Here is a 114,553-nt window from a genome sequence, read left to right on the forward strand (position 1 = left end):
TACAACTTTATTAAAAGGATGACTACTTCTACTAGACTGTTTATAAACTAGTTCCTGTACAACCAGTGGTTGCTCACTTTTTTTTTAAATATCTTTATTGGAGTATAATTGTTTTCCAATGGTGTGTTCGTTTCTGCTGCATAACAAAGTGAATCAGCTATACATATACATATATCCCCATATCTCCTCCCTCTTGCATCTCTCCCCAACCCTCCCTATCCCACCCCTCTGGTGGTCACAAAGAACCAAGCTGATCTCCCTGTGCTATGCAGCTGCTTCCCACTAGCTAGCTATTTTACATTTGGTAGTATATATATGTCAATGCCACTCTCTCACTTCGTCCTAGCTTACCCTTCCCCCTCCCCATGTCCTCAGGTCCATTCTCTATGTCTGCGTCTTTATTCCTGTCCTGCCCTGGTTGCTCACTTTTAAAGCCAGTAGTGAAATTAGTCATCTCTAATTTCACCCCTTATCTCAACTCTGCCAACATTAAAAGCATTCCTAACTTGCCCTCTTTTTATTCGAGGTCAGAAAATGTGGTGGTTGTTTTTTTTTAAATTTTATTTATTTATTTTTGGCTGCGTTGGGTCGTTTCTGCATGCAGGCTTTCTCTAGTTGCGGTGAGAGGGGCTTATTCTTTGCTGCAGTGCACGGGCTTCTCATTGCTGTGGCTTCTCTTGTTGTGGAGCACAGGCTCTAGGCACATGGGCTTCAGTAGTTGTGGCTTGCAGGCTCTAGAGCACAGGCTCAGTAGTTGTGGTGCACAGGCTTCGTTGCTCCATGGCAATGTGGGATCTTCCCAGACCAGGGCTTGAAGCTGTGTCCCCTGCATTGGTAGGGGAGTCTTAACCACTGTGCCACCAGGGAAGCCCAGAATATGTGATTCTTGGACAAGATACTGTTTAAAGTACTGAACCAAAGCCCTCATTTGTGTCATTCTTGCCAAGTGAGGCCTTCCAACAGTCAGAAAGGCCCCTGCTACACAGGTAATGCTAAGAGTTTGGACTTTCCCACTTGAACCTGAGACTATGGGTCAGAGAATGCTATAAAAACTCCGTGCTATAAAATCTAGACATTTCTAGATCCTAGAACTGGGATACAGAGACATCAGCTCCTACTTTTACAATTCAGAACTCTACAAAGATGACTCAAAGGGGAGTCCCCCTTCTATCCCTACTAGACAACAGAGGATTCCTACCCTTCCAATCATCCTGGCAGATGTCCCCTCTACTCCTCACCCCTCACCTCTATATCTTACTCATCCTTTCATACTTGGGGGCTCCTCTCTGTGACCATGGCTAAGTAGAGACCTGACACTGAACCCCTCAAATTTGACATTCTACTGTATACAGAAAACAAGTCACATGCAAACCAGGATACAGATGTTGTAACATCCCCTTGTAAAGTTACTTTGTAGGCATGGTCACCAGCTAGGAATCTGAAACTTCTATTAATCCATGAAAAAACTAACCAAAGCAGGGTCTGTTAGTTCAAAATAGTGATGCTATCAAAGTTCGTATTTCACCTCGTTGTCCCTTTCTGTTTTTACTCGTTCCCCACCTCACACCTTCTCTTTTCTCCTACTAGAAGTGAGAGTGTTGGGGAGGCTATGGCCACTGGCTTAGTCTACCAGCTAAACTTGCTTTAATCATATGTGCGGTGAAGAGGTCTAAAGGATAAGTAACAAGTGTACTTCCCTTGAACCTCCACTCCCAACTCATGATGTCAAGCCTATACCTTGCTGAAGACCCAAAGCGAAGTATTCTTCCAAGGGCCACCACTTTACAATGGCAAAAGCATTGCCTAGGCTCAAACACCCTCCCATTATGTGAGTGTGGGGATGGTAACTAGGAGAGACGGAGCACAAAGGACATCAGTGGTCTAACAGGAACCCTGGGCTGAAGCATCCTGAAGAGGAAGAAGAGAATTGGGATCTTAATCATAATGCTTACAGTCTAAAGAATGTATGTGGACTACAGAATGGAGACAGATGTTTCTTTCTCCTCAAAACAAAAGAGTTATACCTTGGTGTGGGAAGAGACGGAGATAAGAGCATTTCTTAATATATTCCAGCACAGTTTTCAAGAGTTGTAACTGGTGAATGAATGCCAGGGGCTGAGCTCAAAGCCTCCCCCCACCTAGGTGTATTAACATTATTAGCTGCTAGTGTTTACTGAAATCACGTGAGAGGCATTACCATTTAATTCTTGAAACAAAACTGCCAAGTACCTACTACAAACGGAAGGGAAAATTTAAATAAAGCCTCAGGCAAGATCAAGGAGTTTGTTTACAACAAAGAGCTAATAAATGGTGGAATCATAAAACAAGTCTGCCCAATATTAAAGCACTGGTTTCTTCCACTAACAACACACAACATACCCTTCCAACTCAGTAATTTTGTATCAGACCTTTTTAATGACTCAAGTCTTTGCACGTCTTACTCTCTGCCTAGAGCAAACAACCTTCCATCCAATTTCTTTGATGGCAACTTTGTTCATTTTGGAGATCAGCTCAAGCATTCCCTCCTGAGCGAACTCATTCCTGATTCTTCCGGCCACTTAGCTGCTCCATCGCCTGTGCCTTAATAGCAGTTGCTCCATCTTCATTTCTCTGAAACAATACTTACCTGGGGTAGCGTAACTGTATACACTTATATATTTCCATCGAGTTCCTCACGATAGCCATACTTTGTCATCATCTCTCCCACCCTTACACTCCTCTCTCCTCCTTCCACCGCCACGCAGAGCCAAATAAATGAATGCTGAATGGAATAATAAATTATCAAATAACAATATGTAGATCCTTTATGATCTACTCTATGCATCTTGGACATCTGATGCCACATTTCTTAAAAAATGAAAACAACTCACCAAAATAGAGAGAGATGAATATGAGGTGATGAATGTATTAACAAGATGGAGGAATCTTTTCACAACATGTGTATATCAAATCATCACGACATACACTTTAAATATCTTACAATTTTGTCAATTATACCTCAACAAAGCTGGGAAAAAATTAGCTATGGGTGGCAATAAGAAAAAATACAGTTGATGGATGTTAACTAGACTTATATACAAATATCAAATATACAAATATCGAATCATTATGTTGTATACCTGAAACTAATATCTGTCAATCATATATCACTACGAAAAATAAAGTGCATACTCTAGAGTTTTGCTGTTAAGTAGGGCTCTGGATCATTTGTATAATATAGACATTTAAACAACACAGGGAAAGCTAGACAGCATTCAAAAAAAAGTGAGACAATAATGAACATAAAACTTTGTCCAAAAAAATAATTTAGAAACTAGAAACAGCCTGAAAAATGGAAGTAGCATTATTTTTGTTGGTTCCAATATTAGGAAGACCAAAATGTGAGATTGTCTTGAAAGGCAAAATTAAGAGTAATATGTGGAAGACACAGAAAAAATCATGGCTTAATTGAAGCAATATACTACAAAACAAAGCATTCCAATTGCAGGAAACGCTCAATTTCCAAAAACACTCAAAAGTTATGTGGCACCTTGATGAAACACAATTGAAGGAATGCAATCTACTCCCCTGATAGTCTGATCTTCTTTCATATAATTCCAGAATATTTACAATAGTCCAAGATTTCTAGTTCAGATCCGTTTTCTTTTACAAAATTATCAAATTCATTAGATTTTGAAAATATTGGCCCAAGGTTTCTTACTGGGCCTGTTTTCCAAATGACCTGACATTTTTGCTATTTTATCTTTATTCCAGGTTCTTGGCTTGGACAGGCTACATAGTATATTGCAAAACAGGGAGGTCAGAGTTGGACAAGTGAAGCATTTTTTAAATTTCCCTTATGATGTTTTCTCCCACCAAAACCTTTCTAGAACCTGACAAGTTTCCATGCCAGTCATCAATTTATAGTCTCTCAGCTCCAAATTCACCCTGACGGGGCTCACCTGATGCTTTCTGGCAGCTCCACCATCAGTAAACAAGGTGGGTATAAAGACACCAGGTAGTTCTCTGCCCCAGTCCCAGTCCCAGAATGTATGGTTCTCCTTGGCGACCTCACAGACCTGGCCCAGGCTGGTGATCACCTTCCCAACTTTCCCAATACAAACCCCTTACGCTCCAGGTGTCCAGCCAGCACTGTCCAGCATGCAGAAAGAATCCTCACTCCCTCTCCAGGCCCACACCCAGACACCACCTGCAGCTTCCCTGAACCTTGGAGAATGGCTTCCCGCTTGCCTAGTAACTGAAAACCGACTCTGGTCTGGACAAACCAGTAAACTGTGCCATCAAGTGACTGCAGCTACAAGCTCTGACCCCAACTCTTAGCTCCTTCTTACAAGGTTGTCCTTCCTTGAGCACTCTCCCTTATCTCTGGGGTACCATATAGAGCTCTCTTATATCTTATGTCTTTTGTCACAGTTTAAAACTTTTTTTCGCCCTGTGGAACCCGCGAGAGAGGGAGGCAGCCAGGTCCAGGGAAACACCACTTCTTCAGCTGCTGCAAATGCTGAACTCCTGGGAGTCTGACCAGTTTAAAACTTTTTTTTATATTAAGCTTCTCTTGTTTACAATCACTGTGTGGTTTCTGTTTCTAGATTGGACCCAGACTGATAGTTTCCCATCAAGCCAGGCTCAAAGAAGCAACACAATGAAAACCAGCCACTGAAAGTTTCCCTAGACTTAGTCCTAGATCTGTAAAATAGTTCATGTACCTGATGAAATGCAGAATATATAAAAACTCAAAACTCTTAAAAGTTTCCAGGGCTCAAGAGGTTAGAAAGCTTATAACCAAGTCATCCAAAATACAAAAATGTTAATCTTATTTGATAAACTGCAATATCAAAAAAGAAATCTCTTCCATAATAGGTTTAATTTACCTCATTTTAAAAAGGATTTGCAGGACATCACATAAATAAAGGACGTGGTTTCTCCTATCTTGAGCTTACAACCTTATATAGGAAATCAGGCTTAGAATTATCATTTAACACTTTAAATTTACATGTTTCTGGTTATACATCATTCTGTAAGAGACACTATCAAGGAGACAAAACAAAATCAATCATCTAATACTTTTTGAGACATTTTCTCCCCTAAGGATACAAATTTGCTACAAGAAGAATATCAAAAACATAAACAAGAAATGTAACAACTAAATGAGCGATGGGGAAGGAAAATGGAGAGCCAACCTACCAGAGTTTGGAAGGTGAGAATGTTTGGAAAAGTAAGTATAAACTCTGTCAGAGTTTTAAAGAAATGGCAGAGTTAGCTTTAAATAACCAGAATGAAAGAAAACTGAGTATTTCAAGTATGAGAAATAATATGCATAAAGGTGAGAACATACACAGAAAGTCTGGGAGAATCTGAGTAAAGCAATTTAGCTGCAGCAAACTTGCTGAAATAAATCAGTAAGATTACAGTGGCGGTGTGTACAACAGTATCTTGTAAACACTAGTCAGGATGTCTTTGGATGTATGAACTGAAAATGAGGGGAAGAATGGTCATGGGTGAAATAAATATTAGGAGGCAAATGGACTAGTCTCCGTTAATGTAACGAAGTTGCTACATTGTAAAAAAAAAAGTTGTTACGCAGACATGTCTGGTCTACCGTAAGGACAATGTAGAATAAACTGGGAGGGTAAAAAACTAATACTTTTGTTCAAAAAAGGAAAATGATCTTAGCCACAGATGAATTTTGTTCCCTTTCATGCTACTTGCCTATTGTCAAGTTTACTTCTTGAGAGCACTTCTAACAAAGACGTTTTGAGACATAGTGAAAGGTGGGACAGGAAAAAAGGAAACAAATTCAAAGTAATGAGTGATTCCACATATTCAAAACATAGGGGGAAAAAAGAAATCTTGTCATGATTTATCTTCAGGCAACGTTTTGGTATAACTGCATATGATTTAACAAGACATTATCCGAAACATTAAATACAAAATAATAACCCCCCAAATCCACATTTATAAATTTCAACAAGAAATAACATAACTAGAGAGACATATAACCCAAACAAACCCAAGAAGACAGAGTTCCTCAGTTTGGTCAGAAATCTCTATGAAGTTGAAATGAATTGTCCCAGAAAAAACTGAGAGTTCTTACTGATAACAAAGAAAATACAGTTGAGCTTCAAGTCTTCACATAAGCATCATACTTTTATCGCTTGATCTCAAATAATTTTTGGAATTAGGTTAAATTTTTTCATGCTCAATTAAAAATCTGAAATGTCTTATTAAAATTTTATCACTTTTTCTATTTAATATTTTTCAATATACCTAAAAGAGAGAAAAAGGTTGATAAAACTTTATATTCACAATTCTATTTTTAAAACTAATTGTTCTCATCTGCTTTAAATTCCCAACTCAGCAGTCTCAATACTGTTGTCTCCTTTTTTTCCTCTGGAAATCTCAAAATAAAAAATACTGAAATATTTAACAATTAATTAAATCAATTCCTTAAAGAATTTATTGAACATTTATCATTTACATTTTTTTCTTGTTTGAATCTCCTATATATTTTTTGAAAGGTTAGAATTAATCATTTAAAGTTCTCTTTTTTGCTAAAAAACTTAAACTTCCATATTTAATACAAAAGGAAAAATACTCTGGGGTAAGTATAATCAAGTTTCTTAAAATACTAGTTATAACAAAATTTTAGAACAGGCTTATCTTATTTAGTACTCGATATATGTTCTTGCAAATGGAAGAACTAACCAAATCAGTGCTACTCAGAGTCAACACAGCACAATAATCCCTTTGGAGATGCTTTCTAGGTATACTAAACATATTATATCTGATCAACAGATAATATGTAATTATCTGATATCTTTGTCTGCTCTGCCTTTAGAATTCGTTGGATACTGGATTTCACTGGAACACGCTCCGCTCAGATCTATGTTCATCCACTTAAAATCTATCTGCACTTTTAACAGCCAACCACATTTCAATCATCAAAGTAATGTCTTGTTTGATTGTATGCAAACTATCTGCTGTGAAGCAGAAGACCATAATCAGAAATAGAATGTCTGCGGCAAAAACACCTCCACAAAGTAAACACAACAAACTTATTAGCAAGTGACTCTCAAGCTGGGCAAAAAGAATAGTACAGTGACTGACTCACTAGGCAAGGAAAAGAAAGACAGGATTCACTCCACAGTCTCTGACATGTAAGTTCTATAACAAAGGCCTTAGATAGTGCTTTAAATTGGGGGGAAAAATTCTTTGACCCAATGTACTTAGAAATTCCTATTTGACAGTGAAGCTACTTATTAGCAAAAACGCTCCAATTTGGGTAGTGTTAATTTGTACTATTTGTATACATACCAATTCTTTAATTTCATCAGGCTTTTTTAATATGCTTCGCCATGTCTTATGAATTATTCCTTCATTTTGTTGGTAAAGATGCTTCCTGCTTATTAGACGCTCATTTGGTAGAAGTTGCAAAATTATAGAGCTCTGTTCAGTCCTAGCTAGTGACAAACCTTAAAGAAAGTTCAGCACTTACAAAATAGCTTTAAAATACAGTTACTTTCTAATTTTCCATATTCATTTAAGTTTAGTTATCAAATTCCATAAAGCAACTGGCCACTGATATAGTTTTTAGTAGTTTGAGCTAACCTCAAAACTTAAATCTGGGAAATAACATCAAAATATTAAAATCTCAAATATCCCCCCCCAAATATTTTATAAACTGTCAAGTACTGTCAAGATTATCTTACATATAGAATCAAAGCATTAATTAAATGAGGTTTTCCTGGAATTCACAATATAAAACATCCTTTTAGCACTGCACCAATTAATGTTATTTGCAAATATAACATATTCTTAAATGTTTGCTTTATGAAACTAACATACTTCCATATGGATAAGATACACCATAACAATTTTGACATTCCTCAAGCTCCTTAAGTGGATACTAACTTTATAAAAGAGTCTATTTAAGAGATTTTGGATAGAAACCAGGAAAAGCTTCTTAATGATCCAGAATCAGATGATAAAATGATGAGGATGCTGAAGAAGGTTAAGTCCATGTAAGCTTCAAGAACGGAAATCATCCATCTTTGAATATTAGACATTTGACAGCCTGAAGACCAAAGTCAGACTAGGCCATATAGTGTGGGTCCTTCTAGTTCACCTCCTGGTATTTTGGCACAAAATGAGGATAGACCACAAACATCTATGGACATTTTCAAGTCTGGTTTTTAAAAAATATATAATACTTGAACCAATCACAGAATAATATATGGCTTCTAATTACTTTGTCAGTTTAAGCAATAGGAAAAAAAATACATTTTTGTTCTGTGGTGACTACTTATTGGTTAGACTTTTATTTTCCTCTTCGTATTTTCGGTGACTGTTTCCCACTGGAATCATCAACCAGGTCTCTCAGGCGAGATAAATGGTGCAAAGCCCTTCATTAAAAAGTATAAAACACATTATAAACCAATATTAAGGACTGAATAGGTAATGCAAAAAGAAATGGTAATTATATTGTTTCTTAACTTCAAAATTAGTATGAGAGATAAGTTTATGGAATAGTTTTAGTATCAAAACTGAAAATTTTTCTTTACAAAACCTTGCAATCTGAATAACTGAGGGTTAAAATAATTCATCTAAAATTCTATAAACACTTACTTAAAAAAATTATATGTTTGACATTTAAGGGTTTTTTTTTTGAAAGTGTGCCAAGTAGCCTAATAAGAAACAATAATAGGTATCACTTGTGTCACACTTAAAGCATCTTTTTCATGTACTTTGCAGAATGAAATGATACCTTCTGATATACTGTGTATATCATTTAAGAAATAAAGGACATAATTCATTTTTAACATGTACAATCAAGAGAGCTAAATTTAAATAGCACTAAAGAATCAGTCACAATTGAGGAAAACTCATTTTTATTGAGCATGAGGGAAAACAAATGACAATTACATTGAATAATGCAGTATTATACCAACACCCTGGTTTTTCTCAATCATCCCTCAGACAAACCAAGAAGATAGGAGCCCTTAACTTTCCAGTCTTCCTCTAAAAGTATTCTTTCAGCTTTCCTTCTCCCTTACCCTTCAGATCCTTGAGGATCACTCAAAAATATCAGTTAATCAACCATATTTCAGATCTCTGATAAATAAGAGACCAAGAAAAACAGCAATAATATACCAGTAATCTCTAAAGTGAGAAGTTACTGAAAGGTGGTGACTACAACACCTTATTCTACAGTCTCCAACACAGGTTCAACTGATGTATATTAAATAAAATATATCTTCCACTTTACCAAGGATAAGGAGAGGGAGGAAATTAGTAGTGTTAATTACTGCATTACGTCTATTTCCCTGTACTCTATTTCTTAGACACTTCTACTCAAATGTATTAAGAATCTGAATTCTGCCATCCTTTTGGCAGCTTCTGTTAATTTCTGAGATTGTCATCTTCATTATCTAAATGACAATAACTCACCCAGAGTTACTAAGCAATCAGAGGTAAAATTAGACTTTATTATTTCTACATCCTAATATCTCTCTACTTAAAGAATTATTTTCTTCCTACAGACATATTTATGAGGAAGAAGATAATCTTCTTTAAATATACTTGGGGCTTATCTTCCTTTTTTCTTTTCAGGCTGTGACTCAAGAGAAGGAAGATGACAGGTGGCTAGAATCTGATGTTACTGTTTACAAATCAGAGGGTCAACAGATCCTTTAGATTTAGAGGGTCTATGAAATTGGATGGGGAAAAAAATCATCTTTATTTTCACAAAATACTATCTCTAAATTAGCATTTCCTTCCATTATGAATGTAAGCAACAGCCAAAATCTGTGACCTCATACGCCATAGAAATCAGAGGTATTTTCATATCACATTATAGTCATTGCAAGTATGTTTTATACTCATCACTACTTCAAAATTACAATAGTTATATAATAGTTACAAAATTACAACAGTTATTAAACCCACTGCTAAAACATACGTCCTCTAAGTCTTTCTGTCTACAGTCCAAAAGTTCATATGACATAACTGGCCAACTATTAGACAACTTTAAGTCTAGTTTTCATCCTCCAAATAGTGAAGTCTCACTGGTAACCCAGACATCAATGCCTTCCAATATTCCCTTTCTGTAATTGTTTGCTGATCAATATGAGAAAGGTAAGTAAAAGAGCACACCATGGTTTAATGCTTTTATTCAAGTTATGCAAAAGGCCTTCACACTAATACATGTTTTTACAAAATGAATTTTAACTTACCTGTATTTTAAATGTATTGTCTTATTTTAAATGCAATAAAGAGAAGCATATTTTACTAATTAGAAATGTATTTTAATATTTTCATAGTTAATTCACTATAACTGGTTTCCTTTCTAATCCCATGTACTATATTTTATGTCTTTAAAACAAAATGTCAGGTAGAAAGGGGAGTGGGTAATAATGGGAAGGAATAAAAAAGCTAAGTAGAAGTGTGAAATCTTCAGTCTCCCTACCTCAGCTACGCAATCATTTGGCAGTTCCTTTCATCTAACCTCTATCTCCCGTTTTGAGAATAAAGCAATCTGTTTAGAGAAGAGTCTATCAAAAGTGATTGGTATTTCAAAGTTAAGTGTAGGGAGAAGGGAAGGATAAAATTGTAGAAGGAAATTATTCTTGATTTTCTTCTCTCAAAAAGTGAAAAAGCAGGCTAATGGGGAAAACATCAACCTAAGGGTTGTATTACAACATTGAATAGTCATTCACCTTAAAAACTGAAATTAAAAAACTCATTTCTTATTGTGACAATGTATCTATTGATGATCATTCAAGTAAATACTAATCAACCCACAGAAACTCAGTAACACTGATTATGTGATGGCAATTTAGCTATACTTTACCCATTGACATCTTACATTTGTTTTTCTACTAGTACTACTATACTGGCTGTTCTCTTAAATACGATGTTTACTGGCCTATATTCAGCCTAGAATCCAGCAAGAACTGAATGAAAGGCTTTTCAGAACAAACTGCCCACTCTTTCCTAGATCTAAGTAAAATATGAGCACATTAGAATAAAGAAAAATGTTTGCTTTAGGGTCAAGTTTTGCAAGTCTGAGAGCTAATTCTGTCTATCCCTAGTGTAGAACGAAGACCAGAAAATTGAGCAAGAAAAGAGATCTCAGAAATGAGACAACTTCCCAGCTATCGTTAAGTTTGGTTTCCACAGCATGGCCTTTAGTATTGAGAATTACAAAATCTTACACATTCATATGTGTAAGGGCGCTTCATATTCACACCATCAAATCTATAAAATAAATACCCGTCTCTTCTACCAATATCATGACTATAGGAAATTCTTCCCAACTTTTTAAGATATGTAACTAAGAAAATAAGTAGATTAACACCTTAGGGCATTTAGACCTATCTTTATATCCAGGACATTATATCCACTTAAATTTCTGTGGCGATATGTCAAATAATGATATACTTACTTAGGATTATTTATCTCTTCTAGAGGGAATATATGACAACACATTTCACGTACAAGTTGTTCTTCCAGAATATCCACACCAATACTATCTCAAATTGTTGGTATTACTCAGAAATGAAAAGATATTTTCCCTAGGCCATTCACATCTATTATATTTTTAGTGTCTACAGTTATCTCATTAGGTCCTAAGAATATTTTCAATAGAAAATAGCGCAAATTTAAGAGAAAATCTCAGGATTAAAAATTATGCTCCAAGAATCTTAAATATACCTAGCACACCTCCTCTTCCAGCTACTTTAATTCCATTCTGTAACCTTCTGATTTCAATCAGAGATGTTTGTATCCATAACATACTCAGAAATTAACAGAGAACACTTACTTTTGAAGTGACCTATTAACAGGAGCCATACTTTCCTTCAACTGTAATTTAGAGAAATCATCTTCTGAAACCTATTATTAAAAACACCAAATATAATAGAACAGTGAAAATATTATATAATTATAAACTTATATGCTATTTAATATGTGTGATTAATAAGAACATTAAAAATATTGTCTGCATTCCCAAGGAAATAATTCTAAGCAAATAATTTTCAGTAAAGCATTAAATATATATATATATATTTTTATTCTAAAAATACTACAACTTTTTCATCTTGCAACTGTCCTAAAGTATGCTTCAAAATGTTTGTTCATTAAATATCAAATCTTGGCTTGAAATTATGACTTTACTGAACAAGGCTTTATCTCAAGAATATTTAAAAGGGGAAGGAAAAGAAGGATGGATTGCACTGTATGTTAGTGTCATGATCATTAGAATGTAAGGAGAAAAATTAAGAAATACAACTTAAGTGAGTAGCATGTGATAGTTCCTAAAATCTAGTACACTCACTTGTAATGAAAACTGAATTTTGTAAAGCTCTACTGAATAACAAAATAAACAATATCAATTAAAATGTATTAAGTATTTTCCAGGTATTAAGTTTTTACCAGGTGCCAAGGACTATAGTAAGTACTTTCTATAGTTTGTTTCAATTTGTCTTCTCAACAATCTCATTTTACAGAAGAGGAAACTGAAATTAAGGAGGTTAAGTGATCTGTACAAATACTGCACTTGCTAGTAAGTGGCAGAATTAGAATTCACAATCAGGCTTGGAAGAACATAAGCTAGGTTTGTAAACACTATACTACTGTGAGGAAAATTCGACCCCTATGAAATATCAGCCCAAAGCAGAAACAGATTTCCAAATTCCTAGGAAATACACAAAAACACAATTACTTTAAAATAAAACTTTACATAACCGTATTAAGAGTCAATAAACACATGGTAACAAAATTAAACTTCAGATGACAAAGGTTATGGGGAGAAGTCTAATGTTGAAAGGTTCTCTAGGCCACCTCAAATTTAAACACAGGAAGTTGGACTACACAGAATAATTTTGTAGGGCATTAAAAAACAACTCTTACAATCCTTTCATCTACAGTTTTAATAACATCATATCTAAATACGATGTTGTATTTATAACCATAAACTTAATAGAACAATCCATTCAGGGGTACACAACTGCAAAAATCTTACAGTATTAAATTTGAGTAAGTTACTTTCTAAAAAAAAGAATAACAACAGTACAACTCTACGACATGTGTTATATACCATGCTTATTAACATAAAATTAGAGTTGAGGCTAAGAAAGACCTAGGAGGAAATCTTATCCTTCACAGATCTCAATTCACATTCACAGATTTCAATTCATAAATTAAGTTTGTGCTTACTTGTTTAATTTCGCCTTTTGGCTGTGTGGTTTTATTCTGATTAAAACTTTCTTGCACTGCTTGAAGATTAAATAACATTTGTTTCAGGGCTTCAACAGGACCATGGTGTTTCCCTCCAGAAAGGGTACAGCTCTAGAAGTTAAAACAGATGAATGATGAACCATCCAAATTCAGAAGGGGAAAAGTTCTATTTTGTATTATTTCCCCACAATATAAATTAATGCAAAATCCAAACAATACATGTCAATAAAGTATTCCAACAAATCAAAACTGTAACTCATAAACCTCTCCTTACCCAGTCACTTAAAGACAATCACTATTAACAGCTTGGCACATCCTTCCCAGTCCTTGTTCTTTTAAAATGAATGGTACATGTTTACATTTGCAATGCGTTCACTTAGTACATTTAAAATTATAGATTTTTTGAACTGAAAGGTCCTCAGAGAGCAGGTAAGTCAATATGCTCTTTTCAAGTGTGTAAATGACGCTGGTTATCAGCTGAACAAGGACTAGAATTTCAAATATCATATTCTCTGCACACTTCCAAATACGTTTTCACACAGGGAATGCTGGTTTTTCACCTCTTTATGGACCACACATTCCTTGCTACCTTAAAAACACTCACACCTCGATTACCACTGATCTTATCTGCATCCAAAGAAGGCAACAGCACTTAGCCACATAAGGTAGCCAGTTAAGAGAACCTGTACAGGATATTTTTAAACTTCTTTTTTAAAGTCTTACCTTTATTTTTACATCTTTCAAATGAGTTGCTGTGTCCTGATAATCATCCACAAAGTGGAAAATAGGCCTCTTAAGATGTCTATAATTTAAAATATTTCAACATGGACAGTATAACATATATACGAAGTTAAGCACAGTGGCCAAAAAGATTTTAAAGGCACTCTCCACAGTTATATGAACAGGGTATAAGAAACAAGGTGTGGGAACGTAATAAAATGGTGCAGCTCCTGTAGAAAACAGTATGGTAATTCCTCAAAAAACTAAATACAGAATTACCACAATGATCCTGCAACTCCCCTTCTGAGTATATACCCAAAAGAAATGAAAGCAGAGATTCAAGCAGATATTTGTACACCTACGTTCATAGCAGCATTATTCACAATAGTCAAAAGGCAGAAGCAACCTAAGTGTCCATCAACAGATAAATGGATCAACAAAACATGATACATACACACAATGGTGTATTATTCAATCTAAGAAAGGAAGGAAATTTTGACAGATGATACAACATGGATGAACCTTGAAGACGTTATGCTAAGTGAAATAAGCCAGTAACAAAAGGAACGATATAGTATGAGTCTTCTTATAAGATACTATGGATTGAATTGTGTCCCCCACCCCAGAATTCATGGTGAAGCCCTAACCTTGAATGTGGCTGTATTTAGAGATAAGGTTATAAGGAGGTAATCAAGGTTAAGTGAGGTTATAAGGGTGGGACCCTGAAACCATAGGATTAATATCCTCATAAAGAGACACTTAAGAGCTCAAGGAAAGGCCATGTGAGGACAAAGTGGGAAGGTGGCTTGTATGCAAGCCAGGGAGAGAGCCTTCACCAGTAACAGAATCAGTCAGCACCTTGATCTTAGATTCCCCCACCTCCAAAACTGTGAGAACCAAATATCTGTTGTTTAAGCCACCCAGCCTATGGTATTTTGTTATGGCAGCCTCAGCAGACTAAAACATATACGGTTCCTAGAATAATCAAATTCACAGAGACAGAAAGTAGAATGGTGCTAGCAGAGGCTGGGGGTAAAGGAGGATGGGGAGTTAGTGTTTAGTGGGTAGTTTCAGTTGGTAAAGCTGAAAAAGTTCTAGAGATAGACAGTGGTGATGGTTGCACAGCAATGTGAAGGTACGGTACTTATTGCACAGAACTATACACTTAAAAATCGTCAGGGCTTCCCTGGTGGCGCAGTGGTTGAGAGTCCGCCTGCTGATGCAGGAGACACGGGTTCGTGCCCCGGTCCGGGAAGATCCCACATGCCGTGGAGCGGCTGGGCCCGTGAGCCATGGCCGCTGAGCCTGCGTGTCCAGAGTCTGTGTTCAGCAACAGGAGAGGCCACAACAGTGAGAGGCCCGTGTACCGCAAAAAAAAAAAAAAAGGTCAAAATAGTAAATATTATATATACTTTACCAAAATTTAAAAAAAAAGAAAGAAAGAAAAAGAAACAGGGCATAAGGATCCAGTTCCACTTATACTCCTACAACCTTGGAGACAGCACCTGAGGCATTATCTCTAAATGATCTGCATCCAGCCACTGGTTTAGAAGAAATTCAGGTTGCCTAATGCCAACCATAAAAGTTACAAAAGCTTGCCTCTGCAATTTGCTATGTCTGCCTTGAGTGAACTTTTCAGGCAAAATTCTGGTCAGAGTACCAAAAAAGAAAACTACAAAACAGATTATATGAACTGTTCTGTGCCACTCATGAATGAATGTTTAATAAACGTTGGCATGTTTGATAGAATTTGTTCTGAGACTTCTCATTAAATCCTTGTAGTGAATGTCTCTGAGTATGTCTTTTTGTATAGTATAGCTCTGACTCTCGGAACTATAGTAATGTTTCATGTATTCAAAAACCAATTATTTAAACCACATAAAATGTGGGAATAACCCAATTTACACAATAAAAAAAATGAGCCACCTAACAGCATTACAAATGAACAACATGACCACACTGAAAGGAGTTGGGCAGAAAATAATTAACCACGGTAACCTTGGAAAAGAGTATTTTGACTGGATATTGCAAGGCAAAAGACAAAAAGAACCATACACAAATAATATAATCTAATTAGTAAATGTGTTTCTTACAGCAGTATGGGTTAGCAATTCTGAAACTATGCATATGCTAAGACTGAAAAAATAAGTAAACCTATTATAGATAATAAGAGTAAAGATTCTCACCAGATGAGAAAGAAGTTACAAATAAGGAACAGAGGGGCTAAAACAAAGCCTGTGGTATTGGACTCGAATAAGTAGTATCAGTACGAACTCATGATTTTATACCTACATATAAAATATATATATGTAAACAGATATACAAATAAGTATGTGTGTATACGTGGCTTAGTAAACTTATGTTTCCTAAGTCTGCCTGCTGAGAAAGTCTAGAATAAAAACCCAGCAGCAATAAGCACACCTAGTGCCTAGATCTTAGTTTCTAAATACCATTTTCCAATAAAAAGAACCATGGCTCCTCAGAGAAGTGCTCAAAAAAGCATAGGGACATGTCAAAAGGACACATGGAGCCAACCTGAAGCAACTCTTTATGGCCTAAACTAAAACAATTTAAGCAAAAAAATAAGTAATAATATTGTATTGTGTTAAACCTAGAATAAAATAAATATCTATGAGTCCTAATAAAAATAGTTTAATAAATAAATGGGGGAGAAGGAATAGCTCTTCATTACACAAGAATTTCAATTAATAATGCAGACAAAAAGTCAATATCCACCAATGGATACTAAATTAGTAGATGAAAGTTTGAGACTACTTGCATAGTCTCACAGTATCTCCCCTACGATATTTATTAATTACAAGGGGAAACCATGATTTTACTAAAGAGAAAACCAGTAGGCACCACGTGTTCAAGACTAACATCACAAGTATTAATATATTATAATTTTATATATTACATATTATTTTATTAACATGTTGCTCTGGACTGAATGTTTGTGTCCCCCTACAATTCAAATGTTGAAGCCTAATCTCAATGTGACAGTATTTGGAGGAGGGGCTTCTGTGAGGTAACTAGGTCATAAAGGTGGAACTCTCATGAGTGGGATTAGTGCCCTTATAAGAAGAGAAACAGAGAGCTTTCACCCTCTCTGCTCTTGGCCATGTGAAGATACAAGGAGAAGATGACCATCTGCAAACTAGGAAGCAGGATCTCACCAGACACCTTCATCTGGACTTCTCAGTCTCCAGAACTGCGAAAAATAAATGTTTGTTGTTTAAGCCAACTGGTCTAAGGCATATTTATTACGGCAGCCTGAACTAAGGAACATATCAATATTACCAATGATATCAATATATCATGAACCCTCTGATATGATGCACTGAGAAGGGCACAGCATGATTTCTGTTGCATTCTTGCCAAAAATTCATAACCTCATTCTAATCATGAGAAAACTTCAGATAAACCCAATTCAGGAACTATCTACAAAAAAACCAACGACCAGTAACTCTGAAAAAGTGTCAAGGTCATGACAGACAAGGAAAGACTGAGGAACTGTCAGACTGAAGTAAATTAAGACATGACAACTAAATGCAATGCTGGATCCTGCAACAAGACATTGGTAGAAAAACTGGTGAAATCAGAATAAGGTCTGTAATTCAGGTAACAGTATTGGGCCTATGTGATCATTATGATATAAGATGTTAACATTAGGGAAGCTGGGAGAAGGGTGACAGGAACGACCTGTATTATCTTTGCAACTTTCTGTACATCTAAAATTATTTAAAAATAAAAAAACACCGTGGTAGTGAGGCTGTGTGTGTAAAGGCATAAGAAAAGGGATTAGCTGGTTAGTATTTAACAGTCATCCATCTCAAACTCTGAAAAACTTATGCAAATTTGTGCCTCTACCAGCTCTCCTTACCCAAGTAAATTGCACCACCCAATCCTTTAGTTGCTTGGCTCAAACATCTTGGACTCATCCTTTGAATCCTCTCTATCTCCATCCTATGAGGTCACCTTCAAAACATATCCCAAGTCTAACTATTTCTGACCATCTCCAATGTACCCACCTAGCCCAAGCCTTTACAATCCCTATCCTGGAAGACTGCAAAAGCCTCCTAACTGGGTTCCCTGTCCTTCTCTAGCTCCTTTCAAGGTCTATGTTCCATACAGCTGCCTGTTTATATTTTAAAATGTAGATCTGATAATTTCATTCCTCCAAAGTACTCCAGTGACTTCTCATCTTGCTGAAATAAAACATAAAATCTTCATTCCATTACTTACATAGCTACATGATCTGACTCCTGGTTACCTCTCCATCTTATCTCTTAACCATTCATCCTTGTTCTTTCTGATTGAGCTACACTGTCTGGACTCTGATATTCCTTGAACATGCCAAACACTTTTCTGCGTTGGGGTTTCTGCACTTACTATTCCCTCTACATGTAAAGTTACTTCCCTATGGGTACACACAAGGCTTATTCACTCATTTTAGGTTTTGGCGCAAATATCACCTCTCTAGAGAGGCGATTCCTACCTACTCTAGTTAAAATTTCTCTATCCCAAGTAATTTTTCTTTATAACATTTTGTAGTATCCCCTTATATATTACATTTTGATATAGCTTATCTCTCCAATTTGGAATAAAAAATCCAAGATGCAAGGTTTCTTCTCTCTTATTTACTATCAGGAATACAGTTCCTAGAAAAGTGCTTGGTATCCAAATATTTGGCAAATAAATATTTGATAATTAAGCTTCACTTAATCAGCATCTGCTATAGTATCTTATACAGAGCTCTAAGGTCAGGGACTTCCCTGGTGGTCCAGTGGGTAAGACTCTGCACTCCCAATGTAGGGGGCCCGGGTTCAATCCCTGGTCGGGCAACTAGATCCCACATGCATGCCACAACTAAGAAGTCTGCAACCCTGCATCCCACAACTAAGACCAGGTACGGACAAAATAAATATTAAAAAAAAAAAAAAAAAGAGCTCTAAGGTCAGACATATTCTGACAGCCTCTACTTTCTCTAGTAAATTTCACTGAAGGAAAAGATACATATTGTATTAAAATTTTTAGCTAATTTTTGTTTTGAGTGTTCAATCTCTCAAATCTTCCAGATGTTAAAATATCAAAAGTGTATTTCAATATTTAACAGCCATGGCTTATACTTCTAAATCATATTATATATCATTCCTTATGTGTATATATACACATTTACACTTCATTTTAGGGTTACTTGCAAGATACACATATGCTGATTTTATAAAACTGGATAATAAATTTCCCATTTTAAATCATAGGGGTGATAATTGCATCTTAGAAACATAACTCTCAATAAGCAACCGCGCTATGGGAAAATATAATTTACTCTATAAGATTCTGTTTTGTATGTTTTTCACAAGAAAAAAAAAAAACCATTGTAATAACAATTTAGGCTCCCTGTAGAGTTCAATCCCAGGTCACTCTACTTTAGAATACTAAAATAAAATTATCAATAATTCTAGGAGTGATGGTTTTATGGAAGTGTGTTGCGGAAGAAGGGATTTTAGTCATGTTTTGTTTTATACTATCTAAATAACTTAGAAATTAATATCTATATATATTAGTCATAAATATTCTTTTAATAAGTTAAAAAGATTTAACATCACCCACCTGATTATCATTATTTAAAAAGTCTTCAAGGAACCCGTCAGCATACTTTGCCCTTGAAGTTTGTTGAACACTATCATCAGAGTTAACCGGAACAGGAGATTTGCTGGGATTTAAGGATACGAGACAGCAAATAAGTTCCCAATTTACAAAAATTAGACAGTATATAACTGATGGTTATCATTTAAAGTGGTCACCACTAAATAACCATTAGGATTCATATTGATGCTGCTTAGTGATTCCTTCACCTTCTCCCTAAACTTCTTCCTTCATCCTGCCCTATCTCCTTGCTTCTCCTTTAAAGCTTTAAGGAAAAACTATATAGAAACTGAAGACATTAGTCTTCAACTAAACAAATAAGCCTTCAAATATAAGTATCCTCCAAAAGCTCATTTGCTTGAAATAAGCAGTGCATTTTTCCAATTAAACATTGTTAGTTACTCAATATTAATACACAAAACTGCCAGAAATTTATTAACAGTTTCTACTGGGATGGCAGTTACATGCTCTTCTACGTCAAAGCAATAGGACAGACTTCTCCCCCAGAACTGGCACATATTAATATAAAGGACAGATAAAAGTGGGAGAAGGATCAATTTTGAAATTAAAATTCCTGAGTTCAAATACCAGTCCCACTCACTTATATGACTTCACAAAACTTTATCTTCAGTTTCTACATTTGTAGCCCCACTTATGTCACAGAAGTATTGCATAAATTAACTCAATATACCTGGTACATTGAATAGAGCTCAATAAATAATAGTTTCTATCTTGATGTCCAAGCAGAAGGAAAGGGGATCCCCAGCAAGAGTAAAAATTTTCCCCAAACCAAATTCTATTAGTTACAGAGAATAAAGAAACTCATTTTATCTTTTTCATTTATATATCAATATAAGATGTATCTCTAACTCAAATACTCAGATATCTAAGAATCTTCTTAAAACATTTAAATGTAATAATGCTTTTTTCTCAATAATTAGCAGCACTTCATTATTGACTCATTTGATCTGTAATTTACTAGGAACTTTTTCTCGCTTCCAAGTAGTCTTTTCTCCCATTCTTTACCAAAGAGTTTGTACATCCACCAACTATCAACAAAAAAGCATTTACCTCATTATAGAAGATGGGTGCTGGATATATAGGGAATCATTATACTATTCTTATACTTTTGTATTTGTTTGAAATTTTCCATTATAAAAAGTTAAACCAAAAAAAAAATTGTCTGGTTGTAGTTATTCTATCTCTCAGTACACTACTTGGAGTATTTCCCAGTCAATTTTGTTTCTGATGACAGATTGATAATAATTTGTCATTATCACAGTGAAGTAAGGTCTATTCCTTCTTCTCACACCATCATTAATTTAATGTAAAACATATCCATCATAATATGAATTTAATCTTCCAAAAATCAACTACTGTACCATAAGGTACTAGGGCAAACCATTAATAATAATTATACAAGTTAGAAGTCATAGTATCTAATTACAAAATACATTTGATGCATTCAAAAATTTTACTCTTAATTTAAGCATCTCTGATATGATTTGCTCACCCATTTTGGTTCCACTTGAAAGCAAAGTATTGCAGCTATAGGACTTTACAAATACAGATACAAATACAACCAACTGATACGAAGATAAGAAATTAGTAAAGATGAAAGATAAGTTTAAGAATTAAGTGAGCTAATTACTAACCCAAGTTTTTTTTTTTTTAAAGATATTAATGAACCAACAAGTGCGAAATGAAGCTAAACAAACAAAAAATACTCTGGATGATCATCGCCACTATTAAAATTTTTAAGAGAGCATCATAAATCAGAAACTGTCCTAAGTACCTTATATTTACTTATTTTTTTTAACATCTTTATTGGAGTATAATTGCTTTACAATGGTGTGTTAGTTTCTGCTGTATAACAAAGTGAGTCAGCTATATGTATACATATATCCCCATATCCCCTCCCTCTTGCGTCTCCCTTCCACCCTCCCTATCCCACCCCTCTAGGTGGTCACAAAGCACCAAGCTGATCTCCCTGTGCTATGCAGCTGCTTCCCACTAGCTATGTATTTTACATTTGGCAGTGTATATATGTCAATGCTACTCTCTCACTTCGTCCCAGCTTACCCTTCCCCCTCCCCTTATCCTCAAGTCCATTCTCCACATCTTCATTCCTGTCCTGCCCCTAGGTTCATCAGAACCATATATTTTTTTCTAGATTCCATATATATGTGTTAGCATACGGTATTTGTTTTTCTCTTTCTGACTTACTTCACTCTGTATGACAGACTCTAGGTCCATCCACCTCACTACAAATAACTCAGTTTTACTTTTTATTATGGCTGAGTAATATTCCATTGTTCATATGTGCCACATCTTCTTTATTCATTCATCTGTTGAAGGACACTTAGGTTGCTTCCATGTCCTGGCTATTGTAAATAGTGCTGTATATTTATTTTCTAATCAACTGAATCCTCACAACCCCAAAGTAGAAGTGATTTGTACAGAGTCTCAGCAAGGAAGTGACAGAGCCAAGATTCCAAACTAGAATTAGTCAGTGTCCACTTACAAAAGAATAAGATGTTCAACTGAGAAGGAATCAAAAAAAGGATTCAGGAATTAACAGACTGTCTGTAACAGAATGAAGGCTTAGACAACTGAAGATAATAAATTAGCAGAGCCTAAGGCAGGACACAGAATTACCAAGAATGCATTTCTGATGAATATACGTGTAATAATATCACTAAAAGAAACTTTCCTACCTAAGCTCTCGATTCCTCCTCTATACTCACATTCACGGGTATCTAGGCAAACACTTTTTAAATTATTCTGAGAAACTATGGCATAGAAAGGTTAAGTCCACAAATGAAAACAATCTTAGAAACTGCAAACATTTACCATACAAGAAAATGCACCATTATTTACAGAAAATAATGACTAAGAAAGTAAACTGTAAATGAAAAGAAATGAATAACTAATACATGGAGAGAATATAGAGGAAGAAAAAACTTAAAGTAAAAAAAGTAACGAGAATTTCAAGCCTTCTCCATTTGCAAAATAGTTGCTTTTGGTTCTAATTCCTCATATTTAATATATATTAATATTTTACAGTGCAACAAAAGGACCATGTAACAAAGACAAAAATTATATAATGTACCTAAGATTATGAAATATTATGCCATCTTGTGGTAACAAATGAAAAATGCAATTTAAAGCAAGCAACACTGAAAGCTATGCTCTACAGAATTACCATGTTATTACCACTGTTAATTATCATTGTTATTTAAAAGATAAATCAGATGTTCACATGACATTCTTCATTTGGAAAACTGAATAGTTTTTCTATTGTAACTTACTTACAAAGTAACAGGAATATTTTCCCATGATCTTTCTGCTTCAAGTTTATCTAATGAACAAGGACTGTCATCCTTCTTCAAAGACTTCGGTAATTCTTCAGTACAATGCTCTAGATTTCTCTTGGCCTTCAGGATAAGCAATTCAATTCTGTCACCTAATTTAAAAGATCACATTAATTCTTTAAGAAAAGAAATAAATGCAAAGCACAGCAAAACCTCACAAAGGCAACAAGAATTCAGATAATTTGGAATACACACATATCTGTAATAGCAAGCTATGTTAAAATGTGACATCTGGGGCTTCCCTGGTGGCGCAGTGGTTGAGAGTCCGCCTGCCGATGCAGGGGACATGGGTTCGTGCCCCGGTCTGGGAAGATCCCACGTGCCGCAGAGCGGCTGGGCCCGTGAGCCATGGCCGCTGAGCCTGCGCGTCCGGAGCCTGTGCTCCGCAACGGGAGAGGCCACAACAGGGAGAGACCCGCGTACCGCAAAAAAAAAAAAAAATGTGACATCTGTTGTGACACAAAGAAAAACAGAAAAGACATTTTCCAGTCACAAAATGCTACGTAAATGAAGACCATTAAGAGTTCAAAATAGATATATCACTTGATGGTTACATCAAGAATATGACACAAAAACTCCTAGATGTGAGGTCAAATTTATAGCACTTTCTTTGGTTCTTAAAAACAACAACAAAACAAAACAATTACCACTGAATGGCTTTTTGGATCCTGGGAGAAGTGGATTGTCACACTGACATTGGCTATGTTCAGAATCACATTCATATTCATTAACTAATCCTTTATCATCACTCAAGGAATGTGAACTGTTTGACGGTTCAAAAGAATATTCAAAACAATCTAATTTATTCATTAGCTGAGAAGTTCTTTGTGCCTGGTAACTATGCCTAGGGGAACAGTGATCTTCTTTAAATATTTGATAAATCCTTTGACTATTTGTATCGGGCAGCAAGTCTTGATTGTAGAGCCAGACTGGGTATTTGAAATCCGGTATACTCGTTATCCCTGAAACATTAAGGTCAGACTTCTGGCTAGTGAGCCATCTTGGGTAATTCTTTTCAAGTTTGTGTTCTGAACTATCCCTAAAAGATGATTTCTTGTTAAAAGATAAAGATGGTACAGAAACACATTTATTAACCTTATTCACAAGTTTTGGGTTTTTCAGCCTACCACACTGCTTTCCTTTTACATTTGTGTATACAACCGGGGTAACTAAGTTATCCTTGCCCAGGAGAGTGGCTGGTTCTTGAAAATTTTGATTCTTTTCACTGTTGGATGAACTCAGTCTTCCAGTATGTTTTTTGCTTTTCTTGCTAATTCCATGACCTGCTCCAACATAAGTGAAAGAAAATGATCCATCTGCTGGAAGTTTTAATAGATCATCAGTTGTTAGGCTAATGGAGTCCATGTCATTAATAGTCTGTCCTCTACAGGATAAGGACAAATCTTTTTTATCATCAAGATTTTCAAAAGCTGAAAAACAAAGCATAGTTCTGTTTACCTTCCTGTATCACATATAAAAATACTTTATAATATTCAACAGTAAATGAAAATTAAGAATTAAAAATCATGTTTGCCATTTTCCCTTCCGGAATATATTCTCCACTTCTGAGAGTAGAATGTAACCTTTTTCCACACTAGGGGCCATTCTGTAAGTGCTCAGTAAAGTGTTAACTGGATTATCAACAGATGCATTTTCCAAACTTGTATTCATGGAAACCTTACCAAGGAAAAACCCTTAACATCTTGTGAATATTACTGTCCTACAGAATACAGATCAGGAAGACTAATATAGCCCTAGCCCATCAATTGGAACTGATCAAGTATAAACTCTGAAAGGCTGAGATTTGTTTAAAGTCATTAAGCTAGTTAATGGAAGCTAGAACCACCAAGTCAATGCTATTTCTGTTATGCTATAATAGAACGGCTTAAGGGTTTAGGATCAGCCATCTACTATTATTAGTTACATTTCATGAGCTTCTCCTCTAAGGTCAAAAGGGGATCTTACCTGAAAACCCCTGAGAACCAGAAAATTACAGAATCATTTAAGAAATATAACCAGATCTCAATATTACAAGTCATTTTTACCCCAAAAGAAGCATTTAGTTTTCCAAGGCTACAATACATCTCTCAAAATGCTTTAAATCGGTAGGCAAAAAGAAAACAAAGAATAAAGCATACCATTCTTTGGTTTATAAACATAGTTGGAGAATTCTGGCATATTAGCAGAACATTCATCGATGTTAATCTTTCCAGTGCTTGCACCAAGATACATACAGCTTAGATCAAAATCATCAATATAGGCCTGTAGAGCCTGAGATGCAGAACTGTACAGTCTATCCTTATACTGAAAAGAGCCATCAGAGTTAGAGGAATTACTACCACTCAGGTTGCAGCTTGCTAACAGAGAAGATACTGAAGATTCCCGAGAACAAACTCTGCGCTTTGTATTTAATTTTGCCATGGCTTCCTCAAAATGGGTTATTTCCACTCATTCCTCTTAGAAACAACTGTAATACAAAAGCAAAAGGTTAAAGTTCCAATTAAAAGGAATAATAGCTGTACAGAGAGAAATTACTAAATCTGTAAACGTTTTATAACTTTCTTTAAAAAATAAAATCCATTATCTATAAATTATTTTTAGGTAATGCACATTATAGATTATCTGTTTTAATTACTGTGAATTCCTTCATCATCAATTTAGAAAACATTTATTGATCACCTATTATGTGCCTGGAATTATGTATACAAAAATCATCTAAGACTATGTATAGAAAGTACCAAGGGAAGAATACTCACTTTTTTTTTAAAGTCCTAAAAACTACGATGTACAGTCTTTTCTTATGCTGATATAGGCTATGACATCACAATACCTAACATTCCCCTATACAAAATATTTTTCAATTCTTAAGCCTACCACCACGCGCTGCACATAGTAGGTGCTTGATAAATTTTTAAAAGGCATCAAATGACGTAGCTGAAACAAGAAGGAACAATGGAGAATACCCACCTTCAACATTTTAAATGCCAATTTGTAACTTCAGCCAACCCCTTCCCCCAAGACTTGAGAAAACAAAACAATTTACAATATTCATTTATAAAGAAATAAACTGCAAGTCTTACCATATAATGAGCTAGCAAAATGTTCTTTTCCTAAAATAACACTGTCAATAATCATTTTCTGACATTCTTTTTTTTTTTTTTTTTTTTTTTTGCGTTACGCGGGCCTCTCACTGCTGTGACCTCTCCCGTTGCGGAGCACAGGCTCCAGACGCGCAGGCTCAGCGGCCATGGCTCACGGGCCCAGCCGCTCCGCGGCATGTGGGATCCTCCCAGACCGGGGCACGAACCCATGTCCCCTGCATCGGCAGGCGGACTCTCAACCACTGCGCCACCAGGGAAGCCCCTGACATTCATTTTTGATACTATCCTCACTATTTTCAACTCTTATGTAAAGTGGATTCAGCCCACCTCTCTTTCAAAGGAGACAATAGTTTGGAAATTGCTTTAATGTATTCATCTGTTTTTCCATTATTAAAATTGAGAGAATTCCAGTCTACCTTAATATAGCAACAATAGGATCTATATTTGAAAACCAAAGAAATAACAGAGTGAACAGGTACTACTTCAGTAAATAATATGACATTCTTTTAGAATTAAATCAATGGATTTTCTGAAGTAAAAATGAAAGCTTAATGTCTAGGACTTAACACATGCTATGATGTTATAAAATTAATGTTTAATTTTTGGGTATAATTTTTGGAATGTTAAAGTTTTAACAACTTTTAATGTAATCTTAATAACTGTCAAATTTGACTTTAAAATACTGAGAAAGTTTTCCGTTTACGAAGAAAAGAGTAAAAGGTCAGAGCTGACACTAGTCAGTGCAAAGCAGCAGCAGAACATAAGATAATGGTTATTTAGCCTCTGCTTTCCCTGAATGCTGTGATGCTATTGGTATACCTCTAAAGAATGGCTAGGCCAAGTCAGCTCTGCCCTTTCTTCACCCCTCTCACTAATGATTTTAACTTTTCTCAAGTAAATATTGCTTGGATCACAAACTTGACCAAACGTTTCCTCCCTTATTCCAACACAGGACAGGTTACCGATTTTACAATTTATTTTACAAAACCTTGAAAACGAAAACAAAACCCTAAAAAGGAAAGCTGTTGGATTACAGTTCTCAGTAAGTGGGTAATAACATTTATTTTAATTCACAAAAGGCAAAAAGAAAATCCACAACTGAATTTTTATTGTGCAAAGTTTCCAAAAGTACACCAAAGAAGAAAGAAAAGTTTAACCAACTCCTATGCACCCATCATCCTGCTTCAACTACCAACACGACGAAACTCTATCCACCCACTTCTCCTCACTTCTGCCACAGAATTATCTGGAAGCAAATTCCCTGCATCTTACCATTTCTTCCGTTAACACTTCCGGGTGTATCCCCAAAAGGAAACCCATCATTCCGACGAATAGAACGTTAGCACGAGTGGCCAGAGATCTCTACTACCTTTCATTCAAAAACAGAACGTAGAGCGTTAAATTACCAATGAGAATAGCTCACAGGAAATGAAAAACAACTCTTAGAAATAACAGCTCTGATTTATGTTATGAAAATGAACATGTGCTTGTTCTGCAGCAAAAAGACAAGAATTAATGACCCTGGAAAGCGAAGATCGCTGGCGCCCCTGCAGCGGAGCATCTTCGGCTTCAAAGCTTCCGCCCTTAACTAGGAAACACCTCCCTCGGGGATTCCAGCACCCACCCACCCACCCCCCCACCCCCCACCGCAGTCCCAGACACAGGCTTCTCACAAACCATTCATCAGACAACAAGAGCGAGCAGCCAGTTTTGCCGAGGTGACGGCCCCTAAAGCCCAAGACCCTGCCTCCCCGCCCGCTTCAATCGCCGACAGCGCCTCGAGGTCCAGGTCAGGTCCTCTCCTTCCCGTTCCGCGACCCTCCCCCTAAAGTTGCCCGCTTTCCACCGGGACTCTCATCCCGCCCCCTCCCTCGGGAGACACCCCACCCCTCCCCTCGGGCTGTCAAAGGATGGGACGCCTTTCGAAAACACACGCCCTTTTCCGGCCAAACTCACCGACGAAGGCCTGGAAAGAGAGAAAAGCGCAGACGTCCTCAATTCTCCACCCAAAGCCCTGTCCTGCCACCCGACGGGAGACGTGACAAAGCACCCAGACCCGGACGCCGCCCGGCCTCAGGTTCCGCTAGCTCGCAGGTTCCTCCGCCGTCAAAGCCGAGTGCGGATCCCGCGCTCCCTTTCAAACTGACCCAACATGGCGCTGGCTTGCGGTGCGCATGCGTGGCGCTCGGGGGCTGGGGCTAGCAGGGCGAGGGGCAGGGGGCGGGGCGGGGCGTTAGGTCGCTCTCCCTGCTGGGAAGTGTAGTTTCTCCCTCCCGGTCTTTCTTGGGCGGGGAGGTTCTCGACTACCTCCGCGTCGCTACTCCGCGTGCCTTCCCCACCTCGGTCACGGCTCTGCGCGGCCGGTCTGCGCATATGACAGGCTGAGCTTCCTTCGGCCAGTTTCCCGGGGCTTCGAGACGGGACGGGGCGGGGATGGGGACCTGGGGCCCCGGCGGCTGCCGTTTCGGTCGCTGAGAGCCAGCCCTACAGCCACAGTCCTTCCAACACGCTCGGCCTCTCCGCTTTCAGAGCACCCCCTCCCCGGATAAGACACCGACTCGGCCGGGGGGGGCAGATCCCCCAACCACTTTTTTCCCTCCTCTTCAGGGCCTTCCCCTTCCCATCCCTGAGCCCGGCCTTCCTGGGTTTCCAACCGGCCCCTCACCCTCAAAGCAGACGCGGGATTGGAGGAGGGAGTTTGGCCAGGGATGGGACTTAACAAACTCCTTGGGGACCTTGATTCCCAGGGAACAATGGCAGTGACCCAGCACGGATTGGGAACCCAGTCAGGCAGCCCAGAAACAGGGAGATTATACAAACAGATGTAAAGACCCACTTAACAACATGTGTGAACCTGTCTACAAGGCTGGGACGGGATATGAGTTGCGAAGAATCCAGTTTCAACCGAGTGGTGTATCGGAAAAAGATGCCATCTCAGTGTTGGTTTGTGTTTATTTTCCACTGACCCTATGGGTGAAGATATCCTTGACCATTACTCCATCTGAATATGTTCCAGCTCATCCGATGTTACATCACCAGGTAATACAACTGTAGTCTTGCTGTTTGCTCTTTTCTTCTCTTCACCCTCTCTAGCCCAGTAAGCTTAACCTTCCCTTTTTTTCTTAGCAAATGAAAAAGTCCAGAAGCTACAAAATTTAGTTGAGTGGTTCAATTAAACACATGTTTATTTTGGCAGTAAGTAGTGCTAGTGTTTTGAAAATGAGTAAGACAAAGTCCCTGCAGGAAGTTTACATGCTAGTGGTTTGTTCCAAAAATCTGCAATTTCTTGAGCCTTCAGTATCAAGTATGTTGCTGGTAGGAAATAAAGAACCGTGTTATATATGCTGGGACAAGCCCAGGTCAGGGACCAGCCAGGATTGTTAATGGCGTGACCTTAAAAACTTCGACATTTTTATCCACATTCCACATAAGTATCTTTTTAACCTATTCTTTTAAAAGATAATTTCTTAAAGGTTCTTTTTCATTAACATTATCTTTAATGTATCTCTTACTACGTTTTTCCTTCATTGAGGAAAGATATATCAAATGTTTCCAAATGAGTACATAAAGTATAAATAAAGGACACTGAGAAAATATTAAGGAAATTATCAAATATATTTACCTAATTCATGGATCAAAATAATTCTACTTCCACTTCATTCCTTCACAGGTTGAAAGCTATGGAGATCTCCACAAGGATTTGGAGAAGAGTCCTAATAATTATTAAAATTCTGGACTAGATCTACTAGGAAAGGTGAAGTAACCATGAGTCTACTAGGAAGGAGAAATTATAATGGTTTACTAATGCTTTTCAAATATACATGTCAACTACGTGCTGTGCCTTGCTGGAGAACTAAACACGAGAAAATAGATTTATGATCCCACCTGAAGGCCTTTAGGTGAGAGCTAAGGAAGACGTGTGCTGATAATTAAACTTTAAGAAGGTTTATTCAGGCAGGTCTTAGGAGAGTTTTTTTTAAGGTAGATTTAAATGTGTCCATTTTAAGAAAAAAAACTAACTTTTTGATCACCAAGAAGGGGCCTGACACTGTTTCAATCACTTCTACGTATATTAACTCACTTAATCCTTACAATGACCCCATGAGATAGGTATTACTATCCCCAATCTATAGAAGTGAAAATTAAAGTTCAAAGTTTAAGCAGTTTACTCAGAATGATAAAGCTGGTGGTGGTGAGTGGCAAAACCAAGATTTGAATCCAGCTCTGTGTTGTCATATTCTTTCCACCACACCAGCCAGCTTCCCTTAATTGAAAACTGGGTGATGGGCCAAAGGACCAATGAGACTCTACCTTCCTGAGCTCATTCAAAGCAGAAACAGCATCTTACTCAACCTTTTTTGCCACATCTACCACAATATCTAACCCTTAGCAAGGATTCAGTAAATGTGTTTGAGTTGAACTGATGTGAATTTGATCCTCTCTGAAGAGGTAACATTTAAGCAAAGACACCAGTGAAGAGGAGTCAGTCCTCTGAACATATTGGGGAAGAACATTAAAAACATAGGGAACAGCAAGTACAAAGACCCTGAGGTAGGAAGTTGCTTGGTTGTATTTGGGGAACAGCCAGGAGGTCAGTATGAGTGGAGCTAAGTGGGAGAGAAGGAGACAGGTAGGAATTGTCTTTGGAGAGGAAGGCAGGGGTCAGATCATTTAGTGCCACTGCCACTCACTTTAAAAAGATGAATTCCCAGTAACACATGATCAACAGATTATGCTGCTTTACAGGAGAAAGGAAGCATGATTTAGCTGTTAGAAATAACAATTTATTGAATAACTATTATGTGCCAGGCAAAGGGGTAAGACATTTAAGTGCATTATTTCATTTAATCCTCATATCAGTTCTACCAGTTTAGGTATTGTCCCAGCTTTACAACTTGAGAAAATGAGGAAAGAGAAATATGAAATAACATGGTTCACAATTAGTCTGTGGCAGAGACAGGATTTGACCCAGGTCTCTTTGACTCCAAAGCCAAAGCCTGCTCTTTTTACTATATCACATTTTCTCACTTGAAAGACTATGAATAAAAAGGAAGAGATTCATGCATGCATGCATTCCAAAAGTAGTTATTGTTCATTGCTATGTGACAGACATAGAAATAGTATTAAAATATAACACAGCATTTAAAAAAGTTTTGTATGATTACATTCTCATCAGTCATTTGTTTTTAAAACTTTGCAGGTAGATGGACTATAAGGCACTTGCCCAACAAACTGCTCAAGAAATTTTAGGTTACTATCAAGATACGTCAGGCTGGAAAGTGGTTAAGACTTCAGTAAGAAGAGAAGTTAAATATGTTTCAAGAGTTTGTTTTTTAATGAGAAACAATTCATTGCAAAGACATTTTTAAAAATATTTTCTTCTACAAACCAAAAAAAAGCTTTTACTTTTGCTTTATTTTTTTGTTTTTCATTTTTTCTGTATCTGACAGTTAATTTATTTGTGGATTTTTATTCCCCTTTGAGAAAAAGATAACTGTTTCCAGCAAGGCTTCTAAGAAATTCCATGGAAATCTGTAAGTACAATCTCCTATTTACAATCATTGTTTTGAATTCAATGACATTGATGTATCTAGAGTTCAATGCTACTTCATTAGCTATAAAACGTTATTTGATAGTGAACAGGAAGTAGAAATTAATTATAAAGTCACTTGTTTGAAATGTAAAATTAATAAAATGAGCAATATGTACCATCTAATTTCCAAATCGGAAGACAATCAGAAAAGAAAATCACTTCTAGTGAATAATTCACTAAGACGGGAAATTTCCACTTCAAGAAATAATTACTATAAAATTAGATTGATATTTTCTTTCTAACAGTATTTCATGGTCTTTTAAAACTTCACCTTTCCATTAAATGAACCACTTAAAGATAAAGTTTATTTTCCCAATATATTCGTCTTGCTAACATATATAATTTATTCTGTAAGCTGCTTTTAAGGCTATTTTTGAGGATCCTGTTATTTCAGATACAAGTACTCTAAGGGAAATTGTGCTGACATCTTTAACCTTCTTTTTAAGAGTTGTTCCTTTGTTGCTCGTGATATCACATTAATGCCATCAGATCATCATATGCTATTGAGAAAACCAAATATTATTTAGTTTATTTTTGAGGGGTAGGGGTCCACTCCTTCTTTTCACTACTCTGTTTTGTGCTTATTGCTCTTTTTTTCATCTGACTATAATTATCTATCTTGTGCTTCATTTCAATTTTTTTACTGTAGGACAAAGCTGGTATACTTTCTCCTATTCATTTTAATAATTATCAGGAAGGTAATCCCTACCTTTGTTATCTAAATAATTAATGATTCTAATGGTGGCACTTGAAAAAATAGATTGAGCAGGGAATGGGTAACGTCAAGCCCAGGCACACTATGGGAATAAACTTTTGGATGTTGTAGTTTTTTGGTGCCTTCCAGGTCAGACCAGTGTGGACAGCAACCTATGCCTCAAAGAAACCTTGGAAGGTATTTATTCTACAAATACTTGCTGGGTACTTTTATACAAGGTGCTCTACACAATGCCTAGAGCCATTCAAAAAATAGCCTCAATAAGGCTGTTTTAAAGCTTTATTCAAATTTTTCATCAACGATATTGTACTCTTACATGCCATACTACGCAGACAAAAAAAATTGAAACTTTTTGCACTTGCTTTAAGAGAAATTTATATGCACTGCATACTAGTTTATTTATTAATACACAGTAATATCTTATCCCAAATCTTAGTGATTTAACAGACACTGTCTCATGGTTTATGTCATCAGGAATCCAGGTGTAGCTTAGCTTGGTGCCTGTGCCTCAAGGATTCTCACAAGGCTGCAGTCACGGTGTGGTCTGGGGCTTAGGTCGCATCTGAAGGCAGCTCTGCTTCCAAGCTCACTTACACAGTCACCGGCAGTCAGTTCTTCGTGGGCTTGTTAGACTGGGGACCTCAGCTACTTGCCAGCTCTAGGCTGGAAGCCTTCCTCAGTTCTTGACGTATGGGCCTCTCCATAGGGCTATTCACAAACGCCAGTTTGCCTCCCTCGGAGGGATTTAGGAGAGAGCCAAAGAAAGAGCAAACAAGATAGGAGCCAGGGTCTTTCTGTAACCTAATCTTGGAAGGGGCCACCCCCCCATCATTTTGGCAGTATTCAGTTTATTAGAAGTGAATCACTAGATGCAACCCTGACTCAGGGGAAGGGGATTACATAAGTGTGTCAATACCAAGAAGTGGAGATCACTGGGGGCCATTTTAGAGGCTGCCTATCACACGATGATTTTGGCAAACTCTCTTTTAATTCTTTTTTACAGTTGAACTATCATCCAATAAATATCAAGCACAGCTTCAAAATTAAGACTGCTAGAAGATACACACGTCTCAATTTTGCATGCTTCTTTTGTCAAGCACGGCCCACTGATCCTTCTAAGTTTAGCATGTTTATGTACAGAAGGAGAGTGTGACTGGAGCAGTTAATATTTTTCAAAATATCTATATTATTCTAAATCAGCTGGGGCAGATATTTAGGTTCTTCCAAAGGAAATCAATCTGAACATGTTGATCAGGTTGGCCTGCCTCAGTCGAAACGTTTACCTCCCCCAGCTTGGAATGAGAAGAAGGTGAGATTGCCGTCAAATAAATCAAGGGGAAAAGCTAGGGAAGCTTAAAATTTTCCAGTACTTCAAGCTTCACAGTTTTATTTATAGGGTTATAAATAATCAAAGCAAGAAACATACGCATGTTAATTTAGACTGGACAACCAAGTGTAAACATTGCACACTTTGGGGATATGTAGCATGGTCTAATATGGTTTGCCAAGCTAGTGTCTGGGAGAAATTATCCTTCAAAATGCCCTGTGGGAAAAATGGGTTGCATTGTCAAGTTTTTCAAAACACTCTGGACTATTTTCTCTTCTCTAAGGTTCGGAGAAGTCCTAAAGTAAAGACATCTGTCAAACTGTAATTCAGACTCTTCCAAATGTTTTCAACGAAGAACATGCTTGCAAAACATTGACCTAGATAGATAATGGGTCACTCATCTCAGATTTGGATTCTAATAGAAGCTCTAATTGACTAGGTATGTACAGAGAGAAGTGATTTATTTTTCATTATCTCCCTACTATCATTCTCTCACATCTCATGGATTATTTCAGTAACTTCCTAGTGGATTCCTCATATATACCTTTACTCAACTACATCCTATTATTCACACAATGGTTAAAGTAGATTTTTGAAATATAATTCAGTGTTGCTCCCCTGCCTAAACTCTTCTAAAGGCTATATTATGCTCTGCAAGGCACTATCTGGCCCCCACCTACCTCCCTGACCTCTCCTACCACTGCATCTTTGCTCTCCTTATGCTACAGCCACGTAGGACTACTGTTGGCACGAGTGCACATCTCAGAGCCTTCGTAGTTGCTCTTTTCTTGCCTAGCGTGCTCTTCACCCAAATGAAGGCTGATGTCATTTTTGTTTTCAAGATCTCAGCTTCATTGCTTCTCTTCAGAGTGACCTTCCTGGCCAGTTGGTCAAAGTTCTCAAATACACCAAACCACTGTTTACTACCCTATTCTGCTGTTACCTTCTTCATAGCATCTATCACTAGATGAAATTTATTCTTCATTTGTTGTCCTATTTATTACGTCTCTCTTATTAGAATATAAACTTGAGAATAGGAACTTGAACAAGAAGCAGACTAGAAACAAACTCTTGTTCATCGTAGTATCCCTAACACCAGAACAGTGTCTGTCATATAAACACTTAATAAATATTTCCTGAATGAATTTATGGACTTTAGTTATGTTATATTGGCTGCCAAATAGAAAGCATTTAAACATATTTGTTTCCATTATAACTACAGAACAACAGCAACAAAACCTGAAGATATTCTCTCAGCACTTTCACCTTTTCTTATTAATTTCCCACCCAAAAAGCTCCTTTTGTGGTTAGCTTTGAGCACTTGCCTATATGCATGAAAAGGGGGCCAGTTCTTTGGTTGGAATTTTTTTCCTTTCTACCCTCAAGAGATGAAATACAGTTCAGCTGACACATTCCCCTATGTTCCCTATTAATTCCCTTATTAATCTACTGTATGTCACACACTAAGCTAAATAATTTCATTTTTAAATTTAACCCATATATCCCACAAATACTTTCTATTGCCTGTTGTTTTTCCTGTGTATAGATCACACTTTCCATGTTTCTCTGCAGGCGTGCCTCACAGTTTTCTTGAAAACTGGACATTTTAGGGAATTCCCTGGAGGTCCAGTGGTTAGGACTCTGCACTTGCACTGCCGAGGACGCAGGTTCGATCCCTGGTCGGGGAACTGACATCCTGCATGCTGCATGGCTCGGCCAAAATCAATCAATTTTTTTTTTTTAATCCTTAACAAAAAAGAAAACTGAACATTTTAGGTAATATAGCAACTCTGGATACAGGTCCCACCCACTCACCCAGGGCTTCTTATTGCTTGGGCATTTATTTGTTTAGTGATTTGTCTGGACTAATTCCATGAAGTCTGTTCCCCCCCCCACCCCCCAGTCTGCAGCCTCAGATATACCTGCCCTGATTTTTGTCCTTGTTTTTATCTTTCAGCCTGGCATCCTATAGGTCATCCCTAGGTTAACACAAGCCATTATTGGTCACAAGTTGTGCTTAGCACCCAAAACCAGTAAGATTTTTACCCTTTACTGTCAATTCTGTGTGTGGCTTGGAAACTGTTTTCACAGTTCAGAGAGTTTTATGGTTTTGCCTTGCATGTAGCCAGGGGGCCGGTAGCTTGGAAGTTGTGTCACCAGTCATTCCCCAGAGGACATAGCCTTGGGGTGCACACATTCTTCCAAACCACCAGCGATGAGTATGATTTTATTTTAAAGTGGTCAGAATAGCTTATTGCTCAGTCAGTGATGACTCAGAGATTATGCTTAAGTCCCTTGAGCCAGTAAGACTTCAGCCCTTCGCTACTTAATCTGTGTATGGCTTGGGGAATGCTTGCAAGTCAGTGAAGCCACATATTGGACTGATTGCTCCTAAGTAGGGGCAGCCTAGCATATCCAGCGTGATTTGTCTGAGTAAGGACAGCCTAGTACAAAGCTCCCATTGCTTCTCGGTTAGGGACAGCCTGGTACGTCACTCTGAATGTTCCTTAGTAGGGGCAGCCTAGTACACCCACTCTGATTTCTCCTGAGTGGGCAACCTCGTATATCTACTCTCATTACTCTGATTAAGGGCAGCCTAACATTCACTCTGATTGCTCTGAGTAGGGACCTATGCACTAATACACTGAAGCCAAGTAACACTTCTACTCCATGAGCAAGTGGGTAGCATAGGGGAAGGATGGTACCATGACTTTCTCAGTTTGCTCCTGTTATTCTAGGGGTGAGGGGCAGTTTAGGCCCCAGGATTCGCAGCCTACTGTTCCTTAGGCAAAGCCCTCACCCTACCAGTGAGATCAGGGTGTCAGGAAACCCTAGTCTTCTGAGCAGTGCATGCGGGGAATAGAGCTTCTACAACATGAGCTGAGAGTTTCGGTGATGAGAGATGTCAGTGTCCTGCTGATCCCAGGATGAAACCATAGCCCTAGCCTGGATCTCGTGGGGAGAGGGAGCCCCTGTCTTCTAGTCTGCACCCAGCTGGAGCAGAGCTACCGTAGTGGGAGGGGGGTGGCTGGAAGGAGGTCGTGGCTCAGATGCTACAGACTCTGACTTTTCCTACCTAGATTTAGTAGATTTTCTTGAATAAATGTTTCTTCATTTCCTGTGTGCTGTTAGGTCAATTTCTAGGGAATTTAAGTAGTTTTTAAAAGTAATGTTCACCAGTTCAATGACTGTAGAAGAGGGTTTCCTTAGCTCCTCACATAGCCACTCTGGAAGTCCCACTCCCAACTCTAATTATCACATAGGAAATGCCAAAAATAAGATCACTAAAAAGCCTATCATCTTACAGGTGCTTCCCCAGGTTTAAATTTCCAGTATGTAAAAACAGGCACTTTCCACTGTTTTTCTCCTCCCTTATCCTCCTAGTTTACTGTTCAGCAGTACTCATTCACAGAAGCCATAAAAGGCTATAAAATGATTTAGAGATGCATGCTCAAATTAGCATGTTGAAACAAATGCACATTTACTAAAAGGTGTTCATTGCTTCATGAAATAATGATCTGTAAGAAACATAATTTCATGTATCAATTATCCCACATACCAGCTAAAGCTTGTCAGAAACTGTGAGAGACAAGAGAGAATAATTAAAATATTTTTAATTTGACTTGGTCACTTTATTCATAATGAGCATGAAGCTTTATTATAGATCTTAGTAAAATATCCAAAGAACCAATCATTTTAATGATCAATAGATATAAAAATATAGTTCTTAGATTCAAATATGACAAAATTGATATCTCTGAAGAGTCTTGAACACAGTAGATACTGAATTGCTCATTCAATGATAGATTCAATTATTCAAGACATAGAGATGTTTCATGTTTTCAAAGAGGCATTATATTTACATATTTTTTAAAAGCCAGTAACTCCAATACACCTCTAACTAGTGAATTAAGATAAGGTATTTTTTTTTAAATATAGATTTTATTCATTTTTTAAAATTTGGTTTGTTTATTTTTGGCTGCGTTGGGTCTTCTTTGCTGCCCACGGGCTTTCTCTAGTTGCGGCGAGCGGGGGCTACTCTTTGTTGAGGTGCGTGGGCTGCTCGTTGCAGTGGCTTCTCTTGTTGTGGAGCACAGGCTCTAGGCGCACGGACTTCAGTAGTTGTGGCATGCAGGCTCAGTAGTTGTGGCTCGCGGGCTCTAGAGCACAGGCTCAGTAGTTGTGGTGCACGAGCTTAGTTGCTCCACGGCATGTGGGATCTTCCAGGACCCGGGCTTGAACCTGTGTCCCCTGCATTGGCAGGCGGATTCTTAACCACTGTGCCACCAGGGAAGGCCAAGGTAAGGTACTTTTTAACTAGTAACCTACCCTCTACCCAAGACACAACTTTAATTATATTTCATAATCTTATAGGAAGCAAAATAAATAATTTCTGCCTTGCAGTCATATAATACCAATAACTCAAACTTATCTCACCTTTACAAATGACTGGAAAATGAACAATTAGCCATTGAGTAGACAGTCTAAACCAGGAGTTGGCAAGGTTCAGCAAGGTATCTAGACTTATTTAAAATGATGTTGTTCATTCATTATATTCAGTTATTCATTAATCACTTTCTAGGTGCTGGTAGTATAGTGGTGAGCAAAACAAAATGCATATACTTGTAAAGCTTATAATCTTGACATTCTCAAGAAAAAAACCTCTTAAAGTTAATTTTTCATGATTTTATCCAGCAGATTTGCTCCTCAAGGAGTTTTTAGTCTTTATAAGAGACAAAAGTACATAAATACCTATAATACAAGGCAGAGTGGGATGACTATCATAAAAGACTCAATATATGTGAAATAATAATGGCTAACATGTATTGAACAGTTAATACATGCCATGTACTATCCTGTAAATATATTAATTTATTCAGTCCTCATGACAGCCCTATGAGGTAAATATTACTCTCTCTACATATGAGAAACCCAAGACTTCGAATAAGTAACCTGCCTAAGGTCAGATAACTGGTAAGAGCTAGAATTTGAAAACAGGTGGGCTGACTCTATATGCTACTCTCCTAACATTTTAACTTTATTGCCTGTGTGTAGTAGCAACTATGAAACATCAGCAAAATCAAATATTAAGTATCTCAGTGTAAAGAACTATGCAGATACAGGTGTAAAGTATTATTAGAATTATTACAAGCCAACTTCTATCAAGAGAGTTTTTAATATGTTCCTGTCTCTTTTAGGGAGCTTCTTTCAAATGTCAGGGAGGCTCTGCAATAATATATGGGTGTGATCAGGCCCTACACATGTGTGGAAACTTGATATGTAACAGATAAGGCATTACAAAAACATGGAAAATGATGAACTATTTATAATCAGTTGTGCTAACATAAGTGATTATTTATATGTAAAAAGTAAAATTAGATGCTGACCTCACACTATACACAAATATCCATTCCAGGTAGATTAAAGTCCTAATATGAATACAAACTATAAAATTGTAGAAGAAAATGTATGAAAGTAGCTTAATGATCTTGAAGTAGGGAAGGATATCTTGTAGAAGACATAAAAAAGCACAAACCATAATGGAAAATATTGGTCAATTTGACTATGGTAAAGTGAAACACTTCTGTACCAAAAGAAATAAGTGAAAAAGTAGGCTGTAGCCAGAGATATAATATTTGCAATATACATAATTAATAAAGGATTTTAATTAAAAATATAGAGAACTTCTATACTAAGCATTTAAAATATTATACAAGAAGGATAGCTATCCATATGCATAAAATTTTAAAACAAAGTTTTGAAAGAAAAAAGCGAAATGCTTTTGTAAATTATATGTAATGTGTGTACTGTTACTTAAAGTTAAAAATCGAAACTTCCTCTCCGAAATAGAAGAAACAAAGCAGCTGATGCCTAAATGTCCTCCATTTCAATATTGCCCATCCCTAATTTTATCGTGAATAACTATGAAAGGGTTTGGGCAAACCTTCCAAAAAGAGCTTCAGCACATTATTCCCCTTCTTACCTTGATTTTTTTTTTTTTTTTTTTTGCTTTCTGTCTCTTCAACACTTATCAAACCATATAATAATTTTTTGATTATATGTCTGACTCTCTGCTAGGCTGAAGTATATATATAGTTAACCCTTAAACAACACGGGTTTTAGCTTCGTGGATTTTTTCTTGATAAATACATATTACAGTACCGCAGGGTCTGCAGTTGATTGAATCTTTGGATGTGGAACTGTGGATATGGAGGAACCACAGATACATAGATCCGACTCTAAAGTTATACACGGATTTTTGACTGCATGAGGCTCAGTACTGCTAACTTTCATGTTGGTCAAGCGTCAACATAATAAATAGTAAATGTTTGATCACTCAGTCAATAAAAGAATGCTATTAAAAGATTAAGGGTAGTCATTATCAGTAAATATATAGTAAGTGCTTAATAAAAGATACCTAATTCGATGTTAGTTAGAAATACAAAAAGGTCAAAAACTCTTTATCCTCAAAATTTACAATATAATTAGAGAACAGATTAATAAAAAAAAGCAATCTAGGGAGGTATATACAAACCCCTTAACAATAGTTTTGTGCTTAAATTTTAACTGTTTTATATCTGCCTTCTTTTTCAAAGGACCTGATAATTATTCAGGTTGTTTTGTCACTGTCTTCTATAGAGTTTAATAATAAGCTCTTAAAAACTTTGTAGATCTGAAGGAAGGAAACCTTACATACTAAGAAAATTTTAGGATATCTCACAGAGAAAACTAGGGACCAGTTGAGCTTTTAAAGAGAGACTAACATACAAAAAAATAGTCTAATGATTTACTTGTTTACCAAATCATAAAAACAAGGTTCAGAGGAAGAACTCTTCATAAATATAACAACTATTTTCTGTAATAATAGCATTTAGTTTTTACCTCACTTCCTCCAAAAATTTTAACTTTTTAGAGGTTTAAAATTTTGATTTTACCTAAACCTATCGCCTTAGTTTAGAAAGAATGATTAACAGAGAGAGAAAGTATGGCCAATATTATTCAGATTTCATTTTCATTTAACAACCTACTGCTAAATTGTGGGTTTTAATCCAGTTTTCTCACATTGTCCTAACTTCATTGGTTGTGATAGCCCAACCCAATTCTATTGATGGATTAACATAAAGGTTAGTTTCTTCTCCAAATCTTGACATGTGAAAAATAAATGAAATTCAGAAGTCAATGTCTATAAATGGAGTTTAATTGTAACATAAGAGTGACTATAATATATTGTCTATGGCTGCTTCACTGATACACTAGCAAAGTTGAATAGTTGCAACATAGAACATGAAGCTTGCAAAGCCTAAATTATTTACCATCTGGCCCTTTACTGAAAAGTTTGCTGACTACTGCTTTAGACCATATTACATCCTTCAACTAAGAATTAAGGCCACAATATATTGCACAACCACACAAACTTCTCATCAATTACTGTTGGCTTATGATAAATACAGTAGGTAAATGTTTATGAGAAAGAGTTTAGAAAAATTCTAAATGAAAGTAGCCCCTTTAAAAAGACAACTATAGAAACATTATAAACAAAATTTGTAGAAAAATGTAGAAAAATAATTTATATTAATTATTACAGTGCATATTTTTATAAACTGGCGACTTCCAATTGAATATTTTTTTTTTTTTTTTTTTTTTTTTTTTTTTGCGGTACGCGGGCCTCTCACTGTTGTGGCCTCTCCCGTTGCGGAGCACAGGCTCTGGACGCGCAGGCTCAGCGGCCATGGCTCACGGGCCCAGCCGCTCCGCGGCATGTGGGATCTTCCCGGACCGGGGCACGAACCCGTGTCCCCTGCATTGGCAGGCAGACTCTCAACCATTGCACCACCAGGGAAGCCTGAATATTAGTATTTTAAATTGCTGATATTACCTTCAAGTTTTCTTTACATTATTTGCTAAATTAGTGTGCTTTATACTGTGATAGCATTATATTTTCAACTTAGACTAAACTTATTAAATTTTGAATTTTCTTTATTTTGTTAACTATAGATATCGTGTTGAAGGAATAATTCCAGAATCAACATCTAAACTATCTGATTTCCTCTACAAACCTGAAAACAGGGTCACATGGGACAAATCATTGAAAATGTACAGCATGGTACAAAAAATTGATTCGGTAATTTACTGTTTAATATCGGACTTTCACTGTATGAGTACACTTTTAGTTTGCTATCTTAGTGATTTGAGTTTATTAAATCTGTATTATGTGGACACTTTGTATTTTATAGGTTCAAACCAAGTTGAAATTTTTATAAAAAGCTTAAAACTTCCTTCTTTATTAGTCAAGAGTTCAATTCCAATTACCTTTATTCTGTTTTAAATGAATACCACATTCTGAACGTGGTCAGCTCTCCTGCAGATGTGTGCCTTCGGTTACTGAGGGGACTGAACTCATGGATTCACCTCCTCCATTAGGTGGAACAAAAAGATTAAGCTTGCCTTGTTGATGGGAAGTCAGTAGATTTATCTTAGTCATAATACACTAGATAACAGGAACATCGTAGACACTTACTGTAAGGACTTAAGAACAAAAAGCATGTGACTTTTTTAAAGAGTAAGTGTGAAATAACATTGTGGTTTTAGAAACACTTTCAAATACATTATCTCAGAAATGAAGAGGGAGAATAAAAACAGAAAAGAAAAATGTAGGTAATGGACTAGAAATCTAAAGTCATAGAGGTGAGAGAAAGAAAGACAGAATGCAAGAGGCAAATAGGGCTTAAAAGGGGAGAGAAGATCAGGGTGAGGTGAGGGTAGAGTGAAAGCTCAGGAGGAGAAAACCATGAATGAAATGAGAAAGACTGTTAGCTGGTAGAAAGAAGGAGGAACAGGAAGAAGACAGGAGTGGGGTGAGGGATTCTGAACTCTGGTACAGCACAGTATAGGTCTGACACTTATTAAGACTGATAGACTTCACGGTATGTAAATTATACCTCATAAGCGGCTTTTAAAAATTGAGTCCTACTGTTTGGCTAATAATAACTTTATTAGAAGGAGCTGGTAAATGTGACTGTTGGAGTAATGCAAACTTAAACAGTTGCATTGGTAAAATTCCACATCACTGAGTCTTTGGTTCTTAGAGTCTCCAAGCCGCATTTCACTCATCAAAACAAATGGCCCACATATCTGCCATCACCTTATCAGGTATTTAGAACTCTGTAGGTTAACTTTACCGCCTTTTATTAAACTGATTTTGAAATCTGGGATGGGGGTGAGATTGTAGAAAAGCCCAGAAAGGTAAAGCAGTTTCATCTTGTAGAGAGGCCTTGAAGTTCTTACCCACAAAGAACGCCTGTCCGTGACCTTCTTGGGATTTGAACATGGCCCATCACAAATGAAAATCCAAACAATTGGACTGTTTCATTCATGATTGTATGATACTAATTATACAGTTTCATTAGCATTTCAGATATTTCTGCTGTTGCTGCAAGTCAGCTGTAATAATGGAAAGTATACTAGGTTTGGCATCAAAAAACTTGAAAACATAGAGGAATTTTGTGATTTGCCCAAGGTCACCACAGCCAATGTATGGTATAACCAGGACTTATACCTGATCTCCTCATTCCAAATTTGATGCCTTTTCCAGTATACCACAGTATCTCTGAATCACATTATACTGTGAGAAGAATTAGTCTGCCTTGCAGTGAATGTTTGTAGCATTCACTTCCAGGGGTGCATTTTAATTGACTCATTCACCCCATTGGTGAGGAAGGGATTCCTGCTCTAGGGTTATGGTGGTGGTCAAACACATGACACCAGCACTAGACAAATGAGATCCACAGCACTTTGTTAATCCTTAATCACAGCCCAGGAAGGACTGTTAAGACTTTGTTAAATTAACATTTGTTAGTGGAGCACAGGGTGCCAATAGTGAGCCAGGTTCAACAAATGACCACAAGAGAAATTGAAATAGAGAAGTTTATTACTCACAGGTCGAGGAGGAAGTGTACAGCACGCCTAAGGGCCCCATGTGGGGAGGTCAAGGCAGGCTGCAGACAGAGAGAGGCAGGACCTGAGGCACATGCCTTTATTAGTGTCTGTGGGTGGAGTGCTTTGGGGTTCCTGGGCTAAGGCCAGATTGATCAATTGGAACCAAAAAGAGCAGGGTTTTGGTAAGCTCCACAGGGGGCATCTTACCTAAGGTGCTCACAAGGGGAAGGCCCTGGGAAGTGGGAGAGACAGTTGATCAGAAGCGCTGTTGGGGAAGTCATATCAGGAACTTACATTTGCTTGTGACTCTGAGGGCTGTTATCTGGCGGTGTCCTTACATGAGAGGACTAGTGTTAGTTTAAGGCCCCTGCAGGCTGCTCGGACAAACAAAACGGATACTGAGGCAGCAGTACATGGAGTAGCTTAGCTAAACTCTCAAGGATGCACCATGTCATGCAGTGTGATGTGGGAGCTGCACTCAGGAACAGAGTGAATAACTAGGGGTTGTGCAAGGCAGGCTTTGTAGTATCAAGAGGTTGAGGTGACCCCTGATTCCTGCAGGAGGATCTGATTGGTTGTTGGAATAATTCTGCAGGGTAGCAGGGAACTGAAACGCACTACTCAGGTATAAGTAGGCATTGTGTCTGATCCTGCTGATAAGGAGGGTTGTTGGACTAAGGGTTCTTATCTGTGGGAACAGAGTGGGGAGAGGAACTTGCAGTTAGGCCATTCACCACCCTCCCAGTTTTACCAGATGTCAAAGCAGTGCATATATTGGCCTTTAATTTTAGGCCTTACACCACAAGCTGCTAAGTCAATATATTTTTCAGAATATATTACCTAGTCAGTGTGGGGTAGTAGACACAATATTGTACTGGAAATCCAGGTTCTAGTTCTATACATATCTCTAGTTCTACATGTAATTTAATGTTAGGCTTCAATTTCTTCATCAAAAAATTCAAAGGTTAAATAATATCAAGATTCCTTTCTGATTCTGTCACACTTATGATTATATTAACTCGTGTTAGATATATGATTTGCAAATATTTTCTCCCATTCTGTAGGTCACCTTTTCATTTTGTTGATAGTTTCCTTTTCTGTGCAGAAGCATTTTAGTTTGATGTAGTCCCACTCGTTTATTTTTGCTTTTGTTGCCTTGCACTTATAATTATACATCTAATGTTTCTTTAACACTGAAAATGCAAGTTGACTCGGTGATAAATTCTTAAAACCTCAAAGCCCTGCTTTTTCCAAATACAGTCCAGCCTTATGCAGTTTGTTTCAGGACACATTCATATGTCCTACCATCACACAAAGTTTTGCCATGGGCTCAATATCCCCCCGAGACTTTATCGACTTAGTGTATTTGAAGCACTGCGAAGGGAATATCGATATTATCAGTTGTAAGTTGAAACATTTTGCCCACACTTTGGAATTACTGTGAGTCATTAATAAATTTTTTTACTTTTAACTCACAGTTTGAAAGAAACAATATTTTCAATTAATTATTTTTGTATTTACTTAGTGAGGCCAATAAATGCATGTTAATATAGATAAGCCTGAAGTTTTACCTAATTCTAGAGGTGCCATTTATATCATAGTCAATGATTATGGCATCTCCTGGCCTTTTTGCAGCATATACCCTGCAGCGCTCAGTGTAGATAGATACTTACAGGCTAAAACATCACAGCATACATTATAAAACTACTAAGAAACAAAATTGATCTTTGGATATATACTTTTGTATTTAAATTACATAGAATGGGTATATCTAGAAACTGAAAAAGCTCATGAAGAAAATTTCAATAGATAGGTGTTTTCATAAATGTGCTTATATTTCTTTTAAAAACTGGAGGTTTTGATATACCCTTATTCACCCCCCGCCAAAAAAAATGTGTCACTCTGTAAAATACAAATACATAACCACTTCCTAATTTGCGTTATTCACTTAAAACATACCAGTTCACACCCCAAAGATCTTTGGACTCCAAGAACTCAAGATAAATCATGGTGAAGGGACTTTGGTAGGACAATGACCTAGAGTCCTTTTTTTCCCTGTAATTCAATTTAATCTCACTATTCCTATGTGAATAGTTTCCCCTACTGTAAACTATTTGGGGAGGGACAGTTAAGTGTTGTTAATTATTATTTTTGAACAAGGTTGCAGTTACTTTGATATATCTGTAGGACTCTTAAGTTTCTGAGTCCAGGACTGAGTCATTGCTCTGCTGATAGCACTCATGTGCACAGTTAGCTCTCTTGCCCATACCACTGGGGACTGCTGTTCATCACTTTCACATATTCGTCTCGTATAGTTTCATACAGTTGTCATTTAGTCGTCTCATTTTTAAATGAGGGCACATAAAAATTTATTCACTGCCTATAACACAAAATACTGTCCATTTGAATCATAGATCTGTTATTATCTATATTTTGAAAGCATTCAATTTGTATCTCATTTTTAGTGGTCAGAGGGAAGGTAAAAAATAAGTATGGAAGATAAAATCAATAAATAGTTATAATCAGTCATTCAGTGATCACTACTGAATTTGCTTTAAGTGATTTTCTTTGAATGAGTTTTTGATGATTACTGATAGTTTTCTTCTTAATGTTTCTGTTGTTGTCTAGCTTACTGTGTATCTTGCTTTGAGCTAAATATTTTGCATGCATTTTCTCACCAATGAGGAAACCGAAGTTCACAGAAATCAAGTTACATAGCTAATAAGTGGCTCAAGTCTTTCTGATTTTCCAAAATCTGTACTAACTACCATACTATGTGCCTCACAAAAGACCCATACTTGTTTGTGGAATATAACAAAATTTTAAAAAATAAAGACAAATATAATCTCCATATTTTAAACAGTGAAAAAATATGTTAATATCACTTCTGGCAGTACCATTTTGCCAACATAATTGGCTCTGTTAAGATGATGAAACAGGTCATGAAAATGGGAAATTGATTCCACCACATTTGTCTCCTAAGCTAGTCCTAAGCTAGTGCTTAACATTATATTTCTACAGAAGTGATTGCTTATGTTAAAATCATATAGGAAAATTCTCTGACAAAAGCAGGATTCAGTTGCACAGAATAAACAAATATATTCTGTTGCACAGAATAAACAGTTGCACAGAGTAAACAAATATATTTGGAAGAGTATATATAATTATCATAAACATAATCATGATCAGATCACCTGCCTTCTAACTTCACATACAATATGCAGTTATGCTGCATAATTCCTAAAACAAAATCTGCTGATTTTTAATTATATATTGAAGTTAGCTACAGGGAATTGGCAGAAAGGGGCATTTAAACTACTTCTATTGACAGACCAAATAACTACATCAAATATTTTATTTTAAAAATTTATAAACCAAAACATCTATAAACCCACTATCCTAATAGAATAGTCTCTTTCTTTGTGATTTCTGCTTCAAATCTCAGAAAGTAATTGAACAATACTTTTAACAGTTTTTCCTGTACGTGAAAGATAACAGCATCTTTCGAAGTTCTACATGAAAAAGTGTGAGAGGACAATAGTGATCATACTGATATTCTTTCATTTTTGGCCTGTGTACACATTCAAATGTGCAAACATACATACATATGTATAAAACTAATGTCACTGCTGATAATAACTAAGTTAAATCAAGTGCTATGTCATACACTTTTTAAGATATGCTACTGGAAACAGAATTTTTCATCTTTGTGGAATAAGTTTCATTTTAATTCTTTTTAATCACTTAGCTACTAGTGTGGATTTTCCAGCATATCCTCCATCTTCAAATTATATCCGTGGTTGTAATCACGCTTGTGGCTATATGTGTTCACCTCTGCAAGAGTAAGTGTTATTTCCATATATTTATTTTTTAACAGTTTTTTAGTTCAATTTGTAATTTGTTAACTAACTCACCAGAAATATGTTCTGGTATATTCTGTTGGGAAAAAAATTGCCCCTAAATACAATTTTTAAAATAATTTTTTAAGTATTTTTGTCTTAAGTATAATCAGAATGGATAATTCCCTATAAAGTATGATTTGAGGTTTCTGGCACTAGTCACATATATACAAACATCCTCACCCCCTCCTATTAACCTTAACCTGATGTTTTATGTTTCTCCATTAGAGTCACTTCTGTGAATTATTAGGGAATTTTTGCAAATTAAAAATAAATTCTCTAGAATTATAATGCAGTTACGTTTATCAGCAATGAATGCTTTACCTTGAATAAATTCTTTCCAATGGACTACCTACTGAGAACAGATACCTGCAGAATGACACATCCAGTAGGTAAATTCAGAAAGGGAAGAGCTGGAGAAATTAGAGTCACTGCCCACAGGTGGCCAGCCTAGGGATAAGATGGTAACATCCAATACACATAGTCTTTAAATGCCTATATATTAATTCAATGTATATCATTCTACAAATTCGTTACATTTTAATTTTTGGTAAATGATTTTATATTAAATAAAAGATATCGACACATAGAAACAGGTGTAAAACTTTATAGTGGTCAGATATAAACCACTCAATATGAGAAAAATATTTTTGTGAAGGAAGTCAAAATAAAATTACATTTAGACCCGTACTCCTTAATATTTTCTCTACTGAATTAGAGAACTAAAAGATATTCACAAATATTTACATTAATGGACAGGATCATTGATGCAGATGATGATGTTGATGACGATATGGCCTTTCTGCCCATCCATCAGTTTTGTGTCTATGGCCAGGACTTTATTCTCCACAGCAGGAAAGAACAAAACAGGGAAGGATTATTACTCCAAATCAGCTAGGTACATCAGCTGCTGGTGGGGACTCTTGTTGGGAAGCTACACAACCTAAAGTGTGCTTCACAGGCAAAGTCCCCTTCTTGCACCTTGTCACCGTTCCCTTTCCACTGCAAAAAGCATAGGATAAAAGCTCTGATTTAGATATCCCACCTAGGGTGGAAACTCTCTAGCATCCTGCTGGAGAAGGGTACTGACAAAAAAGTAATTTTGTACCTTCTCTTTCCATGCAGCCCAAGTCCTATAGTAAACTTATAAAACATAGTATCTGTAGTAAAGGTACTCTACAGTAAATGTTGGAAAGGCTTGGTTAAGTGTGTAAAGCCCTAGTAAACTCAAATAGAGATTTAAGACTATACAAACTGCTAGTGAGTCCAGCCATTTGACACAATGTAAAAATAGTCTAAACTCTGCATAGAGAGGGTGTAAGAATATAGACACTCACGGTTTGTTGGAGCAGTGGTCTTCAAACCCCCCAAGAGAATTTTGTAAAACTGTATACTGCCTTGCACATTTTTAAGTTAATATTAAAAATTTTCATAGCATTATATTAAGAGGGTGCAATGTCCAGCATACTCTAAATCCTGACATTTAAAAAAAATGTTTATATCACCCTTCTAAGTGCATCCAATGGAATCTAAATACCATAAAAACTTGAAACCCACCATTACATTATCAATTTCAAAATACATATAACCTTTAACAGAAAGTTTGTGTCATTTCTTTTCTTTTCTCCTTGATCCCATATTTTTACTCTTTTTCCCTTGCATAATTTTATCCTAATAGAATATATCTTATGCTTCGGGTTCTTTTATTAATCACTATCTATCTATTTTCAATCATACCTCAGCAAAAGTAAGTACCTAATTTTTAAAATTTGTTTTATTTTCTATGACCCCAAGTATCTAAATGTTAAAAAATATATATGTGTACTGGTTTAAATTGTTATTACTACACATTGATAAAAATAAAAATATATTACATAGTTGTTCAATATAAAAGCAAATTGTTGGGCTTCCCTGGTGGTGCAGTGGTTGAGAGTCCGCCTGCCGATGCAGGGGACACGGGTTTGTGCCCCGGTCCGGGAAGATCCCACATGCCGCAGAGCGGCCCGTGAGCCATGGCCGCTGAGCCTGTGCGTCTGGAGCCTGTGCTCCGCAACAGGAGAGGCCACAACAGTGAGAGGCCCGTGTACCGCAAAAAAAAAAAAAGCAAATTGTTATTGGAAACACATATTATTAGCAAAACTTAGCACTTACTATGTGCCAGACACTGTTACAAACAATTTACATATACCAAATAAGTCAATTATTTGATCCTCACAATTACCTCATGAAGTCGGTTGTATTACTGTCCCCATTTTGCAGAAAAGAAAATGGAAGCCCAGAGAGATTAAGTAACTTTCTCAGGGTTACACATAGGTAATAGCAAAGCTCAGCTTCAAACTATGCAGACTGGCTTCAGAGTCCATGCTTCTATCAATTACACTAATTTAACTGTAAAAAACATGGGACAAAAATGCTGATCTAGATGTCCCATCTAATAGAATGAGACTATCAAGTCTACTTCTACTTTGCATTTTTATAAAATAAGCATAGGAAACTTTGTTCACATAAATGAGTGAGTTAAAATGGAGAGAGTGCAACCCTAGCACTGTCATTCAATCCCTTGAAATTCTTCTGAGTTATGTGCTGTGAATTACATAGTGACCTATGTAATAGGTCACTTTTTAACGACCTATGTAATAGGTCGTTTTTAACGACCTATCAGGTGACAACTCAATTAGATCCTTACATTTTATTGAAAGCAAAGAATTGACATGACTTGGTAAGGTTTTATTACCCAGTCATCTGTCATTCACTTTCTCAATTCACTTCCAATAGATTGAATTTTCCCTTTAGCATCTCAAAGATTTTTATATGCTGGAGTAAAGCACCTTGGTACCATTCAGTATTATTCAGTGGGGAATGACAGGCATCCCTTGGTTCTGTAAAGCAATAGAAGGGTGGTGTGAACAGGCTGGTGGCAAGAGAAAAGCCAGCATCTCCATCAGAGACGTATTCTCAGATCAGTTTAAGGAAAAGTTACATGGAAGTTAGAGATCTGAAAATTTATTCCCTTAAATGTTATTCAGTCTCTCATACCCCTTGGCAAGTCTTCATATACTCTAGTTTGAAGATCACTGGGTTAGAATGTAAAATACTACAGTCTTCTTGGAAGGCAGTTTGGAGATAACATTTCAAAATGTTAAATGCACAAAAACTTTGACCTAGAAACTCAATGCAAGTATTTATAGCAGTGCAAATGGATACATTACAAGATGCTTTATTGCAGCTTTATTTATTTATTTATTTATATTTTTTTTGCGGTACACGGGGCTCTCACTGTTGCGGCCTCTCCCGTTGCGGAGCACAGGCTCCGGACGCGCAGGCTCAGCGGCCATGGCTCACGGGCCCAGCCGCACCGCGGCATGCGGGATCCTCCCGGACTGGGGCACGAACCCGTGTCCCCTGCATCGGCAGGCGGATTCCCAACCACTGCGCCACCAGGGAAGCCCTATTGCAGCTTTATTTACAGTGGCAAAAAGTGAGAAACAACCCCATGACGGTCAATAGAGGACTGGTTAATAGAGTATGAAATACCATGTGCAATCATGAAAAACAATTAAGCTGATCTATATAGATTGACACAGAAAGAGGTGCATGATATCATACTAAGAGGAAAATGAAACTAGTTCCAGAAAAATAAATATGTCTCATTTTTGTAAAACTAAGAATGTACATGTGCATATATGTGGGGTACATATACATATATGTACATACATGCTATCTTTGTATATCCATAGACAATAACCTGAAAAGATACAGTCAAAGTTATAAATAGTGATTATCTGATGAACAGAGTGAGGGGGAATTGTGAAAATGCTCTACAGTTTAAATTTTCATAAGCATATATTACTTTTATAATTTTAAAAAGTCAATAAAATGACAAAAAGGAAATGATAACTAAAACTGAAGACTTTAAGATATAGTCTGACTACTTAATATTTTTATGTAAAATAGTTTATTTATGAGTGTGCAACTCACTCTACATTTTGTCCTTCCTTCCTTCAGTAGCTGTTTACACTGTCATAAGCGCTATGTGGGCAATCACTGGCGAATAAGACAAGCTTCCTGCTCCTTGTCAACTTGTACACTCCATAGATAAACTTAAAAATTCTTTATATTTTTTAACTCTTCCTTTGTTTACAGGAACCCAGCATATTCCAAACTAGTGATGTTTGTCCAGACAGAAATGAGAGGAAAATTGGCCCCATCAATAATTGAAGCAACCATGCCTTCCAATTTAGTAAGCTTCCTCCTCAATGTAAAGGATGGAGTAAAGACACAAAATTCTATCAGGACGTGGATGTCATCATGATGGGCATTCGTCATTCCGAAAGAAGAAATGAGGCCATTTAAAATCATGCGTGGCAGTTAACTGCCTTTTACTTCTAAGTCAATATGCATAAATACTGTTACACTATTCTAAACTGTATTCTTGAACAAACTACTGAAGGTACTTTGTGAAAATAAGAGCTCATAGTTGTACAAGAGAAGCATTAAATATAGTTTTTAATCTCATGTAAGAATAATGTTAAACAACAAGTGATCTTAATGCACTTTTATCTTTTGCTTTTTTCCCCTGGAAAATGCCCGGCAAGAAAACATCAATAAGAAAGCATATACAGGCAGAGGTCAGCATTAATTAAAGATTAAAATATATTTTAAATTGTTTTTCTTTCACTTACTGCTTAAATTGATAACTGTAGGAAGCATGAACATAAAAATTGAAAAGAATTCCACTAGAATGTTTGACAACTGATATCTGGAATCTGCAGCTGAATCATGAGTCAATTTTTGGTCTGGCCAGAATGTAGTAGCCCGTTCCTCCCAAGTCCTTCCTCGTAAAACTAGAAGACCTGCACTTACCACAACAGACAAGCATAGGAAGACTCCAGCATAGGTGGCAAGAAGAAGGTGAACTGGCCAAGGACCTGGAGACTTGAGGAATGTTTTAGCCGCGAGTTCTCTGGGTTTCCTTATTGCCATCCATATATTCCAGACAGGGCGCTGCCGAAGCCTCCAACCTGGAACTGCTGACAGGAAAGAAGAAAAAAGAGAGGGGGGAGGCTTTAGGAAAAAGCCTTCTCCTCCTCGCCATAGGAGTGCCCGCAAACAAAAGGGTGGCCCCGCAGAACACCAGCCAAACATCAACCGAAAAGCTGCACCTACCCCACCGTGTGGGCAAAGCAGAGCGAATCTTCCACCCCACCTCATCTCTGCGGCGCAGAAGCAGGCGGTGGTGCCTGGACAGCCCCAGCCTGTGGTGTCGGCAGGGTTGAGCAGGGAGCTCATCTTCCACCTTCCATCCAGCAGAGGCAGGTATGGTGCTTTGATATCCCTGCTGGGGTAGTGTTAGTGGGATTCAGTGGCAGAGTGAGCTTCCACCCGCACCTGGCAGAAGCAAGATTTAACCAGCTAGGTCAAGGAAGAGCTAGTCACCAGTCAGCTTCCCTGATCCTTGGCGCCACCACGGCCCAGCATGATGTGAGCCTCCATCCCCACCCAGCATCAGTGTTTTGCCCTCTGTAGTGTGTTGAATGGTGACCCCCAAAAGGTACATCCTTGTCAAATCCCTGGAACCTTGAATGTGACCTTATTTGGAAAAAGGATCTCGGCAGATGTAATTAAGTTAAGGACCTCAGAATGAGATCATCCTGGATTATCAGGCTCTAAGTCCAGTCACAAGTGTCCTCATAAAAGATGCACAAAGGAGAGACATGTGGAGAGGAGGAGGCCATGTGAAGACAGAGGCAGAGATTGGGGTTGTGCGGCCATAAGCCAAGCAACACCTAGAGCTGCCAGGAGCTGAAAGAGGCAAAGAAAGATTCTCCCCTAGAGCCTTCAGAGGCAGTGTGGCCCTGCCGACACTTTAATTTTGGACTTCTGGCCTCCAGAACTGTGAGAATAAAGTTCTGTTCCTTTAAGCCACCAAATTTGTGGTAATTTGTTACGATAGCTATAGGAAACTAATATACCCTCACTGGTGTCAGCAGGGCTCAGTGGGAATCTGGGCCTCTGCTCCTAGCTTGCATCAACAAGGTGAAGCAAGGTGTGGGACATGGGGTCAGTCAGCACTCCACTTCCCCTTTCCCTCCCTGGTGTCATCGGGGCCCAGTGGGGAGCTGAGCTTATATTTGCACTTGGAGGCAACAAGTCTATGCAAATCAGTGCCCATTTTTGCCAGCAAGGGGAGCTGAGCTGCCCCCTCACATCTGCAATGAGGGTCGGTCAGTGCTCTACTTTCACCAGGGTGGTGAGAGCAGGGCCTAGTGGGGAGCTGAATGTACATACCCACCAGTCCTCGCATTACACCTCAACTAGGAGACTGCCTGCTGAGATGGAAGGTTCAATAGGATCCAGAGTCCTTTGCAAAGGAAAGAAGAACATCAGAATGGGTAAAAAGAGGTGAAAATGTCAAATGTCATATGCTATTCTCAGGAGTATATTAAATCACATTTGATGGTCGACAGCGGTACAAAAGCAATTCATTGGAGGAAGGACAGCCTTTCAGCAAATGGTGTTGGAGTAACTGACATCCAAAGGCCTAATCCTGCACTTTGTACAAAAACTAACTCAACATGGAACATGGGCTTAAATGTAAAACATTAAACTACAAAACTCCTAGGAGGAAAATCTTCAGAACCTACAGCTAGGCAGAATTCTTACACTGGATACCAAAAGTATGATCCATATAAGGAAAAATAGCAAATTAATCTTCATCAAAATTTAAAATGTATGCTCTAAGAAAGACCCTAGGAAGAAGTATTATGGAAGGTGTCATCTGTAATAACGAAAATCCTATATAACGCAAAAGTTTGAAGGTAATACTGTCATCCAAGTAATATGAAAAATAAAAATAATTTAATTCTAAACTTAGATTTTTCTTTAAATATTTTAAATCTTTCTAATCATGCAGCTTTCCTAATAATTTCAGATATTCAGACATTACTGGAATTACCAAAACAAAATGTTTATATTTAATCAAATGAAATGCTTATTCCCTATGCACCTTCAAATCTTGGATCTTATCTAACTGTGATGTTGGACATATAACATTAATGAACCAGAACTGTGCAACATGATTATATCAGTTAAGAAAATATTTGGGTGCAAAAAAAGAGGACTTTCAGAGAACATAAATGTTGAGAGGTTTATTGCTCTCACACAGGAACTCTGGGAGTGTGCAGTACAGAGCTAATAATAATTGGGACCGGGGAGGCTCTTTACATCACTCAATTCTGCTTCGATTGTAGCTTCTGTCTTTCTGTCCCAGTGGCACTGTCCCAGGGTTCCAAGCAGGACAAAGAAGGGTAAAAGCTAAAAGACATTTTAGCTGATTTCATCCTGGTACGTAGCCTTTTTGGAAACCTCCACGTTCAATCCAAGATGTTCACATCTCATTAGCCAAGAGTGGAACACACGGCCAGACCTGGCATCTGAAGGTATTCTAGCATCTGTAGTAGAAAAAGAAAAAGGGAAGTTCTACTGGGGTGCAGAAATAAAATATTACAACTTCTACTTATGTTCATTTTTTTCAAACAATCAATTCCTAATATATGCTGTGTACCTTGCCTACAGTGTCACACTTCACCAGTTATGAAAGGGTCCTGAGACATATTATAAAAGACATTCTGAGGAGTAAGAATAAGTTCAACAATGTGGAAGTTTTGAAAGTGATCGTTGGCTTTCAGTATATTTTGACAAATTGGGTTTCCTAGGGTTACAGTTAAATTGATATAGTTTTAATGAAAGAAAAACCCTTGGAAAATGGAGAAGTGAATTTAAAAGATTTCTATAAAGAAACTAAGGATTGAAAATGCAAATAATGAAAGCAAAAACGAGAATATAGCAGAGCTGACATTTCATTAATGTGAGATCTTTGCAACATTATAAAGTAAACAATAACAATATATGTAATTAGATCTCATAAGAAGTTAGAAAAATTATCAAGACTATTTGAAATATAAAATTGCATCCACTGTCAACGAAAATGAGCTTCATCCTAAATGTCTTTCATGTCTTAAGATATCTAACAACAATAGAATAAATTTATAATTTTAAACTATGTAAAAATAGAAGTACATTGAATTAAATATACATTTTGGTCAAACAGTAGGTGAGTATTAAAATCAGTATTTGTCCAAATCAAGGCCAGCTCCTATTATCACCATCATAGAATGAACTGGGACATAAGGATAAATCTGAAGTTTTATCAAAAAATATGTATTATAATTTTGTTTAAAATTTTTAGAAGTCTACATTTTCAAGTTTGACAAGAGTGTGCAGGGAAAAATAATTTCTCACTATTGTCAGCTTCTGGACTATACCTACAGTCACTATATTGTACCCCTTCAATACACAGGCTCAAGTGGCACACATAATGATATTACTAACTCCTTTGGACATAAAATCTGGGAAAAGTTTCTTCAGTTCTGTGAGTTTCAAAACGAACTTTGGGGGCTTCTCTGGTGGCGCAGTGGTTGAGAGTCTGCCTGCCGATGCAGGGGACACGGGTTCGTGCCCCAGTCCGGGAGGATCCCACATGCCACGGAGCGGCTACGCCCGTGAGCCATGGCTGCTGAGCCTGCGCGTCTGGAGCCTGTGCTCCGCAACGGGAGAGGCCACAGCAGTGAGACGCCCGCGTACCGCAAAAAAAAAAAAAAAAAAAAAAAAAAAAATGAACTTCAATTTAGGATTCATAGCTTTGGCAAACCTTAAAATTCCTTTAGCAAAATGGCAGTCTACAATAATCACTTTAATAAGTTGCTTTAAATTTTATCCTCCAGTTGAAGGTTGTTTGGGGATTTAATTGGTTGAACAAAATAAGTTGTTTTTCACTAACACTTTTTTTCACTAACACTTTTCTCACATACTTTATCTTTTTCATAAATCAAGATGACTTATATATACTATTGTAAATTATTGTATAACTATTGGTTGCCACAATAATGATGTTTAATAGACAACCATAAAACCTCAGAGGCATACAATTAACTTTATTTATCTTAAGTCTGGCAAACGGCTGTGGGTCATCCGAGAAAGGATGGCCTGGGCTGGAACAACTGGAGTGACGTAGCTCTGCTTCGAGTCTCCATCCTCCAGCAGCCTTGCCTGGAGGTGGAAAAAGACTAAGTGTTTTTCAAGTCTAACATTCCATTGGCAAAGCAAGTCACTCCGCCAAACTTGTAATCCTAAATAAGCAAAGAAATAGAATCTGCCTTTTTAGTGAAACTGTAAAGTCCCATGGTAAAGGAGTATGAATACAAGAGGTGAAGAAGTGAGACCATTAATTCAGCTGATCTATGACATTTCACCGTCTGGTCATAATCACATTCCTTCCACATGCATGATATACTCACTCATTCCCAAGACCCACAGAGGTCTCATATAATCACAGTAACAGACTTCAAGTCTAGAAATTTGTGATATATATCAGGTCCAGATGCAGCTTCTCTTGGTCCAAAGACCTATGAAATAAAAACAAGTTTCCTAGCCCTCTGCCTCAACACACACGCAGCCAATATACAATAATAAAAAAGGAACAGGATAACCACAGTGAATAGTCCCATTGGAAAGGAGGAAGAATGGGAAGCATAGAGTCACTGGTTCATAACAATTCTGATATCCCACTGGGCCTGCCATTCTGACGATGGGGAAATGCTCCCTGATTAGACCCAACCCTGCTCTCTGGGAGCTGCTCCCTGACTCATTGTTCTCCAGCTTTTTGTCACACTATCTGAGATGCCCTCCTTTTCCCATCACCCTCCTTTATTCTTTGTGAAGAAATGATCCTTGTTAGCAGCTGAATAACTTTCTCAGGATGCTTCCTACCCCGAAAGTCAAGAGCCCAGAGACCTTTGTATAGCTTGACCCCTCTTGTCGTCCAGGCAGTTGGTGTTTTTGCTAGTAGTACTCTCTTTAAAACTTTTCAGCTTTCTGTAACTGTCTGGTTATGGTCCATTACATATTCAAAAGCCACACCCCCATAACTGGTATCAACATATACTTCTCTAGATTTTCCTATGGCTAATTTTGGATCTGACTTCTGTGCAACCACACCCTTAGGCTTTTGTCCACTTCAGAAGATCTCAGCACCACCTTAACTCTCTCAGAAGTCTTATCAAAATATCTGATAGTCACAGTGTTCATTTGATGTTTGACACATGTTCACATCTCACTTTGAGACTTTGCTAACTGGGGTGGCTGGAGATAAGATGACAAGTTTTCCAATTTAGCAGTTCTGGCTCTCTATATTACCTTTAACTTCTGCTTGCAACTTAACCATCTTTTTTTTTTTTTTTTAAAGTTCAACTCTTTCTTGTACGTAGTATATTCCATGTAGCTAAAAGCCACCAGGTGGCGGTTTCTACATTTTGCCTGGAGATAAACTTGCCCAAACCCAAAAGTTAATTAGGTGTATTTTCTGTTTTCCAAGGTACCATAGGCAGCTGTTTTATCAAATGTTTCATGAAAGCTTTTTAATAAAGCAGTTTCCTCGTCATTATTTCAACCTCTGCTAACAGTTTTCTCAACTCCCTACTGAAGCCAATACCATATTTTCAGGGTTTTGTTGAACAGCTCCCCACTTGTATGTATTAACTTTTGTAGTAATCTATTAACAAAATAATGCCACAAAACAACGACACATTTTTTGTTGACTCAAGGATATGTGTTCATCATAAAGTTATCAAGTATTTGTACTCTTTCAACATTCATATTAACTGTCAATCTCTTTCCCTACTCAATAACTGAAAATTGTTCATTGTTTTTAATATAAAATTAATAGCTTTCATAATTATTGATTACCGCAATAATAAGCACTCCTTGGCGTGAGCCCTCCCAGAGTCCACGATGAGCCCCAACAAAGAGCCCAGGTAGTATCCAGTGTTGGGTTGACTCAGGCCAAACAACCAACAGGGAGGGAACCCAGCCCCACCCATCAGCAGACAAGTGGATTAAAGTTTTACTGAGCTCTGCCCACCAGAGCAACAGCCAGCTCTACCCACCACCAGTCCCTCCCATCAGGAAACATCCACAAGCCTCTTAGATAGCCTCATCCACCAGAGGGCAGACAGCAGAAGCAAGAAGAACTACAATCCTGCAGCCTGTGGAACAAAAACCACATTCATAGAAAGATAGACAAGATGAAAAGGCAGAGGGCTATGTACCAGATGAAGGAACAAGATAAAACCCCAGAAAAGCAACTTAATGAAATGGAGATAGGCAACGTTCCAGAAAAAGAATTCAGAATAATGATAGTGAAGATGATCCAGGACCTCAGAAAAAAAATGGAGGCAAAGATCGAGAAGATGTAAGAAATGTTTAACAAAGATCTAGAAGAATTAAAGAACAAACAAACAGAGATAAACAATACAATAACTGAGATGAAAAATACACTAGAAGGAATCAATAGCAGAATAACTGAGGCAGAAGAATGGAAAAGTGACCTGGAAGACAGAATGGTGGAATTCACTGCTGCAGAACAGAATACAGAAAAAAGAATGAAAAGAAATGAAGACAGCCTAAGAGATCACTGGGACAACATTAAATGCAACAACATTCACATTATAGGGGTCCCAGAAGGAGAAGAGAGAGAGAAAGGACCCGAGAAAATATTTGAAGAGATTATAGTCGAAACCTTCCCTAACATGGGAAAGGAAATAGCCACCGAAGTCCAGGAAGCACAGACAGTCCCATACAAGATAAACCCAAGGAGAAACAGGCCGAGACACACAGTAATCAGATTGGCAAAAATTAAAGACAAAGAGAAATTATTGAAAGCAGCAAGAAAAAATGACAAATAACATATGAGGGAACTCCCATAAGGTTAACAGCTGATTTCTCAGCAGACTCTACAAGCCAGAAGGGAGTGGCATGACATATTTAAAGTGATGAGAGGGAAGAACCTACAACCAAGAGTACTCTACCCAGCAAGGATTTCATTCAGATTCGATGCAGAAATCAAAAGCTTTACAGACAAGCAAAAGCTAAGAGAATTCAGCACCACCAAACCAGCTCTACGACAAATGCTAAAGCAACTTCTTTAAGTGGGAAACACTAGAGAAGGAAAGGACCTACAATAAACAAACCCAAAACAATTAAGAAAATCGTCACAGGAACATACATATCAATAATTACCTTAAACATGAATGGATTAAATGCTCCAACCAAAAGACAAAAGCTGGCTGAATGGATACAAAAACGACACCTATATATATGCCATCTAAAAGAGACCCACTTCAGACCTAGAGACACATACAGACCGAAAGTGAAGGGATGGAAAAAGATATTCTATGCAAATGGAAATCAAAAGAAAGCTGGAGTAGCAATACTCATATCAGATAAAATAGACTTTAAAATAAAGAATGTGACAAGAGACAAGGAAGGACACTACATAATGATCAAGGGATAAATCCAAGAAAAAGATATAACAATTATAAACATATATGCACCCAACATAGGAGCACCTCAATACATAAGGCAACTGCTAACAGCTCTAAAAGAGGAAAGTGACAGTAACACATTAATACTGGGGGATTTTAAGACCTCACTTACACCAATGGACAGATAATCCAAACAGAAAATTAATAAGGAAACACAAGCTTTAAAAGACACAATAGGCCAGATAGATTTAATTGATATTTATAGGACATTCCATCCAAAAAAGGCAGATTACACTTTCTTCTCAAGTGCACATGGAACATTCTCCAGGATAGATCACATCTTGGGTCACAAATCAAGCCTCAGTACATTTAAGAAAATTGAAATCATATCAAGCATCTTTTCTGACCACAACGCTGTGAGAATAGAAATCAATTATAGGGAAAAAAACATTAGAAACACAAACACATGGAAGCTAAACAATACATTACTAAATAACCAAGAGGTCAGTGAAGAAATCAAAGAGGAAATCAAAAAATACCTAGAGACAAATGACAATGAAAACACAATGATCCAAAACCTATGGGATGCAGCAAAAGCAGTTCTAAGAGGGAAGTTTATAGTTATACAAGCCTACCTAGAGAAACAAGAAAAATCTCAAATAAACAATCTAACCTTACACCTAAAGGAACTAGAGAAAGAGAAATAAACAAAACCCAAAGTTAGCAGAAGGAAAGAAATTATAAAGATCAGAGCAGAAATAAATGAAATAGAAACAAAGAAAACAATAGCAAAGATCAATAAAGCTAAAAGCTGGTTCTTTGAGAAGATAAACAAAATTGATAATCCATTATCCAGACTCATCAAGAAAAAGAGGGAGAGGACTCAAATCAATAAAATTAGAAATGAAAAAGGAGAAGTTACAACAGACACCACAGAAATACAAAGCATCCTAAGACACTACTACAAGCAACTCTATGCCAATAAAATGGACTACCTGGAAGAAATGGACAAATTCTTAAAAAGGTACAACCTTCCAAGACTGAATCAGGAAGAAATAGAAAATATGAACAGACCAATCACAAGTAATGAAATTGAAACAGTGATTAAAAATCTTCCAACAAACAAAAGTCCAGGACTAGATGGCTTCACAGGTGAATTCTATCAAATATTTAGAGAAGAGCTAACACCCATCCTTCTCAAACTCTTCCAAAAAATTGCAAGGAAGGAAAACTCCCAAACTCATTCTTTGAGGCCACCATGATGCTGATACCAAAACCAGACAAAAATACTACAAAAAAAGAAAATTACAGACCAATATCACTGATGAATATAGATGCAAAAGTCCTCAACAAAATACTAGCCAACAGAATCCAACAACACATTAAAAGGATCATACACCATGATCAAGTGGGATTTAACCCAGAGATGCAAGGATTCTTCAATATACGCAAATCAATCAGTGTGATACACAATATTAACAAATTGAAGAAGAAAAACCATATGATCATCTCAATAGAGGCAGAAAAATCTTTTGACATAATTCAACACCCATTTATGATAACAACTCTCCAGAAAGTTGGCATAGAGGGAACTTACCTCAACATGGTAAAGGCCATATATGACAAACCAACAGCAAACATCATTCTCAATGGTGAAAAAGTGAAAGCATTTCCTCTAAGATCAGGAAAAAGACAAGGATGTCCACTCTCACCACTATTATTCAACATAGTTTTGGAAGTCCTAGCCACAGCAATCAGAGAAGAAAAAGAAATAAAAGGAATAGAAATTGGAAAAGAAGAAGTAAAACTGTCACTGTTTGCAGATGACATGATACTATACATAGAGAATCCTAAAGATGCCACCAGAAAACTAGTAGAGCTAAACAATGAATTTGCTAAGGTTGCAGGATACAAAATAAATGTACAGAAATCTCTTGCATTCCTATACAGTAATGATGAAAAATCTGAAAGAGAAATTAAGGAAACACTTCCGTTTACCACTGCAACAAAAAGAATAAAATACCTAGGAATAAACCTACCTCGGGAGACAAAAGTCCTGTATGCAGAAAACTATAAGACACTGATGAAAGATATTAAAGATGATACCAACAGATGGAGAGATACACCATGTTCTTGGATTGGAAGAATCAATATTGTGAAAATGACTATACTACCCAAAGCAATCTACAGATTCAATGCAATCCCTATCAAATTACCAATGGCATCTTTTACAGAACTAGAACAAAAAGTCTTAAAATTTGTATGGAGACACAGAAGACCCTAAATAGCCAAAGCAGTCTTGAGGGAAAAAAACGGAGCTGGAGGAATCAGACCCCCTGACTTCAGACTATACTACAAAGCTACAGTAATCAAGACAATATGGTATTGGCACAAAAACAGAAATATAGATCAATACAACAGGATAGAAAGCCGAGAGATAAACCCATGCACATATGGTCAACTAATCTATGATAAAAGAGGAAAGGATATACAATGGAGAAAAGACAGTCTCTTCAATAAGTGGTGCTGGGAAAACTGGACAGCTACATGTAAAAGAATGAAATTAGAACACTCCCTAACACCATACACAAAAATAAACTCAAAATGGATTAGAGACCTAAATGTAAGACCAGACATTATAAAACTCTTAGAGGAAAACATAGGAAGAACACTCTTTGACATAAGTCACAGCAAGATCTTTTTTGACCCGCCTCCTAGAGTAATGGAAATAAAAACAAAAATAAACAAATGGGACCTAATGAAACTTCAAAGCTTTTGCACAGCAAAGGAAACCATAAACAAGACGAAAAGACAACCCTCAGAATGGGAGAAAATATTTGCAAATCAATCATTGGACAAAGGATTAATCTCAAAAATATATAAACAGCTCGTGCAGCTCAATAGTAAAAAAACAAACAACCCAATCCTAAAATGGGCAGAAGACCTAAATAGACATTTCTCCAAAGAAGCCTTACAGATGGCCAAGAAGCACATGAAAAGCTGCTCAACATCACTAATTATTAGAGAAATGCAAATCAAAACTACAATGAGGTATCACCTCACAGCAATTAGAATGGGCATCATGAGAAAATCTACAACAAATGCTGGAAAGGGTGTGGAGAAAAGGGAACCCTCTTGCACTCTTGGTGGGAATGTAAATTGATACAGCCACTATGGGAACAGTATGGAGGTTTCTTAAAGAACTCAAAATAGAATTCCCATACGATCCAGCAATCCCACTATTGGGCATATACCCTGAGAAAACCATAATTCAAAAAGACACATGCACCCCAATGTTCATTGCAGCACTATTTACAATAGCCAGGACACAGAAGAAACCTAAATGCCCATCGAGAGATGAATGGATACAGAAGATGTGGTATATATATACAATGGAATATTACTCGGCCATTAAAAGGAACGAAATTGGGTCATTTGTAGAGACGTGGATGCATCTAGAGACTGTCATACAGAGTGAAGTAAGTCAGAAAGAGAAAAATATCATATATTAACGCATATATGTGGAACCTAGAAAAATGGTACAGATGACCCGGTTTGCAGGGCAGAAATAGGGACGTAGATGTAGAGAATAAACGTATGAACACCAAGGGCGGAAGGCGGCGGGGGGTGGGGTGGGGGTGTGATGAATTGGGCGATTGGGATTTGCATGTATACACTGATGTGTATAAAATGGATAACTAATAAGGGGAAAAAAAAAAAAGATCACTAGTGGGAAGCAGCCGCATAGCACAGGGAGATCAGCTGGGTTTTTTGTGTCCACCTAGATGGGTAGGATAGGGAGGGTGGGAGGGAGATGCAAGAGGGAGGGGATATGGAGATATATATATATATATATATATATATATATACATTTAGCTGATTCACTTTGTTATAAATCAGAAACTAACACACCATTTTAAAACAAATATAGTCCAATAAAGATGTTAAAATAAATGAATGAATGAATTTTAAAAATGTAAAAAAAAAAAACTTGAACACTAAATTAATTGGCATTTATACAACACTCCACCAACAGCAAAATACATATTCAAGCACACACAGAATATTACTTAGTTACAGCACATTTGGGGCCATAAAACATCTCAAAACTTATTTCAAAATGTTCTGCAGTAGAATGAAGAATTTTTCTGCTCTTCGTCCAGAGTCCCTGGCATGGAGCTCCTAAAACATTTAGAATTTCCCAAATGGGAGTGTCTTTGTTATTCATCATGGACACTGACAATGTATGCTAATGAGGTGATTCGTTGTGGGTCCCTAGATAGCTTATATCAACAAGATGACTTAGGATGGAGATAGCCCACATCAGAAAGACCAACCACTTGATTAGAATGTTGAGGCTTTGAGCCAGTCTGACATCCAGGGAGGGTAGGACAGGGAAGCTGGAGATGGAGTTCAATCACATGGCCAATAATTTACTAAATCCTCCCTATGTAATGAAACTCCAAGAATAACTCTTGACTTCCTTAGATCTTAAAAGTTCTCATCACAAGGAAAAAAAAAATTAACTATGTGTGGTTACAGATGTTAACTAGACTTATTATGGTGGTCATTTTGCAATATATACAAATACTGAATCAATATGTTTTACACATGAAACATGTTATATATCAATTATATCTCAATTAAAAAAAAAAACTCCAAACTTCCTGATCCCTTGATATATTTTATTTCTTGACCTGGATGTTACATAGTTTTCGCTTATGATTACCCATTAACATGTCCATTCATTTATGTACTTTCCTATACACATATTTGACAATAGAAACTTTAAAATATCGATATTAATCCAGATTCAATGAAAGACATAAATCTGCAGATTCAGAAAGCACCCAAATCCCAAACATGATAAAAATAAATATATATTTTGACATATAGTAAAAACTGCAGACCTCCAAAGATAAAAGTAAATATATTTTAAAACAACCCGAGAAGTCAATTCTAAATCCACAGTTCTGAAGACATAATTTCAGAAAGTAAAAATAATCCTATTTTGAAGAAACATCTGCAATACAAGAAAAAAAGGTGAGCCTCCCCCCCACCAACAAAGATAAACATGTGAGCAAACCCAAACATTAACTATATAAAATACTAACAATATCCAATTTGGAGGTTATATAAAGAACTAGAGGAATTTGATTAAAATTAATATATTTTAACATCTTTGTGTTGTTTGGAAAGAGGGTACAGATATATACAATTTTTAGATGTTAAGTATGTTAAATTTTTAAGGATAATCAAAAACTTAGAATGTTTAAATTTCAAATCAGTAGAAGGAAAATAGAAAATTCAACCAAGCCAAAAGGAAGACAGGAAAGGGATAAGGATGGGAAAGAAGCATAGCATAGAAAAAGAAAAAAATAGAAAGCACAAAATAAGATGGAAAAAGTAAATCCAAACAGACTTGCACTTCTGCACTATGGTGGGATAGATACTCTTAAGTGTTCTCCCAATACAAAACACTAGATTCTGAAGAAAACAAACGATTTAATTCATTGCTGGGTTGTGCTATGTAAGAGAAATTTCCAGGTCCCATCCCTCTATACTCACACAGGGGAAAAAAAAATTGAGCTGAAACAAAAGCAGGAAAGGAGCAGGAAGCATCAGGCAAGAAGCAAACTTGTCTGAGTGCTGAAAATAAGACAAAGACAAACTGCATTCAGTCAGGAACCTTGCCGGGGCTACAGTGGTGCCAATGGGTTTGGTACTACCTCACTGGAAGCAAATGCAAAATCACATCTGAAGGAAAGTATACACAATTTAGGTCCTTTGTTTTCCCACAGATTTAGCTTAGCCACACACTAAAGAAAACAAGCCAAAATAGTACACAACAGTATTTAGTACACAATGGTACACACAAAAATTTAGACTTATAAGACTTAAAATACTGAAATGATCAGAAATAGAATATGAAATATTTATGAAAATTTTAAAATTAGAAATGGACTTACAAGAGACTATAATGAATAAACAGGAAGATTAGAAAAAGAATAAAATGAAGAATATAACTACTGACATTAAAACCATCATTAGTGTTTTTAAATCGATCAGACATTGCTGAAAAATGAATTACTAAATAAGACACAGAGCTGATGAAATTAACCAAAATGCAGCACAAACAAGATGATGAAAAATATGAAAGATTAAAGGACATGATAGAGTAAGAAAGTCCATCATTTGTGCAATCAGAGTCCTAGAAGGATAGAGCAGCAGTATTTGAAGAGTGGCTAAAAATTTAATAGAACTAAAATGAATTGAAAGATACAGAAAGCCAGCATACACCAAGAATAAATAAAAAGAAATTCACATCTCCAAACATTATAGTAAACCTGTAGAACACCAAAGAAAAAAGAGATTATTTTATTAAAAGTAGATAGAGATAAAAAGATAATCTAAAAAGTCAGACGCTGAGGCACAAAGATGTTGAAAGACCAACTTAAGGCCACAGAATAAATAAATAGCAGAGCGGTGATATACCCCTTGCATTCTCACTTAAGAAAGTGTACTTTTTACTACTTCATTTTCTCTTTTTAAACTGTCCCAAACTGTTTACTTTACTTTTCTTAACCTTTTTTTTTTTTCTAACTTTTCAGTTGTCCAATGATTTCTGGCTGAAACAATTACAAGGATTATTAGAAACTTTGTAAAAATGTATTATCCAAAAAAGTAATATATCCCTTCATATGAATTTTAACTACCTTACCAGAATACTGCATGTAGAAAATTCTATAGCCTTTGATCCTAAGCACTAAATATTTGCATGGTAAATAATTTCTGACATTCTTGCTCCAAGTTATTGTTTTTGATAACCCCAACTCCCTGTTAAAAATCCTTGTTAGGGAATTTTCAGATGTCAAGAAATCTAAAACTAATTAAAAGTCCTCACCAGGAAGAAAATATTTTTAAACAACTTTTATTCACGTTTGTACACTTTATTTTTATCCTTTCTTTCTTATATCTGGAAAGGATATAAACTTGAGAACAGACCTACTCCAATCCAATGCTGACCCACACTTTGGGGCCTTCTAGAAACATTCTCTATGTCCTGCAAATTATAAAATGTCCACAAGCTTATATCTGATTCTTAATCTTGAAGGCAAAAGGGGAACGCAACAACAATGGGAGAAATAGGATACCCATCAATTTAGTCACTGTGTATGATATCCTTAATCTCATCTCCAAATCTTCATCTACAAAATTGTAGAGATTAAAACACACCTAATCCATTGTTTTTAGACCCTACAGACTGGCCAGAGGAAATGGACTTCTTCCATTATCTGACATTCTTAAAGACCTATCACTTTGAATTTCTAGTGTCATCCTTCCCTTAATCAACTTGTATGGAGAGTTCCTTCTAGTTCTTTACAACAAATACACTCCCCAGACCAATTCCCTGCTGGGCCTCTGCCACACAACTCATTCGTTCAGTACTTACTGAGCACCCTCTGTGTGCCAGGCATTGTGGTAGGTTCTAGGTATACTAAGAATCATTAATTGAATATACATTGCTTTGGTATTTTTTTTAAATCAACTTATCGAATGGTACATAGTACTTCAGTCAAAGACATACATTTTTAGCAGGCAATAGAATTTCTTATAGCTATTTCCTAATGAGGTGAATTTCTTGAGCAACTCCATAGTTCATAGAAAAAACCTGCTCTTTGGTACAGCACACCAATGATTTGGCCACTCTATTTTTTATATAGTCATATATATCTTCCTCCCAATGTTTCCACAATGAATGGAAAATGTACTAATGCTGACCATGATATTCTTTTTATTGAAAAGCAATATAAAATAGCTTTAGAAATAAGAGGAAGGTAACATTTTACATTATTTCTGTTACGAATATTTTTATGCTTTGTGCCAGAATTTACTTCCCATAACTATGTTTGCTTTATCTGGAACATTTTATATTGTGTTTCTACATTATTGAAAGTATTAGTGTTTAATTTAGAAGAGCTTAATAAACTGTTAATCTGAGAACGTCTTTCCCTTTTTTCTGAGCATGCTTATTTATGTACAGTGTGGAAATCTGATCCTGTTCTCTTCCAATCAGCCAACAGTTCTTTTTGTACCTCTTCTGGTAGTTCATAGAAAACTTCAGGATCAATGTCAGAAGGAAAAGTAATTTTCTCTTTGGTAGAATCTTGCTCTCTATTTTCTGTAAGTCCTTCATGAATAAGGACTGTTGCCATCGGTTGTTTATGGCTGTCTGTAGTGCAGTTTTTGGAGAAAAGTTGCTCACTCTGCACATTTGGAAATGAATGGAAAACAGATACAGCAGGGTCTGTTTTTGAAAAATGGAATCCTTGAGACTCTTTAGGTCCTTGACTCATTAGTTCATCTTTTAAGTTACTGTCTATATAATGTGAATAATCCTTTTGGCTAGACACATAAGAGGAACTACTGCTATTTAAACCTGATGTTCCTGGTTCACAGGGAGATACAGAGGATATCTGTTTGGTATTGGATAAATGATCCCTAGGATTTAAGGAACCATCTTGCATTTGTTTTGTAGAAAAGAAAGATAATACTCCTCTAGAAGCACGTAATGGACAACTCAAACTTCCTTTCCCTTGAACTTTTTCTCTAGATTTTCCAGAAAGGATTTCTTCTTGAATATCTACTGGAAGCTGCTTAAAGACCTCTTGGTCAATACCCGCAGGAAGTGAGGAGAGTGGAAGTTCGTTACTGTCTTTTTCTTTAGAAAAACTTGTAGTATCTGGTGGAGACTCCCCAGTTCTTGTACTTTCAATTTTTCCAGTTGGTAGAAAATCCCAATTTGTTTCCTTGTCTTTAGAAAAATCCTCCATATGAGTGTCTTTCATTTTCTAGAATACAAGGGTAACAGAAAAATTTAGATAACTGATATCTTTTAAACATTCATGCTGCTGAAGTGTGATTGTAGCTATTATCCGACCAACATGTTTCTATCCTACTCCATAACTTCAATCCTTTTGGCCAGTTCCAAACAACTAGAAATGATCAATCCACCACAATTAGTCACACAACTGTGTGGATCTTTACTCACGATTCCAGGAAGACGGCTTCCTTCCTAGAAAGCACTGAGCCAGAAGGTAGGTATGTACGGGAAACCTGGAAAGGACCTTAATCATGTATTCAAACTTTCAATTCTGTGAATAAAAAGACTGGTGGCCTATAAAAATAAAATGATTCACCAAGAGTATCTAAAACATATGTATATGCACAGATAGCATCAAGGGCTGGTTTTCTAAAATTCCCTATTTTTGAAGTGTAACATTTAACAGAAAGAAAAAAATACTTCTATGGTAAAAACCCAGTATCATTATTAAGATGTAACACTATTCTATATTTACATGAAATAAAAATTTTAAAACACCTTCCATTTTAATTTGCCTAATTTTCCCTCTAGTTTCAAGCACCATAAAAATGTACAGATAGTCATATATAATTCAGGAAACATCAACACATTAGTAACTTCCAAAAAGTAAAAGGAGAAGAGATTTGGGTCACTGTTTTTATTGAGCATGAACTGTGTGCCAGACATGTACAAGGTACTTTCACTTATGTTTACTCTCTAATACTACTGTGGATGAAAGACCTTTAATTCTCATTCTACAGACTAATTAAAAAGTAAACATCTTTTTAAATGTCAGTTAATATACAGAATAAAAAGGGTCACCGAAAAAAAAGTAATTAGAAGAGGGCACTAATTCAGTATTTCCATAACACTATTCTGTTCTCATTATAAGCTTAAATGTAAATGAAAATATTACTAAAATTATAATGACTGATTAAACAATAAAAATAAAGAAAATAATAAAAACATTTAAAATTAAGAGTTGGACTTCCCTGGTGGCGCAGTGGTTAAGAATCTGCCTGCCAATGCAGGGGACACGGGTTCGAGCCCTGGTCCGGGAAGATCCCACTGCAGCGGAGCAACTAAGCCCATGTGCCACAACTACTGAGCCTGCACTCTAGAGCCCGTGAGCCACAACTACTGAGCCCATGTGCCACAACTACTGAAGCCCACGCACCTAGAGCCCGTGCTCTGCAACAAGAGGAGCCACTGCAATGAGAAGCCCACGCACCGCAACGAAGAGCAGCCCCCACTCGCTACAACTAGAGAAAGCCCGTGCGGAGCAACAAAGACCCAATGCAGCCAAAAATAAATAATAAATAAAATTTATAGATAAATAAATAAAATAAAATTAAGAGTTAATTGTAGGCATAAACAATTTAGTAAAAGATGATTATTTTTTAAAGCATTTGGTAAACAAAAGTTTGCATTTTCTTTTAGTCATGTGAAAATATGACTAGCCTCTGCCTCTCTATTGCCACACTCTTAATTTCTACAGTTGTAAAATGAGGAGTCATATTCTATCAATATTGCTACCAGAATTTTATGTAATTTCAAAACCAAGAAAATTTAAATATTTGAACAAAGACATTTGGCGGGGGGGGGGGCGTCACTGGTAGCTTATGTATAAATTGACAACAAGATTAGATTTCCAGTATTTGAAAATATTTTCATGTGAGCTAATCATCATATTCCTATATACTGTTATAAAATGTTTTAACAGTTCCAAAACAGAGAACCTCTATCAAGGTTTTCTCTTTTATCCAGCGATGTTTATGTTTTATTCTTAGGTCACAGTACAGTATACTTAAGGCTAGAAACCATAATATGAAAGGCACTATTACAAGTAAGTCATTCAAATCATATCACCCAAAAGAATCTCTAACTTATATCAGTTAAACACAAATTTATATCTCTAAATTTAACCATACAAATCCAGTAACAGTGTACTTACAAAACTGTGCTTGCCAGAGCGTGAAGTTGTTGATAATGATGGTGTTAAATAATAATCAATAGTCCCTTTCTTAGCAGTATTTAGGGCTTTAAGGTTGCAGAAGCACACACTTAAAAGGGTAAGATGAAATGGCATCTTCACATTCACCATATTTCGAAAAAGTTTCATAAGTACATCAACCATTGGGGTCACCACATCATAATTTCCTAAATAAAACGTTTAAGAAGACAATATCTAAACACATTATATCATAATTGATATTAAGAGCTTAATCTAATTTATATTGCTTAGATTAAGAAGTTAAAATCCTATAGATATCATTGGGACATCTTGACATTATTTACTGAACTGGGACAGCTCAACACTAACACCAACTGCCAAATGAGTTAAAGTTTTCAGAAGATTTGAAATATGGAACTTTTAGTTACGGGAGAATGATGAGGTCAGAAAATCTCCCCATAAAATTAAAATAAAACTGAACAGGACTTCCGGGAAGATGGCGGAAGAGTAAGACGCGGAGATCACGTTCCTCCCCACAGATACACCAGAAATACATCTACGCATGGAACAACTCCTACAGAGCATCTACTGAACGCTGGCAGAAGACCTCAGACCTCCCAAAAGGCAAGAAACCCCCCACGTACCTGGGTAGGGCAAAAGAAAAAACTAAACAGAGACAAAAGGATAGGGACGGGTCCTGCACCAGCGGGAGAGAGCTGTGAAGGAGGAAAAGTGTCCACACACTAGGAAGCCCCTTCGCGGGTGGAGGCTTCGGGAGGCGGAGTGGGGGAGCTTGGGAGCCGCGGAGGAGAGCACAGCAACAGGGGTGCGGAGGACAAAGCGGACAGATTCCAGCGCAGAGGATCGGGCCGACCGGCACTCACCAGCCGAGAGGCTTGTCTGCTCGCCCGCCGGGGCGGGCGGGACTGGGAGCTGAGGCTCCGGCTTTTGTCGGAGCGCCGGGAGAGGACTGAGGTTGGCGGCGTGAACACAGCCTGCAGGGCGTTAGTGCACCGCGGCTGGCCGGGAGAGAGTCCGGGGAGAAGTCTGGACCTGCCGAAGAGGCAAGAGACTTTTACGTCCCTCTTTGTTTCCTGGTGCACGAGGAGAGGGGATTAAGAACGCTGCTTGAGAGAGCTCCAGGGACGGGCGCGAGCCGCGGCTAAAAGTGCGGAGCCCAGAGACAGACATGAGACGCTAGGGCCGCTGCTGCCGCCACCGGGAGGCCTGTGTGCGAACACAGGTCACTAGCCACACGCCCTTCCGGGGAGCCTGTGCAGCCCGCCACTGCCGGGGTCCCGGGATCCAGGGACAACTCCCCCGGGAGAACGCACAGGCGCGCCTCAGGCTGCAACGTCTCGCCGGCCTCTGCCGCCGCAGGCCCGCCCCACACTCCGTGCCCCTCCCTACCCCCGGGCCTGAGTGAGCCAGAGCCTCCGAATCAGCGGCTCCTTTAACCCCGTCCTGTCTGAGCAAAGAACAGACGCCCTCCGGCGACCTACACGCACAGGCGGGGCTAAATCCAAAGCTGAGCCCCTGGGAGCTGTGAGAACAAAGAAGAGAAAGGGAAATCTCTCCCAGCAGCCTCAGAAGCAGCGGATTAAAGCTCCACAATCAACTTGATATACCCTGCATCTGTGGAATACCTGAATAGACAACCAGTCATCCCAAATTAAGGAGCCCTGTGGATGAAAGGCTCTTGGGGCTGCAGCCAGGAGTCAGTGCTGTGCCTCTGAGGTGGGAGAGCCAACTTCAGGACACTGATCCACAAGAGACCTCCCAGCTGCACATAATATCAAACAGCAAAAATTTCCGAGAGATCTCCATCTCAACGCCAGCACCCAGCTTCACTCAACGACCAGCAAGCTACAGTGCTGGACATCCTATGCCAAACAACTAGCAAGACAGGAACACAACCCCACCCATTAGCAGAGAGGCTGCCCAAAATCATAATAAGTCTACAGACACCCCAAAACACACCACTAGACGTGGACCTGCCCACCAGAAAGACAAGATCTAGCCTCATCCACCAGAACACAGGCACTAGTACCCTCCACCAGGAAGCCTACACAACCCACTGAACCAACCTTAGCCACTGGGGACAGACACAAAAAACAACAGGAACTACGAACCTTCAGCCTGCAAAAAAGGAGACCCCAAACACAGTAAGATAAGCAAAATGAAAAGACAGAAAAACACACCGCAGATGAAGGAGCAAGATAAAAACCCATCAGACCTAACAAATGAAGAGGAAATAGGCAGTCTACCTGAAAAAGAATTCAAAATACTGATAGTAAGGTTGATCCGAAATCTTGGAGATAGAATGGACAATAGAATGGACAAAATGCAAGAATCAGTTAACAAGGACCTAGAAGAACTAAAGATGAAACAAGCAACGATGAACAACACAATAAATGAAATTAAAAGTACTCTAGATGGGATCAATAGCAGAATAACTGAGGCAGAAGAACGGATAAGTGACCTGGAAGATAAAATAGTGGAAATAACTACTGCAGAGCAGAATAAAGAAAAAAGAATGAAAAGAACTGAGGACAGTCTCAGAGACCTCTGGGACAACATTAAACGTACCAACATTCGAATTATAGGGGTTCCAGAAGAAGAAGAGAAAAAGAAAGGGACTGAGAAAATATTTGAAGAGATTATAGTTGAAAACTTCCCTAATATGGGAAAGGAAATAGTTAATCAAGTCCAGGAAGCACAGAGAGTCCCATACAGGATAAATCCAAGGAGAAATACGCCAAGACACATATTAATCAAACTGTCAAAAATTAAATACAAAGAAAACATATTAAAAGCAGCAAGGGAAAAACAACAAATAACACACAAGGGAATCCCCATAAGGTTAACAGCTGATCTTTCAGCAGAAACTCTGCAAGCCAGAAGGGAGTGGCAGGACATATTGAAAGTGTTGAAGGAGAAAAACCTGCAACCAAGATTACTCTACCCAGCAAGGATCTCATTCAGATTTGATGGAGAAATTAAAACCTTTAGAGACAAGCAAAAGCTGAGAGAGTTCAGCACCACCAAACCAGCTCTACAACAACTGCTAAAGGAACTTCTCTAGGCAAGAAACACAAAAGAAGGAAAAGACCTACAATAACAAACCCAAAACAATTAAGAAAATGGGAATGGGAACACACATATCGATAATTACCTTAAATGTAAATGGACTAAATGCTCCCACCAAAAGACACAGATTGGCTGAATGGATACAAAAACAAGACCCATATATTTGCTGTCTACAAGAGACCCGTATGCTAACACATATATATGGAATTTAAGAAAAAAAAATGTCATGAAAAACCTAGGGGTGAAACAGGAATAAAGACACAGACTTACTAGAGAATGGACTTGAGGCTATGGGGAGGGGGAAGGGTAAACGGTGACAAAGCAATAAAGAGGCATGGACATGTATACACTACCAAACGTAAGGTAGATCGCTAGTGGGAAGCAGCCGCATAGCACAGGGAGATCAGCTCGGTGCTGTGTGACCGCCTGGAGGGGTGGGATAGGGAGGGTGGGAGGGAGGGTGACGCAAGCGGGAAGAGATATGGGAACATATGTATATATATAACTGATTCATTTTGTTGTGAAGCTGAAACTAACATACCATTGTAAAGCAATTATGCTCCAATAAAGATGTTTTAAAAAAAAAAAAAAAAAAAAAAAAACTGAACAAAATGGTCAAAAATAATCATTCTGAGATTCTGGAATGAACCAAAGGCAAATAAAGTGAGAAGCATTGATTTATGAAAAGCTGCTGGAACTTAGGTAATGAAGTGGGGACAGCAGCCTTATTGGTTGGAGTTGCTTGTATCCCCATTTACACAGTGCGGTTTGTATAGTAGTTTTACCAGGATGAGGCTGGCTGTGAAAGCCGGAAGCTTTGCTGCCAGAAAGGACTGACCTGATTTGAGGTAGGGCAAAAGCCCACACTCAGCAGTGTTGCCAGAAAAATGAACAAACTTGGTAGGAAACAAAGGAAATCACATAGCTCTTGAGCCTGGGGTGGCAACTGTGGTTGGGATGAGTGAAAGATCAATGGACCAGCCATAAATTTAACCAGGAGATCTGGAAATGAGAGAACCACAGAGGGACTAGATAAGCTTTCCTCACAACCCCAACTGACTGAGAGCTGCACACACAGAGAGGAGCCAAGCTTTCCATATGTCTCTCACCAGAATGGCAGCAAGTATACCAGGGGAGGTGCAAGAGGGACGAGCCGAAAATAAAGGCCAAGGCAGATTTGAAAAAGGCCTAAATTTTGAAAGTGCTCTCCAACCCAAGCACTTGTCTGCTGACAGAAAATGAAAGCCTTCCAGGCTGTTGTATTTGAGCAAACCTTTGACCAATTATTGTCTAACCACCAAACTATGCAGACACAGGGTAATCTCCTAAGAAGACAAAATTAAAAATTTAAACTTAAATTAAAAAAAAGAAAAAAAGTTAAGCAGAGAGATCAGGGGCAACACATCACAGAGCAGGTAGATTCTGCAGCTTAAGTCCGGACAGGTTACAAAGAAAGAAAAGGAGAAAAAAGCCCACAGGGAAAAAAAATCCAAATCCAGAGTTTCTAGAATACATTATCTAGTCCAATTTTCAACAAAACATTACAATACATACAAAAAAAAAAAAACCAGGAATGTGATTCGTACTCAGGCAGAAAAAGCAGTCAATAGAAACTGACTTTAAGTTCAATTTAGCAAAGACTTCAAAGTTGCGATTATAGATATTTTCAAAGAATTAAAGAAGATCATTTTAAGGAATTAAAGTAAGATATAATAACCACTACCAAAAAAGAGGGAGTCTCAATAAAGAAACAGAATCAAACATACAAACAAAACAAAACAAATGGAAATTCTAGAGTTATAAAGTATAGTAACCAAAACAACAAAATCACTAGATGTGTAACAAAGTTTTGAGGTGACAGATGAATCAGAGAACTTGAATACAGCTCAAAAGAAATTATCTAATCTGATAAAGAAGAAAAAAAGTCTGAAGAAAAATGAATAGAATTGCACACACCTATAGGACATTATTATCAAGCACACCATCATATGTGCAATGAGAGTCCCAGAAGGAAAGAAAAAGAAGAGAGAATATTTGAAGAAATAAGAGCCCCAAACTCCCCATATTTCATCTAAAAATTTAGTCTACAGAATTAAGAATCTCAATAAATCCCAAGTAGGATAAACACACACACACACACACACACACACACACACACACACAAAACCACTTAGATATACCATGGTCAAACTGCTGAAAAAGACAGAGAGGTAAATAACTCATCACATAAAGGAGAACAACAATACAACTGTGCCTGGTAACAATTTATTGCCTCTCAGCTACAAATCACCCTTCAGTAACTGCTGTGTGATAATGCGTTGGACTCTAAAATTTTTTTTACATTGAACTCAACTGTTAAGTTTTGTCAGTAGAGAGAACTGGAGGACCATTAAAGGAGAAAGGGTGTTTCTCTTCCTGGTTCCGATGTACTGTCATTTACCTTTTCTTGCTCCCATAACATGGTCTGTGTGCAGTACATATGTGTGGAAATATCCAATAGTGCTGTGCCATACCACGTGTGTGTGGAATGCTCAGTCCCTCAGCAACCTCCAGCCCCAGTCTAAGCCTAGTGACCATGTTACCATGGCACTAGCAACTCAAACACTGCACATACCAGGCCTGTGCCATAAACAGCACCCTGACCCTTCCTGCATACCCACCTAATAGGCTTGACTTGCATATGCCACAGAAGGTTGTTTCCTCCAGCTCTTCCTGTGCAGGCACCATACCCTCCACCTTTGCACTAGCAGAAGAATGAAGATTCCTTCAGCATAAACACCTACCAGTCTCAGCTTGCCCACATCCTGGAGGATTGTTAACAGAAGCCCTCTCAACATGGACACCTGCATACCCCAGCTCATGCGCTGCCCTGCCAGTGAGCAAACTCCCAATATCCCAACACCTCCTGTGCATCCACCAATCAGCCTCAGCTCATCTGTAGATCAGAGCATGGTATTCTCTTTGCCCAATAACTATGGACCAGCTCTGGGCCAGGTAACTCAAAGGATTTCTCTACCATTCAGTGTTCTGCAACCACACCTTCTCCTTGAGGGTAAGAGGACTCTCTTTTGCCCTTCCTTGGATACTTTTTCTTAGCGCTCAGGTACCTCTTAGAGTATCTTTATATCTTTATAGTTACTCCCCTATCATAATGTAGTAATTCTTTGAAACTTTCCCTGTTCAAATTTCTGTGTGGTTATTCTCTCTTGATTGGAACTAGTAACAGGAATCTCTCCTGATTAAGCTATTAACAGCTGCCTCCTCATCAAAAATAATGAAAACCAGAAAGCAATGGAATACTATTATTCAAAGTATAGAAAGAAACCAGTAAAGGATTACATATCCAGACAAACTGTCATTCAAAAATGCTATTTTGGAGAAGTAGTCCATAAATTTTAGTTAAGTAGAATGGTTTGATAGTGTTGCTCAACTCTTCTTTTCAAATGCAAACGGAACATTCTCCAGGGTAGACCATATGCTAGGCAACAAAATAAGGCACAATATATGTAAAAGGATCGAAGTTACTTTAAGTATGTTCTCTGATCAACTAAAATCAAAATGGAAATCAACAAAAAGAAATTTGAAAAATAATCAAATATTTGGAAATTAAACAGCAAATTTCTAAATAAGTTTAAGGGTCAAGGAGGAAATCACAATGGATATTAGAAACTACTTTAGCGTTAATGAAAAAGAAACACAACAAAATTTATGGAATGCAGCTAAAGCACTGCTCAGAAGGAAATGAATAACTTTAAACTTGAATTATTAGAAAAGAAGGTAAGTATAAAATAAATAATGTAAGCTTCCATCTTAAGAAACCAGGAGTGGAAAGGCAAATTAAACCTAAAGCAAGCAGAAAGAAGGAAATAACAAAGATCAGAGCAGAAATAAATGAAATAGAAAGTAGAAAGACAACTGAGAAATCAATGACACCAAAAGTTGAATCTTGGAAAAGATTAACAAAACTGCTAAACCTTTGCTAGAATGACCAAGGGAAAAAAAAAAAAAAGAATACACAAATTACCAAAATCAAGAATGAAAGAGAGGACATCACTATAGACCCTACAAAAATTAGGATTATAAGGGAATATTAACAACTTCATGACAACAAATTAGACAGCTTGGATGAAATGCATACATTCCTAGAAGATACAAATGACCAAAACTGACTCAAAATGAATAGAAAATCAGAATAAACTTATAACAAATAAAGAAATCAAATTCTTATTCATAAAAGAACAAAGCTAGAGAACTTACACTACCTAATTTCAAAACTTACAACAAAGTATCAAGGCAGGGTGGAACTGGTATAAGGATAAACATATAGATCAATGGAATAAGAAGGTCAAAAATAAACCCTTACATTTATGGTCAATTCGTTTTTGACAATGGTGCTATGGCAATTCAAAGAGGAAAGAACATTCTTTTCAACAAATTCTGTGGAACTGGATACCCACATGGAAGAGAAGGAACTAAGACTCTTACTTTACACAACACATAAAAATTAATTCAAAGTGGATCTAAGTAGAAATCTTAAAACTATAAAATTTCTGAAAGAAAACATAAGAGGAAATATCTATGACCTTTGAGTTAGGCCAAGAATTTTTAGATGATATCAAAAGTACTATCCATATAAGAAGAAAAAACAAAACAATGAAATACCATTACAGTCATGAGAATGAGTATAATAAAATAAAATGACAGTACTAAATGTCAGTGAGAATATGAAAACACTGGAACCCTCTATACTTTGTTGGTGAGAATCTACATTGTTATATTCACTTTGAAAAAAAATGTGTCAGTTTAGAGTTCAACTTTACCATACAACCCAGGAATTCCACTCCTTGTAATCTACCCAAGATGAACAAAAGCATATACTTGCCCAATGACTTGCACACAAATGTTCACAGCACCATTTTTCGTAACAAATTTTTCTAACAGTCAAAAACTGGAAACAATCTAAATGCCCATAAAGAAGTTATCTCGTAAAAAAAAAAAAAAAAAAAAAAAAAAGAAGTTATCTCGTGCTATATAATTAATTACCATAGTTTTGTTTTCTCTGGAGTTGGGAAGCATTCCTAACCGAGTCTTTACTTTTAATATCTATTAAAAAACAACAAAGTTTTCTAGTGAAAATTTCATATAGAATAAAAGTATTTAATAGTTCACTAACTCCCTGTGAAGACTACCCATCTTTGGATCATATTTCTAACTCAAAGTTTGTTTTTTTAAGAGTTCGACCTGCCAATTAAATTATCAGAAAATTAGTCCATTACCTATCCCTAACTTCTGAATTATGTGGGATGGAATTGGGCACTGACGACTCTCACGGCTATAGTGCTTCTCAGATGAATACCGACGGATTATTAATCTTATTGTATGTGGCTTCCTTCCATCTTGGCAGACTCTAAAAATAAAGAGAAAGAGGAAACAAGGAATTAGAAAAAGTATTATCTAAAGTTTTTTTAATGGTCCAATATACCTCATTTACCTAAAGGTGCCAGATTTAGTAACTGTAACAATTATAAATACAGTTGATAATTAGGCAGTAGGCAATAATGGTCCCTGAATAGTCCAAGCAAACTTCACAAAGTCTACATAATAAAGCTCTGAAACTTAAATAAGGCTCTCAGGCCTCATGCAGAATTGAGTGCTATCAGAAAAAGAAAAGAGATAAGATATAATAATAACAAGCCATTTTACAATCCAAATCCAAAACATAACTAAAAGCAACATATTAAAATCAGCAGGAAATTTAAGAAACAGAGAATCATTTACTGACAGAAGCAAATATATAAAAAATGACAATTTTTTACACACGTAAAAAAAATAAGATTACAAAAAAAAAAGTTTTAATGAGATTATTTCTGTCAAAAAGCACTCCTCAAATAGATCCAAGGGAGTCAGTAATATCACCATTATATGGCTTTAGAGAAATAATGTGAAAGGCTAATTATATACTATGTTTAGGAAGGTAAGTACTTGTCCATGCATCTTAAAAAGTGTTCCATCCAAATAATCTTGGTTTTAGTGTTGAAAACAAAACTTTTAATGACATGGAAAATCCACTTATAAAGTAGAAAATCTAATTACTAGAGAAAATAAATGTCATCAAAGAATAACATTTTCCTTTCTATATGTGTCACAAACATAAAATACAAGTATTATTAAACATACTCAAATTGATTTTGAATTAGAAAATTTGGATTTTTGTAGTAAACAATTTTTTTCTTATTGCTTTATCACAAAACTTCTTGACTGCTGCTTTATTAAGATAATATCTTAAATGGTTCCTGTAAACATGTTACTAGTTTAAACATCTTCCAGTTCTATTAAGTTAATATGCAACTCAAAGAGTGCAATTTGGTTCCTATAACTAATTAAGACATACTAGAAAAAGGTTATACTCTAAGCAATCTTAAGACCAGTGCCTAGGGAATGGATTAATGGACCAGTGCCTAGATGTATGATTTTATACCTCTTACATATCTATAGTATTAATTATCATATGCTTGAGAACATTCACACACACACACAATTATTTTTTTTGCCATTTACTTAGATGGCATTATACAACTCAGTCACTGATACAAGGGGCCACTATGTAGAAAAGGGAATGCCAAGCAGAGATAAGGAGAAATGGTTAATAGTTATTTCACAGGTTTAGAGCATCTAGACTCATTTCTGGGTTGATGCTTCAAATAAGAGAACCTATAAAATGTATACTTCTTGTGGTTTCTCTACGTACACAACTTTTTCCAGTGACCAGGCATTTCACAGTAGTCTTATATTTAGCTGAAACAAAGCAGATAACCCAGTTTCACTAGCAATAGTCACAGGCTCAGCCTGAGTCATATCACTGAAGCTGGGTCATATAGCCAGCCAGTTGCATGCAGCAAATGATGAGCTGCGCAGCCCTGCTCAAGACGTGGGATTGCAATGCATGTTGCATGACTGCGAAGTTGAAGGAAATATCACTTTATCAGTTTTCTGAGAGTTACAGTCATCCAAAAACCATTTTCTCTAGTCACATTAGCCATCCTAGCATCATTACAGAAGCACACCTACCCAAAACTGTTAGATCCCTGACACCTCACTTTGAGAAATCAAAGAAATGGGAGGAAAAGAAATGGAGTACTGAGAAATAGATATATGATGGCAAAGGAGCATCAGAAAACTAAATGTCTTGCTCAGTTTATGCAATGCTATTTGTATACTCATAATCCCAATTGACACTCCTCATGTATTTATAGGCCAGTAACCCTGCACACACCCACAATCACTCTCACTGCTCACACATAATCCCATTAAGCTATTCCTTCATCTGACTCCATTTTCTTGCACATGGTCCGAGGCACAGGAGATAAAAGGGTTCTTCTGCTTTCTCCATCAATTTCCTATCCTCAATCATCACAAAGTTTATAGGTGCCGTGATTCTAGAGATACCCATAAAACTCCCTTAGGTTAATGATCAGCAGCTTAAGATCCACAGTAAACCACAATGTTACTAAAATTAAGACCAATGGAAGTAGATGAATTAAATTTAGTTAAAAACATCTGTTACTTTATAATGATCTATCTTTGTATGTTTAGTCTCCAGTTAATCGGTAAGTTCCAAGATAGAACATCAAATATTCTTTCCATGTACTATACACAGAATCTATAAGATGATACAGCAAAATGGAAAAATCACCTGTTCAAAAGACTAGCAAGTAGCTCTTCAATCTTATTTTTAGCTTCAACTTCTGATGAACATTTTTTAAATGAATCTTCCTCACTAAAGGACTACCAAAGAAGCACAAATAAGGATTAATAAAAACCCAAATAAACATCTCCAATTATCAGTGTATATGTTAAATAAATATTCAACACATTCTTTACTAACTTACCTCATGTACTTAGTTTGAGCCATTTAGTTCACTTTTATATTAAATCTTTTTATCTGCAAGTTATTGTACTCCACTAGAAAGTGCACTGGAAGTCAAGAAAATTACAAAGCTCTAGTACCAATGCCACGCTTTATTGTACAATTACAGTGAGGCTCTTAATCTCCTAGGACTTGAATCTGAGTCTAACCTTGGGCAAGTTATTTAACCTTTCTAAAGTACAGTATCTTCATCTTAAAAAAATAATGGGAGGAAGAGGGAGTAAGGGAGGGGGAAAAGGTATGAACAATAGTACTAACTACCTGGAAGACTCACTGTGAAGATTAACTGGGATAATGTATATATTATTATCCCTCAGGAAAAAAATTCATCAATGTTATCTGGGTGATTATACCTTTCTCCATTTCCTAAACCATTAGACTACTCTGAAAACAAGATTTTTAAAAATTAAAATATTTTGCCTACTGTATACAATATAGGCTATTAAAATTAAGTAGTATTCAATCACAGTGGCTAACTTGAGACTTAAATACTAATTCTTAGATTCAATTTAAGACTATTTATTAATCTACTATAATAAATAGCCTTCTCATAGGAAAGGGATCATGTACTAACCTAAAAAGCAAATTAGAATAGTAAGAACACAGTAGTAAAACTAGAAATCTTTACCTCAAATAATGTGACAACCAGTATTCAGTTAAAATGAACATCATCGCCACGTACCTGAGGAGGTCCTGAGGGGGTCACAGGAGAGTTATCCTCTCCAAAACTGAGCTTCTGGATACGCTGAGCAACTGAAATTCCTAATTCCCTTTCTAATATTTTGGATGAAAAGGTTTGAAGATCACGCACACTACTGATACCCAGTGCTTCCAGACGTTTGGTAGTTTTATAGCCAATACCTAAGCAAAAAGAGATGCATACGGTGTTACAATAGTTTTTCTCTTTAAAATTAGCTAATTAAAATATTATAAAGATATCAACCACGTCTTTTGATACCATAATTTGTATTTTGCTAAGATCAAACTTTATTAAAAATTAGGTTGTTGTTCTGCTCAAGACCTCTGAGTTATGAACCACCTTGAAAACCTAACAACCATAGTATAATATAATGAATAAGGAGACAACCAATAAATGCTGTCTTGATATTGATAAAATGAAATTTTTACCACCTGTTACATAACAATGTGGAAGTATTGAAGAATCATAGTTATTATCCATGTAAAGAAAGACTGTCACTAGAGCAATTAAAATGCATTACCATTTGCTAATTATTAGCTAACTTGACTGATTTCTATACACAATACCACACATTTATATCTGGAGGTAGGAACCATCCCAAATACAACTTCGAGCCAGAAAGCAAACAAACGAATCTTCTCATTAGCGAAACTCCTATGACAAAGTTCTTGCACTAAAACTCAGTCATACTTTACCACAGGAAAAAGTTTAATGCTGTGATAAAGGACCATACGTTTCCAGGTTATAACTTTCATAATCATATTCAAACTATATAAAAGTAGGTAAAACTAGGAAAATACTTTCATATATATAGATTCCTAATATAGATTCCCTCCAGAAAACGTCAGGTTTTTTGGTTTTCACCAAGAGCCAAGTACACAGGCTCTAAAAATTAATTACACGTAGCTGTAATTTTTAAACTTAAAGAAATACAATAAAACCAATATATATTTTTCAAATATATTTGTCTTACCTGGCATTTTCTTTATGTGGTTCAAACTATGAATGAGATCCTGAGAACTTTCAGGTAGTAAGAGTGTTTGCTGATTTGGTTTAAAGATGCCAGACACTAATTTTGCCAATAATTTATTAGAAGCCACTCCAGCACAGCCTGTGAGACCCAACTGATTATACATGGCTTCCCGCATCTCAGCTGCAATCTGAGATCCAATAAGTAGTCTGATGTGCAAGATGTCATGCAGGTTTATAGCTATAAAAACAGCCAATGTTGTTAAAAGTCACCATCACAAATTTTAATTTTCTTTTTAACAAATGAGTTTTAAAAAGATAAAGGGCTTAATCTATATCCAACCCCCCTTCCCTACCACCATACTGCTACACCACCATACTGCTACACACTTAACTAATCTCTCTTGTCCTTCACAGGAATTCTGTAAAGTAACTACCACAAGTAAATTCCAAGGCCTGTGATAGCAAATGCATACTGGGAGTGCTGAATGATTAACAGATTACAAAAATTGATCACATAAAAAATTCCGACAGACATTAGTAGAACTTTTACTCATGTTTATCTGGAAGTAAGCATAAAAGTAAGTGTTACATTAATGATAAAGCTAACATTACAGCTTTAAAGATCTGAATCTAAACTTTACACACCAGTGGTATGTGCTATTAAAAACAATTTTGGATTTGTATACAGTTTAAGAGATCTTTTATTAAAAGTATAAGGAAATTATATAGAAACAAATTTTCTTAGGTGTGAAAATGACATTAGAGTTATATGAGACAGTCCTTATCCTCAGGAGTATTTACATTTCAAGTGTTATGATGTCTGTAATAGTGGCTCAACAATCTATCAACCAATCAATAAACAGCAAGATAAAGCAAATGTGGCAAAATGATAACAATGGGAGTATCTACAAGGAAGGGCATAATGACTGTTCTCATTATACCATTCTGTCAACTTTTCTGTAGGTTTAAAAAAAAATTAACACAATCTTACGTGGAGGAGAAAGAAGAATTCATGAAGAATTAGATATTTTAGGATATAAGACCTAGCTCTCTGCAATATGTTCTAACAAATAGAATCTAAGTTTGCTTTAAAAATTATACAGAAACACATTTGGAACCTTCTTGCTACCCAGACCTCGTAAGTGACAAAAGAGCACAGGTACAAAAGACACATAAAAGCTTCATATCTTCTTCTAAGGCAGAATGGTAGCTCTACTTCTTTTCTTCTTTAATATCAGGGAGGTGGATAATGACCGGAGATTGATCCACCAGCACTCAAAAAGGGGGAATAAGAGAAAGTACATGCTGCCTGAAACCTATGAGCAAGTATGTCAGGACAAGTCTTAGAGAAAAGCAGAGTAGCTTGCCTTCTACGTGGTATGATTTGGAAGTCACCAGCAGTCACAAGATGTTTGAAAGCCTAATTAGCTATTCAGTAGAGTTGATTGCAGCTTATTTTCAAATGCAAATAACCCTGGAAATACCATCAGTCATTCATACTTTAATACTCGAAGGAGAGGAACCATTCTGTTTTCTTGCTAAGAGTTGGCAAAGATTATTTGAACTGATTAAATATGAGCTTGCAAAATATGGCAGGTAGCCCTGGACAAGCTTCCACAAGGGCTAACTTGGGAGGGTCTTGATGCCTTGGGAGAATAGAAGTGAACAAGCAAAGAGGCAGCAAAGGCAAATTTAGTCTACCTAAAATTTTGCTTAAAAATGGTTTTAAGAAAATCAAAAACTACTCTAAAAAGCCAACTCCTGTAACTTAAGGATGACCTAAAGAGTCATCCTCTTTAAAAACGATAACACAGGGACTTCCCTAGTGGCACAGTGGTTAAGAATCTGCCTGCCAATGCAGGGAACATGGGTTCGATCCCCACTCCAGGAAGATCCCACAGACCACAGAGCAACTAAGCCCGTGTACCACAACTACTGAGCATGCACTCTAGAGCCCGCAAGCCACAACTACTGAGCCCGCGTGCCACAACTACCGAGCCCGCGTGCCACAACTACCGAAGCCTAGGCACCTAGAGCCCGTGCTCCGCAACGAGAAGCTACCGCAATGAGAAGCCTGCGCACCACAACAAAGAGTAGCCCCACTCACAACTAGAGAAAGCCTGCGCACAGCAACGAAGATGCAATGCAGCCAAAAAATTAAAAAATAAAATAAAAACCGTAATACAGGACTGTGTCAGAGAAATGAAAAGTGCACAAAGCACTGAGCTACATGTCATCAAAATACGATTTTCTGCCTATTTAATATGGAATATCAATACCTGATTTTAATCATCTTAGACTGCTGAAATATGGCTAATATATCCAACAAAAGCCAGAATACTTTCAGAAAGACATAATCGACTCTCTGAACTGACTGAACATTAAGAAATGTAGATACTTTTAGTCACTGAATTGAATGAATAAGAACCCACTTACGCTGATTACCGTATACATGACCCGACACAGTCAGTGCTGAGGGTTCATCCCTTTGAAGCTGCTCTAGTCTCTTCTCAACCATTTCTGTTAGATCCACAAAATTTTCATCAAATCCGAGTCTCTCAACAACTGGACTAAATTCTTCCAACAACTCTAAATTAAAATAACATTGGAGCACAGATGTAACTGAAGTTGTAACTAGAATAGATTTAACTCTTTTATGCTTAAAAAAATAACAAAATATGTTGTTAAAGGTTTTACATGTATTCACAGTCCCATAATATCTTTAATAAAGTCCTCAGTTAACTGGGATTTTTTTTTCTGTACCACATTCTGAGTAAAGGCAATATTTTCCAACAAAATAAGTCCAAAAATAACATTTCCTGGGCAGATGCTCATAGCAATAAATTTCTCAATCTCCTATACCTATAATTTCTCTATCTGTAGTACATTAAACATCAATGCTTATAGTTAATTATGATCTTGAAGCAGTAGGTCAAAGAATAAATTATAGTCTGCTTAGAAAAGTAAAAACAAGTAATAATATATTCTAGCTATGTTTTTCATAAGAATTTTAAAACGGCAAAACAAAATAAAATTTAAAATGTCCAGTTAATACTAATCCAAAGAGAAAAGTTACTTAATTTTCAAAATATACTACAATGCAATACTTTTTGATTAGTCACCCTCCAGCACATTCCTTAAGGGCAGAGATGGCCCATGACTTACATGTATTTGAATGCCCAGCCTCTAACAGAATGCCTAGTCCATAACTCAAACGTTTACTAAATTGAGCTGAACCAGGATTTGAAATAAGTTCAAAAAGACTTATCAATTCTCATTTTTAGGATTAAAACTAATAATTTGAAATCATTAAGAAGAATTTTCACTTCTCTCTGAATCACCTATGATACCAGCTGGATGGCAGAAAACAATCTATTAGCCTCTTATTATATAAAAATGCATAGGTTCTTAAAGTCCTATAATATGAAAGCTCTGTTTTATTGATGCCAACACTGATAACAGCAGGAAAAAACAATTAATAAAGACAACAGTGTGATCTGGTAACCACCAAAAATCACTTTCAACCTACCTAGAGAAAACCATATACCTACTCTGAGGAAAAACTGACAATGTGTCTGACCATATAAAAGGATTCTTTTGAATTTCCCTCATCAATTTCTGCTTTTCCTCCCCAAAAGTATATACCTGATGTCCAGCAGTAACAGATAGAAAATAAAAGTTTATCAATACTATATAAAAAACAAAGAACAAGTTAAGTGCTAAGGAGAAAAGCAAATTAAGTACCGAATCATGCACAAAGCTGGTGGATCACTGAATATTGATTGATTATATTGGTTCTATTACTAGGTCATAGGAATAAATCACTTATCCATTCCTGAAGTTAACCTCTTTTTTGCTGTCAACTTGTCAACTCCATAAACAAGAGGCATTTATTAAACATATGATTACACAAGGCCAAAGAGAGGAGTTATAATTAGAGAAAAAACTATCTAGACAAAAATGTAATACTGTAGAATAAAAATATGAAATAAACAATAAGGTTATACATCATAAATAGGTCTGAAATAAATTCAGTATAGGACTATTAGGCTATGTTCCTATTTCAACTCAGATAATACCATGAAAAAAATTAACAAAATAACATTTTATTGATGCATAAATCATACTTAGAATATTTATTGTTATTATATTAGTGCATTTTTAATTCTTTCAAGATACTACTTTATAAGTTAAGAATCAGCATAAAAACTAAGATTTACTCATTGAATTTCCAGTAGATATTTTCACTGTGAAGAGTTGCAGTGGCACAGAAATCATAAGAGAAAGACTGATAAATCTGACAACATAATGTCAGACAATACACAAACTGGAAAAGTAAAAAACATGAAACACAAATTGGAAATACATTTATAACACATGACCATCAAAGGGCTAATTTCCTTAACTTCCCCAAACAATGACACAAACCAATCAGAAAACAGAGGAGCAATCTAAATAAAAACGGGCCCAAGTGGAAAGGCCATTCACAGAAAACATATATAAATGACCAAAAATACATGAAAAAATGCTCACACTTACTTATAGAGAAATGCAAATCAAAACAATGATTTACTATTTTTTCTGCCTATAGGCAAAATCTTTATGAATATCTAATACTGTCATACATACTAGCAATATGTTGGGACAACCTCAAGTGCAACATATAGCAGTATTTCTAATGCAAATTATCTTTGATCTAGCAATTAAACTTTAGGAACTTACTTTAAGGATATCTTCATGAAAGTATGTGAAAATTTCTGTATGAAAATGTCTACTGAAGCATATATTTGTAAGAGCAAAAAGTTGGTAACAGAAATAATCCCTCACTATCAGGGAAGCCACATAATTTACAAGATATCTTTTGAACAAAAGGAGGTGCTATTAATAATTACATAGGGACAATGGGCATAAAGTGGGACATACTGTCTTCATATCAGTAAAGGAATGGTTAAATGTTTGGGACAAAATACAACAGAATACTGTGCAGGCACTAAAAAGAATGAGGAAGAGCTATACGAATGAGATGAAAGATCACCAAGAACAAAGGCAAGATGCACACTGTCTGTATTATATCACCTCTTCTATGTACAGTAAAAATTAACTTCTGAGTATTCAGATACACACACATAATTGTGCACATTGTCTATTCACACACAGACATATACACATATGTGGCGGAAGGGGTTTGGGTCATTGTTTTACACATATGGAAAAACCTGATACTGGTTTTTGCATCTTGCCTTCTACTCACTCAACAAGGCATATCTCTATGAGTCAAACAGTACAGCACCAATTCATTCTTTTTAATAGCCATATAATATTCTATTATAGAGAAGTCTTAGTTTATTTAGCCATTCTCACCCTGGTGAGCAATTGTTTTCATTCCATATTTTTAGCAATTATGAACCATGCTACAAGAAACATTTTTGTACATACACATTATTTTAGTTCTATTAGATAAATCCCCAGCAGTGGTATTATTGGGTTAAAGAACATAATAGGTATCTTTAATTTCAAAACATGTTTCTAGATTGCTTTCTTGAAAAGGCTGTAATACTTTGTTTCTACTTTTTCTCACATTCTTATTTTTAGTACTAATGAATTTGAGCATTCTTTTTCCACATTGTTGAATTTGCTCTTTTTGTTAATTGCCTATTCATATCCTTTGTCCATTTTTCTTAAGTTTCTTTTTCTTGTTAATTCCTAAGAGCTCTTGGATATTATATTTAATGCTTTCATCTGAAAACTGCTACAAATAACCAAAGAACAAGTAAACAAAAACAATAGCAGGGCTTCCGTGGTGGCGCAGTGCTTGAGAGTCCGCCTGCCGATGCAGGGGACACGGGTTCGTGCCCCGGTCCGGGAAGATCCCACATGCTGCAGAGCGGCTGGGCCCGTGAGCCATGGCCACTGAGCCTGCGCGTCCGGAGGCTGTGCTCCGCAACGGGAGAGGCCACAACAGTGAGAGGCCCACGGACAGCAAAAAAAAAAAAAAAAAAAAGAATTTACTAAAACAATAGCAAACAAGATAAATAAAAAGCTGATCCTTATACATTTTAAAACTGTATATATTTGCCATATGCCAGTACAACACATGGTTTCATTTTTCCTGTAATTTACTAAAACACTAAGATTCAAACCCAAACCTTAGTAAGGGGGAGTTTATCTACACTGAAATATTTAATATATACATAAAATCTAAGAAAAAAATATACTCCTTATCTTTGCTAATACTTCCTAACAAATTGGTTTTTAATTATGTTAATCAAACATTACAGAAGCCTCTCTCAACTCCCATTAGTGCATTAGAGTACAGCATATTTCTTCATAGTTTATTTAAACTTGGCATTTAAACTTATAATTAAAAATACCTGGTTCTTTTTGGTTTATCTTCTCCCATTTTCTCACTTAAAAATTTTTTTACATTTTCTCATATTTATGTAAACATCAGCGTGACAGAGTTCAAATTCCTTCCAACTATACATTTTTGTCACCGTTACTCATAATATATTAAGTCATTCTCATATAATTTTTTTTTACATGGGAAAGCCCCAAAATAAAAGGAAACTGACTTATGCATTTTACATTTATTAAAAGATTCATGTAGTTAACAGGCATCCTATATAAAAATTAATGCTGAAATTATATTGCCCATAATCTGTACCTGTAACGTACCTGTAACCTTATATGACACCTCTCTGTAACGAGTCAAATCTTCTCCATTAACTAATACTAGCTGTGGACACTTTTCTTTTGCATCTCTGACATTCATAAGTTTCTTAACTCCAAGTTCCCTAGCTTCATAGTTGCAGGTAACCACCAAAAATTTCTGCTGAACCCCTATAAGAAATAAATATTTTATGAGAAAAATATTTTATGAGGATTAAAAATAAAATTTAAAATATAATTTACTTATTCCATATTATAGTTGTAATACCATGTTTTGATAAGAATAAAAGCTCTCAGTTAAAAAATACAGCCTCCATTCATCAAAGCTCTATGAAGTACAATTTAACAAAAATTAGCACAAACGAGCAATTCTATGAATTCTGCAAAAAGATACAAATAAAATCCTTCGAGGATTTTTTTCAAACAATACAAAACCAAAGAATTAACTCTATATAACTTTATATATAACTCTAGGCCATGTTTTACCAAAAAATAAAGCAGATGAAAATAACTGAGTACAATTAACTACCGGTTGCTGCTAGAAAACCTAACTTGTCTTCCGAGTAACTTTCCAATGAATATAAAGCAATGTTCTGTTACAAGTGCCAACCTACAGCAATTACTAGGGATCTCCCCCAATCAGTGTTCTAATTATTGAACTGTTCTTCATAGTAATCTTCAGAAAAGATTATAGAGAGTGAGGTGGCATTATGAGCACCCTCCTTATCAAAATGATTAAGTTATGATCATCTACAGACTGTTTAAAAATTCTAGTTTTCGGTAGCTTAAAATTGCTAAAATTATTTGCTTTTCTCTTTACACAAGTTGACTACTTGTTTACCACTATTAAAGTAACGTTCATCTAAAATATGTAAAACACAAATATGTAGATGGGGAAAAAAAGGTTATGTCCATTCCCCTAATGTAAGACATTTTGTTTCTAAAGTGTTGATACTATAAACAAGGCAAAGAAACATTATTTCGTATATTTTTGATATACCAGATTATGCCCAAAAATAGAAGCACTGGGTCAAAAGTAATAATTTATGATTCACCAGTGAACTATGTAAAAAATCAGATTAGTAACTTCCTTAACTAAAAAAGTAGTCTTTTAATGCAGGATTAATGGACTCACCATTATGTCACCAGCCCAAGTTAAGTAGTCATATATTTGCTTAGTACAAATGGAAGACTATGCTGCTTTCTCCTAGAAACTTTCAGCATTATATCCCTCACTTCCTGGTAATCATTCATTCCTGCATCTTAATTACACAATACCTTTTTACTAATCATTACTTACAGAACATCTTGTTACCATGCTACTAGTTAGAAATGCCTTCAGAAGAAAATTGAGGTCCCCTAATCCTAACTCCTTGACAGCCTTAATTTTAAAGATCCTAGACTGACCTTGGCATACCAAAAACTAGTCATCAGTCATCCCTCTGTTCCTTAGTAAATCAACTAGGCTGAGTTGAATTGGGGACTTATCAAAACCAAAATAGACACCAGAGGGAAGCGGCAGGTGAACCAAAATTGCTCTTTATGCTTTTACTAAAAGATAAATCCTTACTACATGCATAAAATAAATTTTTAGAAATTTAAATTACTTTCCCAATTTAAGATATAATAAAAAAAAGAAAGTTTTTTTAAAAAGCCAACATAATAGTAAGTAGATCCCCAATGTAAAATTTCTCTTTGCCTTTTAAAGATACTTATGATTTTATGGAAAATTTGTACTGTATGCCTTAACATTTTGGGTTCTGTTCAAAATCCAACTATTTTGTCGAATGTTACACAATTCAAGAGTTAATTTCAAAAGTGAGAGAATAGATGACAACTTCCATTAAAATTAATAAAAGAGATTGTTCTTGAGATAAGACGGTTGTAAAATTTCAAACATTGAGAAAAAGACTAAAAGTTTATCATGGTCTCTCTGTTCATCCGTTTGGTGAACTATACTACTTGTGTCACATTCACCATTTATTAAACGATTATAAAGTTTACACCTGTAGTGAAGCAAAGACTACTGTCTATAAAGCGTCACAGAACTGCTTCCAACATTTATTAATATGGTTAATAAATCATAATAAATAATGAATCCTATTATACAAAGAAAATAGTATCAAACTCCAGAATTACCTAAAGGTTTGCCCTTTAGTTCTGGATGTGAGATCATTTCTACTTGTGCGTAAAAGCAATCCAGATCCACGTGTACTATGACTCTAGATGAAGAGCTTCCTGCTGGCACCACTTGATCATGGACTGTGGCACAATATGCAAAGAAACATAAAAATACATTCAGGCAGCTTATCGCCTCTGAGCAACTGCCAGCCCCTTAAAACATGGCAACTGAGAAAGAAGAATGCAGAGTGATTTTTAAAGTTTTTTTCCTGGATTTATCACATGTGTCAAAGCATCTAAAAATTACAAAGACATGAGAGAAACTCCACCCACAGTATAGTCTTCAGTCCTGTTTACTTACTATTTCTTTGTATACTATATTTTTCTCAGGATAGTAATAAATTTAAGGAAAAAAAATTATCAATAATGGAAGATTGCAAGAGGTAATCCTAGGACTTGGAAGTTTATGGGAAAATTTAGAGAAAGTTGCAAGGGGCAGAAAAGTTTAAACACTGATCTTTCAACCAACTTAAAAAGTATTCTAAGTGGCATGTCCTTAAATTAAAAAAATAATCTGAAATACAAAGCAGCACAAGACAGAACCTATGGGTCCCGATGGACTACATCTAGCTCCCATATGATATCAAGATTAGCTGGTTCAATGCTGAATACCCAATACCTAAAACAGAGACTGGCATATAATAGACTACCAATGAATACTTGCTAAATTGCAAGACAGAGTAAATATTTCCTGGATTTTAAAAGTGGTTCATGTCTTGAGGGAAGGGGCAGAGGGATAAGACAGAGGAGATTACAGCTCTTAACACCAGTTAAAAACAAGGCAGGCTAAATGCAATGTGGTTTTCTGGTTTGGAGCCCGGAACAGAAAAAAATTAAGTGGAAAAAAACTGGTAAAATCTGAATAAAGCTTGTCCTTTCATTAATAGTATGCCAATGTTACTTTCTTAGTTTTGACAAATGTATCACGGTGATGTAAGATATTAAAGTTAGGAAAAGCTATCTGTGCATCTCTCTGTAAATCTAAAATTATTATAAAATTTAAGTTTTTTAAAAAGGGGGCGGGGGTCTAGGAGGCAGGGAAGGAGAGCCTTGGCCCCAGGCCCGGGGATTGGCGCGCTGCAAAGTAGGGTCCAGAGGCTGGAAGTGGGTCACCGGAGAGGCGGCCACTGCAGACGTGCCTCGTCCCCGGTTCCGAGCTGCGCCGTCCCTTCCCGTCTGGGCTGAGCCGGGGCCCCAACCTTTGCCAAACGGGCGACAAGTTCCCCCGCTACTGCAACCTTTAGGCGGCCGGGGACTCTTCCGCTTTCACTGGGCTGTTTCAGGGATTACAAATGCAACCTCGATTAACCAACTGACGCGCCCACCCTACTACTGGTCAAAAAATCCCTCTCGGGATCTTGGCCTCAAAACACCGGGCAGCGAAGGGCAGCTCTCTCAGCGGAGCCCGGAAGACGAAAGGACCCGAGCCGGGCGGGACGGTCGCACCCCAACGGCCGCCGCCACTGCCCCGGGAGTCCTCCCGCCCCGCGCTTCTCATTTACACCAAGGGAGGCCGCCGGGCTCCTCAGGCCCCAGCGCACCCGGCGAGCTGCCTGCTGCCCACGTCTCGGCCCGCTCCATGCCCAGAGCCGCGTCCTCTTCCTCGTCGCGGTCGCCTTCTTCCTCAGGCTCCACCCCCTGCTTCTGCGTCCCGCCTCAGCGGCCAACCGCAGGGCAGCTTCCGACCGCTTCCGCCCGGTCTCCAGGGAAGCCGCTCCGGGCTGGCGCCTGCGCGGTCTGCGCCGACCCGCGGGCTGCTCCGAAGGACTCGCCGGCTGGGAACCCTCCAGACCAGCGTGCGGGGGTTCCCTCCCGCCCAGCAGTGAATGAGAGATTGCCTTACCAAACAGCTCATTTTTTTCTTAAGGTCTTCGGAGTGAGTCCCACACCACAAATTTTAACTGTTTATCTTTACTTAGAAGCCAGCCTGTTCTCCTGATAACTGTTAGCAGAATTGCTAACCCTTAGACGCTGAATGATTTATGCTGATGGAGTTGGGGGAAAGGATGGAAATTATGGTGACAGCAAGGCGACCATGTAAACTAATATGATTAGCAAGTGTGTTAAAGTTTGCATTTTGTTTGTTTGGTGTTTGATTCAAAGATACTGTGACAGATTGGACCCCTGAATTTTTAATCATTTAAACTGAATAGGATTTTGATACATGAGCTTTGGAGTCTGGTAAAATTCTCAATCCAGACCCTCCAACTTGCTAACTGTGACTTTGGGCAGGTTAAATAACTGCTCTGAACCTGTTTCTCCACTGTTTAAAAAAAAAAAAAAAAAGGTCTTGAGTGTATTGGGATTAAATGAACGAATGAAAACTAACATACGCTTTAATATTCCAATGAATATAAAACACTTGGGACATGGAAGGTTAGAAGGTGCTCAAAAAATGTTCATTCTCTTTGCTTTCTGTTAAGATGCCTTTTGTGCCTGTGTGTGTTTCGTCCAACAGAAAATTTGGAAATTTCTGTGCGTGTGAATGAATATATATATATATATATTCACACAATTATTTTGATTTTTTTTTACAGGATTCTTTCATAAATAGCTTGTGAAAACTTTGAGAAACCCATTAAAGGACATGCTGATGCATCCATAAAGAAGGAATAACAGGCAGAGCTGGGGCTCGGTGGTTTGGAGACCAGGTCTTCCTCTTTGGGTATTTTACTCTTAGACATCTGGACCAGTTCCTTCAAACTCTCCAGTATGGGATCTAAGACACCAATTTAAAGCTATCCTGCTTTCTTTGCGATTGCTATTTGCTAAGTCTAGATAAAGTACTTTTGAATTAAGTGCCTCTTTGGCTATCATCAAGGGTCCAATTACTTGTAGACAACTAAGGTATTTTGTTTCAATTCCTCCATGTTGAGAATGATACAAACCAGGGAAATACCATGGCAGATTAAAACAGTTCCTTTATAAGAACCCTAGGGTCACTAACACTCAACAGCTTGACTAAAAGTGAACCAGCATTGAAAAACAACACACATAAGCCCTCTTTAATTGAATTTATTTCCCTGTCAATTGTCAAACTGAAGAGTGACTTTAAATTTAGTAGAAGAATAGACAAATGGAACCTTGCAACCATAGGGGAGCGAGCCAGGCTGGCTTTGTAGCTCTGCATTTAGAAGGGCCCCTCACTTGATTTAATGTTCTCCTGTTGCTGTCTTGAAATTCTTAATAATTTTTGAACAAGGGAGCCCTCATTTCCATGTTGCACTGGACCTCACAAATTATTAGCCAGTGCTGGGAACAGAAGAGGGAAGTGGCATAGAAAAGAACACTTACAAAACACCTGTATGTCAGGCACAGCCCTAAGAGCTTAAAACAGATTATGTCATTCAATATGCCTTAGAGGGTAGGTATCATCATTCTTATTTTACCAAAGATGAAACAGGCCATCAGAGACTAAGACGCTTACTCAAGATTATGAATCTATTAATGGTAAATCTACTTTCCAGAGTTTTCCATAGAGAAGAATTCATTAAGAATGTTTCTTCCACAAGAAAAGGGAACCCTCCTACACTGTTGGTGGGAATGTAAATTGATACAGCCACTATGGAGAACAATATGGAGGTTCCTTAAAAAACTACAAATAGAACTACCATACGACCCAGCAATCCAACTACTGGGCATATACCCTGAGAAAACCGTAACTCAAAAAGAGTCATGTACCACAATGTTCATTGCAGCACTATTTACAATAGCCAGGACATGGAAACAACCTAAGTGTCCATCAACAGATGAATGGATAAAGAAGATGTGGCACATATATACAATGGAATATTACTCATCCATAAAAAGAAATGAAATTGAGTTATTTGTAGTGAGGTGGATGGACCTAGAGTCTGTCATACAGAGTGAAGTAAGTCAGAAAGAGAAAAACAAATACCGTATGCTAACACATATATATATGGAATCTAAAAAAAAAAAAAGGTTCTGAAGACCCTAGGGGTGAGACAGGAATAAAGACAGAGACATAGAGAATGGACTTAAGGACACGGGGAGGGGGGAGGGTAAGCTGGGAGGAAGTGAGAGAGTGGCATGGACATATATATACTACCAAATGTAAAATAGATAGCTAGTAGGAAGCAGCCGCATAGCACAGGGAGATCAGCTCAGTGCTTTGTGACCACCTAGAGGGGTGGGATAGGGAGGGCGGGAGGGAGACGCAAGAGGGAGGGGATGTGGGGATATAAGTACAATAGCTGATTCACTTTGTTATACAGCAATTAAAAGCAATTATACTCCAATAAAGATGTTTAAAAAAAAAAGAATGTTTCTTCCACAGAGGAAACCACTCCCTCTGCCCATTTTCCTTGGTGCTTCCTTGCCCCGTTTGTATTCTCTCTCTTCCAGCCCTACCCAACTTGCCATCTTCAGGTAGACGTTGTAGTTTGCATTTTCTAGAATTTCATATAAAGGGAATCCTACAGTTACTCTTGTATGGCTGTTTCCACTAAGTGCGTAAATATATTTTTAGTGTTATTCATGTATGTGCAAAAGCGTGGCATCAAGTAAGAATAAGCAAGGCCCTGTTATGTATTAGAGCTGCGTTGTTTATAAGCAAAGGGGCTTTTTATGTACTGACAATCACTGAGAAAGAGTTGTTTAAAGTGAGAAGTGAAGTTGCAACTAAGTAAATTCAAATTCAGTTTCATATCAATTCATTATCAGTAAAAGAATTTTGAATCATCTGCCTCATTAAAAAAAAATCACGACAACTTGGATATATTCGGAGGCATAAAAGTAAAATTTATTTGAGCTAATATGTGTTGCTTTGTAGTGGGATGAATTAGGGAAAGTGTTTTTTTTTTAATCTATAAATCCCATCCCTCAGTTTTAATTAATTGGCTCTAAATCTAGGATAATTTCAGGAAATAAATATTTTGAGCCTGGATCATAACTGCGTACTTAAGTGCCAAATGAGAAGAACAATTGCAAGGCAGAATAAACATTTAATTAAAGGAAATTAGGTTGAAACAATATTCATGGGGGAGCATGGGTTTGCAGTGTAGGTAATGGATAAAGAAACTAGGGGCATTCATGAGCTTCAGAAGTCAAGACATTATGGACTTACATACCTGAAAAGTGACAAACAGGACTTCCCTGGTGGTGCAGTGGTTAAGAATCCGCCTGCCAATGCAGGGGACATGGGTTCGAGCCCTGGTCTGGGAAGATCCCACATGCCACGGAGCAACTAAGCCCGTGCGCCACAACTACTGAACCTGCATTCTAGAGCCCACGAGCCACAACTACTGAGCCTGTGTGCCACAACTACCAAAGCCCGCATGCCTAGAGCCTGTGCTCCCCAACAAGAGAAGCCACCGTGATGAGAAGCCCGTGCACCGCAACTAAGAGTAGTCCCTGCTCACCACAACTAGAGAAAGCCCGCCCTCAGCAACGAAGACCCAACACAGCCAAAAAAAAAAAAAAAGTGACAAGCATGACCGGCCATGTCAGGGAAGGCTGGGAAAGTTACCAGCGTCTGCTTATCTCCTCCTAGACAAATTGGCCACATATTATTCAGCAGGAGAACTCTAGATGGTGTTCTTCAAGGGCTTTGAGATGAAGAGTGTGAGGGCGTTTATGAGTATCTGTATTTTATGTTGGTGGTGGCTAGGTAAATAGAGGTTGGCCATGGGGTCAAAGGAACAATTTGTATTGGTGAGAACAGAGGTCCTGTTGTAGTCTTTCTGTAGTCTTTGATCTAGTACAGTGGTTCTCAGTTGCAGACAACGATTTTGTCCCCTAGAAGATATTTGGCAATATTTTGGAGACACTCTTGGTGTTCACATCTGGGGAGTTGCAGCTCTGATTACTGGCATCTATTGCGTAGAGGCCAGGGATATTGTTGAACATGCTACAATACACAGGACAGCCCTTTACAATAAAGAATTATCAGTCTAAAATGTCAGTTGGGCCAAGCTTGGGGAACTCTGGCCTAGTAGTGTTTGTATCATCCTGCTGCCAACTCCCTCCTCAGCTTATGGTCCCCAGCTGTAAACTAATAATGTAGAATTGGTCTTTGGTTATGTGCTTTTAATTATGAATAGGACAGTTTTAGAGAAGGGAAGATACAAGAGAGGGAGACAAGTATTATTTAGTTGCTTTTCACCATGGGGATTTACATTCTGAGGCTAAAATGCAAATGAATTCATTGGCTGGAAAAGAGATTTCAGAAAAATATTCACACTTTTATGAAGCTTGTGAGTTGCCCCCAGGGTGAAAGGCTAATGAGTCAGAAATAATTTACACAGCTTAGAAGCTGAAACCAGAAAGCACGAAAGGCTTCAGGTGGTTGAAAGCAAAGTAGAATTATTTTACGCGTTGTACAATGTGCATGTTGTGCAGTATTTACTAAATAACACTCATCCAAGGATCTCACACCCTTTGCATAAAATTTTCAATTGTCATGAAAAAACCCTCTTCTCTCTCTCTTTTTTTTTTTGCACATTGCACACCAAAGCTGCAGTTTCAAGCTTTCTCAGTGTAACCTAAAAATATTTGCTGCATACCATGTGACTGTGGCTAAGAGAAGGTGTAAGAGGCTGGAGTTTTTCTAACAGTCAGCTTCTCTTTGCTTTGACCTTTCTTTGTGGTTCTCTAGAATTCGATGAAAGGCCTGCATAGTCATTTTAGTAATGACCTTTAAAAAGTTGCTTGTCAGGGTGTGCTCAGTAGATATTGCCTTGTCATTTTGGATAGAGGGAGAGGTAGGGACCAATGTGATCACGATAAAAGTCATTTGGTCCCAGTTTGTAAACAAGAGCTGCAAACTTCCGTCTTTGAGAAAAAGAGAACTACTTGATGCCATGTAGAAAGTGCAAGCAGATTGACATTGATCAGATACTGTTACATTTATAGACACCTAACTTTAATGAAACATTTTTTTTAATTGCAAAAGTGATTTGTGATTATTACGGAGAATTTGGAAAATATAAAAAGGAGGTAAAAAGAAAATGGTAGTCATCCATAATAATCCATAATCTGGTGCTCAGAGATAACCAAGCATTAATAGTCTTTTCATAAAGCACAACTTAAAAAGAAAGCTTTAGTTTTATTTCACAAATAAACTTCTGTTTCTCTTTCTTGACTAAACCACAGAAACCATTGCCTAAATAAATGACATAGGAAAATCTTTGTACACTTATTTGTTTTTGATGTTACTTGAAGGAAATGAATAAATATGTTTTCAACATCATTTTGGAAATACTAATAATTTCAACTTAATTAATAATATTCTCCATTTTCCTGGTTTGAGTATAATCCATAATCTTTATAAAGGAAAATTATATTTATAGGACTTATTTCTTAAAGCTGATTCAAAGACTTCATTAAAGTACCTATTAATCCTAAAAGTACTGCTTGTGTCTCTGGTTTAAAAAAATTATTTTCCCCTTTCCCCTCCAAGAGTGTCTGGATCAGGGATGTGACTTGGTGAGAAGAGGGAAGAAGAAAAACTGAGTTTCTAAACAACGGCCTCTCCTGGGTTATTGAAATGGCTGCAGAGCAGACACAGGATGATGTTGAACCTTCGGTCTCATTTGTGAAAACTTGTGCAATTTTTTTTTTCCGTGCTACACTACATACAAATCACCAAATTACAAATTAACCCTTTGTGATCCTTGGTGTAATGAGCAGTTTCTTTGGGGCTTTTTCTTTCTTTCCGGGAAGTGGGAGGGAAAGGAGCAAGGTATTACCTTGCTCTTCCTTTGTATTTTGGTCCCAAAATGTAAATACAATTTTCTATGTTACTTTTTTGTGGTAACTACCAAGATGAATATTTTAATTAGATAAGTTATATGGAAAGGAAGGAAAATTCCACGTCTAAAAAAAAAATTTTTTTTCTCATCCATTTTTTAAGATATTCTAGTAAGACAGAAAGGTATAAGGTATAATGTAAAAATCCCTCATAATCTCCACTGCACCGTGATATGACCACTGTCAACAGAGTTAACCGCTGTTAACATATATTGATATACTTCATCAGACTTTTTCTTATAATATTTAATATAGAGTAGACATAGTGATAATCACTTCTAATTCACATCAGTGGGATCGTATTATGCAGACTCTTCTCTACCATGCTTTTTCACTTAGTATCTCTCGAACATCATTTCTTTTCCATGCACAAAAACCTACTGTGTTCTTTTCTAACGGATGTTCTGTTTTACCAATTCCACATTCATGGACACTTATTTCTGATTTTTTGCTGCAGTGAACATCCTTGTACGTATATCTCTGTGCTCTTCCTCAGGAATTTGATCCCACCCTTCCCTAGGACAAATCTAACCTCCTAAAATTCTGTAAGAATGTTATCTTTATCTTTTTAAAATTAATAAAAACCGCTTGAGAGAGCACCATGATACAGGGGACCTGTCATTTCTGCCTCCAAACATTCTCTGGAACCCCTTCAATTCTCTGCATCCAGGCTGACACAGCGCAGGCCACACACAGACATCTCCAGCTCAGCCTACAGCGCTGGCCTCAGAGCGTCTGCCCTTTACCATCTGTGGGCCCTAGAATGATCTTTAAATAATGTAATATATAATTTAAGTTTCCTGCTGAGGATCTTTGAAAGGCTTCCCACAACCTTTAGAGCAAAATTCAAACCCCTTTCTCACAGGGTCCTCAAGACGGCACTGGGGCAGGCTTCATAGAAGTTTATCATTCTTCCTCCATGTCCCTGCTTCTTCTCATAGCAGTTTATGTTTTTCTCTTGTACTTGGGCCACCCCAGCCCCCTTTCTGTTCTGGGGACATATGTTAGGCTGAAGTCAGCAAGCTGGAGACCCAGGAGAACTGATGATATGGCTCCAGTCTAAGCCCCAAGGCCCAAGAACCGGGAGAGCCAATGGTGTAAATTCCAGTTCAAGTCCTCTTCTGAAAACAAGAGAAGACCGATATCCCAACTCTAACACAGTCAGGCAGAGAGAGCAAATTCTCCCTCATTCAGCCTTTTGCTTCTGTTCAGGCCTTCAGCAGATTGGATAAGGCTCATCCACATCTGCTTTGCTCAGTCTACCCATTGGAACATAAATCTCATGCAGACACATCCTCAAAGGCACACTCAGAATAGTATTTAATCAAATACCCAGGCACCCTGTGGCCCAGTCAAGTTGACACGTGAAATGAAACGTCATAGGACAATTTCCTGCCTCCAGACCATTCTATCATTTGAAAGGTTTTGTAGAATGGGCTTGTTCTCTTTCTCCAGTTCTCAATTCAAATGTCAACACCTCTGACTTTTCCAAACCGCACTCTCTCAGGTGATCTACCTCAGAATTACCACATTGTCTCGTGACATACTGAGTATCATTTGTAACACTTATCCTGATGTGTAATTTTTTCATTTGCTGTTTACTTGTTTTTAATCTCTCTCTCCTACTAGGATATATTAGGTTAGTGGCCTAGCATGCCTTGTACTTTATTGGTATCTACCCAAAACGTGTGCAATAAATGAATAGCGTTATTTCAACATCAATTGGATAATTAAGTAATGTTAGATTTTAGAAGTCCTTTGTAGACAAATCTTCCTTGTAGAAGAATTCCAAATAATATATGGAGATAAGCCCCCCTCCAGGAGGTGGAGCTTATTCTTGTCCCTCTTGCAGGTGGGCTAGACAGTGGCTTGCTTCCAAAGAATAGAAGGTGGAAAGGGAGGGATAGTAAACTTACAGTGGAGACGCCTGGCAGTCACTACTTAACCAAAGTATCATGTGGATATCATACATCCCTGATAGGATGCGCTCAGAAAGGCACAGCGTCACTTCTGTGGAATTCTTGCCAAAAAATGTGTAACCTCAATGTAATCCTAAGGAAACCTCAGACGAACCCAAACTGAGGGGTGTTTTACAGAACAGTTAACCAGTTTCTATCAGAAGTGTCAAGATCACTAAAGACAAGATAAAAGGAAGTGTCACCGGTTGGCAAAGACTAAGAAAACGTGACAACTAAATGCAATGTAGCCCCCTGGATTGGATTCCAGAACAGAAAGAGGATATTAATGGGAAAACTGGGGAAATCTAAATAAAATCACAAGTTTAAGACATGTGTCTATGCTGGTTTCTTAGTTTTAACCAAAGTACCATTGTAGTGTTAGATGTTAACAACAGCAGAAATTGGCGAGGGTTATGTAAGAACTCTCTTGATTATCTTTGCAATGTTTCTGTAAACAAAATGTATTCGAAAATAAAAAGTTTACTTAAAAAAATAGGTAATCACAAATCAGACTCTAAACAAACCACAATATTTTTTCAAATCTTAGACTAAAAGAACAAAAAACTGAAAACAGAAAGTCCTCCAGACTCACACACACACACACACACACACACACAACTCTGTGAGGTGATAGATGTGTTAATTAACTTTATTGTGGTAATCATTTTATGTGTGTGTTTATTAAATTATCATGTTTTACAACCTAAATATATACAGCTTTTATTTGCAATTATACCTCACTAAGGTTGAGGAAAAAAGTCTTATATGTTGCTACTGATATTCAAAAGTGCAATGAAAAATCTATCTTTTTATTAGTTAATATATATATAGATTGATGACTACTAATCTTTGAATTCTGTTTACAAAACTTTTAAACCTCTGAGGTCTCAACCATTATTTTCCATTTCTGTTACCATACTTTAAATTCCCTAAAAGATGCTCTCATGCCCATTTAATGTTTATAATTGAAGGATATTTTTGCATATACTGGCACCAAACAGATAATTACTGCTGTTAAAATGATCACTGCTTAGAAAGTTTCTGCATGAGGTGATTCTTACTTATCTATACATTTTACCTCATTTTTCTTTTAAATAAAGTCAGAAAGATTATTTTTAAAATAAATTTATTTATTTTATTTTAATTTATTTTTGGCTGCGTTGGGTCTTCGTTGCTGCGCGCGGTCTTTCTCTAGCTGCAGCCAGCGGGGGCTACTCTTCGTTGCGGTGCACAGGTTTTTCATTGCGGGGGCTTCTCTTGTTGCAGAGAACGGGCTCTAGGCGCGCGCACAGGCTTGGTAGTTGTGGCTCGCAGGCTTAGTTGCTCCGCGGCATGTGGGATCTTCCCAGACCAGGGCTCGAACCCATGTCCCCTGCATTGGCAGGCGGATTCTTATCCACTGCACCAGCAGGGAAGCCCCAGAAAGATCATTGAGAAATCAAGCACCTAAAGTCAAAATTGCTGAATCTCCAATCCATCTGAGGGGTTAGAAATGGAGAACCATTAACAGATTCTTTCACCAGTGCCTGAAATGGCTCCGACTCTAAAATAGTATCCAAAAGCAAGAACAGTTTGTTACTTTTGTTGTCACTCAGGTAGTTATATTCATTCCAGTAAATGGCACCTGGTACATTCACTTGTGTAATGACAAACTGATAAATACTCCTCTGTAGAAAATATCCTGGTTTGGGACTTACACAAGATCTTTTAGCTAAGAAATCGATACCTACTTCAGACATTCTTAAAAATGACTTGATTTACTTTTCTTTATCTTCCTGGAGTCAGAGGAAAGTCATGAAAGATAAGAAAAATGAGAAATCATCACAGTTTGGAGGAGACCAAGAAAATGGAACAAATAAATGAAAGGTAGGAGCCTGGATCAGATTCTGGGACAGAAAAGGGACATTGGAGAAAATGTGGCAAAATTCGAATAAGCTTTGTAGTTTGGTTAAGAGTTTTTGTACACATGTTTATCTCCCGATTTTTTTTTTCTGCACAAAGTGTAAAGGGTTCTTTTATTTTAATTATGTGTAACATAGACAAAATTATGTCAATAAGTTTTTAAGGAATTTCACATGTTCTGATTCTTTCCACTGCCAATCACCTTAGTTCCTCCAAACTCATAATCTTCGAGATAAAATAGCCCTTTCAAAAAAGAAGTTGTCATGTGAGTCAGCCCACAATTCTTTTAGTTGGGCTTCTTTGATCTCCAGTGGAATATGGACACACTTCAAAATTCCCCACCTGTAATCTTTGGGATCCAATTTCCTCGAGCGATTTACTTTAGGACCCTAGAAGTTAAATATAGCAAGAGTACGTTGCTATTTATTCCTTCATCTTTTCTAGTACTGAAAAGCCTTGTTATATCCAATTTTTACTCATGAGCCTAGCCAAAAAAAAATGTTGCAGGTCTCATTGTCACCACTGCAATAAAATTACAGTGATGGAAGCAAAACCTGTGTTCTCAATGTAGCCACATTAACAATTTATGGACACCATGAACAACAGTGTCCATTTTCAGTAGTATGAGGCTTTTATCTCCTGCTTTTGATAATTAGACTACGGTGATGAAAGTTGTTAACACAGAGAAACTGGTTGAAGGATAGACAATAACTTTCTGAACTATTTTTGTAACTTCTGTGTCTAAAATTATTTCAAAATAAGACATTTTTAAACATTGCATTGGAAAACTCCTCAGGAAGTTGTTACTTCAAAGAGACACACAGTATTTCTCAATAGTTCCAATAGAGCCAGTTTTCCCTCCAGCTTTGAAACAGAGAGCATTCTTTCTTCAGTTAGCAGGAGATAAAGTGCAGTTGTTGGCCTGCACTTTAGGAATACTTTGTACAGAAATGTGTATGTCAAGATCCTAGAGTTATACTTTGGACAGTGAAGTGTTCACGCTTTGAGAGGCATGAACCAATGGAAGCAAAACCAATGGAAAGAAAGATTCACATTTCTCATCTTATTTACACCAGAATATTTATGCTCATTGAGCAGAATATTGGGCTGAATTGCCTAGACAATTATAAATTGGGGGATTTTTCCCCTCTTTCCATGTTTTCTCTTTCATGTCAAGTGCATGTAGCTGAATTTGAATAAGTATAATGTAGATATCATGTGACTTCATTGTAATCCAATGGAGGAAGTACATACGCAGGAACTTTGCTAAACAGATAATGATGGAATTCATTCTCTGAGATTACTATAAAAGTGATAATCAGTAAAAAGAAGTCCTTTCAGCAGTTCAGCAATGATGCCCTGTTTTATTATTACCATTCATTAATCACCTACCACATGCTTGCCCATTCGTCTACCTCTAGTCTAATACATAACTCAGCAAGAAAATGTCCCTATTTTACAGATGAGGAAATGGAGGCTCAGAAAAACTACTTAACTGGCCCAATCTAGGTTTGAAATTCAAGTTGAGCGTCTCCAAATGACTAATATTTATATTGGTTGAACTTCCCTGCAGCAAATTCCACCCTTAGTGAATTGTGTCATAGTGAGATTTCGGTATACAAGTCTTTTGACATATTTGAAATACCCTGTTAATTTTAAAAGGAAATGTGATATTTCATTTGAAAATTGGTCATATATAATTAGATTTTCTTAAAAATATAGAAATATATAAGAAATTCAAGGTCTTCCAGTTATTAAGTTATTAGGTTCCATTAATAACAGAATGTATCAAGCTAATAAATTATATTTAAGTACATTAACTTAACTGTACCAAGATCCTAAAGTGCCTTTTAATCACATATAGTATTGCAGTACATTAAGCGTGTTGTTTAAAAGCCAGAAAGGATATCAGTGATCTAAAAGAAGTAACTCAATGTTTACTTTAAAGAGTCTACTTTGGCCCTTCATTTCCTGTTCAGAACTATAGTGAAAAATTTATGGGTAATCTCCTTGCTGCAAAGTAAACTTTTCAAAGCAGAGATAAATAACCAACCTTACTTTAATCGCATTGAGATTTCTACGAAAAAAGTTAATTATGTAGCTTGGACACGGGAAAAATTATTCCGATGAGCTTCTATTCTAGAATACCGATTGTAACTGGATTGGTAGCAAAGATCATTTACCTGATAAAGAGGGAAAGAAAACTTTGTGGCTGTTGTTGTTTTCACCTTACAATTAAGAGTGGCATAATTTGATACTATACTTTACAACCCTGTTATAAGATACAGGTTTAAACATATCCCTTACGTCATGAGACCGACAAGTTTCATTCCGGTGCCCCAGCAGCCCTTCTCAGTGAAGTTGAAATGCATTAAAGGTTCTGAGCAGGTAATGTTCTGCTCAAACTCTCGAATAAAGCTAGAACACCAAAGTTCCTCATTTCAGTTCCAAAACTACAGTATCACCTAGGTAATCATTGTTTCCTAAACTTTCCTGATCACAAAAATCAGCTAGGTACCAGTTTAAAATACCGTTTCCTAGACGCACCATCTAGCAACTTCAATTTAATAGATTGGGGTGGGGCCTGAGGATCAGAAATTTAGACAAATGTTACAGGTGACCAGGCATACTTGAGACACAAACTTTTAAAAATAAAATAAAGCATTTGTTGCTCTTACTGGATGCTATTAGAGTACTGGAAAGAATAGGAACTTTGTTATAAGTCAAATTGCAGTTTTCCTCATTTATGAATTTTCTAATCTCTCCTTCAATGTCTGCTTTTAAAAAAATAATAATATCTCTCAAATTTATTGTATTAAATATGAAGGATCTAGGCTTTTGCTACACAAACTGTGGTCTGGGGACCAGAAGCTAGTAGTCACTGAGAATTTGTTGAAAATGCAGAATCTCAGGCCCTGCCCCAGACCTGCTGAATCTGAATATGTTTGCTAAGAAGATGCTCTGGGTGATTCGTACACACATTAAAGTTGGCCAAGCGCTGACCTCGTCACCAAGTAAGGGTTCAGGAAATGCTAGATTCTTTCCTTCTCATTATATTTGTTGTACCAATAATTCAACTCAGCTGGGGTTCAGTGATTGTCACCACCATTGCTTACTGTTGGTTTAAGCCCAACAGGTACACTTTCAGCTCCTACACAGTGGAAAGGCATTCAAAAATAAACAAGTGCATGGGCTGGACATCAGACTACTGCAAAAGGTAACTGAGGATTTCAGTTTCAGGCCTCTACTCTCACACACTGCTGCACACGAAGCCTACAGCACATTTTCCAGTCTTTTCTAGGGATTATTTCAGAGCTTCTCAGGTATGCTTCACTGATAGTTTCTTACACAGCTTTCACCACTATTTAGCAATTGTTGGTAGCAGGAGAAGTCAACTGGTCACTGTTTGAATAAAAATTGAGGGAAGGTTTCATAAAAAGGATTGGGGGTTTCCTTTTTTTTCCCCTTTTACTTCCAGAGTTTATCCTTGAACTATGCAGAGTCAGAAGAGGAGAATTAGGTACAGCTTGTCTTACTGCATCAAAGACATTTTCAGTAATTGCCTGCAGTTAAGGTGTAGAGCACGTGTTAGTACATGACAAATGAAAATGAGGACTATATTTTAAACTTTGGGGGTGCACTCAGGGAACAATGGAAAAGGCTGGCTGCTGCAATGAATATTCTAGATGAAATGCTTTTATTAAAACAGAAAAAAATTTAGTTTAATGGTTAAAAATAAACGAATAGGATAATTCTCAGATTTATAAATATTCTGGCCACACACACAAAAAAGGCTTTTTCAATGCCTCATGTGTCTTAAAAAGTGTGCTCTCTGGGCTTCCCTGGTGGCGCAGTGGTTGAGAGTCCGCCTGCCGATGCAGGGGACACGGGTTCGTGCCCCGGTCTGGGAAGATCCCACATGCCACGAAGCGGCTGGGCCCGTGAGCCATGGCCACTGAGCCTGTGCGTCCGGAGCCTGTGCTCTGCAACGGGAGAGGCCACAACAGTGAGAGGCCCGCGTACCGCAAAAAAAAAAAAAAAAAAAAGTGTGCTCTCCAACAGAACGTATTGGTATCTGGTATTTGTAAGTGTTCTGTCACTGATGTGTTCATTATAAAAATATTTTTTGTACATTCTTGCAGAAAGTAGTAAGGTGGGTTCTCACCTATTACTACTAAATTCTTGGGGAAAGATCTGTATACTGAAAGACTGGAACACCCCATTGGGTATGCCTGGAATACCACCTGGTAGGTCTTTGAATTCACTGCCAATCCTTTGCACTATTGTGGAGGGCAAGCCTATCTCTTCTTCCCCATTTCAATGAGACAGATTCAGCAGTGGAAATGAGACATGCCTTGAAACTAAGAAAGTAAAGAAGGGAGAACCATCTCTCACTGAACCCATTGGATCATCAAAGAATTCGGTCTTTAAGAAAAGGACCTACATTCACAAAAGAAACCATTCTTCATGTTATGGGTTGAATTGTTTTGCCCCCAAATTCATATGTTGAAGTCCAAATCCCCAGTACCTCAGATGTGGCCTTATTTAGAGAGTAGGTCTTTACAGAAGTGATCAAGTCAAAATGAGGCCACTAGAGTGGACCTTCGCCCAATATGACTGGTGTCCTTATAAGAAGAGGGAATTTGGGCACAGACACTTGTAGAAAAATACTAGGTGAAGAGGCATAGGATAAAACAGGCAACCACAAGTCAAGGAGAAAGGCCTAGAACAGATCATTCCCTCACAGAAGGAACTAACCCTGCTGACACTTTGATATTGGGCTTCCAACTTTAAGAACTGTGAGACATTACATTTCTGTTGTGTAAGCCACCCAGTTTGTGATGCTTTGTTACAGCAACCCTGGCAAACTAATATACTTCATGAGTCATTGGGAAGAGAAAAGAGCAGTGGATTTGTGTCTATCAGGATTAGGGCAACTAAATTGTCTATTATGCGTTTATAGTATCAAAAAACCAAGTCTACCAATCTGATGATTTTTTTTCCAATGCTAACCTTGGTTTTCTTTTAGCTTAATAGTAACAACTGTGTATCCATTACAGTTATATTGCCACAGTTCAGGAATGCTTTCACTTTTATTACTCCATTGTCATTACCAAGTACTTTCTCCTTCATTAGCTCAGTTGATCTTCAGGGAAACCTTGAGCAAGACAGGAGTTTAGCATATCCCTCTCAAGAATGGGGCTATGTACCAGGACATAAACACCGCTAATACCTTCTGTCTATAACCTTTGCCTATCTCCCATATCCTTATGGAACTGGGTGGAGTTTTATTCCACCCACAGTAATAATTGGGTCAGAGAGCAACAGAAAGCAGAAAGTTTTCTGGTTCGATTTACACCCATACATTTTTTTTCTGAACTATTTGGGAGTAGGGTCCATACGTCATTCCCTTTACCCCTTAGTTTTTCAGTGTGCATTTCCTAAATCCTATCACATTTTGGCATATGATTTTGCAGTCACAAACATTTTTTTATTGCAGTCTAACCAAGTTTACATCCTTTCCTAGTCTTGGTTCATTCCAGCATGATACATACTGTGATTTTCGTGTGCCATTGTTTTTCAAATATTTTTAGTCTATGTGTTCTCCTACTTTACATAGCTAAGCTGTGAGAATTTCCCAGTTCTTTGTGTTTCCTCATGACTTTGTTCCCCTACCGCCTGTACCTTATCTCTACATTTCTGGTAAGGAGTGGCCATACTGAATCATAACGTTGCTCCACATTGCAGCCTCAAACTTACCCACCCAGAGCTCAGCTGTTATCTTTCAATCCCTCGTAATTACTCCATATTCATATCACAGTAAAGCACTGGTCATTTTGTTACTTTTATTTCTGTTACTTACTTTGAGTTTAGTGTGGTTTAAGTAGCTCAAGGGCATATCACCAGGAGAAGAAATTCATGCACACAATTGATTCCAAACAGTCATGCTTTCTCTTGCATCATTTGGTGACCTACACAGGCGTTTGCTGGAGTCAAAAGACCAGAGTTCTTGTTCCAGTTCTGCCATTTATCAGATAGGTAATCTTTGCCAATCACCTAATTTCCCACAATCTTCGTTACCACAGTTAAAATGTTACCCACCTTCTCTATCTGTTCTGCAAAGACCAGCCTTATCGAATTTAATGATTCTTTTGAGGATGAAATGATATGTACGTGAAAGGGCTATATGAGAAATGCCAGGGTATTTAAAAACAGTATATATTCAAATATTCTGAATTGGAAAGGATGATAGAGACTAAAATGACTGGGTCATTTTACAGACGAGGAAATGAACGATCAGAAAGATTAAATAACTTGTTCACAGTCATTGAGCTGTTTGGCAGAGCCAGGCTTCTTAATTCCTAAACCAGTGGTTTTTAATCTCAGCAAACTATCTTCCTAGACAGAGTCTACCTCTCAGGTTGCTCAAGCTTACGCTTTGAGGTTGTAAAGAACACCATCCCAAGTGCTAAAAAATTGTAAAGTGCTAATTGTGCAGAGTATTAAAAAAAAACTCAAGTTTAGAAAGAGGGAGACAATTTAAAGAAAATGCACAAGGATTATAGGTGACAGAATTTTTTTTTTAACATCTTTATTGGGGTATAATTGCTTTACAATGGTGTGTTAGTTTCTGCTTTATAACAAAGTGAATCAGTTATACATATACATAGGTTCCCATATCTCTTCCCTCTTGCGTCTCCCTCCCTCCCACCCTCCCTACCCCACCCCTCCAGGCGGTCACAAAGAACAGAGCCATATCCCTGTGCCATGCGGCTGCTTCCCACTAGCTATCTACCTTACGTTTGTTAGTGTATATATGTCCATGCCTCTTTCTCGCCCTGTCACAGCTCACCCTTTCCCCTCCCCATATCCTCAAGTCCGTTCTCCAGTAGGTCTGTGTCTTTATTCCTGTCTTACCCCTAGGTTCTTCATGACATTTTTTTTCTTAAATTCCATATATATGTGTTAGCATACGGTATTTGTCTTTCTCTTTCTGACTTACTTCACTCTGTATGACAGACTCTAGGTCTATCCACCTCATTACAAATAGCTCAATTTCGTTTCTTTTTATGGCTGAGTAATATTCCATTGTATATATGTGCCACATCTTCTTTATCCATTCATCCGATGATGGGCACTTAGGTTGTTTCCATCTCTGGGCTATTGTAAATAGAGCTGCAATGAACATTTTGGTACATGACTCCTTTTGAATTTTGGTAGGTGACAGAATTTTATCTGACATTATTTGAAGTATCTGTTAAGAAATCATTCTTGCTCACTGAGGTTCAGGCTTTGTAAAAGCATCAACATATAGGATCTATGTAAAGCTTGAACAGATTAGCCCTCAGTTCAAGGTCAATAAATGTCCAATATGAGCTGTCAATAATCCCCATTTGTCAACTGATTTTATTACAAGCATGTAAACACAGTATAACAGGTTAACAGTGGCATATTCTGCCTAAAGCTCAATTCAATATTGTTCTAAAAATTGAGACACACTCATTGAAGAGGCTACTAGCATACTTTTTAGACAAAACAGGCAACAGATTCGTTTGTTGATAGTGCTGAGTGTTGGAAGAATATACTCCTGGACATTGGGTTGAATCTATTCTGTGTCTGTTCAAACAGAATCCCACTGATAGAATTTTTAATAAGGTATAAAGGGAGACAAAGTTTGAAGCTCATGAATCTAGAAAGATTTTTGAACTGTTTTCATAGCAAAAGTCTTCACTGTATACCCTATTTAAATCAAACTTTTTATTCCAGTGAAATATATGAAGAGTTATTCCTAGGTTTCAAGAGAAAAGGCTGCAGTCTGCAAAGTTCAGAGCAATTATCTTAGGATGTTAGAGCTGAAAAAGGCCTCCAAAGTTTCTGTCAGGGCTCGGGCTTCTAAAATCTCACACATCAGAGTTATTGTACCGTTCTCAGCAAAGGTTTGAATGCTAAGACCCAAGATTTTACACATATTTTTACAGAGAGCACATTTATAATAAGATTGAAAATTACTGAGTTCTCAAATAGCCTCATCCAGATTGTGCCTCTGACTTACCAATCGTGGAAGTTGAAACCTGAGAAGGATAACGTCAGTTGTAGGTTGTTATTGATCTGTTTTTTGAGATCTAGAGGGAAATTTCAATAAATAATAGAATTTGAAAGCCCATGATTTTCAACCAGGTCACTTAAGTCTTCTTTTTTTAACTTAATAACTCCCTCCCCTCCCCCAATATAAAAGCAATATGGCAATCCTTTATCAATTATGGAGGTTAAATTCCTAAAGAGTACTGTGGTTGGCAAAACCACTGTGGTTATGATCCTAAACACAAAAATATACAGTGTGAGGAGAAAAATGCACATCATAAAAATGTGATACGTGTTTTTAACTCAGTAAATAAAAGCAGAAGGCATCTGCTTTAGAAAGAAACCAGATTTGTTGGCATTAAATATTTCCTCCAGTAAGTCACCCTTTTCCTGAGTTGCCTTTATCCATTATTCAGGAAAAATTGCTGAGGTAGATATACAAGTTAACAGCATGTTATCAGATTATAACTATTTAATGTTTTCGAATCACCCCTCTCTACGTTAAAATTTACTGTTGTTTTCTTTTCTTATGCTTTCCTTTGTTTTTTGCAAGTCTCAGCAAATGCTTGGGTAACACCCAGACTTTTTACAAGGTATCTCAATATTCAAGTATTAGGGGAGAGAGGAGGGAGTCTGATTTTGAAGGCATGTCAGAGAGGGTGGGGCAAAAAACAGAGCTGGCCATGAACCTCTGAACTGGGCCATACTTCCACGAAGGGAACAGAATGGAACCACACATTCACATAAGCCAATGCAAGGTCTTTTTTTGAATCTCAAAGGCCATAGCTCAAATCCCCTCCAGATTCTGCTAACTCAAACACAGCCCCAAGGAGATGGAAGACATGTTGATTCAAAATTTTATTAGCAGTAAAACTAGGTTTGAAGTAAAAAGCCTTTTTCTGAGGCCCCTCCCCTACCTCCCACATTGCCCTACCCACCATGAATTGAAGATAAACAACCAAATATGAACAGCCGCGCTGATTTTTCCACCCAGGAACAGGGTAAGAAGCTGGTTCTCAGAGAACAGAGGCCTGTCAGGGCCTGCAGGAGGCTAAACACACCTGCCAACTTACTGATTAGAACCTGGAAGCACAGTGAACCCACAATGCCTCAGGGGAGGCGGTCCAGGAAGGATTCTAAAGGCTGAGCCTACCTGGCTTTAGGATTGTCAGGCTCTCCCCACTAATTAAATAAATAACTGTTCTTGCCTTGGGGAAGACAAAAGAGAGGATGAAGAGAGTAAAAGAGAGAAGGAAAGTAAATACACCGCCTCTGGGAGAGCAGAGCAGAAGTCCTCTTCATTATTAAAATGTTAAGAGCAAATCTTTAACAAACCACCCCCATATACACATCTGCAATAGTGTGAAAAATAGATCACTGCTATTATTTTGGATGGGACTCCATCTTTTTTATCTGTATTTTGTTTTAGCAGGTAGTACAGATTTCAAAGTCTAAGTATGCACACAACTCAGCTCAGAGACAGCTATTCAAGATTTAGAGTAAGGAGATATGTCACCGTCTATAGAGTCCAAAGAATCTACCCTGAGCATGGGAGAGAGCAACGAGAGCTTAATTGTTTTTCAATTTGCCTCTCTCGTTTTAAATAGAAAATTCTAAGTCTAAGGGTAAATATGAGTTATTTAAAAAGTATCCCCTAGATTTCTACTGGCAATATCTCATTTACTAATTGATAGTTAGAGAAAATTTTCCGTTTAAGTTGACATTCTCTCCCTAGAAGGATAACCATAGGAACAAAAACACACACACACAAAAACTTTCTTCCACTCTACATTGATTGCAAGGAGGCTTTCAACAGCCCCTGCACTAATTCTAGTGCTCATGTCTCCAATACTAATATCTACCACAAGGTATGTGAAATAAAGAGGGCACCAAATTGTAACAAGCAGCACATGCCCTGGCAGGAAAGATCTAACTATAGAGATAGGGGACATCCAACATACTAGGTGATCAGATTGAGCAGTCCAGAACAGATTCTTATTCTACAGAGAGGAAAGTATAAGTCCCCTCAAGTTTGGTAGAGATCAAAGTGGTTAGCTTATCATTTTCTGAGCCAAAATGTTCAACCTGAGGAAATGGATTATTTGAATGCCAAATCTTTCCCAGACACACTAAAAAACACATTGGACAACCCAGGAAGAAAATGGGCAAAAGATCTGAACACCTCACACAAAAAGATCCTTAACATCATTAGTCATTGGGGAAATGTAACTTAAGACCACTACACACCCATTAGAAAGACTAATCTTCTAAAAACAGTACCAAGTGTGGATGAGGCTGTAGAGCGACTAGAACCCTCATACATTTTTCATGGGAATGCAAAATGGTGCAGTGACTTTGGAAAGCAATGTAGCAGTTTCTTAAAAAGTTAAACATAACACCTACCATATGCCAATTCCATTCCTAGCTATATACCCTAGAAAAATTAAAACGTATGCCCACATAAAGACTTGTACGTGAAAGTTCATATCAGGTTTATTTGTAATAGTCCAAAATTGGAAACAACCCAAATGTCCATCAATATTGAATGCATATCA

General features: G+C 37.2%; 3 protein-coding genes and 2 non-coding genes across 13 annotated transcripts; 2 read left to right on the forward strand and 3 right to left on the reverse strand.

The window, feature by feature from the left end:
- Window positions 1–4,845: 4,845 nt before the first annotated feature.
- On the reverse strand, window positions 4,846–28,554 carry C12H18orf54 (chromosome 12 C18orf54 homolog). Of its 4 annotated transcripts, none has more exons than XM_067699051.1 (9): window positions 28,420–28,554; window positions 27,353–27,449; window positions 25,118–25,446; window positions 23,627–24,409; window positions 22,921–23,071; window positions 19,570–19,672; window positions 13,216–13,347; window positions 11,822–11,892; window positions 4,846–8,402 (listed from the first exon to the last, which is right to left on the reverse strand). In XM_067699051.1, the coding sequence occupies exons 3-9, from the start codon at window positions 25,398–25,400 to the stop codon at window positions 8,318–8,320; spliced, it is 1,608 nt and encodes a 535-aa protein (XP_067555152.1). In that variant the 5' UTR covers window positions 25,401–25,446; window positions 27,353–27,449; window positions 28,420–28,554; the 3' UTR covers window positions 4,846–8,317. The 4 variants fall into 4 exon arrangements, 3 of the variants coding, with proteins under 3 accessions (XP_067555152.1, XP_067555150.1, XP_067555151.1); XM_067699049.1 differs by lacking the exon at window positions 28,420–28,554 and adding an exon at window positions 28,037–28,244; XM_067699050.1 differs by lacking the exon at window positions 28,420–28,554 and adding an exon at window positions 27,758–28,014.
- Window positions 28,555–28,981: 427 nt separating this feature from the next.
- STARD6 (StAR related lipid transfer domain containing 6) lies at window positions 28,982–51,893 on the forward strand. The gene is given in 9 exon segments (XM_067701458.1): window positions 28,982–29,119; window positions 29,751–29,834; window positions 31,281–31,374; window positions 31,565–31,614; window positions 41,711–41,837; window positions 44,937–45,054; window positions 47,400–47,493; window positions 51,694–51,825; window positions 51,827–51,893. Coding segments are annotated over 7 exon segments (678 nt in total). The 5' UTR covers window positions 28,982–29,119; window positions 29,751–29,834; window positions 31,281–31,284.
- On the forward strand, window positions 35,331–35,403 carry TRNAA-UGC (transfer RNA alanine (anticodon UGC)). The gene has a single exon. It is a non-coding gene; the product is annotated as a tRNA-Ala (tRNA).
- A 15,809-nt stretch (window positions 51,894–67,702) lies between the features above and the next one.
- On the reverse strand, window positions 67,703–93,941 carry POLI (DNA polymerase iota). 6 transcript variants are annotated; one of them, XM_067699045.1, is made up of 10 exons: window positions 93,828–93,941; window positions 92,245–92,367; window positions 90,112–90,276; window positions 85,873–86,025; window positions 83,438–83,674; window positions 82,447–82,625; window positions 81,531–81,622; window positions 79,114–79,244; window positions 70,748–70,953; window positions 67,703–68,782 (listed from the first exon to the last, which is right to left on the reverse strand). In XM_067699045.1, exons 1-10 carry the CDS (start codon window positions 93,865–93,867, stop codon window positions 67,961–67,963), a joined length of 2,148 nt encoding a protein of 715 aa, XP_067555146.1. In that variant the 5' UTR covers window positions 93,868–93,941; the 3' UTR covers window positions 67,703–67,960. The 6 variants fall into 6 exon arrangements, with proteins under 6 accessions (XP_067555146.1, XP_067555144.1, XP_067555145.1 ...); XM_067699043.1 differs by having other exon boundaries at window positions 93,789–93,931; XM_067699044.1 differs by lacking the exon at window positions 93,828–93,941 and adding an exon at window positions 93,733–93,754.
- A 10,471-nt stretch (window positions 93,942–104,412) lies between these two features.
- LOC137204270 (small nucleolar RNA SNORA1) lies at window positions 104,413–104,547 on the reverse strand. The gene has a single exon (XR_010933505.1). It is a non-coding gene; the product is annotated as a small nucleolar RNA SNORA1 (small nucleolar RNA).
- Between the last annotated feature and the right edge of the window lie 10,006 nt (window positions 104,548–114,553).

Source organism: Pseudorca crassidens, chromosome 12, assembly GCF_039906515.1.
Source record: "Pseudorca crassidens isolate mPseCra1 chromosome 12, mPseCra1.hap1, whole genome shotgun sequence".
Taxonomy (NCBI): domain Eukaryota; kingdom Metazoa; phylum Chordata; class Mammalia; order Artiodactyla; family Delphinidae; genus Pseudorca; species Pseudorca crassidens.

Coding starts and splice junctions, on each gene's coding strand:
- POLI (XM_067699043.1), bottom strand. CDS start 93,867: ATGGAGCGGGCCGAGACGTGGGCAGCAGGCAGCTCGCCGGGTGCGCTG. Junction 90,277..92,244: donor ACTAAAGGGCAAACCTTTAG/GTAATTCTGGAG, acceptor TATTTCTTATAG/GGGTTCAGCAGAAATTTTTG. Junction 79,245..81,530: donor CTTGCTAGTCTTTTGAACAG/GTGATTTTTCCA, acceptor CTTTATTTTTAG/AGTCTGCCAAGATGGAAGGA.
- C12H18orf54 (XM_067699051.1), bottom strand. CDS start 25,400: ATGGCAAAATTAAATACAAAGCGCAGAGTTTGTTCTCGGGAATCTTCA. Junction 23,072..23,626: donor ATCCAAAAAGCCATTCAGTG/GTAATTGTTTTG, acceptor CTTTTAAATTAG/GTGACAGAATTGAATTGCTT. Junction 13,348..19,569: donor TTTTAAATAATGATAATCAG/GTGGGTGATGTT, acceptor TTTAACTTCTAG/AGCTGTACCCTTTCTGGAGG.